General features: G+C 41.3%; 2 protein-coding genes across 12 annotated transcripts; one reads left to right on the top strand and one right to left on the bottom strand.

Annotated features, from left to right (window-relative positions):
• Positions 1-60,484: 60,484 nt before the first annotated feature.
• On the bottom strand, positions 60,485-82,252 carry LOC124141063. Of its 4 annotated transcripts, none has more exons than XM_046508947.2 (11): positions 82,151-82,252; positions 80,120-80,303; positions 74,168-75,783; positions 72,692-72,825; positions 70,301-70,514; positions 68,405-68,460; positions 67,001-67,058; positions 66,288-66,337; positions 65,270-65,353; positions 64,202-64,426; positions 60,485-63,321 (listed from the first exon to the last, which is right to left on the bottom strand). In XM_046508947.2, exons 2-11 carry the CDS (start codon positions 80,296-80,298, stop codon positions 63,271-63,273), a joined length of 2,667 nt encoding a protein of 888 aa, XP_046364903.1. In that variant the 5' UTR covers positions 80,299-80,303; positions 82,151-82,252; the 3' UTR covers positions 60,485-63,270. The 4 variants fall into 4 exon arrangements, with proteins under 4 accessions (XP_046364903.1, XP_046364902.1, XP_046364905.1 ...); XM_046508946.2 differs by lacking the exon at positions 82,151-82,252 and adding an exon at positions 81,666-82,118; XM_046508949.2 differs by lacking the exon at positions 82,151-82,252 and adding an exon at positions 81,666-82,117 and having other exon boundaries at positions 67,001-67,043.
• A 2,775-nt stretch (positions 82,253-85,027) lies between these two features.
• Positions 85,028-142,658, top strand: LOC124141064 (lamin-B1-like). 8 transcript variants are annotated; one of them, XM_046508953.2, is made up of 18 exons: positions 102,142-102,246; positions 107,439-108,182; positions 110,574-110,663; positions 111,496-111,687; positions 112,743-113,022; positions 113,397-113,522; positions 114,419-114,639; positions 115,984-116,426; positions 116,993-117,179; positions 119,140-119,178; positions 126,815-126,890; positions 127,583-127,813; positions 129,369-129,447; positions 130,320-130,431; positions 130,791-130,963; positions 131,817-131,926; positions 139,373-139,486; positions 142,006-142,142. In XM_046508953.2, the coding sequence occupies exons 1-17, from the start codon at positions 102,209-102,211 to the stop codon at positions 139,484-139,486; spliced, it is 3,255 nt and encodes a 1,084-aa protein (XP_046364909.2). In that variant the 5' UTR covers positions 102,142-102,208; the 3' UTR covers positions 142,006-142,142. The 8 variants fall into 8 exon arrangements, with proteins under 8 accessions (XP_046364912.2, XP_046364913.2, XP_046364907.2 ...); XM_046508955.2 differs by lacking the exon at positions 139,373-139,486 and adding an exon at positions 138,344-138,419 and having other exon boundaries at positions 102,146-102,246; positions 142,006-142,137; XM_048385815.1 differs by lacking the exon at positions 139,373-139,486 and adding an exon at positions 138,344-138,441 and having other exon boundaries at positions 102,146-102,246; positions 142,006-142,111.
• Positions 142,659-144,179: the final 1,521 nt, after the last annotated feature.

Raw genomic sequence — 144,179 nt, 5'->3', positions numbered from 1 at the left:
ATGAGGCTGATGAGAGTTTGGATGAAACTCTTGAGTGAGTGATTATTGTTTTACGCCGCTTTTAGCAATATTCCAGCAATATCACGGCGGGGGACACCAGAAATGGGCATCACACATTGTACCCATGTCGGGAATCGAACCCGGGTCTTCCGCGTGACGAGCGAACGCTTTAACCACTAGGCTTCCCGACCGCCCCTGAAGCTCTTGAGCACAATGGTGCTTACTGACCAAGGTTCAGAATTAGAGCTAGTCAGGGATAGGATTGGAACCAACGATCAGAAGATCCTGCTAGGGCTAAGGGACGCAACTTTGCCAGAGAATTGATGTATCTGTGCACCCGAAATAGGATAGGATCGGTAGTGTGGATGCTTCCATTCAAGTGATGAAGCTGTCTAAAAATCATTATAACTACAACGCCTTGCTTTAAACAATCGACTTTTTCGAAATTTCCCGCGTGGGAAGTAAAGTTATTTCAACTAGTTTGCCGCCATTGTGAGCAAGGGCACAAACGACATGACAAGGAGGAAACTGTATGGGCAGTCGATATAACATTACGTGGGGTGATGTAGCGATTTTAAACAGCCCGTCAATATCTAGGCGACCTAGTGTTTGTAGTTTGACATGCAACTGAGTTGGAAAGGTCACACTGATATATGTCATGGCTGATGTCGGCAGAGTCAGATGTTTATATGACGCCCTGCACGATTTAATACGTCATCTACGGCTTCAAACACAACAACGGTGTTCACTCTGTAACAAATTACAATCTACACGCTGCTGGGGTGGGCAGTTGATTGTTGTTAATTTCGAACAGAACTCAAAATAGTTGTGTTTTGTTACTAGGCATTGTGTATGAGTTTTCTGCCTGGTGACATTTACCCCGTAATTGAGAAACATGTTCCCCCTTTCTGCCCCTCTTATTGGTCTCTAAATGTCAGTAAAGGCCACTCAACGGTTCCTGACCCGTTGGTCGATCAAAACGAACAAGTTGTTGGCAAACCGTCCGGCTTCGCCATTGTCCCGTCCCGATTTATACAGTTACCCATTGCAGCCTTCTACATTAAATGTACCGGCGTCTGCGCAGCCAATAATTCTGTACTCAGCTGGGTCACGTGGGCGCGGGGGTGGCGTGACGTCATGTCACGTGACTGATCCGACCTTGTTGAATGGCAACTGCGGAACACAAACGCCCACGCAGTTTCCGCCAATCAAACGGGAGCGATATCCCCGTGAGAGTGCTTTGGCCGGTGGGAAAGTTGACAGAGCGGTGTATCGAACTGTGAAAGTGGTCGATCAGGCGATACGATTGACAACACACCTGGGGAGATGAAAGGCGCCCTCTTGATAGTCTCCTACCTGTCTGGGTTAACTCAAGCCCTTCCTCCGTCCCAGCCGACGTGCTGAAACACACACCTCATTAAACTATCACAAAGTCAAATGAGTCGCCCCGCCATGCTCGTATTGTTGGAGGTATCGCCATCACGCAATATTGAACATACCGTTAAACGGATTATTCTGTACGAGATCTCCATATACGCTGCAATGCCGGTGCCTGGAGATCAGATAGTTGAGTGCTATCTTCCAAATAACTAATCGACATTTAGTCTTTTTTACCACGTTTGGCAGCTTGACATCATTAACACCCATGGAACTGATATTGATTTTTTCACTGAGGACTGAATACTGACGGCGATATAAATTCATTTTAGCCATTCATCAATGTCAGTGAAACTCACACCATGGTAGCTGCAAAATCGTAGCTACGCGTACGATTCATGCTTGCGAAACGTTATAATTTTAAACCGGCCTTCAGAAGCTCAATCAGAGTGCAAATTGAGGACCAACGTGGCCATTTACATACACCCGAGTCCAAAACCCTCTGATGATAGCCATAATATTATTTTGCTTTTTTAAAAGAAGTTACGAGTTATTATGTTGTAATTAGCTCGTCACGCCGAAGACCCGGGTTCGATTCCCGACATGGGTACAATGTGTGAAGCCCATTTCTGGTGACCCCCGCCGTGATATTGCTGGAATATTGCTAAAAGCGGAATAAAACCATACACACTCACTCATATTGTAATTAAACACGGCAATCGACCCCTTCAAAAGTCCGTAACTATGACAAAATACAAAAATCGAAATAGTTGGTGTAGTTAAAGATAAATGGTTAAAGGAAAAAGGGCATAAATATTACCACGATATTCCTTAATTTGCACTCGGACGCAGCTTGTGATGCCCATTGCAAAATCATCATCGAACGTTATGAAGGCGTGGATCGTAGCTATGTATTAGGGACCAGTATATGTCGGATAGTTAAAGCGGAACAGTATTTAGCTACGCTATCGCATCTAGGTGAGGTAAAATGGGGTTTAACGTCGCGTCCAAGATTATTGCACTTATATAGCGACGTGCATGCACGTGTATGTGTGTATGTGTGTGTGTGTGTGTGTGGCTGCTTGTACTAGTCCGGACTGATGCCGATTTATAGTGCTAGCACACTGAGATACCATGCCGCAGTTTAACATGAATACCCCACTCAGACACAGTACACTACTCCGAGCCGACCAGTCCTTGTTTTAGCCCTTTAATGCCGAGCGCCAGACAGGGTAACAACAAGTACCATCTTTTAACGTCTTTTGGTATGACGCGGCTGGGGATCGAACCCCGGACCTTCCGCTCTCCGGGCGGACGCTCTACCATTAGACCACGTAGGCGGTCCTATCGCATCTAACACTATTAATAAATCATCAACAGCGACCGACTGACATAAGCTTCCAAACTGCAAATGCAACGCTTATTTCAGTCCAACAATGATGCGATATAAATAGTTAGATACACAAAACTAGACAATTAATCTTTTACAGCAACACCATTTTGGACATATACAGCGTCAAATATGTACAGATAATCCTGTCTGGGTTCTCAGAGATCGTTATTTCACGGCCATGAACCATCAATGCCACTAATTGTTGCAGATAAATCCTATTGTGTAAGAGGAAGAACCAAGCTTATCTAGTCCGTGACACTGTAATTGGTTCTATTTGTAGACGGAGGGCGTGGTCGTCTTATTCCGGGCTGCCGTACGTTACATCGTTGGAATGGCCATATTTAGATACAGTTGAATGTATGTCAAAGGTATTGTTTATTGGCCTGTTGTTGACAGAAACCATCAAAGTTGTAGTTAGAGTACATCGGTTCGAATTTATATCGCAGCACTACAGAAACATTTAGTGAAGTTTACTAACATGCGTGGATATTTTACTAACTAGTTAGTAAATATTTGCCAATTAGACTTGTAGGTGACCTATCGTAGATAAATACATTTTCGTTATCAAATAGTAGATATTACTATCCTTTTTTCAAAGAATCTCCTCATAATTTAGTAACTGCAATAGTATATTTACTGAGTTTATAGTACGTTTTACTGCACTTTAATAAAGATTCGTTCTTGGTCATTTTGCTATCCCTACTGACAGCTGCTGAATACAATTTGCAACATACAAATAAATAACAAATGACATAAACCATAAATAATTATCTCCAGTGGCATTTTAATCAATACTACGAAAAAGTTACTGACAGGTAAATATAAACTGACGGCCAAAAGAAACGTTACCAACGATATTTCTAGGATAAAATATGACCAACACAATTTGAAGCAGCAATAACAATTGTATTGTAGAAATTCATCATTCAGAACAGTAAAATGCGAATTTACTAATTCAACAACAAAGTCCTTGACCTCCAACAGGGACATTTCTTGACAAGGGGTCATTCGTCAAGTATTCGATCAACAACATTGGTTACTTTAAGGTGACGACGGCCCAGACCGTTCAATACGGGATATGACCTCCATGAGCGGCAATGCATCTTCGAATGCGGCGTCGAACTGAGTAGACAAGCGTCCTCGCATCGACTGCAGGTATCCGATTCCATTCCTCACGGAGAGCAACGATCAACGCTTGTCTCGTGAAGGGAGGATGTTGACGTTTCCGAAGACGACGCCCCAGCTGGTCCCAGAGATGTTCTATGGGTGACAGATCTGGTGATCGAGCTGGCCACGGCAGAACTGTCACGCTGTTGGCGTTGAGGAAGTCTCTAGTAATACGGGCTTTTATGGGATGTGGCGTTATCTTGTTAGAACACCGTCCGTTGTTGACGCTGGATGAAAGGAAGAACCACTGGCCGTAAGATATTGTCAATGTAGCGTTGTGCTGTCAGATTGCCTTCGATGATGACAAGTTCCGTCTTCTCGTCCCCGCAAATGCCGCCCCAAACAAACACACTTCCGCCCCCATAAGGTTCCACCTCCTGGACACAACAAGGAGCCGTACGTTCACCACGTCGTCGATAGACTCGCGTCCGCCCATCAGGTTTGAAGAGTTGGAACCTGCTCTCGTCACTAAACAGCACTCGCCGCCATTCCCTTTGTTGCCATCGCTGAGTTTGCCTGCACCACGTCAATCTGGCACGTCGATGTTGACGGGTCAAGATCATGCCCTTGAAAGGGCGAGAAGCCCGGAGACCATAATGTCGTAGTTGTCTGGTCACTGTTTGTCTGCTGACCGGATGTCCTAAGCTGTTGGCAGCTGATAACATCACAGTAAGAAATCTGTTCCTCAGATGAAGTACCCGTAAAAAGCGGTCATCCTGCGGGGTCGTGACCTTTGGTCTACCACTCCGTGGTCTGTCTGCGGTTCTGCCAGTCTGTTGGAGACGTGCGACCAGTCTGGTAATGGTCATCTTGGAGCAGTTCATGTTAATGGCAACCGCTCTCTGTGTCGGTCCCATCTGCAGCATACCTATGGCTCTCTCCCTCTGGACAGCGGTCAGTCTTGGCATGTTCGTTGGTGTTAATCATCGCAACCAATGATAGGGAACAGATCCTTGTGTAATTTATATCCGGAAATTGCACGATAATTTGGGAAAGAATGTTTTAAAAAAATGCTGACAAACACCAATATCTCCCAAAATCCGCAAAGCACGTGCAAAGAACGACAGAGAACACGAAGGCTGTGTTTCTTGAGATGTTTTCTTTACTGTTTTTGAACAGGTTGGCATCTTTGTTTCAAAGTAGAAAATCAGTTAAAGTTGGTAACGTTTCTTTTGGCCCTCAGTTTAGTTTACACATGTTGTTTTACACTGGCAAACTTAGCAAACCTCCCTTCTTCATTGAGTACATGATATGAAGTTCTAAATTTTGTCAATCATCAAAAACTTACATCAACAATGTTACAAAGCCAATTTATATTTTTTAAATGTTTCTAGGTTTGTCAGCACCATACCCGTGCTCGTGGGTTTCACCAAAGCGGTAAGTGTCTAAGACCCGACTCAGCTTTCCTCCCACATTAAGCTGACACGCCATGATATCACTGGAATACTGTTCAAAGCGGCGTTAAACCCAACTCACTCACCCTATATATACCTAACACTCTGGCTCATAATCATCTCCTTGTCTCAAAATGGCGAGCGTGGCAGTGGACAAAGCGGAAGTGAAGAATGCCACGTGGTCGTGATGCCGAAACTGAAATATGATGCCCCTTCTCTCCACCACTGCTGTGTGCAATCTACCAGACAGGATAGTAAACTCGCTGTTTACTAACCTTATGGCCGATGTTACTAATTAAGTTCGTAGAATTCACTTACTTTCGTCTCACTGATCGTGTCAGCATTATGTTCATGTTTGTTTGTTTGTTGTTTAACGCCGCTCTCAGCAATATTCCAGCTGCATGACAGCGGTCTGTAAATTATCGAGTCTGGACCAGACAATCCAGTGATTGACATCATGAGCATCGATCCACGCAACTGGGATACGATAGCATGCATCAACCAAGTCAGCGAGTCTGACAACCCGATCCCTTTAGTTGCCTCTTACGACAAGCATAGTCGCCTTTTACGACAAGCATGGTTAGCTGAAGACCTATTCTACCCCGGATCTTCATGGGTCCATTACGTTGGTGGAATCCCCGAGCAATGCCATTTAAGTGTACATCTGTCCAGGCATTGAAACTAAAGCTAACCCTTGATGTATTGCAAAATGACACTCTTAATTGATGCTAATCGAAGAAGAGCAATAACGGTGTTATTGTAGACCAGTGGAACACGGTTCAGCAATTCGCTATGCAAAGTTGCGTCCCTTAGATATGACAGAATCCGATGATTGTCAGATTCGCCAAGTTGATGACTCTTGGTTTAACAGCACCATCCCACTGATGGTGGGTTTCAACAAAACGACAAAGACCAGCATCACTGTTCAAAGCAGGTTAAAGCAAGCCATAGTTTAGTTGATTATGCTTTCTTTTATATGCTTCTTTGGTGGTGACTGTGCTCCAAAGTAAACCCTCACAGAGATACGTGTATCTGTGTGAGCGCTACCTTGGTTACTGTTGGAAAGAAGATACAGAAAAACGCAGTATCATTAAAATTAAATCTGTTACTCCTACACAATACACCTCTGCGTGAAGGACACTTCCATGGTAGATCGCCGCGGATGAACCCTGACCGCTCAATCTAAATTAAGGGTGCATGGGTGAGTCAGTGAGTATGGTTTTACGCCGCTTTTAGCAATATTCCAGCAATATCAGGGCCAATCAGATGTATAATATACTCTGCAAAAAAACGCAAAACCTATTTTTGATGTATGTGTTATATATCATATAAATAATCAACAGGTGGCAATCGATTGTTCACAATTGTCACACATCATTGTCGTTGACCAATGTTCCATATGGCACACACGGAACAGGAGACTTTTAAGGTGAAGGTCATCTGTACTCAATATCTTGCATGGCCTCCATTAGAGTACAAAACTGACTGGTATCGTCGTCGCATGGAAGCAAACAGATCCAGAATTGTGGCCTTGGGAATGTTCAACCACTCTGTCCGCAGTCCTTGTGCCAAATGTGGGCGATTTTGTGGTTGTTGGGCGGGCTCGCAGTCGTTGATCCAGTGCATCCCATAAATGTTCCACTGGGGAGACCAGGAGGGCCATAGCAGATGACTGCCAACATCATCACAAACACCACAAAATATGTCCCTCTCCTGCACAGCGGCGCCGCGACGCCTGTAAACACGACGTCTGCCATCCGCACCGCGAAGAATAAAACGTGACTCGTCACTAAACGAAACTTGTCTCCATCGCGGATTGTGGCAATACACTGTGACCTTGACAGGGTCCGAGAAAATCCTGTGTGGTCCCTTGGAAATACCTGGCTACAGCTGAAAATGATTCTCCTGTTTGCAGTCGGTTGCTGCGTTGGATTTCCGTCAGTCGCGGCATGTTTTTGCTGTTTACTAGCTGTGAGATTGTGATGCCATGCAAATGAAAACCCAACGTTTTTTATAGCCCAGCAAGTCATGTTGCACGTGCGTGTCATTTTGGTGTGTTTTGGTGCCAGACTCTCACGTGGTTGTGTTTTTTGTGATTCTTCTTTCTTTTTACCAAATTTCTGCAGTACCTTATTTTCTCCACACAAATCATTCCTAATTCATGCAGAAATGACCAATTTATTTTTGGTATTAAATTTTTGTATGAATGTCATCACCACTCTGTCAGATATTTACGATGGATTTTACTACTTTTGCGTTTCTTTTAAGTTGCAGAGTATATACCTATAATAATGTAATGGCGCGGCCTTGTTGATCCCAAATCGGAAAATATCGTTTTTGTTCGTGTTCGAGACGCAGAAATCAAAAATACTGGTCTGATTGCTTGTCTGCTGGTCTGAGTATTTCAAAGCCTCGAGGCTGATTTGCTGATTACAATGTTCACCTGACACGACTGCCTAAGTATGTGTCCTCAGATCTTCACACCGATAGGTATCGTATCAGATTTTAATATGATAATAGCCAATCAAAGTTTCATATTTCTGGAAAAGGAACTGCGCAGTTTGGGCAGCCAAGCACAAGTATTCATCAGTGTAAGTCAAGGAGATGTTCAGGTTCTCAAATTACAAACATTTCATCAAGGTTGTAAGTAGAAGTTCTCTATGAAATCTTATACCTCGTATATATACTTGAGGAAAAAATAACTGTCCTTCATATAACTTTATAACAATAAATATATTTTGAAATAATGCATCTTTCAATACATATTCTTGAAGACATCTCCTCGACATCTCCTCCTTTAATGTTGCGATTCACGATTTGCACGTGCAAGTTCAAACAAGTCGCACAATTTGGATGTTCGCGTGTTTATTGGGAGCATGATACTCACACACGTGTTGTTTGAATGTGAACAGCATACAATGATTGTTTTGCTATCAGGTACTCATGAAACACTTGTTAACCGTATGCCACAAACAAGAATGTCGCAAAACGAAATTGCCAACGCAACATCATCTCTTTGGAGGCATGATATTCAGCAGGGCAACACTCATGACATGCCACGGGCCAGTATTCTACGTGTGACGTCACATAAACAAGACAACCATATTCGGTTGGTGCATCTAAGGAATCGATACCAAACTGCTACATAAACAGCTCGGACATTTCCTGGGTTGAGACCAAATAGTGGCAGAACCACACGCAACCGGTTGAGGGAGGACAACATCCGACCCCGACGTCCAGCGATTCGTCCAATTCTGCTTCCACGTCTAGCTTGGTGTAGACGGCAAAAATGGGACAGTATACAGTTTGTGCAAATGCACGGATGTAACGTCACGTTGCAGCGGGATAATCCCCGCTAACATGTTGACTTTTGAGGCAGCATAACATTGCTGCACTGCCATGGCCTCTCCAGACCTCTCCCCCATAGAACATGTCAGGGATGAGATAGGGAGACGCCTACGACAGGACCAGAACCAGCCGGTAACTCAGTTGGACCCGTCTTTGACATTTGGAACAACATCCCCAAGCTGTTTTAAATCATTTGGTGTCTTCAATGCACCACTGCTGCCTCGCCTGCATCAACGTAAATGGTGGTCATACCCGATATTGACATTGTCAATTGAGTTGTTACACCACCCCTCTTTCAGGGCGTCTCTTGTTACAATGTAACAGTGTTACAATGTAAGGGTTTTGTCAATGGATTTATAATGCTAAAATATAGATCAGACAAAAGATCAAATATCATGTTGTTATTCTCGATAACGTAACATTCACACCATTTGATATGAAGCACAGTTCACACGCTAGTATTGAAAGAGGATACTGTCCATTTGGATTTTAACTTAATCACAACGTACTGGGCCCACTTGCACAAAGCAATCTTAGCGCTAAGACTACCTTAGCCTGTGTTACAGTATGGGAGTTACGATCGTCTTAGCGCTAAGATCGCTTTTTGCAAGTGGGCCCTGGTCAGTTTTGGCTTTCATCCCATATTAAGCTCACATATGTTGTAATAAAACTGAAGTATTGTCCAAAACAGGGTTCAAACCCAGACTCGACTTAGCACTGGACTCTTAGGGAAGGCAGATTCATCACTCTTTCTTTTGTTATCTAAGGTAATCAAAAACAACAACATTTTATTCCAGGAAATAACTACTATGAAACTATTACAGCTTACCTAACTTATCAAAGGATACATTTTGAGGACATTATAGACCTCAAAGAGTTGAACAGAACAAGGTAAGTTCTTTTTCTTAATAACACTTCTGAAGAAACGTTTTAAGATTCATCGTTTATTTCTAAAATTATATGGGATACGGGCGGTCGATTGGCTGTGCAGAGTTGCGTCCTTTGGACACGCCAGACATCTATAATGGTGGGTTCGAATCCCGGCTCACCCCGCTTTGGTTTCCTGGTTTGTGAGCACCATGCCCATGCTCGTGGGTTTCACCAAAGTGGTAAATATTTGGGACTTGCATCACTTCGGGCTTTCATCCCACATTAAGCTGACACACTGTCAATTAAGTGGAATAAGTGGTTTTAAACCCAATTCACTGACTCACTAAATTATGAAGAATTATTGCGCCCAAAAGCATCTGTATCGGACCCTGTACTTTGCTTGAGGAAATATGAGTCATATAACAGGATGCAATACGTTCCCATTGTAATCCCAATCCGACTCCGTGGTGCGATCAAAACTAGGATGTGACCAAACGAGACATCACGTGTTCATCACTGAGTCACCTTACAGAACGAGAATGTACATCAGCTGTTGCAACAAGGACGAAATACTTGTATTTCATGCACTCTAACGATGTTGTGTGTCGTGTGTAGCTATTTCTGTTTGTAGTTGATATGAAATGAGATTATAAGTCTATACGACAAAGTATCACCCGACGCCTGTCCTCTTAAATTCACCGCGTAAGACTATCTTAAAATCAATATGACAAAAACATCGATACCGACAACGTTGATTTTGATTGACAAGATATAGTTTATTTGAAACTTTTCAGGTATCTAATAACATGTATCTCTCTCTCTCTCTCTCTCTCTCTCTCTCTCTCTCTCTCTCTCTCTCTCTCTCTCTCTCTCTGTCTCTCAAATGTCGAAAATATTAGAATACAATTTCGGTTTACAACATGCAAAAAATCACTTTTAAGCACGGATATATCTTTTCGGAAAAGACGTGCGGGGGTACAAAATGTTTTGAAAATTGGCAGGGGTACACTTAAAACACAAACATGCTGGAACATATTTCGGGAAATAATCCGTGTGTGTCAGCCAAATGTTTGTCAGTTAATGTTATTACATTATTACATGTCACCAAAAGAGTGAAGTTCTTAAAGTGGTTAACCTAGTGGTTAAAGCGTTCGGTCGTTACGCCGAAAACCCGGCTTCGATTCCCCATTGTTGTGTCCCCAAGTGATTATGCTGGAAAATTGCTGAAACCGGCGAAAAAAACTCACTCACTTACTCACTCACTCACTGGCTGCAGGATCTTTTTCACAAAAATCTGTTTGTTTGTTTCTTGCTAGATGCGGCAGTCAGTAGTATTTTAATTATATAATAGCGGCCCGTAAAGAAGCGGCGCACAATGTGCAAATTCAACGGCATTTAATAATTATTCTGGAATAATTGCTGGAACTGGGCATAAAAAGCAACATAGTATTGAAAATCATACAAATGCATCACTAACAATCTGGGATGAACACAGTGAGAAGTCGGTGTGTGGGGGGGGGGGGGGGGGGGGGGGGAGGGGGGGGGGGAGGAGGAGAGAAGAGAAAGAGAGGCGGGGGGAGAAGAGAGGCGGGGGGGGGGGGGGGGGTCTAACGACATCAAGGCGATGCTGACAAGTATGTTGAAGTCTCTGTCTTGTTAATCCACTTCTCAATTATTACCATCCCGGTAAACTGCGCTAACTAAATATGCACGATCGGTTCGTGTGTGGATTACAAACACCTGTCCCGGACAGACATGATCCCGCCATATTGTGCTAATACCACCACGGCTCCACCCTCACTGGCACCCATTGTGCGTTCGTGTTAACAGTAATAAGGAATTATCTGGGTGTAATGATGGATACAAATCATATTGAGACACTGATGAAAGTTATTAATATCTTAATTTTCTCGATTTGGCAACCCACGGGTTTTAAATGTGAAGGGTTCGCGGGAATATCCTACATGTGTACATTTAGTCAGGAAGCTAATGTGAAGATTGTGCCCGGAATACATCACCATTGCTTATTTCTGCTCTCTTCTGCGTTCACGACCCCCACCCCCACAAATATACCACAGTTCGGCAACCAGGAAGACAGTTACCGTTATTTGATAATTACCTTCGTTAAGAAATATCTGCCTCAAACCCCAAAATCGATTGAGGTCAACCATCCGCACGCGAACTTTGCCCCGGTCAAGTATTCGTCAGCCTTTTGTCCTTTCCTTGAACTGAAGCCGACTGGTGACTTATTGGTCTTGCGCAACAGACAGCAATGATTTATATTTTGTCACCACAATCTCCCTGACCCTAGAAGATAAATTAATAATGCGTTGAACTCAAGTCTAGAATGACTTGGCAAATTGCCTCTAATCTGAACTTAAGCGGGGTAACGGGTGGCCCAATCGTGTAAGGCGCTGAAATTCGCGTTGCAGAGTTGCGTCCCTTTGGCACGCCGGAAGTCTATAATGGTTGGTTCGAATCCCGGTTCGATCTGATAAGGCTTCTAGATTTGTCAGCACCATCCCCGTGCTGGTGGGATTAACCATTCGTCCGAGGACTACATCACTTCGTGCTTTCCTTCCAAATTAAGCTGACACACCGTGATAAAACTAGAATACAGTAGAGTACGTTTATAACAAACACGCTTATAACGAACTGACGGATAAAACGAACTGATTTTTTTGTCCCGACTATTAGCTATAGTTATGCTTTTATATGCTTATAACGAACTACGGTTATAACAAACTAAAGTTAGTGGTCCCTTTGAGTTCGTTATAACCGTAGTTTACTTACTGTTCTAGTGGCGTTATACCCTACTCACTCACTCACTCACTCACTCACTCACTCACTCTGAACTTAAGCATTGTTCCGGGCTCCATTTGGATTATATTTTTTATTTTGTAGATATTTTTAAATAAGAAAACTTTATTTCTGGGACTAAATGTTAACCTCTGTCACAACACTCAGATCCCAGGCAGGGGCCACAAATTTAACTTGAGATGGGCGTGTTTACTGGGTTATATAGCAAACTTCGCAATGCCGTTAAGACGGATCAGTCATACAGTTTGTAAAAGGTAATTCAGTGGAGTGAGTGGTGAATGTTTTTAACGTCATCAACATTCCAGCAATATACAATGTAAATAATCGAATCTGGGCCACCTGAACCAACGGTACGTTTAACAAACCAGAGCTTCGATCAGTTACTGCGACAAATATGGGGTACTGGGACCAATTCTACAACGGATTTCCTACGGAGCCACTTAATAAAGCGGCGTTAAACCCAACTCAGATAAACAAAGGCGACATCGGATAAGGGCTCCTTATGGCCGACTAGAAATGTCAAATTCTGGAGATGAGGGGAAATTTAAGATATGAAAGTTATCAGACATGTTCAAATGGCTGACAACTAGCGTTTTGTCTTTCTTTCTCTTAAAACATTTGGACTCCTGATATGATCCATACATGCGTTTTGCTATTTTTGAGTAAAAAAGCTGATTTTCGAACTTCAAGAGCAAATCTAAACATGAGCAGGTCTGTGACTCAAGATGAATTTGTTACCTTATGTTTGCACGGTTTTCTTGTACATTTCCTTAGAAATTCAGCTTGGGTCAAAGACTTGCTCATCTTCCAATATGAGGAAAATGCTACTTTAAACCCCCAGAATAAAAGCGACTTAACCCTTTTCATAGCCACGATAAATCTCTTTTGTCTCTTGTATGATTCCGACTGTATCATGAGCATGTGTTTATGAATCACTATCAAATAGTGATGGTACCAGATGTTCGTAAGCGTATCCTGCACTACCGGCGGCAATCGTCACAAATACATGCAAAGGCAAGTCAACTGTTCACCTCCCATGGAATTATATCGGACATTATTTTATCACTGATACGTCAAATATTGGAAATTTGAAAATCAGCTTTATTGCAGTTTAACTTTACAACCTTACGCCTGTGCATTTAGTGATGTAAGTCCCCAACAAGTTAAAATGAACATTCATATGAACATATTGGATACTTACACACTGATTTGGGAAGGTTTTCATAATTTCTTAAATTCCTGGCCCTTGTCATATCCTAACAGAAAAAATAACTGTGCTTCATATAAAATGATGTGAATGCTATGTTATTGAAAATAGCAACAAACTATTTCGCAATTCGCCTGATCAATATTTGTTCACTCGTCTGAACAATGTTTTAGCATTACAAGTCCATTGGCAAAACCCATACCTTGTAACAGGAGACAGAGCGACACGCCCAGAAAGATGGGTGTGTAACAACTGAATTAACAATGTCAATATCGGCTGTGACCCCCATTTGCGTTGATGCAGGCGAGGCAGCGGTGGCGCATTGAAGACACCCGATGATTGAAAACAACCTAGGGGATGTTGTTCCAAATGTCAACCAAAGACTGGTCTAGCTGAGTTGTCGTTACCGGCTGGTTCTGGTCCTGTCGTAGGCGTCGCTCCATCTCTATTTGGGAGAGGTTTGCAGAAACAACCGGCCATGGTAGTGCAGCAATGTTATGCTGCCTCCAAAAGTATGTCACAACACGTTCAACATGCGGGCGAGCATTATCTTGCTGCAACGTGACGTCACGTTTCTGCATTTGCATTAAGGGTAGATCATGATCTCGAACGATGTCGTCCCGGTTGCGTACACCATTCAAATTGCCATTAACAATGATGAGTTGTGTTCTCCCATGAGTTGTGATGCCGACCCATACCATTACACTTTCACTCCCAAACTGACGCATTAAGTAACGCAAATGTTACACGTGGAAAGTTGCATGCGATGCATAGAGTTTTACTGCGTGTATGGAGCTAGTGTAGTATAGCTGGTTACATGACCTAACATGGCGCCGTCCATGGATGGACGAGCTGTCATTCATTATAGTGTAAGTATTCTAAACTATGTAAGTTCTAGGTACGAGTAACAATGGAGAGGTAGCTGATGACGTAAGTGGGTGGTAGCGGTTGAGGCGGCAGTTGTGATATGGCGATGATGTAGTAAAGACCGTTTTGAATGATTACGAATTGTAAGTTGATCTGAGTTGTCAAGTCGTCACAATGCCAGATGGAGATAGAACAAATGGTGACCCGGATAGGAATTAGTATTCCTGAAAATTTCTAAGATGGCGATTTTCAGACGGCACGCCGTTACGAGTTGTTCTGTGATGTCAACGGCTGGGACGAACAGACACGAGCCAAGAAATTGACCACACTATTGTCCAGTAAGGCATTTATCATGTTTGAGAGAAATTCAGGGTCACAGTCATGGGAATTATTGAAAAAATTATGTGGGATAGTTTTAAGCCCGAGGAATCTATAAAGGAGATATAACAAAAGGGTTGCTGAAACGTTCTCCCGGACGACTGTAGACTCTTGCACGGCCATCAGAGCTGTCCAGGTGAAACTTGGCATCCATGTCTTCGCAACCTCAGATGCCGTCAACACCAATCTAGGAGTGCCTGACGGTGACCTGGAAGCAAAGTTGGGCGTATTGCTGGACGCCGGATTTTGTGCTCTCTCAACCGGTTGCGTACGGTTCTGCCGCTAAACCCAGGAAGTGTTCGAGCAGTTAATGTGGCAGTATGGTATCGATTCCGCAGATGCACCAACCGAATATGGTTGTCTTGTTGACGTGACGTCACACGTGGACGACCGGTCCGTGGCATGTCATGAGTGTTTCCCAGCTGTATATAACGTCTCCAAGGAGATGATATTGTGTTTCGATGGACATTAAAATGTCTGGCAACTTCGTTTCGACCCTACCTGTTTGCAGAATACCCACAGCATGTAGACATTGATTTTCACCAAGCCTCGGTATTGCGTAAGTGTTAATTACGGTTAAAGAAAAGTGTGTTCATGAGCACCTGGGCTAAAAAAGCATTGTGTGCTGTTCACATTCCAAAACACGCGTGTGAGTTTCATGCTCCCAAAAAACACAAACGTCAAAATTGTTGGCCGTGCGTGAACCCGCAGGTGCAAATTATGAATCACGACCTTGAGTCGAGGATATGACTTCGAGAATATGCATTGACAGATGCATTATTTTTTTTTTCAGAATAAATGTTTTTACGTCTTGTCTGCTTGTACATTTCCCTTTCCGGATAATCAAGGTTACGTTCTAACCAATAATGAGTGTAACTGCACACGTGTGCTATCAGATTCGTTCTCCTATGTGTCCCAAGGCCAATCGTTCCTGACCGGCTCGTGGACCATACTTTTACTATGTATGCCATGTGCATAAGAAGAAATGTCACTCTGGACTTTATACAAGGAAGGAGATTGCTGAACAGTTTTGGGTCTGTCCTATTTCTATAGCGGGTTTCTAAAAGCAAATGCCAGCAAAACCTTTCGTTAATACTTTGAGTTGATGACACAGGCACGTATGAATGTCACACTGATTATACTGAAAGAAGCACTTGGAAAACAGAACTTCGAGTAGATTGGAGAACAATCTAGAATCTCCAATATTGAGAAGACAAAGGTATACCTGACGCAAGAAAATGTGAGTGTGTGAGTGAATTTGGTTTAAACAGTATTTCAGTAATTTCAAAGCGCATCAGTTTTAAGTCAGAGGAAAGCCCGTAGAGATGCAGGTCTTAGACGTTTACCATTTTGGTGAAAATATAGCGATGAAATTCATTCCATAATCTAAGAAATCTTAAGAGTCGACCACGGGATTCCGATCACATCTTGAGCATGTGTTCATGAATCACTATGAAATTGTGACGATACAGGTGTCCACGAAAAGGTGAGCTTATCCTGACCCACCGGTGGCTCCCGTCCCAAACACATGCAAAGGCAAATCAATTGTTCAACTTGAAAAGCACGAGAACATGTGGCATATTTGAAAATAGGATATTGCCTGTGACATAATTTTTGTCACTGATGCTTCAATTTGTTAATGTCCTCCACATGTCTCCCGTAAAACGTTTTCAAACCTTTAATGAGGCATTGAGTGTTGTAACCCTGATCCAAAGACTTGTGAGCAAGAGGATATGGTTCTGACGTATCAAGGATCACAATATTGGCACGCCTGCGTGACGCAAACCGCTTATTCAGGCACCTTATATAAGGAGACTGTGAACCCCAAATTTCAGTCAATCTTACAAGCGTGGGATACCGAGGACATACACGGAATTCAACGGGGTTACATTACGAGAACCCGAATTAATGCATCCTAGATATAACATGGGGCTATTTGTGAGAATCTTTGCTCAAGTGTGAATCATGAAATTAGTGATAACACATTTAATCGTCCCAATAGAAACATCCAAACATCGTGTATCTTTTATTGCACCTAATGCCACCATTTTGAATAATTCAAAGAGAATGACGCTCGAAATGTTAATCAAAGTGAACAAAAAGGCATTTAATCATTGATTAAAGTTGAAAAGGTTGGCCATTTTGAATTCCAAGATGGCCGCCGAATGACAGCGAAGAATATGGGACCAATGGATTTCTTAAAGTTTATAGCACAGAGTGCTGACTGAGCACAAAATGCCATCAGGAAGTAACAATGCCCATAACAAATTTCAACGAATTTTAAAACAATGTTTTGCCGACGTCAAAACAAGACGATAACATTACCGAAATTTGATTTCAATTGTCAAGTCGACTTTTGTTCTACCCAGACGAAGACCTTGAGGGGGAATAACAGGATCTTATTCCTATTCCAGGTATATTTCCCTCGAGTCTCTGGTATGATGATCCGCATTATATCCCCTATGTGTACGCATATGTTTGGTGCTGTCAGCAATACATAGTGTCAGGTGTATGGCATGGGTTTTATTATTTAAAGCGACGTTTTTCAACGTTGGGTCGTTTTGCAAGTATTCGCCAATCACAGATAAAATATCGCGGACGCTTTTTTATAAGTCTAATTTTTGTTCCTGTAATATGCCAAATCGCCTCAACTGACAAATAAGCATTGACACTCGCTTAAATGTTAGAGTGCAAATGTCAGAGAGTTAATAAGAGGAGAATTAGATGTGATCCCGCAACATATTGTAATCTATGTCTATAAAGCGCTCTCTCTCTCTCTCTCTCTCTCTCTCTCTCTCTCTCTTTCAAATGTCGAAAATATAAGAATAAAATTTCGGATTACAACATGCAAAAAATCACTTTCAAGCACGGATATATCTTGTGGGAAAAGACGTGCGGGGGTACAAAATGTTTTGAAAATTGGTAGGGGTACACTTAAAACTCAAACATGCTGGAACATATTTCGGGAAATAATCCGTGTTTGTCAGCCAAATGATAGTGAGTTTGTGTTATTACGTTATTATTACATTATTACATGTCACCAATAGAGTGAAGTGCTTAGAATTAGATGTGATCCCGCAACATATTGTAATCTATGCCCAAAAGCTCTCTCTCTCTCTCTCTCCTCTCTCTCTTCTCTCTCTCTCTCTCCCTCTCACTCTCTCTTTCCCTCTCTCTCTCTCCTCTCTCTCTCCCTCTCTCTCTCCCTCTCTCTCCTCTCTCTCCCCCTCTCTCTCCCTCTCTCTCTCTCTCTCTCTCTCTCTCTCTCTCTCTCTCTCTCCTTTGATATAAGTAAATCGTCCTGTCGAGCATCCCCGTGTATAGCATTGACCTTATTTTTTTCAAATTACACCCTTGAGCAAAATTCGGATTCGCTCAATGTACACATTATCGATCAAATCGCAATCAGATTGCCTAACGAAATCGCTGCACCCACCAATTGCAGTACAAGTGAACTTCATAAGTGGTCTTGTCCTGTTAAAACGAATAATTGCATTTCAGCCGTATGAAAAAGAAGTACTATCGTCAATGATATTTTGAAACAAATAAAACCGCTGTATAAACATATTTCTCAGACGTTGACGTCTAGTAGAATTGAAATATAATCTAGATTATACCTGCTTACATCTCGGATTAAACATACGTCATGTTTTATCTTTAAATGTGATGGTTATACATGTGTATGAGTAGGGTGATGGTGATACAGGTGTAAACGGAGGGGGATAGTTATACAGCTGTAAAAGGAGGGGGATAGTTATACAGGTTAATAGGAGGGGGATAGTTATACAGGTGTAAAAGGAGGGGGATAGTTATACAGGTTAATAGGAGGGGGATAGTTATACAGGTTAATAGGAGGGGGATAGTTATACAGGTTAATAGGAGGGGGATAGTTATACAGGTTAATAGGAGGGGGATAGTTATACAGGTTAATAGGAGGGGGATAGTTATACAGCTGTAAAAGGAGGGGGATATTTATACAGGTTAATAGGAGGGGGATAGTTATACAGCTGTAAAAGGAGGGGGATAGTTATACAGGTTAATAGGAGGGGGATAGTTATACAGGTTAATAGGAGGGGGATAGTTATACAGGTTAATAGGAGGGGGATAGTTATACAGGTTAATAGGAGGGGGATAGTTATACAGGTGGTATAAGGAGGGTGATGGTTATACAGGTGTATAAGGAGGGTGATGGTTATACGGGTGGTATAAGGCGGGTGATGGTTATACAGGTGGTATAAGGAGGGTGATGGTTATACAGGTGGTATAAGGAGGGTGATGGTTATACAGGTGGTATAAGGCGGGTGATGATTATACGGGTGGTATAAGGAGGGTGATGGTTATACAGGTGGTATAAGGCGGGTGATGATTATACGGGTGGTATAAGGAGGGGGATAGTTATACAGGTGGTATAAGGCGGGTGATGATTATACGGGTGGTATAAGGAGGGTGATGGTTATACAGGTGGTATAAGGCGGGTGATGATTATACGGGTGGTATAAGGAGGGTGATGGTTATACGGGTGGTATAAGGCGGGTGATGATTATACAGGTGGTATAAGGAGAGTGATGGTTATACGGGTGGTATAAGGCGGGTGATGATTATACGGGTGGTATAAGGCGGGTGATGGTTATACAGGTGTATAAGGAGAGTGATGGCTATACAGGTGTATAAGGAGAGTGATGGTTATACAGGTGGTATAAGGAGAGTGATGGCTATACAGGTGTATAAGGAGAGTGATGGCTATACAGGTGTATAAGGAGAGTGATGGCTATACAGGTGTATAAGGCGAGTGATGGTCATACAGGTGTGTAAGGAGAGTGATGGCCATCCAGGCGTATAAGGAGAGTGATGGTTATACAGGTGTACAAGGATAGTGATGGTTATACAGGTGTATAAGGAGAGTGATGTTCATACAGGTGTACAAGGAGAGTGATGGTCATACAGGTGTATAAGGAGAGTGATGTTCATACAGGTGTACAAGGAGAGTGATGTTCATACAGGTGTACAAGGAGAGTGATGGTCATACAGGTGTATAAGGAGAGTGATGGTAATACAGGTGTGCAAGGAGATTGATGGTCATACAGGTGTATATAAGGAGAGTGATGGTTATACAGGTGTATAAGGAGAGTGATGGTTATACAGGTGTATAAGGAGAGTGATGGTTATACAGGTGTGTAAGGAGAGTGATGGCCATCCAGGTGTATAAGGAGAGTGATGGTCATACAGGTGTATAAGGAGGGTGATGGTTATACAGGTGTATAAGGCGAGTGATGGTCATACAGGTGTGTAAGGAGAGTGATGGTTATACAGGTGTGTAAGGAGAGTGATGGTTATACAGGTGTATAAGGCGAGTGATGGTCATACAGGTGTGTAAGGAGAGTGATGGCCATCCAGGTGTATAAGGAGAGTGATGGTTATACAGGTGTACAAGGAGAGTGATGGTCATACAGGTGTATAAGGAGAGTGATGGTTATACAGGTGTATAAGGAGAGTGATGGTTATACAGGTGTGTAAGGAGAGTGATGGCCATCCAGGTGTATAAGGAGAGTGATGGTCATACAGGTGTATAAGCAGGGTGATGGTTATACAGGTGTATAAGGCGAGTGATGGTCATACAGGTGTGTAAGGAGGGTGATGGTTATACAGGTGTATAAGGAGGGTGATGGTTATACAGGTGTATAAGGAGAGTGATGGTTATACAGGTGTACAAGGAGAGTGATGGTCATACAGGTGTATAAGGAGGGTGATGGTTATACAGGTGTATAAGGAGAGTGATGGCCATCCAGGTGTATAAGGAGAGTGATGGTTATACAGGTGTACAAGGAGAGTGATGGTCATACAGGTGTGTAAGGAGAGTGATGTTCATACATGTGTATGTAAGGAGAGTGATGGTTATACAGGTGTACAAGGAGAGTGATGGTTATACAGGTGTATAAGGAGAGTGATGGTCATACAGGTGTACAAGGAGAGTGATGGTTATACAGGTGTACAAGGAGAGTGATGGTCATACAGGTGTGGAAGGAGAGTGATGGTAATACAGGTGTGCAAGGAGATTGATGGTCATACAGGTGTATATAAGGAGAGTGATGGTTATACAGGTGTATAAGGAGAGTGATGGTCATACAGGTGTGTAAGGAGAGTGATGGCCATACAGGTGTGTAAGGAGAGTGATGGTTATACAGGTGTATAAGGAGGGTGATGGTTATACAGGTGTGTAAGGAGAGTGATGGCCATACAGGTGTATAAGGAGAGTGATGGTCATACAGGTGTATAAGGAGGGTGATGGTTATACAGGTGTATAAGGCGAGTGATGGCCATACAGGTGTGTAAGGAGAGTGATGGTTATACAGGTGTATAAGGAGAGTGATGGTTATACAGGTGTATAAGGCGAGTGATGGTCATACAGGTGTGTAAGGAGAGTGATGGCCATCCAGGTGTATAAGGAGAGTGATGGTCATACAGGTGTGTAAGGAGAGTGATGGTCATACAGGTGTATGTAAGGAGAGTGATGGTTATACAGGTGTATAAGGAGAGTGATAGTTATACAGGTGTGTAAGGAGAGTGATGGCCATCCAGGTGTATAAGGAGAGTGATGGTCATACAGGTGTGTAAGGAGAGTGATGGTCATACAGGTGTGTAAGGAGAGTGATGGTTATACAGATGTGTTAGGAGTATAGTTGTGTATCGATCTTAGTTGTCATGCAGTAGTGCAACAGTGCTGTAATTGTGATGACTTCACATCAACAAGATGGTATACCCAGTTGCAGATTTAAAAGACGCTAACCAAACTCCCTATTTGCTGGCTTTTTAAGGCACGAATCAGCAATCACGTGAAAGCAAACAGAGCACGATGTTGGATAAGACATGAAATTAGCAAAGTATTGGCGTACCACCAATCGATGACGCTGAGACCTGGGCCCAGTTTAAGACACACACGGTCCCAAAGGATCAATTCCTGCAGCAGATAACCGTTAATAAAAACTAGAACGACCCCAGTTTGCGGGGGAGATTGCGGGGGAACCATTTAGATAAGTAACACTATCATTTGTCTGATGTACGCTTAGTTAATGTCGTATCTTGATCACATCAGATAGACGAATCCTCATAAGCGAGGACCAGTTAGAATCCAGTTTGCCCACTGGGGCTATAGCTGTGAGAATATTGCCACATTTGAATTGAGAAAACTACATAGAGGGCGCTGGTGTGGGAGGTAACTCTTCCCGAGGTGACATGTCTGGAGAAATGATAAGGATGACCACATTACAGGGCAGACACAGGGGCATTGCAACAGATGCATGACCCTCTGCGGATGTTCTTCGTTGTCGGAAGGTCTACTTGGAATTTGCACTTGGTTATCATGAAATATAATTACATACTTGAGAAAGAACTCTAGCTAAGAATGAATCTCGTATTCGTTTTTTGCCTCTGCTCACAAAGATTTTTAATTTTGTAAAGTCATGACAAAAATGGGATTTTTTCAGACGCAGAATTCGTCCAAATTCGTTTGCAACCATGGTGGCATACTTCAGGCAAGGAATGTTAAATAGTTCCTGAAAATCCAGACATTCTTGACATGCAAAGAAATTATATTCAACAGCAAATGTGATTAGTTAAACCCCCAAATTATAGATTCTGAAAATATATCGTTCAAGTTTTAATTTACACGCAAGGATATGAACTCTGAAAGTTCTGTCTTGATGTATATGTACTGTAGGTTTTTATCGAATTGTTTCTTGGGCCAAGCCAGTATTTAGACTTTGAGTGCAAATGACGACATAAAATTTTGAGTCAAGGGCCAATTAAATTAAACGAATTTACGGAATAGCCGTGTAGAAATTACCTTTTCAGATTAAGCTGTCATATTGCACGTACAATTATTCATCCAGGGATAACTTCCAAATTCCTATCAATTAACTAAAAATGGTTTTATATGCCACATATAATGAACATATTTTCAGTGCCAAAATGTTACATATGAATTGAAACATATTTCATATTCAAAATGTGAAACTGAAACGTTACAAATATTAAATAAAACATGTTTGTTTTGTTGAGCGTTTTTTACAACCTCCACATCAAGGCTTAAAACATAAACTCACTGATAAAGATAATTGTTTTAAAACACGGGAATATATGGTACAAGTTATAATGGAAATTTCATCAGACATAATCTCCCTACTGCTGCAGCAGTGTTGGTGGGATGTTTGCAGTCCCCAATGCCGTTACTGACATCCCTCTTTGTCATTCCATTGCTGCTTGAAGTCAAGACGGCGTCATATGACAAGGCCGGAAACAATTGGATCCAACTGTATAACGTGAGATCCATTGTATTGTCAGCCCGCCATTACCAGCATACAATTCTTCGGTGGAAACGTTTCTGTGTCAGATCGAGCTAGACTGGTTCTCGTACCTACAAACCTACTTACCACATGACACTACGCGCCAGCATGTTTCCAGGCAATGTGTCACAGAGGAGAAACTGGGACACAGTGTTTTAGTTGAGTAGGTTGTAATTTCCACATATAATACGAAAAGCAGAGGCACATTAAAGAACATGAACACGCTGGGTTCGCAGTGTAAAATGAAATCATAATAATAATAATAATGATAATAATAATCAATTTTTATGGCGCTTTTTCTATAATGGGTATCATGCTCAAAGCGCATTATTACCCCGGTCAATAGATCAGTGTGCACTCAATTTTCATTCTAAGCTCCATGGGGAGTATACACCAAAACTGCCTGTGAGACGCTTGAGTGTTAACATCCATTTCGAACATGGCCACTTGCCCACAGAGGCACCACATGTGCTACATGTGCTGGGGGCAGGACCTCAGCCTCCGAAACTCCCAGAAGCCAAGCTGTCGAACACTTTCACCCATACATATTTCTATTTTGAAGCACAGCAGTAAAGAAATATTTTTTCAGTCAAATTTCGTGTTTTTCCTATAGCTGTGGTCACCATAGCCAACATTAAACGACGTTTAAGTTTAAGTTTTATTTTATAGATTTGTAACCTACTGATGAAAACAATATCCTGATAGTACCTAGTAAAGAATGTCGACATGCTTGCAAATGAATTGTGCCTATTGAGAAACAATAATCACGACCAGATGTCATTTTTGCTAAAGCTTTACAAAAATTTGTGAGCAGTGACAAAAACATGTGTGCTCCATTCGTAGTCACTGCAGTGATGTCACTTTTGAAACCAGAAGATAGGTACAGGTGTAAGTTCAAATCCTGGTTCGCCCTGATTTTGTTTCTAGGTTTGTCAGCTCGTGGGTTTCACCAATGTTATAAGTGTCTGAGACATGCAATACTTCGGGCTTTCCTCACATATCAAGCTGGCAATACCGGAATACTGTTAAAAGCGACAATAAACCCACCTCACTCACTCAGAAGTTAGATATAATACTCTAGATAATCGAGGATGATCTATGTTAGCAGTTGTAGGGGGATTATGTGTAACTTCATAGCGATGAAAGGACTACCGTGACGATCTGTAAATCATCCAATCTGAGGTGTGAGGTGAAATGGAGTTTAGCGTCGTGACAAGATTATTGCGGACCAGTCCTTGTTTCATACCCTCAATGCCGCGCGCCAGTCAGGGAAACAACAAGTACCATCTTTTAACGTCTTTTGGTATGACGCGGTCAGGGATCGAACCACCGACCTTCCTCTCTTCGGCAGACCTTCTATCCACGACCAGGGAGGCTGTGTACTCAAGTCTGAAGTGACAATTGATAACATGATCAGTGATTCAAACGGTCCCAGTTAAGGGCCACACAATCAGCAATTAAAATGGATCTTAACAGGAATAATAGGACAAACATATCTTTTTCAATGGAATTAAGATGCATCTTTTTATAAATAAAGGGTGCGTTTTGGACTCTTAAGGAGATAGTTCCTGTTGGGATTAAGGACAAAAAGTAAGATCTTGTTTTTAATTAAGTGGGTCAAACGTGTGTGGTGGCGAGGAAGAGGGAGAAGAGGACGCCTGGGTCAAGGATGCCCACCTACTTCCAACCCCTCTTTATTCACAACCTGATACTTTTAATGTATGTATGATATTACTCTGTTGCATTGGAGGAATTCACGGATTCCTAATGTGATAGTTTTACCGTTAATACAGAATAACTGTACCTCAGTACATGGGTCCCCCATCAACTAAAATAATTTGATGTGTCAGCGTTTCTGCGACTACTGTTACATAAGTTTGCTTGTTGTTTAACGCCGCCCTCAGCAACATTCCAGCTATATGATGACAGTCTGTAAATAATCGAGTCTGGACCAGACAATCGGGATCGATGACATGCATCAACCAAGTCAGCGAGCCGGACCACCCGATCCCGTTAGTCGCCTCTTACGACAAGCATGGGTTGCTGAAGACCTATTCTAACTGTTACATAAGTGATATTGTATAAGCCTCTGACATCCTTTTGCAAAAAGACCAAGGGATAATACTGTTTTATAAGACAGATGATGATGATGATGATGATGATGACGATGATGATGATGGCGACGGTGGTGATGAGGATATACAAATAAGACATATTCTACACAACGATTGCTACAAGCGTGTACAAGTATTACGGCACAAGGAAACAGCGTACCTTCATTCTGAATTCTCAGCTCCCTGGGGAGGATACAGTGTCAAGTACAGAATTTGTCGCAGAGGTGGAAACCTAAACAGTAATGACTAATGAATGAGAATCATATTGATTCGTTAGGACACAAAAAATGTGTACGTATCAGAAATGTCACTTTATGCAAAACAGAGCATTGGCAGAACGATGTTTAAAATGATACACTTATTCATAATGACAAACTTCCTGTGACAGCATAAATATTTCATGTAAACCCATTTGATAATAACTGTGATGACATGTGTCGGTGACTAAAGGGCGTATTTGATTGGACTTCTCGAATTCTGTTCCGTTGTGCATAGAAAAATCAGCTTCCCTTTCCTTTCAACATCCGTCGATACCCCTCCAGTCAATAAATAATATCCCCCTAGAGAGAAAGAACGCCGGAGACTACATGTCCCCCTTCAACTGTGACGGCGCCGCGACACGTACGACGTTGTTCCTTGTTTGGATGATTGCAAGTTATTGACAAGCAGTATTCAGAGCATGACAATGAAGTAATACGCCCTAATCAAATGCACCCGAGCATATTTCACTCGTAGTTTAATTTCAAAGCTCTGGTAGCGTACATGTGGCTAACACCACACGTGTCCTGACGGTACCCGCACGTTTCAGCGACTTCATTCTGCTGTATCGCTCCGGTGTGTCCGTCTATTGAAGTGAACAGATCGGGGATATGATTTATTGAAATTTATCTGAGTGTAATTGAGAGCTAAGTAATTCTTGTTTGAATTTAAATGTAACGGTTATGCATAATTTACGGTTGTTAAATGTCAGGAGGTTGAATTCCCCCGTTTTTTCATGAATCATCAATTCCGTACAATGATTTGAAATATTAATGCTGTACTTCCGAAGGTTGGATAAATAGCCCAGCAGACAGATAGACAAACAGGCAGACAGGTTGATAAGTAGATACGCAGACAGATAGATGCACAGACACACAGACAAGCAGGCAGACAGGCAGAAATATAGACAGACGGATGCACAGACAAACAGGCAGACAGGTTGATAAGTAGATACGCAGACAGAAATGTAGACAGACAGATGCACAGACACACAGACAAACAGGCAGACATGTTGATAAGTAGATACGCAGACAGATAGATGCACAGACACACAGACAAGCAGGCAGGCAGGCAGAAATATAGACAGACGGATGCACAGACAAACAGGCAGGCAGGTTGATAAGTAGATGCAGACAGAAATGTAGACAGACAGATGCACAGACACACAGACAAGCAGGCAGGCAGGCAGAAATATAGACAGACGGATGCACAGACAAACAGGCAGGCAGGTTGATAAGTAGATACGCAGACAGACAGAAATGTAGACAGACGGATGCACAGACAAACAGGCAGACAGGTTGATAAGTAGATACGCAGACAGAAATGTAGTCAGACAGATGCACAGACACACAGACAAACAGGCAGGCAGGTTGATAAGTAGATACGCAGACAGACAGAAATGTAGACAGACGGATGCACAGACACACAGACAAACAGGCAGGCAGGTTGATAAGTAGATACGCAGACAGACAGAAATGTAGTCAGACAGATGCACAGACACACAGACAAACAGGCAGGCAGGTTGATAAGTAGATACGCAGACAGACAGAAATGTAGACAGACGGATGCACAGACAAACAGGCAGGCAGGTTGATAAGTAGATACGCAGACAGACAGAAATGTAGACAGACAGACACACAGACAAACAGGCAGGCAGGTTGATAAGTAGATGCGCAGACAGACAGAAATGTAGTCAGACAGATGCAGAGACACACAGACAAACAGGCAGGCAGGTTGATAAGTAGATACGCAGACAGACAGAAATGTAGACAGACAGATGCACAGACACACAGACAAACAGGCAGGCAGGTTGATAAGTAGATACGCAGACAGACAGTAATGTAGACAGACAGATGCACAGACACACAGACAAACAGACAGGCAGGTTGATAAGTAGATACGCAGACAGACAGAAATGTAGACAGACATATGCACAGACACACAGACAAACAGGCAGGCAGGTTGATAAGTAGATACGCAGACAGACAGAAATGTAGACAGACAGATGCACAGACACACAGACAAACAGGCGGTATACGGTGACATGCATCAATCAAGTCAGCGAGCCTCACTCCCCGATCCCTTTTGTCGCCTCTAACGACAGGCATAGTCGCTTTTTACGCCAAGCAAGGGTTGCTGAAGACCTATTCTGGCAGGGACCTTCACGTCCGATTTACCGCAACAATCGCCTTGTGTCTCGATCGTTCCTTAAACTTACCTTTAGTTGTCGTTGTTGCTGTTCTAATGTTTCTTTGATCAAGACCGTCGCCTTGGACTGTCAAGTGCATGATATAATATTTTTATAACTAACCTCGACCATAGCTTCGTTTGGAGTCCGATTCGAATGACACGACTCTAAAAATATTCATTAATTCAAATCTCATTGCGAGATAAATCTTGTGGGAAGATACCCGATAACAGAGGTTGAAATGTGACGTTGCTTCCAAAACGAATTAATCCAGGGTAGTTATCTAATAAACTGCAGATATAATACCTTTGGTAGTCGAGGATAGATGCACAGCCATGTTTCTTGAAGTCATCTCAGTATTACGACTATAGTAAATCTATGTGGCAGCAATAATGGACAGATATACACAGTACCACCACAGTGACAGGAAGTTCTCAATGTGAGACGAGGAGATATACAGTTTATCGTAGCGTTCAACATTATTGCACTTTAAAGAGACGTGCGTGTGTATGTGTGTGTTTGCGTGTGTTAGTGTGAGTGTGTGTTCGTGTGTGGCTGCTTGTACTAGTTGTATAGTGCTAGCCCACTGAAATACCATGCCGCAGTTTAACATGGATACCCCACTCAGACACAGCATACTGACTTATTCCCTTAATATCGAGCGCAAGGCGGGGTAACAACAAGTACCATCTTTTAACGTCTTTTGGTATGACGCGACCCTCCGCTCTCCAGGAAGATCTCAATGTGAAATATGCCCTCGACATAATATGTTTAAAGTTTCAAAGGTGCTTTACACAATAAAACCATCCCTCTAAATAAGTTACAACACTGTTACAGTGTGACATCATACGGACCATTTCCATTATCACAATCCGAAACAGAAGTTCATTTGGTACAAGAAATAGGGATCGTGTACAAATCGCATAGTACCGTTACATATCTTGCAGATCCCAGGAAGACAAATACAGTATCGTGGTTGATTAAACTGCTGTAGTACACGTTGTCTGGAATCTTGCGACGTCCCTGATGCCGGTCCCAATGGGACATCTGTTCTCTATCTCAGCACCAACACCCCCATCCCATATGCCCAGGGCTCTGTAGCTGCTATTGTAGTAAATTAATGAATGGCATACAGGACTTATGAACGAAACTGATCACTTTATCTAGGTATTTATCGAACTGACAGGGCACTGAACACTTCCACCCACCGGGCTTTGCTTCTGTAATACGTTTTGTTAACTAATTCACGGATACTTCTAACCAAAGGCTGGGCAACAGGCTGCATATACCGGAACACATGCGAAAAGCTGGCCGAGCTTAATGACAGAGAGCCAGTTTTAGCTGCGCAAAGGTGAATCTGCTCACGAATATAGATCTAGTTAAAGACGAGTGGTCATCGTTAGGGATAGAAGCATGTCGCGGACACTTGAGAACGCTCCTAGTCCACCCACACGCACTTCGCCCTAATAGGGCAGATCCCTTCATATCAGATTAATGTAAGTGTTGCCAATCTCAGCCATCAAGTAGACTCTTAATAACAGCAGAGAACTGAACGGTCAGGTGTGCGCTTCAGTCTTGCAAACATGTGGCAGGGCGATATCCCTTATGTCTTCTTTGGCAGGAATATATTTTAATGCAACATCTTGACAAGGTAACATCCTTTGCAAAACTGATGATATGAGGTTATTTTTCGATGACCTTCAAATAGCTTGTCAAGAATAGAAAGAACATGCATGAAGGAATGCATGGGTTATGTGAAGTCGGTGCACGGTGACATACCAGAGAAAGAAAGGGGACGGGGTACAGCGAAGTACATGGTTGTAGTAGGAAGTAGTGTGTGTGTGTGTGTGTGAGGGGGGGGGGGGACGAATGCACAAAGATGGCGTGGACATGATCTGAGGGGTTTTGAGCTGAGAAGAGGGTGGTGCAGCCAGGGTTTAAGCTGAGATAGTGCAATTGGCCTTAAAGGACCGGGGTGGAAGGGGATGGAGAGAGAGGTGAAGGGGATGGAGAGAAAAAGAGGTAAAGGAGATGGGGAGTGAAAGAGGTGAAGGAGATGGGAGTGAAAGAGGTGAAGGGGATGGGGAGTGAAAGAGGTGAAGGAGATGGGAGTGAAAGAGGTGAAGGAGATGGGGAGTGAAAGAGGTAAAGGAGATGGGGAGTGAAAGAGGTGAAGGAGATGGGGAGTGAAAGAGGTGAAGGAGATGGGGAGTGAAAGAGGTGAAGGGGATGGGGAGTGAAAGAGGTGAAGGGGATGGGGAGTGAAAGAGGTGAAGGAGATGGGGAGTGAAAGAGGTTAAGGAGATGGGGAGTGAAAGAGGTAAAGGAGACGGGGAGTGAAAGAGGTGAAGGAGATGGGGAGTGAAAGAGGTGAAGGGGATGGGGAGTGAAAGAGGTAAAGGAGATGGGGAGTGAAAGAGGTGAAGGGGATGGGGAGTGAAAGAGGTGAAGGAGATGGGGAGTGAAAGAGGTAAAGGAGACGGGGAGTGAAAGAGGTGAAGGAGATGGGGAGTGAAAGAGGTGAAGGGGATGGGGAGTGAAAGAGGTAAAGGAGATGGGGAGTGAAAGAGGTGAAGGAGATGGGGAGTGAAAGAGGTGAAGGAGATGGGGAGTGAAAGAGGTGAAGGAGATGGGGAGTGAAAGAGGTAAAGGAGATGGGGAGTGAAAGAGGTGAAGGAGATGGGGAGTGAAAGAGGTGAAGGGGATGGGGAGTGAAAGAGGTGAAGGGGATGGGGAGAGAAAGAGGTGAAGGGGATGGGGAGTGAAAGAGGTGAAGGAGATGGGGAGTGAAAGAGGTGAAGGGGATGGGGAGTGAAAGAGGTGAAGGAGATGGGGAGTGAAAGAGGTGAAGGAGATGGGGAGTGAAAGAGGTGAAGGAGATGGGGAGAGAAAGAGGGGATGGGGAGTGAAAGAGGTGAAGGAGATGGGGAGTGAAAGAGGTGAAGGAGATGGGAGTGAAAGAGGTGAAGGAGATGGGGAGTGAAAGAGGTGAAGGAGATGGGGAGTGAAAGAGGTGAAGGAGATGGGGAGTGAAAGAGGTGAAGGAGATGGGGAGAGAAAGAGGTGAAGGGGATGGGGAGTGAAAGAGGTGAAGGAGATGGGGAGTGAAAGAGGTGAAGGGGATGGGGAGTGAAAGAGGTGAAGGGGATGGGGAGAGAAAGAGGTTAAGGGGATGGGGAGTGAAAGAGGTGAAGGAGATGGGGAGTGAAAGAGGTGAAGGGGATGGGGAGTGAAAGAGGTGAAGGAGATGGGGAGTGAAAGAGGTGAAGGAGATGGGGAGTGAAAGAGGTGAAGGAGATGGGGAGAGAAAGAGGTGAAGGGGATGGGGAGTGAAAGAGGTGAAGGAGATGGGGAGTGAAAGAGGTGAAGGAGATGGGAGTGAAAGAGGTGAAGGAGATGGGGAGTGAAAGAGGTGAAGGAGATGGGGAGTGAAAGAGGTGAAGGGGATGGGGAGTGAAAGAGGTAAAGGAGATGGGGAGTGAAAGAGGTGAAGGAGATGGGAGTGAAAGAGGTGAAGGGGATGGGGAGTGAAAGAGGTAAAGGGGATGGGGAGTGAAAGAGGTGAAGGAGATGGGGAGTGAAAGAGGTGAAGGAGATGGGAGTGAAAGAGGTGAAGGGGATGGGGAGTGAAAGAGGTGAAGGAGATGGGAGTGAAAGAGGTGAAGGGGATGGGGAGTGAAAGAGGTAAAGGGGATGGGGAGTGAAAGAGGTAAAGGAGATGGGGAGTGAAAGAGGTGAAGGAGATGGGAGTGAAATAGGTGAAGGGGATGGGGAGTGAAAGAGGTAAAGGGGATGGGGAGTGAAAGAGGTGAAGGAGATGGGGAGTGAAAGAGGTGAAGGGGATGGGGAGTGAAAGAGGTTAAGGGGATGGGGAGTGAAAGAGGTGAAGGAGATGGGGAGTGAAAGAGGTAAAGGAGATGGGGAGTGAAAGAGGTAAAGGGGATGGGGAGTGAAAGAGGTGAAGGGGGTGGGGAGTGAAAGAGGTGAAGGGGGTGGGGAGTGAAAGAGGTGAAGGGGGTGGGGAGTGAAAGAGGTGAAGGGGTCGGGGAGTGAAAGAGGTGAAGGGGATGGGGAGTGAAAGAGGTGAAGGAGATGGGAGTGAAAGAGGTGAAGGGGATGGGGAGTGAAAGAGGTAAAGGGGATGGGGAGTGAAAGAGGTGAAGGAGATGGGAGTGAAAGAGGTGAAGGGGATGGGGAGTGAAAGAGGTAAAGGGGATGGGGAGTGAAAGAGGTGAAGGAGATGGGGAGTGAAAGAGGTGAAGGGGATGGGGAGTGAAAGAGGTAAAGGGGATGGGGAGTGAAAGAGGTGAAGGAGATGGGGAGTGAAAGAGGTAAAGGAGATGGGGAGTGAAAGAGGTGAAGGAGATGGGAGTGAAAGAGGTGAAGGGGATGGGGAGTGAAAGAGGTAAAGGGGATGGGGAGTGAAAGAGGTGAAGGAGATGGGGAGTGAAAGAGGTGAAGGGGATGGGGAGTGAAAGAGGTAAAGGAGACGGGGAGTGAAAGAGGTGAAGGAGATGGGGAGTGAAAGAGGTGAAGGGGATGGGGAGTGAAAGAGGTAAAGGAGATGGGGAGTGAAAGAGGTGAAGGAGATGGGGAGTGAAAGAGGTGAAGGAGATGGGGAGTGAAAGAGGTGAAGGAGATGGGGAGTGAAAGAGGTGAAGGAGATAGGGAGTGAAAGAGGTGAAGGAGATGGGGAGTGAAAGAGGTAAAGGAGATGGGGAGTGAAAGAGGTGAAGGAGATGGGGAGTGAAAGAGGTGAAGGGGATGGGGAGTGAAAGAGGTGAAGGGGATGGGGAGAGAAAGAGGTGAAGGGGATGGGGAGTGAAAGAGGTGAAGGAGATGGGGAGTGAAAGAGGTGAAGGGGATGGGGAGTGAAAGAGGTGAAGGGGGTGGGGAGAGAAAGAGGGGATGGGGAGTGAAAGAGGTGAAGGAGATGGGGAGTGAAAGAGGTGAAGGAGATGGGAGTGAAAGAGGTGAAGGAGATGGGGAGAGAAAGAGGTAAAGGGGATGGGGAGTGAAAGAGGTAAAGGGGATGGGGAGTGAAAGAGGTGAAGGAGATGGGGAGTGAAAGTGGTGAAGGAGATGGGAGTGAAAGAGGTGAAGGGGATGGGAGTGAAAGAGGTGAAGGAGATGGGGAGTGAAAGTGGTGAAGGAGATGGGAGTGAAAGAGGTGAAGGAGATGGGAGTGAAAGAGGTGAAGGGGATGGGGAGTGAAAGAGGTGAAGGAGATGGGAGTGAAAGAGGTGAAGGGGATGGGGAGTGAAAGAGGTAAAGGGGATGGGGAGTGAAAGAGGTAAAGGAGATGGGGAGTGAAGAGGTGAAGGAGATGGGAGTGAAAGAGGTGAAGGGGATGGGGAGTGAAAGAGGTAAAGGGGATGGGGAGGTGAAAGAGGTGAAGGAGATGGGGAGTAAAGAGGTGAAGGGGATGGGGAGTGAAAGAGGTAAAGGGGATGGGAGTGAAAGAGGTGAAGGAGATGGGGAGTGAAAGAGGTAAAGGAGATGGGGAGTGAAAGAGGTGAAGGGGATGGGGAGTGAAAGAGGTAAAGGGGATGGGGAGTGAAAGAGGTAAAGGAGATGGGGAGTGAAAGAGGTGAAGGAGATGGGAGTGAAAGAGGTGAAGGGGATGGGGAGTGAAAGAGGTGAAGGAGATGGGAGTGAAAGAGGTGAAGGGGATGGGGAGTGAAAGAGGTAAAGGGGATGGGGAGTGAAAGAGGTAAAGGAGATGGGGAGTGAAAGAGGTGAAGGAGATGGGAGTGAAAGAGGTGAAGGGGATGGGGAGTGAAAGAGGTAAAGGGGATGGGGAGTGAAAGAGGTGAAGGGGATGGGGAGTGAAAGAGGTGAAGGAGATGGGGAGTGAAAGAGGTGAAGGAGATGGGGAGTGAAAGAGGTGAAGGAGATGGGGAGTGAAAGAGGTAAAGGAGATGGGGAGTGAAAGAGGTGAAGGAGATGGGGAGTGAAAGAGGTAAAGGAGATGGGGAGTGAAAGAGGTGAAGGAGATGGGGAGTGAAAGAGGTGAAGGGGATGGGGAGTGAAAGAGGTGAAGGGAATGGGGAGAGAAAGAGGTGAAGGGGATGGGGAGTGAAAGAGGTGAAGGAGATGGGGAGTGAAAGAGGTGAAGGGGATGGGGAGTGAAAGAGGTGAAGGAGATGGGGAGTGAAAGAGGTGAAGGAGATGGGAGTGAAAGAGGTGAAGGGGGTGGGGAGTGAAAGAGGTGAAGGAGATGGGGAGTGAAAGAGGTGAAGGAGATGGGGAGTGAAAGAGGTGAAGGAGATGGGGAGAGAAAGAGGTGAAGGGGATGGGGAGTGAAAGAGGTGAAGGAGATGGGGAGTGAAACAGGTAAAGGAGATGGGAGTGAAAGAGGTGAAGGGGATGGGGAGTGAAAGAGGTAAAGGGGATGGGGAGTGAAAGAGGTGAAGGAGATGGGGAGTGAAAGAGGTGAAGGGGGTGGGGAGTGAAAGAGGTAAAGGGGATGGGGAGTGAAAGAGGTGAAGGAGATGGGGAGTGAAAGAGGTAAAGGAGATGGGGAGTGAAAGAGGTGAAGGAGATGGGGAGTGAAAGAGGTGAAGGGGGTGGGGAGTGAAAGAGGTGAAGGGGGTGGGGAGTGAAAGAGGTAAAGGAGATGGGGAGTGAAAGAGGTGAAGGAGATGGGGAGTGAAAGAGGTAAAGGGGGTTGGGGAGTGAAAGAGGTGAAGGGGTCGGGGAGTGAAAGAGGTAAAGGGGGTGGGGAGTGAAAGAGGTGAAGGAGATGGGGAGTGAAAGAGGTAAAGGGGGTGGGGAGTGAAAGAGGTGAAGGAGATGGGGAGTGAAAGAGGTGAAGGAGATGGGGAGTGAAAGAGGTAAAGGAGATGGGGAGTGAAAGAGGTGAAGGGGGTGGGGAGTGAAAGAGGTGAAGGAGATGGGGAGTGAAAGAGGTGAAGGAGATGGGGAGTGAAAGAGGTGAAGGAGATGGGGAGTGAAAGAGGTGAAGGAGATGGGGAGTGAAAGAGGTGAAGGAGATGGGGAGTGAAAGAGGTGAAGGAGATGGGGAGTGAAAGAGGTGAAGGAGATGGGGAGTGAAAGAGGTGAAGGGGGTGGGGAGTGAAAGAGGTAAAGGAGATGGGGAGTGAAAGAGGTGAAGGAGATGGGGAGTGAAAGAGGTAAAGGGGGTGGGGAGTGAAAGAGGTGAAGGGGTCGGGGAGTGAAAGAGGTGAAGGAGATGGGGAGTGAAAGAGGTGAAGGGGATGGGGAGTGAAAGAGGTGAAGGAGATGGGGAGTGAAAGAGGTGAAGGGGATGGGGAGTGAAAGAGGTGAAGGGGATGGGGAGAGAAAGAGGTGAAGGGGATGGGGAGTGAAAGAGGTGAAGGAGATGGGGAGTGAAAGAGGTGAAGGGGATGGGGAGTGAAAGAGGTGAAGGAGATGGGGAGTGAAAGAGGTGAAGGGGATGGGGAGTGATAGAGGTGAAGGGGATGGGGAGTGAAAGAGGTAAAGGGGATGGGGAGTGAAAGAGGTGAAGGAGATGGGGAGTGAAAGAGGTGAAGGGGATGGGGAGTGAAAGAGGTAAAGGGGATGGGGAGTGAAAGAGGTGAAGGAGATGGGGAGTGAAAGAGGTGAAGGAGATGGGGAGTGAAAGAGGTGAAGGGGATGGGGAGTGAAAGAGGTGAAGGGGATGGGGAGTGAAAGAGGTGAAGGAGATGGGGAGTGAAAGAGGTTAAGGAGATGGGGAGTGAAAGAGGTAAAGGAGACGGGGAGTGAAAGAGGTGAAGGAGATGGGGAGTGAAAGAGGTGAAGGGGATGGGGAGTGAAAGAGGTAAAGGAGATGGGGAGTGAAAGAGGTGAAGGAGATGGGGAGTGAAAGAGGTGAAGGAGATGGGGAGTGAAAGAGGTGAAGGAGATGGGGAGTGAAAGAGGTGAAGGGGATGGGGAGTGAAAGAGGTGAAGGAGATGGGGAGTGAAAGAGGTAAAGGAGATGGGGAGTGAAAGAGGTGAAGGAGATGGGGAGTGAAAGAGGTGAAGGGGATGGGGAGTGAAAGAGGTGAAGGGGATGGGGAGAGAAAGAGGTGAAGGGGATGGGGAGTGAAAGAGGTGAAGGAGATGGGGAGTGAAAGAGGTGAAGGGGATGGGGAGTGAAAGAGGTGAAGGAGATGGGGAGTGAAAGAGGTGAAGGAGATGGGGAGTGAAAGAGGTGAAGGAGATGGGGAGAGAAAGAGGGGATGGGGAGTGAAAGAGGTGAAGGAGATGGGGAGTGAAAGAGGTGAAGGAGATGGGAGTGAAAGAGGTGAAGGGGATGGGGAGTGAAAGAGGTGAAGGAGATGGGAGTGAAAGAGGTGAAGGGGATGGGGAGTGAAAGAGGTAAAGGGGATGGGGAGTGAAAGAGGTGAAGGGGATGGGGAGTGAAAGAGGTGAAGGAGATGGGAGTGAAAGAGGTGAAGGGGATGGGGAGTGAAAGAGGTAAAGGAGATGGGGAGTCAAAGAGGTGAAGGGGATGGGGAGTGAAAGAGGTGAAGGAGATGGGAGTGAAAGAGGTGAAGGGGATGGGGAGTGAAAGAGGTAAAGGGGATGGGGAGTGAAAGAGGTGAAGGAGATGGGGAGTGAAAGAGGTAAAGGAGATGGGGAGTGAAAGAGGTGAAGGAGATGGGAGTGAAAGAGGTGAAGGGGATGGGGAGTGAAAGAGGTAAAGGGGATGGGGAGTGAAAGAGGTGAAGGAGATGGGGAGTGAAAGAGGTAAAGGAGATGGGAGTGAAAGAGGTGAAGGGGATGGGGAGTGAAAGAGGTGAAGGAGATGGGAGTGAAAGAGGTGAAGGGGATGGGGAGTGAAAGAGGTAAAGGGGATGGGGAGTGAAAGAGGTAAAGGAGATGGGGAGTGAAAGAGGTGAAGGAGATGGGAGTGAAAGAGGTGAAGGGGATGGGGAGTGAAAGAGGTAAAGGGGATGGGGAGTGAAAGAGGTGAAGGGGATGGGGAGTGAAAGAGGTAAAGGAGATGGGGAGTGAAAGAGGTGAAGGAGATGGGGAGTGAAAGAGGTGAAGGAGATGGGGAGTGAAAGAGGTGAAGGAGATGGGGAGTGAAAGAGGTGAAGGAGATGGGGAGTGAAAGAGGTAAAGGAGATGGGGAGTGAAAGAGGTGAAGGAGATGGGGAGTGAAAGAGGTGAAGGGGATGGGGAGTGAAAGAGGTGAAGGGAATGGGGAGAGAAAGAGGTGAAGGGGATGGGAGTGAAAGAGGTGAAGGAGATGGGGAGTGAAAGAGGTGAAGGGGATGGGGAGTGAAAGAGGTGAAGGAGATGGGGAGTGAAAGAGGTGAAGGAGATGGGGAGTGAAAGAGGTGAAGGAGATGGGGAGAGAAAGAGGTGAAGGAGATGGGGAGTGAAAGAGGTGAAGGGGATGGGGAGTGAAAGAGGTGAAGGAGATGGGGAGAGTGAAACAGGTAAAGGAGATGGGAGTGAAAGAGGTGAAGGGGATGGGGAGTGAAAGAGGTAAAGGGGATGGGGAGTGAAAGAGGTGAAGGAGATGGGGAGTGAAAGAGGTGAAGGAGATGGGGAGTGAAAGAGGTGAAGGAGATGGGGAGTGAAAGAGGTGAAGGGGATGGGGAGTGAAAGAGGTAAAGGGGATGGGGAGTGAAAGAGGTGAAGGAGATGGGGAGTGAAAGAGGTGAAGGGGATGGGGAGAGAAAGAGGTAAAGGAGATGGGGAGTGAAAGAGGTGAAGGAGATGGGGAGTGAAAGAGGTGAAGGAGATGGGGAGAGAAAGAGGTGAAGGGGATGGGGAGTGAAAGAGGTGAAGGGGATGGGGAGTGAAAGAGGTGAAGGAGATGGGGAGTGAAACAGGTAAAGGAGATGGGAGTGAAAGAGGTGAAGGGGATGGGGAGTGAAAGAGGTAAAGGGGATGGGGAGTGAAAGAGGTGAAGGAGATGGGGAGTGAAAGAGGTGAAGGAGATGGGGAGTGAAAGAGGTGAAGGAGATGGGGAGTGAAAGAGGTGAAGGGGATGGGGAGTGAAAGAGGTAAAGGGGATGGGGAGTGAAAGAGGTGAAGGAGATGGGGAGTGAAAGAGGTGAAGGGGATGGGGAGAGAAAGAGGTGAAGGGGATGGGGAGTGAAAGAGGTGAAGGAGATGGGGAGTGAAAGAGGTGAAGGAGATGAGGAGTGAAAGAGGTGAAGGGGGTGGGGAGTGAAAGAGGTGAAGGAGATGAGGAGAGGGAAGTAAAGGGGATGAGGAGAGAGAGGTGAAGGGGAGAGAGAGAGAGAGAGAGAGAGAGAGAGAGAGAGAGAGAGAGAGAGAGAGAGATTAGATAGGTGGTGGTGGAGGTGAATGTGGTGGGGGAGGTGAGATGAATGTGGTGGGGAGGTACACAATAAACAAGTACCCGTGTCTCCCACCCTCACATTACGACCCCTCAGCCAACTGTAAGACCCCGGGGGTTAGCGGGGGAGATGTTGCCGTTGATGACGTTGATGGAGAAGCAACGTGCGTCTCAGGCAACCCACGTCTTTAGTATTCCTAGTTAATAATAACCGTACATACGTGCAGTTTGCCGACCTCGTGCACGTCTTCCCCTCCACCGCGCTCGACTGTCTAGCGTCTTCTTATTACCTCTAATATAAAATCCCACCCCTAGACAGACATGGGGAAATTACAGGGGACGCCGGTGGGTTCAGTATTAGCAACACGGAGTGCCCTGTCAGCATCCACAGTCGTTAATGCCGCTCGTTATGAGGATGCAGAGATGTACGCTAGTATACAGCCTTACACCCAGCCAGCTTCCAGCCGTTATACTATTCATTCCCTCTTTGTTTCATTTCAGGAATTCGTTTTTTGATATCACAAATTCAATTTTGTATTTTTAGATATCAATAAATAGAATTAGTGATATCTACAAATGATAAATGTTGAGATGTTAACTGGAAATGTCAAGTTTTACATTCCTTTAAAGTCATACTGTAGTCTATAAGCTACCAGTCAACGAATTTGTCTGTGACGTCTACCGCGTGTTTAATTTTACACACACACACACACGCGCGCGCACGCACGCACGCACGCACGCACGCACGCAAACACACACAGGTCTTCAGTAACCCATGCTTGCCGTAAAAGGCGACTTTGCTTGTCGTAAGAGGCGACTAACGGGATCGGGTGGTCCGGCTCGCTGACTTGGTTGATGCATGTCATCGATCACAATGCGTGGATCCATGCTCAGGATGTCAATCACTAGATTGTCTGGTCCAGATTCGATTATTTACAGACAGCCGTCATATAGCTGGAATATTGCTGATATAATTACGACAAGCATGGGTTGCTGAAGACCTATTCTAACCCGGATCTTCAATGGTCGAGTGAGTGAGTTAGTGTGTCTGGATTAATGCTGCTTTGACTACTTGTGTCGATATAGCACGGCGTCACAGTTTAATATGGGAGGAAAGTCCAACGAGACGCGGGTCATAGTAGCTTCCCACTTTTGGGAAAACCATCCTAAATTACATTGTCATATAGGATACGAAACTACGACAGGCAGAACCGGGTACGGACAAGGGACACAACTCGCGAATTGCTGCACCCGTTACGTGTACAGGGGTACACGTCTGGGGAGAAACGGGTGGGTGAGTTCTGACATCCAAGATGGCGACAGGGTGGATGGTCGAGAGTGGGCTGGATGTATCCCTGACTCACTCACTCACTCACTCACCAAGGTGGCCCAGAAATGTTTTATAGATGCAGTGCATCGGGCCACAACCCCATGGGGTTTGCACGTGAATTTCATTTTCATTTCTTGAATAGCGGCGTCGAGAGTGAGACACCCTTGTGGCACAGTTGGTGGATGTTCACAAACCGTACAGACAACATATTGAAACATTCATTTGCCGCTATCTTCAATCCCGTCATTGTCCTGTCTTGACTAGTACCACTATCAAAATGCGCAGCCGCTTGATACAATTATAAGTCCCAGTCTCAATCTGCTCTCGAACACTTCATTAACCGCCTGAGACGGATACCGGCTACCGCCAACGTCTGACTTCCTTGACAGACCGTCATTGCGCGATCGCATCTGTCTGTAATAATTAACAAACAATCCCCGTGTGTCAACTGTAAATTTTGTTCTGTAGATTTTTGTGTCGTTTTCGTTTCTTCAGCCGGTCCGATTTTTTTTTATTATCCACCTGCCTATCCACCAGTAACTCTGCCTATTGCTTTTGGGTTTTTTCTGTCGCTGTTTCGGTTTTACGCCCTCCAATTTTCTGTCTTAAAGCTCTCAACGTCTATACCACAATCGCTGCATTTTGAATAGGGCAACATAACGAACAATGATCAACATTTAACGGCAGACGTTTGTCTTCTCAGCGAAAGCCTCTGTCCGTCAACCCCAAAGTCTAACATGATGATGAAAAACACCCAATCATACTAGTAGATGATAATAAGTGATTGCCTCACTAGGTTAGATGCAGCAATAAAACATTCTAGTGTTGTCAGGCTCACTCACCTTTATAAAACCCACGAGTGTTGCAATCAGTTAGAATCAAAGGTCAGCAAATATGGAGAAAACACTTTCAAGAATTTTCTTTACTGTATCAAAGGCAAGAAGTTTTTTCCTTTCCTTTCAGTGGAATCACAGCTAGTTATAACTCACCCATACACCCCCGGCAGCATTTGCAGTTCGTTCAAGTCAGTGAGTGTTTGTTGTTTAACGCCGCACTCAGCAATATTCCAGTTATATGACGGCGGTCTGTAAGTTATCGAGTCTGGACCCGACAATCCAATGATTGACATCATGAGCATCGATCCACGCAATTGGGATACAATGACATGCATCAACCAAGACGGCGAGCCTGACCACCCGATCCCGTTAGTCGCCTCGTACCACAAGCATAGTCGCATTTTATGACAAGCATGGGTTGCTGAAGACCTATTCTGTCCCGGATCTTCACGGGTCAAGTGAGTGAGTGAGTTTGGTTTAACGCCACAGTCTTTCTGCTATAGCACGGAGTGGAAACTAAACGCGGGATAAAATACCAAATTGGCGTAAAATTAGAGATGTGTACTCAATCTGAAATCCAAGGTCACGGGTATATGGTGTTGACAAACCCGTTATCATTATCAGTGAGAAACCTAGGATTCGAAACAAAGATTAGAGGATACTGGCATTCCCAAGGAACACTACTCTGCACATAAGTGCAGCACCTTTAACGACTGGGTCACCCGTGTCCCCGTATATGTTTTAAACATTACACACCGTCGACACAACTTAAACTAGTCTTTTTTCATTTTTTTATGAACAAATGTAAACTTCCACGAGTATTTTGTACATGTCTCATTATGGTGCTCCGTTGAATCACGTGGACAAAAGCATCAAATAATATGTGCTTTGTGTGTTAAATGAAAGGAGAAATAAGATATATAAACTCTGCCCATCATAAAAGTCTGTCTAAACGAGCTGGTGTTAACTACATTAAAAAATGATAGCAAATTCAGCTATTTTTCTTTAAAGTAAATTTTTTTTTTAAAGTTGACAAAATGGTCCTGAAGTACTTATTTGATATCGTGTCTTGTGCAAAACAATGAACACAATACATGTTTATTTTTTAAAAGAACATATAGCCAGTCGTAACCATACACCAACACATGTATTTTTAACGGATACAGCCGCTATGATGGAAGTGAAATGTTGCCCACTGCATCGTAAAACTACAATACAGTCAAAAAGGTAATTGAGTGACTACATGTTAACACTGACGCAAGTAGACAATCATATTAACAAGGATACATATCCAAAGTTTATTTGATTTATAACGTCGTAAAATTCCTGCCAGATGACCTGATAATCCAGTGATTTATTTTTTTAGCAACGATCCACGCCGTCGCGGGCGGTCGGGTAGCCTAGTGGTTAAAGCGTTCGCTCGGCACGCCGGAGACCCGGGTTCGACATGTGTGAAGCACATTTACCCCCCCCCCCCCCCCCCCCCCCCCCCTAACTTATAAAGCCAATGAGCCTGACCACCCGTGTCCATTAAGTTGCCTCTTCCGACCAGTCCAGGTTACTGGGACCAACTCTTACCCGGAATCCCCTGGGTGTGGCGTTGGGGATCGACCATTTGATCTTTTTAAATTGTCCTCGAAAATTCCTGAAAAAAATAATTTATGCTTCATACTGTTACCACAAAATTACTTTGTTGCAAGTTGTTTTTCTTCAAACTATATTCAGGCTCATAGTTTTAAATGAAAAAAATATCTGGTTCTGTACCTGTAAAATATCTAATCTCGATACAGAATTCCAATGTCCTACCCCACCCGCACCCTCTTCTCCCAGAATACCAAATGGTCGGTCCCTTAGTTGGTAAGTGAGTGAGTGAGTGAGTGAGTGAGTGAGTGAGTGAGTGAGTGAATGAGTGAGTGAGTGAGTGAGTGAGTGAGTGAGTGAGTGAGTGAGTGAGTGAGTGAGTCAGGCATACATCCAGCCCAGTCTCGACCATCCATCCGTCGCCATCTTGGATGTCACATCTCACCCACCCGTTTCTCCCCAGACGTGTACCCCTGAACATGTAACGCAGCTCTGCACGCAACTTACATACCAACTACAGCGTTAGAAAATAGTAATGACAAAACAGCACTAAAAATACTCGTACAAGCACTTGGTATTGATATGGCAAACAGACACACTTTCTTGATGACAGAAGTCCTATGTCAATATACAGGCTGTAAGTAGTGCGTGCACATATTTTTAAACACGAACGTCAAAAACTAAGTGGGTGCTCCAATCTACATTCAGGAAAGTAGTATATATGAAAAACAGGTCAGATACTATCTGCAACACGCTTTACAATACATGGCAAATACATTAAATATTTATCAAGTCACATGGACAAATTAATCATCTCGCGAGGCTGTCACGTCATAATACCCTTTGAAGAAGGAACAAACATAGACAATATTATTTGAATTAAAACAAAACTGCGTAAGCTAATAAAGAGCCATGTCACAAGGTATGTAACGATCAATTTCTGGAGCGTGAAATGTAGGGAGAGATTTAAAGGTATGTTTTGAGTGGGAGGAAATGGTCGATACACAGTTGTTCCCGAACTTTCATCAAAACAATTGGTCGATTTCAGACATTTTTTTCCATTAACTGTACATAAATGATTATGATAAAAAAAAATGAATCAAATGTCTTATAGCTGTCAATTATCTGTACACACGAAACGTGTGACGATGACATGGAGAAAGTGGATTTCTGAACAGAACAACCTCATAAACAAGCGTCATGTGTCATGTCAACTGAAGAATTATTGGGGCAATGTGATTCAATGTGTATTTTAAAGGGTTTTTTAATGATGTACATCAGTAAAGTAATAAACTAAAAACATTTCACACTCAAGTCAACACATACAACGTCGTGATAATCAATTACACGGGTAAATGCAGGCGGAAACTTTAGTTGAGTTTTCAAACAATTCCCAAAGTAACTGTATTTCCCAGTAAACCATCCAACACATTTAGTCATAAAACACAAGAGGTGAGGTGAGGTGAGGTGAGGTGAGGTGAGGTGAGGTGAAATGGGGTTTAACGTCGCGTCCAAGACTATTGCACTTATATAGCGACGTGCATGCACGTGTATGTGTGTGTGTGGCTGCTTGTACTAGTCCGGACTGATGCCGATTTATAGTGCTAGCTCACTGAGATACCATGCCGCAGTTTAACATGAATACCCCACTAAGACACAGTATACTGACACCGAGCCGACCAGTCCTTGTTTTAGCCCCTTAATGCCGAGCTCCAGACAGGGTAACAAGTACCATCTTTTAAGGTCTTTTGGTATGACGCGGCCGGGGATCGAACCACCGATCTTCCGCTCTCCGGGCGGACGCTCTACTACGATAAAGTTACAGTAATTTAATGTTTGTTTTTTGTGTAACGCCGCACTCAGCAAGATTCCAGGTATATGACGTTGGTCTGTAAATAATTGAGTCTGAACAAGACAATTCAGTGATTGACATCATGAGCATCGATCCACGCAATTGGGATACAATGACATGCATCAACCATGCCAGCGAGCCTGACCACCCGATCCCGTTAGTCGCCTCGTACGACAAGCATAGCCCTCTTTTACGGCAAGCATGGGTTGCTGAAGACCTTTGTGTGTGCGTGTGTGCGTGTGTGTGTGTGTTCCACCCCGGATCTTCACGGATCTACAGTGGTTAAATGGTTACAACTAACTAATACTGTTAAGTGAATGCTAAATGATGACCTTAATCAGTGTTTAGATAAAACAATTCAATAACAGTAACGTCGATTTTGTGATCAGTAACAGTAACGTCTATATTGTGATCAGTTACAGTGACGTCTATATTGTGATCAGTAACAGTAACGTCTATAACGTGATCAGAAGCAGAGACGTCGATATTGTGATCTGTAACAGTGACGTCTATATCGTGATCAGAGGCAGAGACGTCGATATTGTGATCAGTAACAGTGACGTCTCTATCGTGATCTGTGACAGTAACGTCTATATCGTATTCAGAGGCAGAGACGTCGATATTGTGATCAGTAAAAGTGACGTCTCTATCGTGATCAGTAAAAGTAACGTCTATATCGTGATCAGAGGCAGAGACGTCGATATTGTGATCAGCAACAGTAACGTCTATATCGTGATCAGTAACAGTGACGTCGATATTGTGATCAGTAACAGTAACGTCTATATCGTGATCAGAGGCAGAGACGTCGATATTGTGTTCAGTAACAGTGACGTCTATATTGTGATCAGTAACAGTGACGTCTATATCGTGATCAGTAACAGTGACGTCTATATCGTGATGAGAGGCAGAGACGTTGATATTGTGTTCAGCAACAGTAACGTCTATATCGTGATCAGAGGCAGAGACGCCGATATTGTGATCAGTAACAGTAACGTCTATATCGTGATCAGTGACAGTAACGTCTATATTGTGATCAGAGGCAGAGACGCCGATATTGTGATCAGTAACAGTAACGTCTATATCGTGATCAGTAACAGTAACGTCTCTAGTGTGATCAGAGGCAGAGACGTCGATATTGTGATCAGTAACAGTAACGTCTATATTGTGATCAGAGGCAGAGACGCCGATATTGTGATCAGTAACAGTAACGTCTATATCGTGATCAGTAACAGTAACGTCTATATCGTGTTCAGTAACAGTGACGTCTATATCGTGATCAGAGGCAGAGACGTCGATATTGTGATCAGTAACAGTGACGTCGATATTGTGATCAGTAACAGTAACGTCTATATCGTGTTCAGTAACAGTGACGTCTATATCGTGATCAGAGGCAGAGACGTCGATATTGTGATCAGTAACAGTGACGTCTATATCGTGATCAGTAACAGTAACGTCTATATCGTGTTCAGTAACAGTGACGTCTATATCGTGATCAGAGGCAGAGACGTCGATATTGTGATCAGTAACAGTGACGTCGATATTGTGATCAGTAACAGTAACGTCTATATCGTGTTCAGTAACAGTGACGTCTATATCGTGATCAGAGGCAGAGACGTCGATATTGTGATCAGTAACAGTGACGTCGATATTGTGATCAGTAACAGTAACGTCTATATCGTGATCAGAGGCAGAGACGTCGATATTGTGATCAGTAACAGTGACGTCGATATTGTGATCAGTAACAGTAACGTCTATATCGTGATCAGAGGCAGAGACGTCGATATTGTGTTCAGTAACAGTGACGTCTATATTGTGATCAGTAACAGTGACGTCTATATCGTGATCAGTTACAGTGACGCCTATATTGTGATCAATTACAGTGACATCTATATTGTGATCAGTTACATTGACGTCAATATTGTGATCAGTGACAGTAACGTCTATAACGTGATCAGAAGCAGAGACGTCGATATTGTGATCAGTAACAGTGTCGTCTATATCGTGATCAGAGGCAGAGACGTCGATATTGTGATCAGTAACAGTGACGTCTATATCGTGATCAGTGACAGTAACGTCTATATCGTGATCAGAGGCAGAGATGTCGATATTGTGATCAGTAACAGTGACGTCTATATCGTGATCAGTGACAGTAACGTCTATATCGTGATCAGAGGCAGAGACGTCGATATTGTGATCAGCAAAAGTAACGTCTATATCGTGATCAGAGGCAGAGACGCCGATATTGTGATCAGTAACAGTAACGTCTATATCGTGATCAGTGACAGTGACGTCTCTAGCGTGATCAGAGGCAGAGACGTCGATATTGTGATCAGTAACAGTGACGTCTATATTGTGATCAGTAACAGTAACGTATATATCGTGATCAGAGGCAGAGACGTCGATATTGTGATCAGTAACAGTGACGTCTATATTGTGATCAGTAACAGTAACGTATATATCGTGACCAGTAACAGTAACGTCTATATCGTGATCAGTGATAGTTGTAAGCAGTAGCGTGCATTGTCGTCATGGTAATTATCAGCAGTAATGGATGATAACTGAGTTGCCACTGATGTTATGCGCCCAACAATGAAAGGTCCTATCAACAACCATTTGGGCGGTCTGCTGATCTGTTCACGAGATAATAGTGCGGCACCTCACTTCATAAATTCCATGCATTGCATTACATTTGGTTTCGGAGTACTGTTTCATTGATGTTTAACCCCACATTCACCAGTATTCCAGCTGTATGACGGCGGTCAAGTCTGGACCAGACAATCCATTGCTGTTTAACCCCACATTCACCAGTATTCCAGCTATATGGCGGTGGTCAAGTCTGGACCAGACAATCCATTGCTGTTTAACCCCACATTCACCAGTATCCCAGCTATATGACGGCGGTCAAGTCTGGACCAGACAATCTATTGCTGTTTAAAACCACATTCACCAGTATTCCAGCTGTATGGCGGTGGTCAAGTCTGGACCAGACAATCCATTGCTGTTTAACCCCACATTCACCAGTATTCCAGCTATATGGCGGTGGTCAAGTCTGGACCAGACAATCCATTGCTGTTTAACCCCACATTCACCAGTATTCCAGCTATATGGCGGTGGTCAAGTCTGGACCAGACAATCTATTGCTGTATAACACCACATTCACCAGTATTCCAGCTGTATGGCGGTGGTCAAGTCTGGACCAGACAATCCATTGCTGTTTAACCCCACATTCACCAGTATCCCAGCTATATGACGGCGGTCAAGTCTGGACCAGACAATCTATTGCTGTTTAAAACCACATTCACCAGTATTCCAGCTGTATGGCGGTGGTCAAGTCTGGACCAGACAATCCATTGCTGTTTAACCCCACATTCACCAGTATTCCAGCTATATGGCGGTGGTCAAGTCTGGACCAGACAATCTATTGCTGTATAACACCACATTCACCAGTATTCCAGCTGTATGGCGGTGGTCAAGTCTGGACCAGACAATCCAATGCTGTTTAACCCCACATTCACCAGTATTCCAGCTATATGGCGGTGGTCAAGTCTGGACCAGACAATCTATTGCTGTATAACCCCACATTCACCAGTATTCCAGCTATATGGCGGTGGTCAAGTCTGGACCAGACAATCTATTGCTGTATAACACCACATTCACCAGTATTCCAGCTGTATGGCGGTGGTCAAGTCTGGACCAGACAATCCATTGCTGTTTAACCCCACATTCACCAGTATTCCAGCTATATGGCGGTGGTCAAGTCTGGACCAGACAATCTATTGCTGTATAACCCCACATTCACCAGTATTCCAGCTATATGGCGGTGGTCAAGTCTGGACCAGACAATCTATTGCTGTATAACACCACATTCACCAGTATTCCAGCTGTATGGCGGTGGTCAAGTCTGGACCAGACAATCCATTGCTGTTTAACCCCACATTCACCAGTATTCCAGCTATATGGCGGCGGTCCAGTCTTGATCAGACAATCCATTGCTGTTTAAAACCACAATCACCAGTATCCCAGCTATATGACGGCGGTCAAGTCTGGACCAGACAATCCATTGCTGTATAACACCACATTCACCAGTATCCCAGCTATATGACGGCGGTCAAGTCTGGACCAGACAATCCATTGCTGTTTAACACCACATTCACCAGTATTCCAGCTATATGACGGCGGTCAAGTCTTGACCAGACAATCCAATGCTGTTGAACCCCACATTCACCAGTATTCCAGCTGTATGACGACGGTCAAGTCAATCCTTTAATTGACGTCATTACCATCAATCTAGTCAGTCGCCTCTTACGACAAGCATCGCATTTTGACAAAGTAGAACTGTCGGTTTGATGGCGGTTAGTCTTTCATTGACTTACTTGGGTAGATTTTCAGGACGTTTCTATCAATTTTAACAATGAAGCTGAAACTGAAGCATATGACAGAATTTGTAATAACATATAACCTGTCTGTCACTCCATTCGACCAGCAAAGAAGCAGTGGACCAATTCCACTCTGTGCATGGCCATGTTGATTTTAATTAAAGAGGTCAGCGAAAAGCTAACTAAGTATATCTGTGAGTAAGTCACTTGGGGTTTACGCAGTATTAGCCTGTTTTCCAGCCTTATCAGGGTGGGAGTGATGGCAGGGAACTACGAATGGTCTTCACACGTACCAATGTGCGGAATCAAACTCGGGTCTCCGGCGTGTCTAGCCAGGGTGGGAGTGATGGTGGGGAACTACGAATGGTCTTCACACGTACCAATGTGCGGAATCAAACTCGGGTCTTCGGCGTGTCTAGCCAGGGTGGGAGTGATGGTGGGGAACTACGAATGGTCTTCACACGTACCAATGTGCGGAATCAAACTCGGGTCTTCGGCGTGTCTTGCCAGGGTGGGAGTGATGGCAGGGAACTACGAATGGTCTTCACACGTACCAATGTGCGGAATCAAACTCGGGTCTTCGGCGTGTCTTGCCAGGGTGGGAGTGATGGTGGGGAACTACGAATGGTCTTCACACGTACCAATGTGCGGAATCAAACTCGGGTCTTCGGCGTGTCTTGCCAGGGTGGGAGTGATGGTGGGGAACTACGAATGGTCTTCACACGTACCAATGTGCGGAATCAAACTCGGGTCTTCGGCGTGTCTAGCTAGGGTGGGGGTGATGGTGGGGAACTACGAATGGTCTTCACACGTACCAATGTGCGGAATCAAACTCGGGTCTTCGGCGTGTCTAGCCAGGGTGGGGGTGATGGTGGGGAACTACGAATGGTCAACACACGTACCAATGTGCGGAATCAAACTCGGGTCTTCGGCGTGTCTAGCCAAGGCTTTAACCACTAGACCACTTCACCGCCCCTGTGTGAATATTTATCATAATGTGAATTGTAGATACAACCAAGTTAACCCTACATTTTCTGTATACCAGCGTTTATGCTCTCCATACTTTGGCATTACCATTTAAAAATGCGTCCAAATGTCAAATATGATTAAACATCGTTTTGTTTGAAATAACATTAGAATCGAAAGTAACCCATATTATCTTTGCTGTGGGTATTTTCACTGTGTGATTCGTCCCTGAGTTGTGCACGTGATATACGTTCTTTGCTAATGAGGCACATGCGCCAAGCTCCATCGTGAGTTGGCCTTCAAAATGATGGCGAATATATTGAGCCCTGACAAGGATATATATATATCTTATGTATTTTCATGTTTTATGGGTAAATAGATCATAGCTGGAATATTGCTGAGTGCAGCGTTAAAGAACAGACATCTAATCATACGCTTGTCTGATCAGAGAGCGAGAATTGTATAGTGTGAGCAGGCGTATTGAGCAAAATGGTTATTTCGAGTAATAGATCACGTGAAAAGGCCATTTCTTAGCCTTAAATGATCATATCATTGTTTGACCTAAGAGAGAGAGAATTGTATTGTGTGAGCAGGCGGCTCATCTATGACCTGACCTAAAATGGCGGCCATATTGAGAAAGACGGCCATCTTTTAAATTATTGACCAAGTTGCTTGGCCTATAGCCAAAGTTATTCACCTTGTTCAGAACTGTTTATGTGTCAAGTTTCATTATTTTAACTCAAAGATCAAACAGACGGTTATTCCACAATGTCAGATAAATGCTTGAAACCTTTTTCAACCATTTTGACCTTAAATTAAACATTTTAATTATATGTTTGGCACCATGGTAAAAGCTTTTATTGTACCAAGTTTCATGTGTTTAACTCAAAGTGCACAATTCGGCCCTTTTTGTTCACTTAGCCGCTCCATTAATAGTGTCAAATGATTTGATCCATCGCTATTTACATAAGCATTCACACATTGAGAAACCACTATCTAATCATTTGAGGAACGTGATGCATAATGTTTTGAGGAAGTAAACCCCAATCTATGTACAGCGCTGACTAAAAGTAGTTCCTTGGCTTTGGCGGGCATAATACCTATTTGTTATTCCAAATATAGGGTATATATACGGAAACACACGAGGATGTATAATATAATGTCATCCTTAAAATAATGGATGTTTGAGACGTAATTTCAATTATGAAGTAACGTTAGAAACCACGTTTGACTACATACATTAAGTAAACTGCCGTTGGATACAAATCTTAATTCCTCAAAACTTTAGGATTTAAGGTTTTTTTATCCGACATCGAACTTTTGAACTGGTCCCGCGCATATATTTTTGTCCACGGAAATAAGGCGATGCATGTTGCGGACGTTAGTTTATTGTGAAAGAAGGCTTACACCAATATATTGAAAGTAGTTCCTCCTGAATGACCTCATTTGCATATTTATCGGATGGTGAAACACAGCTGATCGGGTTGGATTATCGCATCGATAACACTATCCATGACAAAGATGAAACAGGTCGTTAATAATATCTCTTCTGATATTCTTCCTTTAACTCCAACCTCCATCAATAGAGTGGCGGGGACATATTCTAACCCTGGTCACCAATAGGGTGCCCCTGCCTCGAGTCTATCGCCAAGTGAAAGATTGCTTTCTTAGACCACGTTAGCAAAATTACAGCTATACCCACAACGCCACTTAGATAGTGGTCAAATGTGAAAAATGCTATATTTGTGATAACACATTCATGGTAAAGTACTGATTCTAGTACTTATTTAGGTTGAGTCCCGTCCGGGATTCGAACCCACTCTGCCAGAGCGATGCACCTAGTCGCCAGCACACAGACTGTCAGCGATCTAACCCACTCTGCCACCGAGGCTTCCACAAAAATGTAATTCCGACAACCGGTAGTCAGAGGGTACACAAAGTACGTTTGTTTATTGTTTAATGCTCAACACAGCAACAGTCCAGCTGTATGACGGTGGTCTGTAAATAATCGAGTCTGGGCCAGACAATCAAGCGTCCAAGACGGAGGCAGTCACAAAAGACAAGAAAAGTTACAGTTGTTTAATGTTTGTTTGTTTGTTTGTTTGTTGTTTAAGGTGGCACTCAGCAATATTCCAGCTATATGACAGCAGTCTGTAAATAATCGAGTCTGGACCAGACAATTCAGTGATTGATATCATGAGCATCGATCCACGCAATTGGGATATGATGACATGCATCAACCAAGTCAGCGAGCCTGACCATCCAGTTACTCGCCTTTTAGGGCAAGCATGGATTGCTGAAGACCAGTGTGCATGCGTGCTTGTACTAGTCCGGACTGATGCCAATTTATAGTGCTACCATACTGAGATACCATGCCACAGTTTAACATGAATACCCCACTCAGACACAGTACACGGACTCCGAGCCAACCAGTCCTTGTTTTAACCCCTTAATACCAAGCTCCAGACAGGGTAACAAGAAGTACCATCTTTTAACATATTTTGGTATGATGCAGCCTGGGATTGAACCCTGTACCTTCCCCACTCTGAGCAGCCACTCTACCACAAGAAAACTGAGGCGGTCTGTCACCGCTAGGAGGGAGAGGGCAGGGGTGAAACAATACATTTCCTTGTAGCGGGGTGGCCTGTTGAGAGGGTAGGGGACAGGCCTATAGCATATGGCTATGCGGAAACGTTGATCCAGATTCTCTGCAGGCAGGATATCAGCACTTTTGGACAGCATGAATAACTGACGTGTCAGGCTACAGGAGTTATCATATTAGAATTAGGGAGGTGACTCTCACTGAGAAGTACCTGTATGGTTCATGGTTTTAAAAAAAACATAGGCACTCACAATGTTGTGGGTTTCAGTTTTAATATCTGCAAGTCTCCACTGATCTCACTCGTTATAAAATAATATTACAACAATGTAACTATTACTTTGAGAATAATGTAGTTATCAACAATATCATGCATACCACAATGGTTGTCAACTTAATACCCCATGTCCTTGAAAACAATTGTGAGCGAGTATGGTTTTATGCTGCTTTTAGCAATATTCCAGCAATATCACTGTGGGGGACACCAGAAATGGGCTTCACACATTGTACCCATGTTGGGAATCGAACCCGGGTCTTTGGCGTGACGAGCGAACGCTTTAACCACTAGGCTACCCGACCGCCCTGAAAACAATAACAAGTGTTTCAGGAAGTCATTGTTGTGAAAACATATTACTTGTTTTGTCTTCAGAATGTTTTTATACATATGTTTGTTACATAAATATTTAAACTGAAATGTGCCATATTCCCTTTCTGATTCTCTGGACCCTCTGAATCATAGTTGTCTTGTAAGTAACAAGTGACTGGAAGCTGCAATGTTCATGACCACAGACTAATTTCTATTTTTTCCCGACAGTTTGCTGAAAATTCCAAAATTCCACTGTATTTTCATAGTGTCAGTATATATATTACAGACGATTTCGTCTTGTATTCAGAACATGTGTGCAATAAATATACACAGCTAGAAGCCATGTGCAAAAAACTGTTACAAGCGACAGAGCCACTATCGCCTCTGCGGACATGTGGGCCTGCCACTCCTTTGACTCCATGCCGAAACTCTGTTCTGTTCACATGTACCAGTTGTAAGCTTCATTTGTCAACTAAAACACTGTGAAATAATCAAGAAAGATTTAAAAAAAACAATTTTTATTCCATGAGAACAAATTCAAATATAAACACTGCACTTCTGAGGTTTAAAAGTACAAATAAGAGTCTCAATAATTAAATATAAATCTATGATTTATATCCTACAATAAATCTGAAACAGCTGATCCCTCTATTACATAAGGAAACATAAAAGTTGTGGGAGAGGAGTACAGATACAAACTGGCTTGCTGTTGACATTCAATGTACATTAACTTGTCCTGCTCACAATATATTCCACTTAGTAGCATTGTGCACCTGAAACTGTGATTTCATTAATAATGCCTTTGTTTCAATGGAATTCAAATTAATCAGAGAACACATTCTTGAGCGACTTCGGGATCAACTATTCAATCATTATTTTGGGGTTGGGGTTGGGTGGGGTTTTTTAAACATATTTTTTTTTCAGTCAGCTCCTGATGGGGGGGGGGGGGGGGGCAGTAACATTTAATTCTGGCACTCATGTGTTTGTAATGGTTCCACATATCATCTAAAACTCACACTCAACTTAGTATGGGGGGGAAATAAAATAAACACATGTTTAGGCCATATTCCACACATTTTAGACTCCAGAAGGCATACAGTGATCTCAAGATATCCTGTATTATCAGTTATTTGAAGACTAGCTGTCTTTATACATAAAAAAAATAATTCATGGTTTCCTATGCCTATGAGAATAGAATCTCCTTTTAAAGGAGTCATTAGTGCGTTGATCTTAGCACAGCTTGGAAAAATATTTCAGTAACATAGCATGGGATGTCAGCTGGCAGAAAAGCCACATGATAGGAGTCATAGATGTTTACCACCCAGGTGAAAGCCACCAGCACCATACACTGACACATTGGCTCAATGGACAAATCTGGGATTCGAACCCAGACCAGTGATCCTGCGACATAAGGGATGCTACTCTGCACAGTGTGTTGTATACAGTCCCAGTGTGAACACATCATGTTTTGATCCTGAGATGCACGAACTGCATGAACCATGTTACATGTTTGTTGTGGGTCAATATTAATCATGTTTGTGATCAGTCGGTCACAACACTGGAATACCATGACATAAGCCCAGACAAATAGAGCTCAAATGGCAGTGAAACAAACAAATATAATCAAGGGCCCGTTCCACAAAACAACTTTAGCACTACGAGTGTTATAAATCTATGTTAAAGTATGGGAGTTAGATTTAAAACACACTACAATGATCCTATGTTAAAGTATGGGCGTTAGGATCAACAGAGCACTAAGATCACTTCTTGGAACGGGCCCAGAATCTTACTTAATGTTGGTTAATATATGCTGCTGGGCTCTGTTCTACAAAGCAACTCTATCACTTTGACTGTGTTAACTCGCATTGTTGAACATAGACTTAACAGAGTCCTAGCATCAAGATCGCCTTGTAGAACAGGGTCCTAGAATATTGAGCAACAAAACATGCTGGACTTTTCAAAGACACACTGCTAAATCTCCCAACATTGGAAAGGCACAGGAAAACCTGCTGCAAAAGATAATGAGTGATTAAAATTTCCATCTAAGCTATCAGATCAATGTGAGAGGAAAGCCAAAGTGATGCAGGCCTTAGACATTTATCACTTTGGTGGATCCAACAACAATGGGTATGGTAACAAAACCAAGGATCATCATCAGGATGAATCTTGGATTTGAAACCATGATTAAAGTATCCTGGCACAGCTAAGGGACACAACTCTCCACAGTGAGTTTCAGTGCCTTAGACCACTTTGCCCCTGCTCAAGTAACATGGTTGTTTGTGTGCCCTAATAATTCATGTCGGAAAACAATATGTAGGGTTTGACAGCCAGTCAACACTGTTCACCTAGTTTTGACAAACAGACTAAAACAGACTAAATTTGCATTTCAGGTTAGATTAGGAACACACAGTGAGTGGTTTGGTTTGATTGTTGTTTTACGCCGCACTCAGCATCATTCCAGCTATATGAAGGCGGTCTGTAAATAATAGAGTCTGGACCAGACAATCCAGTGATTGATATCATGAGCATCGAGCCACGCAATTGGGATCGATGTCACAGTGAGTGAGTTAGGTTTAACGCCGCTTTAAACAGTATGACAGTTGTTTCATGGTGTAGTAACACACAAAGTACAAAGGGCATTGATGTGAAAAAAAAGGGCTTCATTTAAAAGTTTCCACACACCAGCTGTATGTTGGTAGATGTAATCCGGTTTATGTAGGCAAACCTGTGGTAGATGGTGTTGTTCTACTCCCATCAATATACAGTGAGTGATACAGCCATAACAGACTGGGTCTTTCATACATCACCAATAGGCCTATACTCAGTATTCACACATTACTTCGTACTTCCTTTTCTTTTGATAATGTGTTAACTCCCCACAACAGAATATTTCAATCGAGCATGCAGTCTGGAACAAATGGTAAGTCTGTAATAATAAAATATACCAACTAATGTAACATTTCCAAAAAAAGACAAAAATGGAAAATAACTATTTTTCTTATTCATCCTAAATAGTATTCATCACAATATTGACAATATTTGACATTATCAAACTACATCTACAATATCCAAGTGCTATGTACAATGTTCATACGACATGGTATACAAATGTCATAGTCTGTGTGTTTAGCACTAATGTTCAGGTAAATGTAGATCCAGACGTTCTGTAGCTCACCTGATACTGATAATAAAACATTATTACATGCTTAGGGTTTGTGTTGGAATGAGTGAGTGAGTGAGTTTGGTTTAATGCCGCTTTGAACTTATCACTGCATGTCCGTCCGTGCGTGTGTGTGTGTGTGGGGGGGGGGGGAGACGGGAGAGAGGAGAGAGGAAGGCACGAAGTGATGCAGGTCTTAGATATCAACCACGTCGGTGAAACCCACAAGCACTGGCATGGTGTGACCATTCCTAGAAACAACAAAAATGGTTGATTCTGTGATTCAAGGTCGCATTCACTGGTTTCTGGCACACCTAAGGGATGCAAATCTGCACAGCTAATTGTGGTGCCTTAGACGACTGGAACACCTGTACCCCGTGCTGGCATGACATTTTGCACCAAGCCAGACTACATGAACACAAGTAGTGATATAATGGGAAAAAATCAAATGGTTGCTCTCTTATTTCATTTCAAGACCTTGAAGGTTTACACTCTTGCATCACCAAACAAATCACAACACCTTCACAACATAAAATAGTGAATTCATCTTGCAACATAAAATATAAGACTAATCTAAAGGATAAATTACCTTTCCTATTTTGATTCATAAAGAGGTATCATCTGACAAATGCTTTCTAAAAACTGAAAACTCAGCCTACTGGCCAACTTCTCTATTTGATACTCTATGTGTACAAATCAGCAAGCGTTTAAAAAAAAGAGAGCAGTTTTGTTGTACCGTATATGCTCACTTCTGATAATTTTCATAAAGCATACTAAAAGTGTTTCTTTTTTCTCAGCGTATTAAGATCAAGATAGGACTGACCATATAATTAAGACTATGAGCCTAATATTTTTTCAAAAAGCATCTTGCAATTTCCAACCATTTTCTGGGATGATATGTGTTTTTTTTTATAAAATCCCAGTGTCACCTACAAATATTCACCAATATTGCAACTATCCATAGCTGTATTAAACAAAAGCTGTGTTTGCACTCCAGCATGCTGACAATTATGAAGCTGAACTTCAAGAAATTATACTAATACCACTCAGTATCATACAGCCTTCAAAATTCATGCTAGTCCGCTAGCCAGACATGAAATTAACAAGTAAAAATCCAATGATGGTAGTCCTCATTTATTCGTAGCCTTTTAGCTATATAATTCTAAACCAGTTCTCAATGCTTCAATTTTGCTACAATTTCAAACTGAATAAAACTGACAGAAAATGTAGTCAACATTTATGTCTTGTTCAAGCAGGACTAGCTACAAACTCTGCTACAACTCCAGCTACAAGTACTCAGGACTAGTCTGAAACAAAAGAATTCCCAAGGCTGTCATATGCCACACAGAAAATAGGACAACCAAATGCATCGGAGACCATATTGCACTGATCGAACTGCTACAAAATTAGAATTATGAATATAGCCTGTATACAATCATCTGGAAAACACTCGGTGAAGACCATCCACACTTCCATAAAACTTGTAAGGGACTGCAGTTCACCCGTCTATACAATATTTACACATTAAAGGTCTTGTCCAAATGATAGAATGATCATATCTATATTCTTGAGCATTGCTGAGAGCAATAAGGATTAAAATGATTAGCGGGAAAATGTGAAGAAATTAGAACCCTGTAAGAAAATATAGATGAGATGTGGACGTATATTTTAATTGAATGTTTATCGGTCAGATTCAAATTTCAAAGATTTCCATGCCAATAATGCACAATTCTGTGTCATAATGTTATCCAAGTACATGTCAATTTCCAGCCCTAGTTTGAGTTTATTGAATTTAAGCCCTTGATTCCTCTAAAACCTACAATTTTTTTCTCTGAATGGTTCTCTGAATATCTCATCAGACAAAATACAGATGAAAAGATATTTTTTGAAAAACTAAACCGTTTCATGTGAACTACTCAAAAGAAGTTGAAGAACACCCTATTCTTTCATATTCTGTATTTGTCATACAATGGTTAGTGTTACTAACATGATAAACTAATTCGATAAACTTGGTATCTCATTCTCATTGATATGCAAATGAGGTCACCAGCAGGAACTTCTCTTATTAAGCCCTGTACATAGATATGTGGAGTTTACTTCCTCAAAATATTTTCCATCATGTTCCTTAAATAATCAGATAGTGGTTTCTCAAAGTGTGAGTGCTTATGTAAATCGCGATGGCTGCAAATCATTTGGCACTATATCACTCAGGCTTTTTTATATTCCTACGGAGGTTCCTAAAGTTACTATAGCGAATAGCAAAATGTCTTAAACATTGATTATATTAAGAATTACATTACATAATAAAGGGATAAATATCCTTGTGTGCTTCTGTATCGACAAAGGCTTACATAATACAATTGCTGTTCACAATATACGACATCTAAGATATATATATATCCAATACAGCCCATGCAAGTCTATATTTGGCAAGTCTAGATTACTGCAGTATCTGAAAATGAAGACAATCTCTTGGCTCCTTTTTATCATGTTTTATAACTATCAACTGTTTTATTCTGTGAAATATGTTCATTTCAGAGACTAGATGTTACTCTAATCTGAATAATGCAAGAGGAAATACTGACCATCATGTAAGTTATTGGCCTCAGTAGGGAGAGCTTATTAAAATTACTTACAGACTGGTCTGGAAGATGGTTAGGGGTACTTAATATGGTGTAAATGATATATATTGGATGTTAACCCTTTTGTTACCACAGCTTACAGCTGAATGATCTGATGATACTACAATTATTTATTTCCACAATATGATGTACATGAATTGTAATTGATAAGAGTTATGAGTTGTGTGAACTAGGACAATATATAGTCGAGGTGGCTCTCATCAACATTTGGGTTTCATCATATTGTTCAGTCTGATCAAATCTTGGTGCTCTCTAAAATAGTCAGAACATTTCAAATCAAGTGATCAAGAAACAAATATATGTTTTCCTGTTATATCAAAATGTATTAAGATATTTACTGGATTGTGAAATGAGTAAAGTGACTTTAATATATTGTTTCAACCCTACTACGTATAAATATCATTTTTCAGTACAGCAAATTGAACAATGGGCCTTTCAGGCCTTTCAACCTGTTTTTTCTTTCAGTCCTGCTCTAGCAATGAAGATGGACAAACAGGATGGCATCTTCCCGAGGCAAGAGAGTTAACTGACTTTTAAAGTCCAGTTTCCACCCTTGCCGAACTAGGCTGGAATTACTGGGCTCGATCGTAGCGCCACCAGTGGCTATTACGAGTTATGTCCTTTCTATGCCTCTCCTATTGACCAATCAGATTCAACCTCTCGTATCACTTGCATTTGTTTCAAACAAAACGGTGGCGCCCAGTCAAGACGATCTGATCGATAATGAAGATCTATATTGTGATAAAAACGAGTCTTACATCGCAAAGTGCATCAAATCACGTGAGCACCTTGATTAAAAACATGAAAAGATTTAGAAAATATCTGTTGACAACGAGTTAGCGGTGCACATGCTTTGCAAATCCTGCAGTCGACCGAAATCTGCATGACACTCTACGAACCGGATTTCGATTTCGGTGCGCAATTTTGATTGGACTATGCATAGACTCGTTAGTCCAGCCAAAACCTAACTCCATAATACCAGCCTAGTTCTGGAAGGGTGGAAACTGGACTTTTATAGTCAGTAGACTCACTTGCCTCGGGAAGATGACAGGATGGATGATAAGTACAAATCCCATGACAAACCCACTTTACTTCTACTGAGGGAAGCTAAAGGTAAATCTGACACACAAACCTTTTCAAATTTAAAAAAATCAAACCATGACTGCATGCTTCCACTAACTCATCATAACCTGAGAATCAACTTTTAAAATGTTCTCGACTATAAAGTTAATTGTATCCTAAAATAGTTCATCAATTACTCATTGACATGTCTACAAGATAAACACTATGCCTTAATTAATAAATAAATCAACAAGTAACCTGTATCTTCAAACATTAAATCATCTCTTTAAGGCCATGAAAAATATTTCTCATTAAAGGGCCGGTCATATAAAACAGGATAGAGTCCTAAGTTATTTTTTCTGGACTAAACTTTGCTGTACTGGAACATGCTTAAAACTGTTTGAAAATAAGCTTCTGATAAGATATATTTTTTCATGGCCAAATTTCATTATAACGATTTGCAGTAAATAAAATCTAGACTGGGGACAGGTGTATAAATATACAGATTTCACTAAGAAAGTTGAGCTGTCAGATATCATTGAAAACGTACACAACATTGAATTCTCACAGATTATTGGTTTGGGGTATCAATGTGAACATGCATCACTCATCCTACTTTCACAATGGGCAGAGTATACTACTCAAAAGAAGTTAGGGAACACCCGAAACTGTCATGCCATTACAGATAAACTACAGTGATATGAAAGAGTCATGAGTGATTTTAATTTTACGCCACTTTTCGCAATATTCAACAGCAGGGGACACCAGAAACGGGCTTCACAAATTGTACCCATGTCGGGAATCGAACCCAGATCTTCGACGTGACAAGCGAACGCTTTAACCACAAGGCTACACGACCGCCCCTGAAAGAATCATGTGATCTTTAACTTCATTTGAGTATATTGCAATGTTAGCACAAAATGGAGCGAAGACAGATTTTTAATATAAAATGAAAACTGTTCACTATATAAATATATATATATATATGTATATAACTCTATACTATAACTCACAAGTACTTTGAGGCATCCAAGGAACCCTTCCTAACTCGACTACACTGCAAATACTGGAAGCTGCAGCAGTTACATGTTCCTGGTGTTACTATAGGCAATCTGGATCTAGTGAAGTTGCCTTTCACTGCAAGCACTGAGGTGGTAACATCTCGGTGCTTACAGTCAGTGGTTTATTTCTAGTTTTCAAAACTCACAATCCATAATTTAATAAGATATTGAGTTTTTGTGACAAGTAAAGGACAGCTAATGTTTATTTTTCTAAAACCAAATCCAGTAAAAGCTTAGATTAAGGACAATTTATGTTGGCCCCCTACACTGAACTGCATCCCAAACCAAAGAAATTCATAGACCCTAAACATGCTAAACAACAGCAAAGCAGGAATTTAATTTGATGCATGTCTCAAAACATACAAACTTTTTATTGTGTATATATCCTGTTACATTTGATTAAAACAAAGAATGTTGCCTAAAAATATTTGTACATCTTTTTCGAGAACAGTCTTCACTTCCAAGAGACTCTGATTTTCCGACCCTGAAGCAATATAACTGATACGTTCGATCATGATGTTAAACAAAGATGTCTTGACATACCTTGTTGAGGTGAGAAAATGATGTTTAACACCAGCAATATTCCAACCATATCACACAGTCTGTAAATAATCCACACCATGAGCCAAGTCTCAGTGCCTGACAACCTACTCTCCATCTTCATCAGCTCTTAATACCAGCACAAGGTACTGGGGACATGTGAGATGGTCGGAAGATTGTCTTTGGGTACCAACAACTTTGTTTGAGAATTGACTTCAATCTTTTTTTTTATCGCATATTATGAAGGAACACTGTGCAAGTCCACATAAACACAAAAAAACAATTAACTTCTTTGATTTCCATTTAGAAGTTGGAGTACTAAGTAAGGATAAGAATTTATGGATGAACAACTTCTTTATTACAACTGAGAGCGATGTTTCTGTGTAGGCATCCATAAATTCTTATCCTTACAAAAACAATTGCTTCTTTAGCCAAATGCCAAGAAACTATTACCAATTTATTATTTCCACCTCAGTTGATACGGCCAAACTATTTCATGTTTTGGTTTACAGATTTCTCCAGGTAAGCTCAAGCTCTCGGACAGTTCAAAGAGAAGTCAACATACTCAAATCAATGATTACTGTTTGTGGAATACAATTTTCAATTCTTAAGGTCAGCAGATCTATAAGCCAACTTAAAAAAACATAAGGCTTTATGGGAAATGTTTTACGTTTATTTTCTTTCTTGCAGTTTCCTGTTTGTTTGTTTGTTTCAGGTGATGGCGGACAGTGACAGTTGCATCATGATGTAGAACAACTGGTGAGCACTCACTCAACATGATCATTAAGCCGTCATTCACATTGTGATGCCTGATATTTGTGCTTGATATTGTCATATCTTTATCACATGTCAGCATATCAGCATATTTATACATGTTTTCAATATTTTCACATCTCTCGCAAAGAAACAAATTTCTGTTGAAGTTAAACCATCTTTAATCAAACAATTATAACAATATCATAAATAGTGTAAAATTAAAGGGGGCACAGACATGAATGACCACGCTGTGATGAAACCTCGGAGAACACTCCACTGCAGAACAGAGGTATAGAAGAGCCATGTAAAGAGAGTCGTGTGTCACATGTACATGTGGTAGGGTCAGGAGACAGAAATAGTAGGGAGACGCCACACAAAAGGAGTTGGTGGGGTCGGGACACCAACAGTAGACAACAAAAATGTACCCATTCAGGGACTAGAACCTGATTCTTCTGCTTGACCAGTGTACATACAGACCACTGGGCTAGATCTTGGGAGTGAGTAGGGTTTTTTGCCGATTTTAGCATTATTCCAGTTACATCACAGCGTGGGATGAAGGAAGCCACTTTTAGCCACATTCTGACAAGTGACACCAAGAATGGCATTGACACATTGTACCCATGTGTGAAGTCAAACCCCAGCTTGAGGTTTGATGAGTTGAAACTGTGCCCAATAAGTGACCCCACTTCCCACATTTCATGAGAGATGTCATATGTGTCTTATAATACTGCATGTTATGTGTACCCAATGCCTTAAAGAATACTCTGTGTGTGTGTGTGTGTGTGTGTGTGTGTGTGTGTGTGTGTGTGTGTGTGTGTGTGTGTGTATGTCTTATAATACTGCATGTTGTGTGTACCCAATGCGTTAAAGAATACTCTGTGTGTGTGTGTGTGTGTGTGTTCTATAGTGCTAACCCACATGGATACCCCACTCACACACAATATAATGACTCAGAGCCAACCAGTTCTTTTATCCCTTTCATGCCGACTGCCAGGCAGGGTAACAACAAGTACCATCTTTTAACATTCTTTAGTGTGACACGGCCATGGATTGAACCACCAACCCTTAACTCTCCAGGCAGATGCTCTATCCACTAGACCATGGCAGTCTGTGTGCACTTGTATTGGTGTAGGGAAAGCGCCATGTTGTTTGTGTAATTCTCAAGTGAAGCCAAGCAATGGATACACCATACAGACTGTTCATCAATCATCCTTTACCTGCATTCAGGTCCTGATTAGGAGTCCAGTGAACTGCTTGAGGACATACACGGAGCACATGCTGTATGACAATGAGCCATATGTGTGTGTTGATCAGCATTGCTGATGTTAGTTCTCAATGTTAGGCCATGAAAAAAAGAAAAAGAAAATATTTCTCATCATGTGGGTAATATAGAATTCATTTTTCAAGACTTCTGTAAGTTTTTCTTTAGTACATAAAAGTTCCTGGTTTTCATTTGTCTAGAATGTCCAGAATGGGTGTATGATGAGAAAGAGTTATCTTCCCTTACTTAAACTGTGGCATCAGGGTTGCTAGCAAGTTTGTCAAAATTATTGACTAAAGATACAAACGACAAAACTAGTGACCTGGTCTTTTTTAAGCTCTTGAGGAGAAATATTTTTTTATGGCCTATATGTTAAATGGTTTCATGTGTCTATATATGCAAAAGACTTGTCTACAGAAATATGAGTGACAGAGAGACAGGTTATTTGTTCGAATGAGGGTAGATTAAATAAATACTCTTTAAGGTTATTTTCACATTGGATAAAACAGAATTGCATACTAAAGCACATCCAACACCAACAGATTCATTCCATCCTACAGACAGCATCATCTACTACCACTTGTAGCAACAAGCATCAAGGGTTCCTCATCGCATCAGGACAACAGCTAACAGTCAACTGCATCTATTCTACAAGACTAAATATTTCCTGCCTCAGCTGCTGTTTTTCACATCCACACGACAAATCGGACAGGTGGCAGTGTTCTGGAAACAAGGAAATGACATCATTATTTCACTGCATTTCTAAGAAGTACTAAGCCAGATATTTCTTTCATAAAAACCAGGTTGGAAATGCTGGCCATCTTGTGAAATGGCCGACCGATATTGGGTCTTGAGTAAGAGTTATTTTAAGACACTAATACACAAACATTCGTTGTTTTCTGTGTGTATGAACATATTTAAGCAATCATTGGCCATAACAGGTATGTACCATACTGTTTAAAGAATGGTCATTTTGCCAAATGTCCACCATTTCAAAAAGTGGCAGCCATGACTGCTATTGACATATTTAATAATTCTATAACTAGAAATCATTGTTGGTCAATGAAGTAACTCTGTAGTGTGTTTCACATGTTTATGACACATGTAACAGTTGTTACAGATATTGCCTCTATCCCACCATATAATATGAACCTATTTTTACCTATAGGTACCGGGCAGGAGACTGCCTTAAGCTTTCACCTACCCTATAGTTTGGGATTACACAGTACCTAGAAATGATCAGTTGGCTCTCTGGACCAAACTGTATAGTCAGACCATTTATGTAGAAAGTGTGGAACAAACAGTAACACGGGATTGGTGAAATTTATGGCAACACATACACCAATCTAAAGACATCGTAACCACCCACCTTAAGCCACTTATCTATACAGGGTTGGTGAAACTTGTGGCAACACATACACCAATCTAAAGACATCGTAACCACCCACCTTAAGCCACTTATTTATACAGGGTTGGTGAAACTCGTGGCAACACATACACCAATCTAAAGACATCGTAACCACCCACAAGCAACTTATCTATACAGGGTTGGTGAAACTCATGGCAACACATACACCAATCTAAAGACATCGTAACCACCCACCTTAAGCCACTTATCTATACAGGGTTGGTGAAACTCATGGCAACATGGCAGTATGCGTAGACTGTCCCCCTCCTGGTAGTCACACATGCAAATGAGGCAGTCTGAGGTGTCGTTCCCGCTGCTGTCGCTGCTCTTGAACTTGCGTATAGGGAGACGGTTCAACTCGGACTTTGTCATGCCCTTCTGCTTCACTTCACCCAGAGACTCTGCTAACTCCAGGAGCTCCTGGGAATATATGAGGGTGAAGGAATTGAGAATTGGAGAACACCCAAGAAAGCACATGGAAACTACAGAGTAGGCCATGAGTGTTATCTCTCAGCCCTTGGTGAGGGGCGCCATTCACAAGTCTAATAATCCATAATTAGGAGAAGGTTATTGTATACTTATTTGCAATTTTGTTTTGGGAAAAAGTCTGAAATGTCCATTTGTTCAGATGAAATAATGTTATCAATTTGTGATGCCATGAACAATGGATGACATCACATCATATTGTTCTCAACAATGTGACATCATGAAACTTCAACTGACCAATCAGCACTGAGAATCACCAAAGTGCATTCTCAAAGGAATTGTGGCCACCCATCCCTACTCATCAACCATGGAGTTCTTAGGATGTACATCTGACAGAGTCCCAAGAAGTCTGATATTACTTATATCATCTATAGGAGACAGTTAAGAACGAAAGAGAGTTAGGATTTAACCAGGGATTTGAACCCAGGTCTTCTGCATGATGAGCAAATGCACTTACCACTAGGCCATGTTGACATGTAGTCGTATTGAAAAATGTCACAACTAGTGTTTTGTGCTAATAACATCTTAGTAAAATCTAAATATTTTTTACATTTGTATACTTATCCTGCATTACTACGCTTAAGGCATTAAGGAGTAATGCAGGATAAGTAAACAATTTAGTAAAATCTAAATATTTTTTACATTTGTATACTTATCCTGCATTACTCCTTAATGCCTTAAGCGTAGTAATGCAGGATAAGTAAAAAATAGTACAAATATAAAATGCACATGTATATTTCATAGTGGCTGGCATCTCTGTTGATTATGACAACACACCTCATAGTCATTCCCATCCCCAACAGGGCTGTGTAGATTCCGGAGGAAGCGGCCACCATTGTTTCCCCTCCTTCGTCCACGGCGCTGTCGACACAGTGAAAGGTAGCATTTTACATGTAAGCCATAGTTGACAACAAACTTCAGCATGCAATTAACTCTACGTCTGGAACACTGCAACTCAAAGACTTAAATTTTCGGCTTTGTCAGTTAAGTGGGTGCAGGGGGTGCCATGTCTTTTTGACACCTTTGTCAACCTATGTCTGACTGTCTGTCCAACATGAGTTTGTTCCCTTTGTGACTTGTGAGTGTGCCCAACGCTTTGCAAAACCCTCAGTATGCATCAGCTCTGTGCATGCTGTGATGAAAGATTGCTAGATGATAAAATATTTCCCATACAGATGCTCTCATGTTACAACTCCATAGAAAGGATATAAACATAGCCATGAATTCAGTATATAAGATAAATACTATTCCTTGGTCATGTGCTTATTTTATGGTATGCACTTAATGCAGATTAGCATTAGGTTAGGAAACAAGATAGCATGTGCTGGGTCAAAAAGATGATAAATCTCATAGGTCTTCATTGTCATAAGAAACAAAACAGTTCCTTGATCAGCTACTGTTCTTAAAGCTCCAGTAGTTTTGGGTTGCACTTTGTAGTTTTTGTTTTTATATCTCAAGTCCATCAAACAGGTGAGGTGAAATGGGGCTTAACGTCGCATTCAAGATTATTGCAATCATATGGTGACGTGCAAGTGTGTGTTTGGCTGCTTGTACTAGTCCGGACTAATGACGGTTTTATATTGCTAGCCCACTGAGATACCATGCAGCAGCTTAACATGAATACCCTATTCAGACACAGTATACTGACCCCAAGCCGACCAGTCCTTGTTTTAATAAATATATATTTACACTATGGTTATGTTATTATAAATATCGATCCATAAAGCCATCAAAATGTAGCCATAATGACCCTGACAACAACTGTATGGTGTTCTCTAGTTCCGCTCATACTCACAGTGACGGGGGAGTTGTCTAGAAGAGCCAGGATGTGTGCTTCCATCAGAGCTGCAACACAACACCAGTCATTTCACTGACAGACTTCACTGCTTATATAAATTAACACATGTTACATGTTAAGAGAACAAATCTCTCCCTTATCCTGATAACTGGATGATTTACCGTCTTGGAGACAAATCCATTTATGTCTACAGATTATGGGGAATAAGGTTAAAATGCAACATTTTTGTAGCCAGGGACAGGTAGAACATTTTGTTTAAATATGACACTTATGTGCCAAGAAGTTATTAGAAACATTTTCAGTGCAAGTATTACAGATGAATGATCGACAGAACCTCATGACATAGGTTTAGTCAGGGTCCGCTAAAAATGACAATTATCACCTGTAAGTGAGACACAGAAAGACCACCAACCAACACCAATTTAAAAAATATTGACAATTTCTTTCATTACCTTCATTATCCTGAATCAATTAATCGATTGCTGATTGATGAGTACAGGTCTATCCATATGACAACCAAGTACAAAATCAAAACACGCAACCAGACCATCCAAAGTCTCTTTATTGGAGACGGAAAAAGTTTACCAAGCAGAAACTGTGGCTATAGGTGCTGACAAAATTGTGAATGTCGTGAGGATGAATCGGAGCACAGATCTGATTTTAATGAGATTGGGTCTACGGGTCAGAAAATATAAAGGAAGAGTATTCACCTAGAGGGTGGTCAGACCCAGGAGGAAAGCGTCGAGCACCATGCTGGAACATAGGATGCTTAAATGCAAGATATGCGTCATTACTTTATGTGAAAATGGTACATATTTAAATCATAGTAAATATCGAGCACGAAAGCTCTGAACAATGTAAAGCACATCTTTCCGAAATAAGAGCGTTCACTAGCCTTTTTATCAAAGTCTTGTTTCCACCATTGCCACATCAAGCTTACTTTCCTGTGCTAGATATGATTGGACTATCTCATATATCAATAGTCCAATCAGAGAACAGTTCACAAAATCAAAATCCATGACTGGTACACTTTCCTATGAAAGCGATTTACCGCTGCCTGTCTTTGTTGACACATCTGTTCATCTTTTAAACCCCCCATGATAGTCTATGTTTTGTGTCAGGGATGAAATCGCAAATGTTTTTCGCCTATGGTAGTCGCCATCTTTGGTGAAGCTATACAAGATAAGAACAGCCATCTGATTTGATATCGTGTTTTCATTACAAGGGGCACAACTCTTGATCTATGCGAGGTGACGTCAGAATCGAGCCAAGAATAGTGGTCTTGATGTGGCAAGGGTAGAAACAAGGCTTTGATATAGGCTAGTGGACACACTTGCCTCGGGAAGATGTGTGAAGCATGGTTAGTTTTAGAATCAATAAACAGGAGAAAAGGAACAACATAAACATAGCGATACATGGTTTTAACAGCTGAACACATCAGCATGACAACAATGCAATAAATACTGTATTAGTACATAGCATATTCAACAGAAAATTTCTTCAGCATATGGGAGAAAATTGGAAAAAGAACAAGCAGTACTGTACTAGTACTTCCATATTTTTAAGTGACTTGGGACAAGCGGACTAGTGGCCATGTCTCACCAGGATTAGGAGCCAGTGACTGAGTGACTGAAGATTACAGCATCAGAAATCTTGCAGCTACTCATGAGGAGCGGTGAGGTGAAATGGGGTTTCAAGTCACACTCAAGAATATTGCACTAATACAGCAATGTGCATGCACTTGTGTGTGGCTGCTTGTACTTATCCAGATTTATATCAGGTTTATAGTGACAGCCCACAAGAGGAACTTTATTTCACTAATCCTCAGAGTTTGTAGCTAGTCCTGCTTGAATAAGACAAAAATGTTTGCTATGTTTACATATTGTGTCAGTTTTATTTTATTGCAATATGTAGCATAATTGAAGCATTGAGAACTGGTTCAAAATTATAGCCCTCAAATGCTACTTGTCAATGAACACTACCGCCATTGGATTTTTACTTCACTGGATTTGACAATTTAGTAGTCTCGGACTAGTGGACTAGTGGGAATATCGAAGGCTGCTTACATTACAAAAACATCTTGAAACAAAAGGATTTGCTATGACAGTATTTACCTCAAATCCTGGCCCATCTACAACAAGTTCCTCATAAGACACTTCCTCCGGCTCTGCTGCAAAAACAAGCCAGAAAAATAACATGACAAATATAGGAAAGGAATCAGCGTTAAACCCTAAATAATCAAAACATTGACTTATTAAAATGACCTTACAAATTAATTAAAAAAAACATTTTCAATATGGCTGCCTGAGTGTTGCTTAAAGTCAGATTTGATTCTGTGCATAATTCTTTTTAGATACCACAGCTTTGGTCATCCATGCACAGTTTTAGCTTCATAGGCCTTGTAGTTGCAGAGCATATGACCACGAGTACAAAATTATGAAGGGCTGATTGACGAGCCAGTCACTAAAATCACTGTGCAGATACATTTCTATCAAGAAATATATCCAAATAGGTAAGTTAAAATGGATGTTTTAGCTCACCTGATAGTTTCTGAAAAAAATCCATAAATGTCATACAAGAATAAAACAATAATATGTTTTAAAAAAAACTATGGATATGTATCTTCATTCAATGCATGCATATACCATGTATACCTATCAAATTACCCACACACATACAGGGATTATCCTGGAAATTTTTACCTAAGAGAGCAAATATCCTCTGGTCTCTGATTGTTTGGAGTATGATAAGATTTTGCTAATTATCAGAGACATTTCATCTTCAAAAGTGGAAACTGTAGTTGATTTTTGTTATTTCTGACTCAAATTATGATGCAATTAATGTTGCTAGGTTACATAGATATATTCTCGTGTAACCTATGTTCAAACCCTTGATTATTCCAGTGCAAATATTTAAAAATAAGTGTATATTATTGGATAATGTTCGTTGTTTAATTAGCAACAACTAAGTGAGAAGGCGGCGTCTTTGTCATGAGCAGCAGCCAGAAAATGTTGCCAAGTAAACAGAAGTTGAAAAGATTGTTGACATTCACGATGTTTATGAGTTGGATATGAATGATTAAGTCAAAGTTTTCACTTTTAATGTACAAATCTGGAAGCAAACATACCGTAGCATATTCTAAACTCTGTTTGGCCACTAGAAATAGTTCAAAATTTGTAATTCTGGTCATTCTTGCAGCAGGGTACATTTGTGAAAACTCTTCCACCAGTGCTGCCTTACCTAAAGGAAAGGTGAGTATCAACTAAACTATGATCGTGTGTGATCTGAAATATGTATATTATTATGAAGAAAAATGTGTAAGTATAACCATTTAGTTTTTGTTTTGTTGACATTCCAAAATTGAAATTTGCCTGCATTTTGAAACTTTACCCGCGATTGTTTTTGAGTAGATTTCTAGTAGGACTTCAGTGACAAAAAAATATGTTTAACAATATGTAACTTTGGTGTGGTAGATAATTGTTTCAAATGGAATAAGAATTTCGTGCACTACCAATATGTTAATGTTGTAATCTGGACACTAATTTTGCCTAACGGAAATCAACAATGTTGCACACTCCGCTATAGTTAGCTGATGTAAAGCTCCATAGCGATATTGGAACTGGTTATGCACAGGGAGAGATCGCATGCAGTGTTGCCGGAATGCAACTTGTTTTTTGATTTGATTGACACCTTTTAACGAATGAAACAAACTATTGTTTAAGTTTTTATTGGCATTTTGAGGTACGGTAGGTAATTTTATTGAAGCAGTAAGACGTTTTCAACGCTTGTAAGAGAAAATGAGAGTGACAATTCAGATGAAATTAACAGTTAGCGACTTTCAATCATGCTGAATGAATGTTGATGTGATATTTATGACAACTATGCGAGAATATTACAGAATTGTGCCATAAGTCAATCCCTGCAAATACACATATAATTGAGACAAAGTCTAATTGAATGTTTGCAATGGCAACTGAGCCCAAATGTCACAGGTTGTTTATATGACATACCTGCAGCAGCTCCTCTACGTCTTCGGATGACAGGCTGTCGGTTGCTGTTGTAACCACGGCGACGAACAGGACTACGACAATACTGTAGGAATGTTGGGGAGAGTGCTGGCGGACATGCTGCCTCCTCTGCTCCAAATGCCCCTGCATGGTCTGACTGAGCAAATCCTGCATCTGCCTGATGGAGGGACATTGCAAATTCCTTGTCCATCTCTTCCTGGAAGGTCAAGGCCACATAGACATGAGTTGACACAACCAATCTCATTAAAATCAGACCTTAGTTCTAGCTACCGCTGAACAAAGATCTGAAGACTTCCCATTAGGGGTCACGTCAGAACGACCTTTCATCCGACCAATCAGAGCATACCAGATTATGAAAGTGACAGTCGGAATGTAATTTCTGATCATGCAATTTCGAAAACTTTTAACACGGGGTATTCTGAACGATAGTTACAGGTTTAACGACTGAATCCATACAATCTAGACCATCCATTAGCCATTCCAGAATGTTCTTTTGTTTAGGTTTCAAATTTGTAATCAAGAATTTCTCAAAATATGTTTTGAAGCGTAGTCGCCAATTTGAAATCACGAGAAAGCTTCCTTCTGATTGGTCATTCCATTGGTCGGTCTGACATGACCCGTAATGGGATGTCCTCAGATCTTTGTTTAGCGGTAGCAAGAACTAAGATCTGATTTTAATGAGATTGGGACACAACAATATGTTGGCTTCCAAATCCAATACAGTACAGTATTTTACAATTTTATTAACACACCAGACACCATAGGAGCGGCTGTTTTTAATGCCAGTTAACAATGTTCCTACTCGAATGAGGCTTAACAAACCCGTGGCCAAAAGCATGAATAATGATTATCATTGTCGAGGTATGATGACAAGCAGCCAGGTCACATATGGTGACTGTCCTTAGTGGGCTCTTACAATTAGCATGGGTTACTTGGGAGCTATTCTTTCTTGGACTCCGTTTTTTCTATGGTTTACTTATAAAATTATTCCTAAAAGAATTCTCATCAAATTAAGACATAAATACAGTGAAATAAATTACTAATGCACTAGTAATCATATATTGCAATTATTCTTTTGTAGTTGTTGCATATTTGTATAGGTTGCACATGGTTACATATATACTGTAAATCTTGAAATTAACGTGAGCATCAATTAAATGCAGAGTAAACATATAAACAGCGTGTTGCTTTTAAGAAAACACTGTTTATTGTTTGTGCTCTACTCAGTGCTAATAAGTGGTGCTATTTGCTGTTTGATTGGTTTAAGGTAAGATTATGTATCATTCCACTGGGGATGGGGTGGGGGGGGAGTTGCATTGATATTCAGTAGCATTTTTGGCTAGGGGGTCAGCAGCCGTATAAATTTGGAGACGCATTAATTTCAGTATTTACAGTATTACAGTTGCAAAGATAATACAGATCTTGAACATAACGTTAGATAATAAATAGGGTATGACACAAGGACCAAAATTTATAGAAGTAGTCAATTCTGGAACTTAAGATGGCTGAACATTTTGAAAGGACACAGTATTTATAGAGTTCTGCTGCAAGAACTGAAAAGTTGATATACGCTTAGTGTATCTATACTTAAATATGATAGATTTGAATCACATACAATCAAGTCTCGTAAATCCGACAATCAGTTTTATCCGACACTAATGATGGGAACCGATTAATTCAGTGCTATTAAGACCCGTTAATCCGACAGTTTCGTTAATCCAACAAAGTGATCAACACACACAGCCCATGTTTTGATACGAGGTGAATCGGCTAGTAGCTGCATTTTACAATGGCTGCAGAGATAAACGTGCTTAACAATAAACAATTAATGCTCTAATTAAACAAAACAGGATTAATTACGTAACTCAGATACAAGTTCTCGCTGTGGTTGAGGATATCCCATTACAGGTCACATCAGAAGGACCTTCCGCAAACTCTGACAGACCAATGAAATGACTGACAGGAAGTCAACATTAGCCAATAAGAAAGCAGCTTTCTTAAGCATTGTGGCACTAGTTTCAAACTGGCGACTTCCTTTTCAGTATTTTTAAAAAGTATTTTGAATCAGTCATACAATCCGTAACAGTAGTTTTGTGTTAAGCTTTAGAGGCTGCATGATTAGAAAACACATTCCGCTAACAATGTAACATAACAATATGAATATTTCTTTTTCCTCTTTTTTATTACAATGTGTTTGTATGGTTATCAATCATGTAGTTGTCCGATTTTCGATCACGAACGTTGATACAACTAAATTTCGTTCATCCGACATACTCGTTAATACGACATAATCATATGCAACCAACCATGTCGGATTAACGGGACTCAACTGTATTTTTAAAAGATCTAAGCATTACATCCTACATGTCCTACCTGCAACCTGCGAGCGTACTGTTCATCATCTTCCATCTGTCTCACTAAACTCACAGCCTCGTCTGCGTCATTGCTGACTGACACCTCTGACATCAACCGAGTCGTCGTTGGAGAGATACCGTCATCCAGAGCTGCTAAATAGTGCTGACACTGTTAAATCTGACAGTTGTGTTCAGACTTAAATGGATGGCACTGGTTCCATGCACAATATCATATTATCTTCTAACAGTAAACTATGTTAACATGTTAACAGTCCTATGTATCCACAGTTCATTCAAATCTTGAGCCATCAAATTTAATCAGCATAACACATTACATGTATGTAACAGAAAGGGATAAATGGTGACAAAACAGGCCTGGACTGCTCTACTTGAATTCCAACTCATAGCTGTGGAAACTGACCCCGTCAAAATTCTATTTGCCCTTTTAATCTTATATAATAATAGTCCATATATCTTGGTTATGGGTTTGCGGATGCTTAAGAAACAATTGTAGTTTTCTCTCTATTCACATCAACAACTGTTCCCTTATAAAAGACAACTTTCTCTTAAACACAAGCCATCATCTATGTATTTACAATATCTGTGTGATGCTACACCCCCAATTATAGCACGAGTAATTGTGATAAACATGGCCGTCAAAAAACGTATGATGTCCGAAAACCTATGATCCAACGAAAATAACACCTGAAAATTATGCTAATAGCCATGTTTGGGCGAGCAGACTAAAACATTTTTGACACAGACTGCTTTCACAGGTTCAGGTTGGTTGCTATAGTATTTGAATTCAGCCATTCGTCACCACTTGCCCCTTTCCGTAATCTGCAAGAAGACTCGTCCCCCTATCGATGAATGTTATGTGTGAAAATAAAAAAACAAACAGTCAGAACAGTGGTAGAAACTAACATTTTTAGTCCACTAGTCCTTATAATGATAACAAATAGCAAAACAGTTAAAAAAAGCATATTTCTACTAGTCCTTATGATATCTTAACTATTGGCCAGTTTGGCAAGGACTACAGGACTAGAGCCAATTTCTAACCCTGCAGAATGAGAGTATGACTTCTAGTACATAGGTCAAAGAATCCCTCAGGAATTATTTTTGATTTTACATTTTCTTGCATTTAAAAATATACCCAAGATACAGTTAAATGTGTTCAATAGCATCTGGTACATATATGACATATGGGGGAAATATATGTGAATCATTACACAACATGCTGACAATTCGTTCAGTTATGCCCGTTTGCACTAAGACCGAACCCAGTCGCAAAAAAGAGGGGCACGAGTCGCTATTCGGCTTTTCCAGGAATAACAGGAGTTGGTCACGGAAGGAATCCGGCATGTCTGGGGCCCCTCTAAGCCTTTTACTGCTAACATTGGGGACATACAAGGACCCCTTGACTTACATGCCCAATTTGGAACACTGTCATCCCTGTAACCATGGTAACATGTGTAATTACATTCATCAAGCTCACCACTATTATTAATATTTCCAATCCTGTTTCGTCTCAGCCCTGATGCCCGGGCATGTCGTCGGCTGCCAGTCCGGTTCCTCATTGGCTGGGGAGTGATTGACAGATCAAACTCGGGCCGCCGATTAACTGCAAGGTTGAATACTCCCAGAGGGATAATATCAGGAGATGGCGACCTCTCAGGTCTTCCAACATCAACAGATATTGGGTGGGTCGGTTCTATATGAACAGTCTCCCGCCTTGCAACGTCATGCGTAGGAGTCTGAAAACGACAGTTATTATGCATTCCATTCACACGGCTCTGGGGGGAACAAAAAGTAGGACTGTCTGACCGTGTGAGATCAATACTGTGAATAATGTTGTTTGGTTTTGTATTGTTCACATGTAGTGTTTGAGATGGAGTGGCAAATTCAGCACTGGTCCTATACACATTGTTCTCAGGTCTATTGAAGGTAAGATTGGTGTTATAACAACAGTTCTTCCTAGCATTCCCAGAGTTATCAACCCTGTCAACATTGGATGGCTTCGGTCCCCCAGGTGGCAGCTGATTGAGAAAGGAAGACTCGGATATGCTGATTGTCCTGGGAGCAGAGTTATCTCCCCTGTGTACTGGTGGAGTACACATTATCACACTGTCATTGTTTGATGAACCCAGAGAATCATTCAACAAGGAAGTGGGTGAACGGAACGAATTATTCCTTGCAAAGCGGCATGACGGACGAGGCTCTTGTTCTCCTTGAACCCGATGCTCCGACTGAGATCTTTGAAGGTTTATACTACTGGCTGGTTCGTTACAACTATCAAACAAAGATGGTCGAATTTTCTTGCCATCCTTTTTGGGAAACAAATTCCTTCGTCTAGTTAAAGCCAGCTGCTTGAGCGTTGCATCTTCACTGACTTCACAATCCCTGTTTTCCCTGACCCTATTCTGCTTGATATCTTCGCACACTAGGTCGTCAAATTTTTCGGTGGCATTTGTGTCAAGTGTCTGGTGACCTTCTGGCTTAGGACTCACAAACTCGGTCACACTGGTTTTACTGGGCGGCCCCTTATCCTCAGACATTACCTCAGTCTTCACCTGGACCTCTGAGACATAACTGGCATCGGGACCTATAACTGCAGCAACAGAATGGCTTGGAACAGCTTCCTTCATCTGCCTGCCCACAGATGGGTTTTTGACAAGGTTATTTCTTATTTTAAGTCTATCACTGATGGTGTCTATAGCTACTTCTGATGAAGATTTCATAACTTTCTTGTCATGTAAAACTGCACGCAGAGGAATACTATCATCATCACTTTCAGACTCTGACTCTGATGGCCAGCCAAGGTATCCAGTTCCAAAGTGTGCATATTTGTAACCGTTTGTCGGAGACTGTGGTGGGTTTTTATCTTCACGGTCAGAATCAGATTCAATTTTCGCCAGCCGTTTCTCTCGTGCGACCCGCAGTTTCTCAAAAGCCTCTTTCCGCTCTCTGTTCTTAATATCAGCAGGTTTGTAGGGTGAGATGAAGCGATCAAGATTCTTCTGCATTGCCCGGGATCTTTTAGAGTCAGAGTCCTCTTCTAAGCTGGGGTGAACCTCTCGCTCCCTCTTGTTCTTACAACGCTTAAACACTGGGCTGAAGCAAACAAAATGAACTTAAATATCTTTTATCATTATGTAACCACAGCAACTAGACTAGTCATCACTTTCAAATAAAGGAGAACAGGCATCTATCATTATAATGAGCAGGTGTAGAAGCAACGGAATAATTATCTTGACAATGACCTTTCTAATTGAACTAATCTTTTATCATGTAAATCACATGATATGATTCACATGATAAACTGATTAACATGGTGGTCTGATCCCAGGAATCAAATGTTTTAAGTGTGAGTTCAGATATAACAGCCTTATTACTGTATATCTACTGTATTCACCATAGCAAACATCCCTGGGACTTACTTGCTGTTGGCAAACCATGTATGCCAAATACAGTGTTCTGCCAAGAAACTGAAAAAGTGGTGACAGCGACCCCTTCAGCATCAAAACATGGGTCATTTTCAAAACATATGGGGCCACACTCTGAGAGATCATAAAAAAGCTTAAAGTCTGATGCACAGGTTATCGATGCAGAATCCCCGTCCACAGGTAACCCTTGCAATACAATAGAATGTTTGCCATGGCTTCTTTCTCAGATGTAACGTTATGTACTGCTGCAACAACGTCTGATGACATATATTTAGTCTCAACAGCTTGTTTTGATCACCATCTCTTCAATGTGCTTGTTCCAAAATAATAATTTCGCTTTGTCATTGAATTAGATTTCACATGATTTACGCAGAGCTGACATATCACAGTATTTCTTTCTGACTTATGCTGTAACCATGTGTAGCTGCGAAGCCAGGTTCATTGAAAAAATTTCAACCTTGTGAAACTTTGCTGTTCGGCCATGGTTTATATGTTATGGTAAAAACACAACGAAAATTGTTCATATGAGAACTATATTTGTACAAATGTGTCATTCCTTGGTATAACTAAATACCACCGCCTGTTTAGGTCAGGGGCATCATAAACCTAGCTACATGAACGCGCCCGATGTCCCACTGAACGTAAATATTATGCTCCAATCAATAAAATATTGATAGAAACCCCATGGGGCCACAGCTGCATTTTCTGTACAAAATGTGCATTATACACACTGAAATAGATTACTTGAAAATACCCATAAATGTTGGTCATAGGGCACTTATTCATGTCATAAGGGCAGGGCATTTAATATGGCAAATATGGTACCTATAAAGTGCCCAGTCACCTATACTACATTACTTCAAGCACTGCAAAATCAGATCCCGAACTCGGATAGGATACCTCTCTAAAGTTATGTGGACACCTTCTCAGGAGGTCATGTCAGGTGAACCTTGAACATTTTACCACCCAAGTCCAATTGAAGGATGTATGGGGTCTTGAGCCAGTCTGATGTCAGCTTTCTAAAATTATTCTTCATTTCCTTACCACCTTGGTATGGAAGGTTTGTGGAAATGAAAATCCACATAGTACACAAATATTCTTTCAATGGCACTCCCTTTTGGAGATGCCATGGTGCTTAGAATCAACAAGGCGGGTTTTTTTAAATAACAATGATGCAGTCCTATTTATCTCTGTTCAGAATGTGTACAGAATACATGTAAATATGACATGCTGTTCTAAATGCTTCATGTACTCGTTCCAAGAATATAGAAGCCGCAATATGGATCGGCTGATCTGACAGGGTCACCTGACACAACCGCTAATGAAGGTGTCTTCAGATATCTAACAATAGTTATCATTGTGTATAATTCTAAGGATACTACCTCTATTACATCATAGCCATAAATTCCTGTTTACGCTGAGAACCACACTACAAAATTAAATAAATTTTCAACAGACGTCCTCTTCACTACCAACATAGCTAACAGTTGTGAGGGAAACCCTATCCCTCGCCAGAGACGCCACTGCTCATGCGCAGGGCGGGAATCACCTCACTTCTTTCCTGTGTGTCCAGATGACAAGGAAATGTTTTTGTTGCATACATCTGTACACTTGATTGCTGTTCCACACTTACAAGTCACACTAGATCATCTCAAGCTTCACTAAAGACAAGCAGTGAGCGGTTCTACAAGCAGAGAACAGGGGTATTAGAAGGCAGAAGGCTCTCGTATGTAATTAGTTAGAGAACGTGTTGTGGGATGAGGACTTCATCCCCATCGAACAACACAAGATTAAAAAAAGGCTGAATATGACAGGGCATCCTCACACAGCCTCACCTGACACAACTGCTAAAGAAGGTGTCTTCAGATATACAAGATCTGATTTCCATGAGGATAACATTCATTTGTATGCTTGTGTGTTCATTATTTTTGTCTTACATGTTTCAGATGTTCTGGTGTCACTCAGAAGAGGTGTACCATGGGCCACTGAGCATGTATCAGACGTTCTGGTATTACTAAGAACATGTATAAAATGTTCTGGTATCACTCAGAAGAGGTGTACCATGGGCCACTGAGCATGTATCAGATGTTCTGGTATCACTCAGAAGAGGTGTACCATGGGCCACTGAGCATGTATCAGATGTTCTGGTATCACTCAGAAGAGGTGTACCATGGGCCACTGAGCATGTATCAGACGTTCTGGTATCACTCAGAAGAGGTGTACCATGGGCCACTGAGCATGTATCAGATGTTCTGGTGTCACTCAGAAGAGGTGTACCATGGGCCACTGAGCATGTATCAGATGTTCCGGTGTCACTCAGAAGAGGTGTACCATGGGCCACTGAGCATGTATCAGATGTTCTGGTATCACTCAGAAGAGGTGTACCATGGGCCACTGAGCATGTATCAGACGTTCTGGTATCACTCAGAACATGTATAAAATGTTCTGGTGTCACTCAGAAGAGGTGTACCATGGGCCATTGAGGATGTATCAGACGTTCTGGTATCACTCAGAAGAGGTGGGTGTTATGTAGATTTTCAACATTTATGCTGTACTATGGAGTTAGGGACACATATTATCAGTGTTCCCGTTTACTGGTAATTACCAGTTTTTTACCAGTAAAATCAGGCTTGGACCAGTAATTCATGTGACTACAAGTCTCTGTGGACCAGCAAATAAAGTACCTCATAAACTTTTGTTGTCGAACAAAACATTGGCGATATGCACAGAAGAATATTTTTCGAACGAAGTCAGCTTGTCTGTTACCATCAGGATTTCCCCTAATCTATTTTTAGTGCAAGGAAAAAACATTTTGCTTTGCTTCGCTTCGAGGTTAAATATATATTTTTAGTGACTTAGTCTAGAAAAAAAAAAATTTAAAAGAGAAAATTGTGACTGAACTTTGTGTGAATGAAACTAAGTTACTTCAGAGATGACGTCACTGCATTGAATATGATGTTGAATGAATTAAAACCCGGTAACTTTATTTGTTTAGAGTTGGGACTGACAAAAATAGAGGGGACTGGTAATTTTTTGAGTTGCCAGTCCAACAGGACAGCCAGCGTGAACACTGATTATCGAGTACAGATGTGGAAATTGAACATGTGTCTTTGACAACTATTGGCCTGGAGGAGATAATGGAAATGGATGTACCTGGATACTTTCCTCAATCAGCTGGAACTTTAGTAGGCCACTGAGCATGTAAATGAAGGTGAATGTGGTTGACATTTTTACAATTTGCACAATACCACTGAGCTTTCTTTGAAGGTGGGATTCCCTTGAATAGGTATATTTCTTGGATCAACAAGACCAGAGCTCCAGATAAGCTTTTGGTGTTGTGGGTATTTTACCCATACATTTTAAAATCATTGGGTATCAGTAATTCTATCTGCGTATTCAAATTTCTGTTACCCACTAGTTTTTACACATGTGGGTATTTAAGTTAAATATTTAAAAACACTATTCATCTAGTTTCTGCAAACTGGTGTCGTGTGGGTTCGAGAGCTTTACAGGACTCAAAAATACCACGATACTTCCACACGAAAGTGTGATGGCAAATGATCATGATGTAACTGTCATCGTGGAGTTTGGCAAGGTTGACGGAATGCTCGTTTATAATTTCAAAATAAGTTGCTGATTTGCTAATTGAATACGCAGGGTTACTTCACAATATTTTGGTGATACGCACAAATTTATTTTTGTAGCCCATCTGTAATGTTCGTTGCGTATTTGATACGCTTGGACTATATTTTACTGCGTATTTCTGCATTTCTGATGCGTATTTCATGCAGATACGCAGCTTATCTGGAGCTCTGAAGACTCAATTTGAGCTTGTACATATTGCAGTGTAGGTCAACAAACAGGCATAAGAAGGTGACGTGATCATGCTAATATGACAGACAACAATACATCAAAGCATGTCTATCATTATTAGTATGTTTTATATCTGTGCTCAGCAAGGTCTCTAACAGCATGCATGTCAACATTTGTGAACAAGAACTAACCTTGGTGTTTCTGGGATGAGTAAGGAGTCATATGATGCACCATGAGGTGTGCCAGACTCTGAGGATTCGGCATCTGCATCTCTTGCCTCCTCTGGACCACTGTCTGATAAGCTGCGACTCAATACAGGCCGAGATGGCTTCTTGTTCAATCGACTGAACAGGGACTCATTTAAATCCATTTTTACTGGAAAAAATGATTAAGGAGATATTTAAAAAAAAATTAAAAGTTGACAAAGAAAGTGACAACTTAATCATGTTAATCCAGGTAACAAAACCTAAAACCAACCTATTAAAGTCCAGTTTCTACCCTTGACGTACTAGGCTGAAATTTCAGAGTCATATTTTGGCTGGTTGGTTGGTTTGTTGTTTAACGCCGCACTCAGCAATATTCCAGCTATATGACGGCGGTCTGTAAATAATCGAGTCTGGACCAGAAAATCCAGTGATTAATATCATGAGCATCGATCCACACAATTGGGATACGATGACATGCATCAACCAAGTCAGCGAGCCTGACCACCCGATCCCGTTAGTCGCCTCTTACGACAAGCATAGTCACCCTTTACGGCAAGCATGGGTTGCTGAAGACCTATTCTACCCCGGAATCTTCACGGGTCCATATTTTGGCTGGACTAACAAGTCTATACATAGTACAATTTCAATCGCTTAACAAAATCGACATCCGGTTCGTAAACAATATGGCAACTGTCATGCAGATTTGGGTCTATTGCAGGATTTGCAAACCATCAACTGGGTGTCGGGAAATATTTTCCAAATCTTTTCATGTTTAAAATCAAGGAGCTCAAATGATTTGATGCACTTTGCGAGGTAAAGACCTGTATTATAACACTATAGATCTGGATTATCGAATGCCTTGACTGGCTGCCATCATTTTGTTTGAAGCAAATGCATTTGATCTGAATGGTCAATAAGAGGGTCATAACTCATAATAATTGCCACTGATGGCGCTAAGATTGGGCCACAAAACTCCATTCTAGTTCAGTAAGGGCGGAAACTTAACTTTAATAGTCAGTCAACACCCTGAATAAAACCATGAAGTCACAACTTTATCTGAAACTGCACGAAAAAACATTACAGACCCTGTCAAAACATTTGCTGATAGGTTCTTAATGTCAATGTTTAAATCTTGTAACATGTTAAACCAACAGAGACTAACTTTTTACAGTTATCATTACTCAATGATTACTTCACATGGTTACTTGAACCTGGAGATGTCTTACCTACATCACGGTTCAGGTCTTGCAAACACCTAAATTGTATAAAATGTATTTCATGTTCTGTTACATATTTGTCATGCATGAAATTTACTGCAAGTTGTAACAAAATCAATTGATTATTCTCAGTAATGGAACCTTGCTTCATGCATTTGGTTACATTCAATATTTCTATGACCTGCTTGGTTGTACTGAGGTTCAATAATAAACTTTACAAATATCTGTAACCTTATTGTTCAATTTCACATGTTATCAGAGATCTGCTGGTAGGAACATTCAACAAACATGGCTGACGTGTATCAAATACATACAATGATTATAAACGTGTGGAGTTTCCTTCTTCTGCCAATCAAAATGGCATCACTTGAAGAGTAACGTTTCTTTGAACACTTATTCATTCATACAGTATCCATACCAACATGACTGGCCCGAAATGGTCACTAAGCTCTGCGCCAGGTCATGTGAATAAACAATGTAATGAATGTATGCAGCTGCATCATCGTGCACGGTTCAATGATGATCGGGTCATGTATAAACAAGGCTGTGGAAATCACATTGTAAACCGTAAACATGAATAAAGTCACGCGCAATGCAACTTTGAGCGTCTGTTACGACTATTTGGTAATTGCATTATCAAATTTACTGTTTCGAGATCCGAAAGAACGGGTCATTTCATCAGCAATATCGGATTATTGTATAGACAAAACAAATACATTTTCAAACATCCGGTTAGAGGAAGTTCTCGACGAGATAATCACCGCTTCTGGGAAATAACCTTCGTGTCAAAAAATCTTACTTTTCGTGAAATATGTAATTATATCGGAACACAGCAAAGTTCTGAAATGACGTCCGCCATTACTGAAATACTGAACCAATGAGATCAGCTGTTACAGGTTTCATCGCTCGTTTCGTCGAAATGTTAAGCTAAGCAAGAAACGAAAAAAGATTTCTTTTTTTCAAGAGCGATGGCAACAGACATTATTTACAAGTCTTTCAAAATGTTAGAAATTGGAAAATTAAAATAGATTTTATTTCTCATTCTCGACATTATATTGTCTTGTGAGAAGAACTACCCTATGAAGAGTGTGGAAGCTGCACATTAGTTATTTGTGTGTCGGCTTGGTCCCCCAACAAGTTTCATTCAAATCATTTGAGCACTAAAACTTAATGATGAAGATAAATAAAACAATTGATGATGACCGTGCATAATCCTAAGGATGTCACATAAAGGACACATTAATATGCTAGACTTTGACATGAACATCAGACGGAACATATGTATGTCTCGTTACTGGTGTCGACCCAAAATGTGATAATGGGTTTGCTTTTACTCCGCCTTTAACCATTATTTCGGCGTGGGCATGGTGCCGATAACCCTCGAAATATAAGATATCAGGGCAAACTGGAATTCGAAGTTTCCGGGCACGCGTAAGGGACGCCAACTCTTGTGGCGTCTTAGAGAAAATGCTCCAAGACATGGTACAACAAATACAATTAAGTGTCATAGGTCGAATGTGAGCTTCTAACGTAATCTGCGGATCCTGGCACGACAGAGGGACGCGATTCTACATAGAGATCGAAGTGCGGCGTATTTGACCATTGCAGTTTCCAACGAGCCCCTACCGATACAAGTGACGCTCTTTCATAACGCTGCAAATGCACCGCTTATAATCATGCATTGGACTATGACAACTGGTCTCCGCAATGAAAGTATTTTACAGAAAATACAACAGTTGCTAAATTAATAAAATATAATGAACAGTAGAAAAGAGACTCTTTATTTTCAGAAACTGAAACTTGCCAACTATTATACACTTGAGCGGGATAAATTGTATATGTTTGTTTCAGGGTTTGTATGGCAGACTAATTTATTCATCTGCAACACGCTGTGCTGTGTTATGAAGCCGTAGCTGTGTGTAAAGTATCAATTTGCATACCCAATGATATATTTATCCCACAAGACCGGTTATTAATATTGAATGCACAGCTATACATATTCCTATGCAAAAACCTCCGTGATTCGTAGTTTAGGGGTATGCCGTTGTAGGTTTGATATTACCTATATATAAATTCAATTTATTCTTGAGGAGTTAACAGGTGAGGTAGTCTGGTGGGGGTGTTACGGAGAATTCAAATCATATACGTATAACAATTAAACAAAATGCATTTGGTATAAAGTCGTGAAAATGTTGTTTTCTGTTCAGACTCATGTAAGCTTATACAGGTTGCCGTGGTGTACCTTGACTTTTACCAACTGACTCACTTATCATGACAAAGCATGCTATAAAGCGTTTATCACACACGTGTAACATATATTTTACACCGATATGTTCTGCTGGAATATGCTGAAGAATCTGAAGCGAAAATCGCTGAGCTACACCATTAAAACCAGACAATATCACAGACAAAAGAGGAAGATACGATGACTCTATACAGTTCTATATACCCCTCAAGGTAGTGAGTAAGAGTGAATTGGGTTTAAAGCCGCTTTGAACAGTATTCCCGCTTTGTCACGGCGTGTCAGCTTAATGTAGGAGGAAAGCCCGAAGTGATGCAGGTCTCAGGTGTTTACCTCTGTTGAAACCCACGAACACTGGTAAGGTTCCGACAAACCATGAAACATAATCGGGGCGAACCGGGATTCAAATCCATCATAAGTTTCTGGCGCCCCTCAAGACTACTTGGCAACTCGTACCACGTCGGTGAAACCCACAATACGGACATGCTGCTGATAAACCTAGAAACAATGACGGTAAATCTGGGATTCGAACCGCCGATTATAGATTTCTGGCACGCCCAAGGGACGGAGCCCTGCATAGGGACTGGACATCCCGTGGTCCCTGCATGTTTTATATAAGCCTTTCAAACAGTCTTTCCAAATGTTCAGTGAAATGGAAAAAGGAACTATAATAGTTTCTTGTTTAACACCAAGCACCTTAAAATAACATTAAAAAAACTGAAATGACAGTGTAAATATTATTTTACTTTCTTTTAAATGTTTAGATTTAAAGAACCCTAATCATTTGAACTGAAGTGGACGAAAGGAATGGACAGTCAGTTACTATTAATACTGTTTATGCATACGTGGCCGAGATGACAAGGACACGTGTCTTAGTAGTGATGTATATTAATTGTCCTGGAGATGGTCACCCTTTATATTGTTTAGTGCTGTATCATGTTGATCGAGCGGTCATTAGCTGCATATGATTGGTGAAGTAAATTTATAATGTTGCAATAATTTCTTTTTGAACTATTGTACAAATCGGCAAGGTGAGCTGCAGAGCCCATGGTATTATTATTCCTTTAAGTACACAAATTAAACTTAGCTCTGTCACTAGAAACAATTATGAATTAATTTGATAGTCTTTACATCGGTAAAAACGATTTGTAGAAGAGAAATTTCAACCTTAGAGTATTTTGAATTTCCCTCGTTTATTCGTGAATGTAGTATTAGTACAACAACAAATGCAGGGAAATGAAACCGTGTATTAGTTTTCTTCACTCTTGAACTAACAATTACATGTACTTGTATAAAAATAGTTTCATAAAACTATTATATACGAAAACTACTCGTCTTAAAACCCTGATTTACTCAAACACACACCAACCGCCCATCGAATATTCGTTGACAATCAGTAGTTGTACATATGTAGTATTTAATTCACTTCCGGTAAGGAGCTCCTGCATTTCCTGGAGACGCATAAACAATGTCGGACTAGCGGCCTTTCACCCTTGCTGATCACCAATAACACTCAGGTAAGAAAACTATGGTGATTATCTAAATATTGAATCATCCGATCTCCCGCTGTCGACATTTCCGTCCCGGAAAACAGATATCATCAGCGTTTAACTGTAAGTACAAAACATCCAGCTTTCGAGTAGTTCAGCGTCACTGGAGTTGGTTATGTAGTGACAGTGACATTTATATATGCCTTACTCGTAATAAATACTTGAGATTCCATATCACCATTATACGTGATTGCAGTAGGCTTTCTTTCACATTACAATAATGCCACTACCAATGATGACTGAGGTGTCTTCAAAATACAGTGATAATTTGAACATAGAGATTCAGTTAGAATGTATCTTGGATTCATGTATGTAACTGTTTGTTGTGCAGTTTACGGATTAACACTACTCTGCAGTAGCGAACAATATAATGTTTGTTGTTATAGTGCTATGGCTTTACCACAACAGGAACACATCTTGGTTTAGACATGTCATGTATTAATCAACCTCCTGCTCATGAGGAGGGTATAGGAGGAATGAATAGTTAATTGAAGTACTGAAATAATATGACAATTCTTTCATATTTCTGTAGTAATATGAATCAATAGGGTGTTCTGTAACTCCTTTTAAGTAGTATACATATTCTCTTCTTTGTGTGATAGAACAGAGTCAGGTTATGAAATAAATTGACATTACTTTAGTTTAATGAATCACACAATGTTTCATCAATGGCCAAAGCTTGAGTTACATCAAACTAGATATACAGCTATCATTTTCATAACTTTTTTTTTATCAAAAGGCTATGATACTGAGCCATGACCGTTGGATATTTAAATACATTCCTATGATATCATATATTTTTTTTATATAGGTATATATGACAGAAGGTTGCATATTTTTTTAACCATCTTGTACTATCCTATAGTATACTGTTGTTACATGTTTAAACAGTTACTGGTTTTTTATTATCTCTTTTATTGTTATACACTAAAATACTTTTGTACCTAGTGTAGGATTTGTTTTTTGCATGTCAACCTAGTCAGAAGAGAAATTGCTCACAAAATCTTTTACATTTTAGAATGTTCAATGCGGATTTGGATTATGAGCAAAGTTGAAATAAAAATATTTTTATACAGAAAATATTATGATGTTTGAAAAAGCAAGAAACTAAGCCAAACTTAAATATTGTTGTTGCACCCTGAACATCTTCCTCACTTTGTACTTCAAATTATGTGATGATGATGACTCCATATTTTACTGTAAATGTACATATATGAATATGACTTATCAGATTGTTTATGTCAGCTGTCATTTTGGATAAAGAACACTTCCGAATGTGCCCAGAGTTTTCTCCCTTTGATTTTGATATTGTGATCTTTCTAAAAATATTCCCTGCTCTATGGTGAATGAAAGAGTTTGAAATCAAGACAGTAAGAAATCGAAATTTATGAAAGAAAGGCTCAGAAACACTGTACAGATAGATTTTATTACCGTATTCGACGTAATAAGCGCCCCGCTCTAATAAGCACCCATGGCGTTATTTGCTAATATATTGGCACGTGAACAATGCCAATTAGCACCCCTTCTGATTGATCAATGTAAACAAGACTTATTCATTCACGTATAATACGCACTCCTGTGTTATATGCACCATTAATTATGGGCAGTTAAATTCTGGAAAAAATATATCTGCCGTACATACTAGTATACATTTCAGGCTGTAAGCATAAACCACAACATTTATCTTTCAACTCTGTTTTTTTTTTCACCAAAATAATATTTTTAATAATATTTTAATAAGCGCCCAGGGCACTCTCAAAATTAGAAATAGGGGTATTTCTAATTTTGAGAGCGCCCTGGGCGCTTATTACGTCGAATACGGTAAACATATTTTATTGTCCAAAAAGACAAAGGGATTGGGCACAAGTGCAGCACTTATTACCGTCTTCTCCCTGGTAATGTTACAGATAGTTTGATTCATTGTCATTGATATTTCCTGACATTTAAGTGTTAAAGCTTAGTTGTGTCACTATAGAGTACTCTGTTCTGGATTGGTATGTATCTGATATGTGTTTGAGGAGTTGGACATTCAGTACGATAGTGTTTAGCTAAACAGGTCCATTGTATGAAACCTAGTTTAGAGTGAAAGGTGTTTAGAGTTGCCTGCCCTTGTTGTGAAGGTAAATCCTGAACAATTACCAGGTGTGCAAGGAGGAAAAGGTTGCACTTTGGTGACATGAAAAAACAAACACATTTTATATTTGGCCTCACCATGTACCCAGCTTCTGCTGTTACAAATCTGTACAAGTCTCAGAATAGAAAATATCTAATGAAGTCCACATAAGACAACAAAAAGTAATAATTAGCAGTGATTTTGCTTGAGAAAAATGGCAAAAGGACATTTTCATCATTTTATCAATTTTAGATAAGTAATTCTTCTATATCATTACCAAATTTTACAAATATCTTCAGGTCATGTTGGAAGACAATCAGTCTGTGTTCTAGAATAAAAATAAACAGATCTGAAACCTTGATTAGATTTTCATCAATTTAAAAACAAGAGCAAATGAGTCATGAATCATTGTATTTGTTAAGGTATACAGATAAATGTTTGGTAGGACTACATAGATATGGTGTATTTCAACACGTAAAGAAACACATCAACACACAGTGATGTTCCTCGTGTAGCTACTTGGGGTCAATAAACTGATGTGAGGTGGGTTTTTGGTAGTGGTAATATGTAAATCTAATAATTAATTCATCATGGTCTAATCTTTGTCATTTATGTACATGGACTTCTCCAGATAAACATTGGTAACCTGAAGTGACGTCTGATCACAACAGGCAAGTGATATATGATGTATGGCAACTTGTCAAACCAGTTTGAGACTTGTTTTGGCTCGTGTGCAGTGTATATATTATACATGCTTGTATCACCTTGATGAATTATGATGGTTGTCAGTTTGGCTCTACACACAGTACAAGTGAATAGTTTAATTGTTTTGCTGAGTTATGATGTATAGTTTGAAGAAGACAGATGTAGCAGCCCTTAAAATGGTTCACAATAATCACCTATTGATGTCCAACATTGTTGCAGGTGTTTATCCCATTGAAGTGAGAGATATAACAACGAGTGTGGTCTGACCTTGATTAATGAATAATTTGCATACTCGTATATGCAAGGGGCCGACGTATGGTTCTCAGTAGGAAGTGACAACTTGGAGACGATGGCTTGCGGTATATACAGTTTTGCTTTATACATGTAGATATATACATACAAAAGACACTATGTGCCAGGTCAGCACATAGTGGTAGTGGTTATTGTCTAGGTGCCCCGGAGCACCCAGCCTTACCCTAGCCAGAGACCATATACCGGTATATGGTCTCTGCCCTAGCTAGGCTAAGGGTAATCTTTTCTTCCTTCTCAATCTCTCTGGACCAAGGCTTATATAGCCAAGGTTACCTGACATTTAGTAAGTAATAAATATAGAATACTAAACGAGCTCCCGTGTAATACCAATTTTATGAAACGAGTGAATAGTTCTGGTATCTGACGAGCGAAAGCGAGTCAGATATCACAACTATTCACGAGTTTCATAAAATTGGTTTTACACGAGAGCCAGTTTAGTATTTTATTTATTACTTGTCATTTATAATGTTTTTAGAATTATACTGTTGAGTGTAAATAGGCTGACACCTACACGATCCATGGCATAATCCAATTGAGTTTAACAGAATAATACTTCAAACACGTCAAAAGTTGAAACGTATGAATTTAATATCATACACTGGTCCACCTTTAGAATTCAGGCGTTCGTCCCACAAAATTATCGTAGTGCTAAGGCTATCACAACTCACATAATTTAACTTAGACTAACGACTGTCGTTGCGCTAGAGTACGATCGCCTTGTGGAACGGGGCCTTGCACCTCAAAGTTTACAATCACGTCACAATACCCGATGACGTAATTTGTTGAATTTTGTTGCAAGATCCATTGGTGAAACAATGCCATGTGACGTCAGCCTAGCAACAAGGTTGCTGGGGTCATCGAGTGTGCATAAGCTCCTCCCAGTGATCTATCATCTCCACACACAATGTCGTTGAATACGCCAAGGGATGTTGAGAGCTTTCAATATTTGTTCGTGAAACGTGTTCGGAGAGTACATAAGCACGCATTTTGGTATTACACAATGTGTAATAAAGCTGTATGTTTATTAAACGGGTAATCTCTTCACGGGCAAGTAATAAATATAAATGTAAACAGTAATTCATCAGTGACATACTTGCACATCTCGTTCAGGATGGCAGACGGTCGATGTACACAAAAATTGGGATTAACAAATAGGATTAGCATCTTATAAATAACAGCAATTAAGTGTTTCAAGGCATATAGATGTCATGGCTCCAGGGTAATGAGCCTTTGCAATTACATGTTCTTCAGACAATGTGTGTCGTAAATCAGTCGCTATGACAGATAGATGAGGATTTTGCCAGAATCAGTTGTACAGGCCATAATCTTTCGTGTTAACCTTTTTGAGGATGCATGATGGGTAAACACATTCAGACTTTACTTTCGTAATATGCTTAGCGATGCTCATATTTGCCGGGTGAAAGGTCGTTCTAGTATGACCTGAACTTGGATGTCCACACATCTATATGTAGCAGCAGCGAGCACTAAGATCAGATATTAAAGAAATCGTGTGTGATACAGATGAACTCACCCAATATTTGTTGAATGTGATACATATCAACTCGCCCAAAACTTGTGGTAATCATTTAGAAAATCACAATGGTCAACTGATCAATACTAAGTTGTAGTCTCCTTAACATTTTATCACCATGGATGTTATAAATATTGGGACAAGGTATTTTGTTAAGATCACTTGTATTGTCAAAACAAGATTGATCCTAAAGGAATTCTGATCGTCCATGGACAAGACATTGATTACTCAGTGTGATATAAAGGAAAATCATTTCGCTGAAGAGTAGTGTGTGATTTTGATTGGCTTCCACAACAACACTGATAGAAGCACTCAAAGGTTGTGTCGTATTGATCATCCAACTCAAAGGGTGGAGACATAGTAACTCACCAGATCAGCCCAAGTACAAACAACTCTTCCAAAGGCTGTGTGATGAGCGTTCAATAGATAAAGGCATGGAATTCTGTGGGTAAGAAAATGAATGAGTGAATGGAATTCAATATACCAATTACCAACCTGTATTGTTGACTGAAAACATATATGTAGCTTGGAAATAAGGCTGATAGCACAAACAACTTGTCAACTACCATGACCCAGTAGAACGGAGAGCTGGTCCATGGTGTTCACTCATCCCACCCCATCAGGGCAGACATTCAATGTAGCACTGTAACAGCCGCCTTTCTGTTCTATCCGAGGTCATCCTTGGTGTTCACCCATCCCACCCCATCAGGGCAGACATTCAATGTATCACTGTAACAGCCACCTTTCTGTTCTATCTGAGATCATCCTTGGTGTTCACCCATCCCACCCCTGCAGGGCAGAAATTCAATGTATCACTGTAACAAACACCTGTCTGTTCTATCCGAGGTCTTCCTTGGTGTTCACCCATCCCACCCCACCAGGGCAGACATTCAATGTATCACTGTAACAGCCACCTGTCTGTTCTATCTGAGGTCTTCCTTGGTGTTCACCCATCCCACCCCCACCAGGGCCAGACTTTCAATGTATCACTGTAACAGCCACCTGTCTGTTCTATCTGAGGTCTTCCTTGGTGTTCACCCATCCCACCCCCACCAGGGCCAGACATTCAATGTATCACTGTAACAGACACCTGCTTGTTCCATCCGAGGTCATCCTTGGTGTTCACCCATCCCACCCCCACAAGGGCCAGACAACAGCCGTATCACCGTAACAGAAACCTAGCTGTCTGATCCATCCCTGGTCATCCTTGGTGTTCACCCATCCCGACCCCACCAGGGCCAGACAACAGCTGTATCACTGTAACAGAAACCTAGCTGTCTGATCCATCCCTGGTCATCCTTGGTGTTCACCCATCCCACCCCCACCAGGGCCAGACATTCAATGTATCACTGTAACAGACACCTGCTTGTTCCATCCGAGGTCATCCTTGGTGTTCACCCATCCCAGCCCCACAAGGGCCAGACAACAGCTGTATCACTGTAACAGAAACCTAGCTGTCTGATCCATCCCTGGTCATCCTTGGTGTTCACCCATCCCGACCCCACCAGGGCCAGACAACAGCTGTATCACTGTAACAGAAACCTAGCTGTCTGATCCATCCCTGGTCATCCTTGGTGTTCACCCATCCCACCCCCACCAGGGCCAGACTTTCAATGTATCACTGTAACAGCCACCTGTCTGTTCTATCCGAGGTCATCCTTGGTGTTCACCCACCCCACCAGGGCAGACATTCAATGTATCACTGTAACAGCCACCTGTCTGTTCTCTCCAAGGTCATCCTTGGTGTTCACCCATCCTACCCCACCAGGGCAGACATTCAATGTATCACTGTAACAGCCACCTGTCTGTTCTCTCCGAGGTCATCATTGGTGTTCACCCATCCCAGCCCCACAAGGGCCAGACAACAGCTGTATCACTGTAACAGAAACCTAGCTGTCTGTTCCATCCCTGGTCATCCTTGGTGTTCACCCATCCCGACCCCACCAGGGCCAGACAACAGCCGTATCACTGTAACAGACACCTAGCTGTCTGTTCCATCCCTGGTCATCCTTGGTGCCACCAGGTAGGGCACAGTTAAAATTAAGTTAATTAAGTTCCTGGTCCCTAAAGGAAAAAATTTCTAAATCAATTTTCTATTAAAAATATGTTATGATGATGTATATTATTTGATGCCAGTAATTAATGTTCATTTACAAATGTTGTGTGGCCAATTCTTAATGGGTAGCCTTGTGGTTAAAGCTTTCCCTGATCACACCCAAGGCCAAGGGTTGGATTCCCCACATGGGTACAATTTTTTAAGTCCATTTGTGGTGTCCTCCAACATGATATTGTACAAATATTGCAAAACCGGCGAAAAAATATACTCACTCACTCTTGTGCTTAAATAGGATGTTATCAATCTTAAACGAAGGGGGCAAACTTTCTATCTTACAGCTGCTTATTATCTGAGTTGAAGATGGATAAAAATTATTCTTGTTGTGGGCAGATTTAACTCAAAAGGGCACGCCTAAACACCTGTTTCTGACTTGACAAATATACATTTCTGTCCCTGCAGTTTGTGAATTAGTAGTAGATGAGGAAGAGAATTTATGGATGTCAACCATAGAATTCTATTACCTGTCTGTGCTAATTACCCACAGCCTCCCATTTGCCCATTGTCCATTGCCAATTTACAATCAGTTATAAGTTTTGGCTTCCATTTGTCCAATGCTAATCACCTATCAGCGCCAATTATCTGTTGGCTTCCCTTGTTAAGTTTCAACCTTTGTTATCTTATTACTTTTGTTGTTCTTACAGGTACATATATATGTTCTCTCCCTCACAGCATTTTTCACCTGATGAAGGAATAAGAATATACTCCGAAACGTTGTGTTCCTCACAATGGAGAAGTTAATTGACATCCATAAATTCTCTTCCTTATGTGTATCACTTCTAAATGCCATTCAAAGGCAGGAGGAAGCAGATTTCATACACGTTGATCTTCAGGTGAGCTTGAAAAGGAAACACAAATGAGGTGTTTTGAATTTTTGTTGGATTTGTTGACATGCTTGTTTATTTACTGTTTAACTGGGCTACAGGAGTTGGTGTTTAAATAAGAAAAGGTACAACTTTATAAATAACAAATTCTTGTTTATTGCAAAAGCGATGTTTTGATGAAGATCCTGACACCATTCCCAAGCTAGAATGAGTACAACCAAGTGATGAGAGGTATTAAGTTGTGATAAACAGCAGATTAACAATAACAACAATAGATACAGTCAAACACCATTGGGTCGAACTTTGAAATGTCGAACTTGCAGTTGTCTCGAAGTAAAAGTTTGGTCCCTGCGTATTCCTTCTTTATTTATCGTCTTTGGTTGTGTCCAACCTCGGATTACTTAAAGTATTTTTGCAGGTCCCTTCAACTTCGACACAACAGTGTTTGACTGTAATTAACAACAAATAGCATACAGATAACTGGATGAAGCCTGATGTTCAATGAGGATTAAGATGCTGTTCTAAGCTTGATTGGACACCAATTAAAAGAGTCAATTGCTTTTTTATTTGTATGGTTATATTATAAGTTGTAGCAGGATCACGAGGGTACATTGGGTTTTATGCATCCCGCGTTAGGTTTTATACCACGAGCCGGAGGGATGCATAAAACCCTATGTAGCCCTCGTGATGCTGCTACAACGAGTTTATCTTACAGACATGTTTTAATGTGACATTGTAAAAGCCTGTATTGCAAATGGTGGGTATTAGAGATTTATTCTCCCGCTGAGAAATTTATTACCTTTCGATGCGGGTTAGACAGGTTTTTTCAAGATCATGTGGACCAATCAGATCTCATCATTCTGACATGGAGGTTTGTTAATACATTTTATTTTGAGGGGAAATTAGAAGAACCTTTAATCAAAATGTGTTTTCAAATTAAAACACATCTGTGACGTCATTCTATTGTTTGAATGCTCCATTATTTTTCAGGAATGGAGGGTTGTTTGTCAACTATACATTATGTTGCACCAACATTTGAATTAATTTCCACTAGGAATTGACAGAACTATTTTTTACATTTATTGACAAGTGAATAATTTCATTTTTTTTTCGAAAAACATGTGTCGCAGATATTGTTTGATTTGAGAACGTGTAATTGTCAACCTCAGCTACGGTGGCACATGAATGTATGGTGTGGAATTAACTATTAAATATTTTCATAATTTTGCATTATACTTAAAAGCTCAAAATAATATGTATATAATTTGTGTTAAGCTCTATATTTCCTATTATTCCCATCAGCATGTATTAACAAATGTGCAAGCGATTGATAAATACTAGTTTAGGACTCAACAAATTTGTGAAGAGCCGTGTACCATGCATTGTAAAAGTCAGCTTGTGACAGACCTTGGTGCACGTGCAACAGCGGCAGAGAATGCATTCCTCGTGCATCACACAAGGTCGACTCACGCAGTATAAATACAGACAACAGAGAGTTCTGGTTTATTTTTCAAATATTTTCCACAACAGAATATTTTGTCAAAGTGTAAAAGAAGGGATGAGTTTTAAGTACCATACCTTAAAAATAATTCCATACCTTAAAAATAATGGGCCTCTGCTCCATCATTTTTATGGAATGGAGAGTTACTCGGACATTCCCCTCTACGTAATATCCTGAGTCAATGGGTAATGAACATAACCGTCATTTAATAGCTACACTCAAATCAACCATGACAACATTGAATACATACCTGTCAACTCTCACGCATCTCGCGTGAGTCTCACGCATTTATCACTTATGTCACGCTACACGCAAGGTTGGGAAATTCTCACGCATTCATATAAAATGTAGATAAAAATATTTTGAAACGCTTTTAAATAAATTTTCAGAAAACATGCTCTCTAAGGCCATTAAAATGGTCTTAAAATCATTCAAAACCAGTTTTTGCCGGGGGAGCTTCGCCCCCCTGCGCCCCCCCACCAGGGCTTAGCCTTGTTCTATTTGGGATAACACTTTCTTAAGTAAACTACATATTCTACATGTGAATTTGTGATCTCGACTACCTGTTGTCGGACTTCCATATTTGTGGAAGTCTTGGTGGCTGACTGGGTTTGATCGCTGACTTTGTGTGATGAGAGTGTTGGTTCAAATCCTTATGGAACTCATCCCACAAAAAGTACTAGAATTTGTACTTTATTAAGGAAGGGCATCCTAAATATAACACTTGTATGATAACATTACATTTTTTCTCCTGCTTAGAAACACTGCCCTAGTGGAGACTCCAGGTTAGAATAGGTCCCCAGCAACCTGTGCCTTTTGTAAGAGGTGACCAAATGGATCGGGTGGTCAGGCTCGGTGACTTGTCTGATAGCATGGCCTTGTACCCCGACAGTGAGGATGACAACATCAGAGGATTGTCTGGTCCAGACTCGATTTATAGGCAACTGTCGTAAAGATGGAAAATTGCTGAGTGTGGCATTAAACAACAAATAAACAAATAAATAAACAAATAAATAAACAAACAAACAAACAAACAAACAAAATCAGTAAAACTACAGAGAGATGAAAAATGATCATCCTGTTTAAACATTAAGATGAACTCATATCGACAACGAGAAGATATCTAAACCGTCACCAAATCTCCCTCATTGATGACAGGACATACGTATTCCTCTTGTGTGTGATACTAATCTTTAGCCATGGTATCACGTTGCAACAGCGTTCACCCATGGTGACCTAATACTGTTAGCTTTTCTGCTCCATACAGAAATCGCTTGACAGTCTCTATTTGATACAACACTGAACATGTCATGAGTGCATAGAACATGTATGCCTAGCTCCTCATTTTAATGCAACAAATAAGCCCTTATAATGTGTAGTGAACCATTTCTATGGACAGTCAGAGGTTTGTCTGAATGTTGCGAGACGGTATAGAAATTATCCATACGCCTGGCCAGCCCTTCTGGTAACGGTAGGACCCTCCACATTTGTTTACTGATCCCCACCAGTTGCTAAGTCCAGTACTTTGATCAAGAGATTTACTCAGGCAGGTAGAATTGCTACTGCTCCATGACGATGTGTGATATTCTTTAATTTATTGTCTTCGGAAACATTATGTGTGTTGGAGAATGGATGTTTTATGATACGAGTACAGCATTGATTTAAGATTAAATGGCCCCTCAAGGAAAAGGGTAAGTGTTACCTGGTAATCCTTGTGTGTGCTAGAGATTGTTAGCACTTGGCCTAATTACCTCTTATAGGGTTATACCGACTGTAGTGTGTTGTCAGGCAGATATCATGTTTGGTTTATTGTAATAAACTTAATGCATGAAGGTTTGGATAGTAGAGTCAGCTTTTGAATTTTTTTATAGCAAAAATATTATAGTGTTTAGTATTGTCAAATGCTTTTTTTAAAATTTAGTTTTTTTATTGAATGTCTTATGCCATGAAAATGGTTTTTTTTGCTTTTGAAATTTTGAATGAAACAGTACAATACAATGGACCTGAATGTCATAAAACATGTTTGTGTGGGACTTGTTTTTAAAAAATAAATTCATTATTCATAGAATCAGTATAAAATATTAGGAATGCCATGATGTAAAAATGGACATGGTGAAAAAAACAAATTACTAATCTTGAAAGACAGACCTGAAACTTCACCTACACAGTATAAGTTTAACATGTTTAAGTTACATTTGCAGGATTAAGAATTTAAAGGGGGACTCAGTGATAACAGGAGTTTTGAGAAATGACTGTGATTCATTAGTTTGAATCACTTCACTTAATTTGGTAATCCTTATGTTTTGGATAGGTTTTAATTATACTATTTTAAATACTTTGTTTATAATGATTTTTATAGCAATAGTTATTTTTAACATTTTACTTATTTCTGGTTGGCGGACAAAAACAACATGGATTAACTTATTATTTTCAGCAACAAAACTTACATGCACGAGAGGCTTGATGTACAAAGTTATTCAGGTGAAATGTTGAATTATGTAACAAGATTTGGACAAGTGAGCCGGATGCATGGGATCACACTGTGGTTTTTTTAGTGAATAGTAGTCATACTTGTCAGCCATTTTGTCCAAGCAATCCCCATATTTTTACATACTTGGTTTACCAAAAGTATTGTCCCCTCCTTAGTAGTCATACTTGTCAGCCATTTTGTCCAAGCAATCCCCATATTTTTACATACTTGGTTTACCAAAAGTATTGTCCCCCCCTTAGTAGTCATACTTGTCAGCCATTTGGTCCAAGCAATCCCCATATTTTTACATACTTGGTTTACCAAAAGTATTGCCCCCCCCCCCCCCCCTTAGTAGTCATACTTGTCAGCCATTTTGTCCAAGCAATCCCCATATTTTTACATACTTGGTTTACCAAAAGTATTGTCCCCCCCTTAGTAGTCATACTTGTCAGCCATTTGGTCCAAGCAATCCCCATATTTTTACATACTTGGTTTACCAAAAGTTTTGACCCCCCTTCGGAATCCATTGGAACCTGACATGCTTATCATTACCGATTGAAATGTTTAGTTTTCCCATCAGGCATCAGCAATGTTTGACCCCCTGTGATCTGGACTAGTCAAATTCTCCAATACGAAACTGGAGAACCCACCTTTGAGATCTGACATTTCAGAGAGAGAGAGAGAGAGAGAGTGTGTGTGTCTGTGTGTCTGTGTGTGTGTGTCTGTGTCTGTGTCTGTGTCTGTCTGTCTGTCTGTCTGTCTGTGAGTGAATGTTATAGGCTGCAGTCAGCAACACACTGTCATGGTGTCATCTGTAAATAACTGAGTCTGGGCAAGGCAGTACGGTGGGTTGGCAGCATCAGCAACAATACACCATATGAGCATGATGACAAACAAATCAGCAAGATCACATTGTAACCACCCAATCCTAGTTTGTCAGCTGACAAACACACATGTGTACATCCAGTGGCGTAGCTACTATGTTGCACAAAATGTATAAGTACCTACACTTTGAAATCGTTAATAATGTAAATTAAACAAGTTTTAAACAAATGTACTATATAAGCGTGTTCTGGTGTGAAAATTGGCATTCATGAGTGGGTTGGATATTGTTGTTTGCTTGTTTCATTAGGTTTGAGGATATGTGGGTTTGGTCCTGAATGTGGTTGGGATATTTTTGTGATATCTCTGTTTTTGAAATATTGTACGAAAAGCAAGTACTGCAACATGTTGGCTTTCATGGTACTTTCGCTAGCTTGATCTCTGACATCTTCTTTCACCAGCTGTTTGCAACAGTTCAAGCATGATCAAGGCTTCATTTTGCATGAGCATCAGGGGAGGTAACTCATGTACTACTCATCACTCAGGAATATTTTACTCTCCTTTTTGAAAGGGAACATCACAGTGTCGAAATGGTGCTGCAGACTTGATAAGATTACTGTTTTATTATTCATAAGCATTTTAACATATTTAAGTCTCTGAGTCATCAGACAAATACAGCTTTTGCAGTGTTAGAAATTGGTACTAGTCCTATAGTCCTTGCCAAACTGCCCAATAGTTGATCAGTGGACTGGTATAAATTTGCCATTTTTAAGGGTTTTGCTACATGTTACTATTATTAGGACTACTGGACTAAAGATGTTACTATTGTTAGTTTCTGTTGCTGTTTTGAAAGACAAGTCAGTATGGCTTATGTGTCAAATGTTCAAATTATTACTTTTAACCCTCAAATTCTGGAAGAAGAACTTGTCAAAATGCAGCTAAAGTTTGAAGTTTATTCCTGATAGTGCAACATTTTCCTGTACCAAAGTGTTGAACCCTAGAAACATGTCTTATATGAAAGCCCCTGAAACATGGAAAAGGAAAATATAAATACATGAACATGAATTGTATACAGTCAGTTTAAAATTTTACATCACGGTCAAAAAGATTTCATTTATACATGTTGTAGATTTATTACCTTAAATAAATCCATGTAACTTTGCAAGTTTCTTGATATTTGGAACTTACCACAAACATTATATTAATGTTTAATATTTTGCTGGAGTCTGTATGTATCCAACAATTTTTGTGACATACTAGAAACAAAGATAATTGGTCAAAAGTTTGAATGCTGTGGATGGAATTATAACACAGTACCATGTCGGAGATGACAAGCATCAGTCCATATAAACAGCCCCCCTGGCCTATGTAAATGAGCCGTGTCACGCGAGGGGGTTCAAAGGCAAGTTGACATAGCCTGTCGTGAGTGTCCACCTTGTCCACCCTGCAGGCCTGTCTCCTTCATCTCACTGATGCCACTAAATGTACCATGTCGGAGATGACAAGCATCACTCCATATAAACAGCCCCCCTGGCCTATGTAAATGAGCCGTGTCACGCGAGGGGGTTCAAAGGCAAGTTGACATAGCCTGTCGTGAGTGTCCACCTTGTCCACCCTGCAGGCCTGTCTCCTTCATCTCACTGATGCCACTAAATGTACCATGTCGGAGATGACAAGCATCACTCCATATAAACAGCCCCCCTGGCCTATGTAAATGAGCCATGTCACGCGAGGGGGTTCAAAGGCAAGTTGACATAGCCTGTCGTGAGTGTCCACCTTGTCCACCCTGCAGGCCTGTCTCCTTCATCTCACTGATGCCACTAAATGTACCATGTCGGAGATGACAAGCATCACTCCATATAAACAGCCCCCCTGGCCTATGTAAATGAGCCGTGTCACGCGAGGGGGTTCAAAGGCAAGTTGACATAGCCTGTCGTGAGTGTCCACCTTGTCCACCCTGCAGGCCTGTCTCCTTCATCTCACTGATGCCACTAAATGTACCATGTCGGAGATGACAAGCATCACTCCATATAAACAGCCCCCCTGGCCTATGTAAATGAGCCATGTCACGCGAGGGGGTTCAAAGGCAAGTTGACATAGCCTGTCGTGAGTGTCCACCTTGTCCACCCTGCAGGCCTGTCTCCTTCATCTCACTGATGCCACTAAATGTACCATGTCGGAGATGACAAGCATCAGTCCATATAAACAGCCCCCCTGGCCTATGTAAATGAGCCGTGTCACGCGAGGGGGTTCAAAGGCAAGTTGACATAGCCTGTCGTGAGTGTCCACCTTGTCCACCCTGCAGGCCTGTCTCCTTCATCTCACTGATGCCACTAAATGTTGAAGGTGGGCCTGGGGAATGGCTTTCCATATCTGATGAAGGACACGCTGGAAATTCATGCAACTTTGCTGGAGGATTTGGAAGACGTTTGCATTTCTTCTTGCTCTTTCATAAACATTTACACTTGTTCAAATCTAAAAAAATTCTTCTGAAGGTTTACAAAGTAGTCACAATTTATAAGTAACAACTTCTTTAAAGGCCATGTTTATAGATAGATCCTTATACCATTGTCAAGAGAGACTGAATAATGAAACATGGTACAGAATATATATAGTAGATGGAGGATTAACAACAATTGCATATTGCAATTGCAAACAACAATTGTTGGAGCATCTTTAAAAATGAATTAGTGTACTTTAAAGAAACGCTTAAATAAGATCCAGTTTTGCCCAATATGAAATAAAATGTGTTTAAACTATTACATATGTATGTGTGACTGTACAGGGAGTACCAACATTGTGTGAAATTATTGGGTGGGGGAAGAGTCCTTCAGGTTTTCTCCTATGGTATTTGAATAAAAGGACTTTCTAAACTTTTAGCATGAGGCTTATGACAAGGATAGAGGCCACATTATTAGCTTTGTCAGAATTGTGAGATGGGAGGCATTATATTGTTGGCCACTCACTTTCACTCACTCACTCACTCACTCACTCACTCAACCACTCAACCACTCACTAACTCAACCACTGACTCACTCAACCACTGACTCACTCAACCACTCACTCAACCACTAACTCAACCATGCACTCACTCACTGACTCACTCACTCACTCACTGACTCACTCACTCACTCACTCACTCACTCACTCACTCACTGACTCACTCACTCACTCACTCACTCACTCACTCACTCACTCACTCAATCAACCACTCACCCAGTCGACCACTCAATCAACCACTCACTCAACCACTCAACCACTATATGGCTTTTGTGTGTAATGAACCCAGTGCATTAAGATGAGTATAAATCAATTAACCTTGCACAATGAAGCATGTTTTTGCAGTCTAACTAATATCAAAGTATATAATGCCCTGCAGACAAACATTGTAAACTGTAAGTTTGAAATAATATATTTGTCAACTCCCTTTGCCAAGCTTCATTTCAAAGCCTTCATTCAAGCACTGGGAATACAGCCACGATCATATGCCTAGAGATACAGTCAGCTCAGCCGACATCAAATTAAACTGTATGTTAGTGGACAATGCCACAAGCATTCAATTGTTGTGTTTATTGTGTACATATATGGCAGTTGCTGGAATGTCTGGCTCTGACCATACGTGCACGATATTTGATAAGATTGGGCCATGTTGGGGTGGGAGGTTTGCTCTCTGTATCGTCAAGGGTTGCCAAGGTCATTTGTTGACTCTTACACCAACACATCTATCAAAGTGTCCACTGACAGGCAAACACATCACAGCTCTGACTTTCTGTGTCCCGACACACTTGAACCCACAGAACAGAGCAGACCAAGTACTTGGCTTAACTAGGGGTAGTCCGTCCAATCGGGATCAGTGTTGAAGTCCAGTGGAAGCCGAGTAGGACTTGGTTTGATAGAGGCTGGGTATTCTGTGTGTTGTGTAGTTTATGTTTGTCACATTGAGTGGCAACGATGGGGAATTGTCAATGCTCTCTATCGCTGGAATGACATATGGGGAACTAATGTGGTGGACTGTTTCATGGATATTTATGTTGTCAGCCAATAGATTCATAAATGGCAGACGATATATGTGATGAGATATGTGGTTTGTGAGAAAATGTTTGACAATTACATTTCAATGGTCAAACATGCATAAAAACACATATTTGTGGGATCAAACATTTCATGACTGCAGGTTTTAAAAGTGTCAAACTTTGACTGGTATTGTGAACACCTTATTGATACCAGTTCCAATATTATGGCTAAACCTGTGATGTATACCACCAAATGTCAACTGTCAAACAACCACCATGTCCTTCTGGGATTTCTGTCAAACGTTTGACTCTGTTATTTGTTTAAACGTCAGCATGTCTTGTAACCATGGACACATGAAAGCATATACAGTGTTGAAACTCACGACCATGGCATGTGATACTGTACTTGAAATAATTAGCTCATAAAACTAACTGGCACATCTATAATCGTCCTGGAAGTCTCCTTCATCCTGTATCCCACTGACAACATCGCAACATACGTTGTACCTCATCATCAACATCAGGGAGACATGGAACCGCTAGAGGATGATGATGAATGATGTACAAGGCAATATCTCTACATGCAATAGTTCTGGATGGAAAATTGATAATTCAATATTGGATATTGGTGTTGACTTGGATGCCATAGCGTTTGGTTACCATGACGATTCCTCAGACTAAACAGAAGAAAGTGGTCAGGTAATGGATCATTGTCTTATCTGCAGGTTCAAATTTTCAAGATGATTTTGTTATTTTACATTTTGTGGGGTGAGTTTTCCTTATTTTGGATCTGTAGTTTGAAGTTGTTCTTGTGCTGTGGATTTTGGTCTGTTGGTGCATTGTTTATCATGTTTGGCAATGTTTGTTTACTATTGCTTGGGTTTTTATAGAAGTCGACACTATTATCAATAGAACCATCAAATGATCAAGGTTCATAGTTAATCAAATATCAAAGGTAAAATATTCAGCTGTCATTGACAATCACATTGTTTTTAACATTGGATAATTTCAGATACACATGCAAACAAAATTGTTGATTTTGATAATTAACTAAGCAGAGAAATGACTACAAATGAAGTAAAACCATGTTCCTAGAATATATATGGCATGAAACCCTCGCTTTAGCCATGATACTCATGTTCTCGTGCAAAGCTGCATTGATCTTGTGCTTATTTGCTAACAAATATTTTTTTCATCCCAAATCCAGTTTGCTATATTTTTGCTCTTGTGTTTACATGAATCCAGTAACCAGGCTTCCGGCATGCTAGATCGCTAGAGCGATCCATTTATGGTGTCACCTACACTCAGTTCGATCTCAGTCGTTGTATGAGGGGTCATGGGTGGCTGTCGGAGCTGTCACATTTTGCTCTCACTTAGGTGGGCCAGAAATTGTTTGAGTTTGAATCCTAGGTTTGCCTTGATTATGTTTCTTGGTTTGTCAGAACAATATTCATGGATTTCACCAAAGTGGTAAACAGCGGAGACATGCATCAGTCAGGCTGTCCTCCCACGTCAAGCTGGCATGTCGGGATATAACTGAAATTCTATTGGCGTGAAAAGCAAGACTTACTTTTTGCAATTTTGCATTCATGAATCCAGAGGTGGGGTGTGCACTGCTCGTTTTTGTAGCATACTGAACATTTTTGCATTTGTAACTTTAAATATGTGATAAGTTTTATTTGCATATAGCTAGCACTTGTATGTTGATGTGGGATCACAAAATGTGTCCCTCCTCCTACTGAAGGGCGGTAGGGGTAGGGTAGCCCAGTAGTTAAAGCGTCAACCTGAATGCTTTGGTTTCGATTCCCAACATGGGTACAATATGTGAAGCCAGTTTCTGGTGTCCCCCGCCGTGATGTTGCTCGAATATTGTTAAAAGTGGGGTAAAACCATACTCACTCACTCCTCCTGAAAGCTGTATAATATAATGTATATGACCACATATAGGCGTACGTTGGTTCTAGGCCGACCTCCAAGCTCGATGATATGCCTTGGGGTATATAGATGTGCACATGAGCTTGGTGTTGACAGACCAGTGAACATGTTCTCCACTGGGGAGGCATTAAGCACAAACCTTACCATATGAACCGATCTGTGGTAACTATGGTAACCTGTCTAATTATGGAAGAACCATACAGCAAATCTGTAGAGCCGTGCACTGTTGTCCGGATGTGTAGTGGACCACATGTTAATAATGGGTGTAAGGTAGCTCCATGCTTAAAGAGATCCCAAATGTTGGGTACACAGCTCTTACAATTATCTACAAGCCCTGTACAATAGTTGGGATTTCTAGTAATCACTGGACTAAGATTAGACTTTAATAAAAGGGGAGTCAGATCTAATAAGTGTGTCTGGGTCAGAAGAGCTGTCACTGATAATATATTTGAATGTAGTTTATATCAGCTGGGATAATTTGGGATATATTCATGATCCTTTAATGCTATTAAGAGAGAGATGTGAGTCTACAGAATTGACTGAGTGTTTTAACCCCTAAACTGCTTGAATTATTGCTCATGCTAACAACTCATGGTTTGCCTGTGTCTCGCCTGATCAAGCACCTGGGAATATACTGTAATATGTCTTCCTGAGGCAAGGGAGTTAACTGACTGTAAAAGTCCAGTTTCCAAACTTGCCGATCTAGGCTGGAATTTCTGGGCTCGATTGTAGTGCCTGCAGTGACTATTACAAGTTATGTTCCTTCTATGTCCCTCCTATTAACCAATCAGATTTCACCTCTCATATTACTTTCATTTGCTTAACATAAAAATGACGGCTCCCACTCAAGATGATCTGATAGATAATCAAGATCTATATTATAATAAAACTGGTCTTATTCCCCGAAGAGCATCAAATCTAAAATCCTGCAATTGACTGAAATCTGCATGGCAGTTTACAAACCAGATTTTGTTATGCAATTTTGATTGCATAGACTCGTTAGTCCAGCCAAACTATAACTCCATAATTCCAGTCTAGTTCGTCAAGGGCAGAAACTGGTCTTTTATAATCAGTTAACTTCCATGCCCCAGGAAGATGACTCTAATACTACTGCCTGTTTATAAGTATAAAAGCAAGGGAGTGGAATGTGAAACAACTTTTATTTCTTCACCCAAGACCATCGCCATACACTGTCTTTTTGTTGTCGTTAGGTAAGCAGTGAATGCATTAAGGAATAATGCAAGATAAATATACAAATTTAAAAAATATTTAGGTTTTACTAATTTTTAAACATACCTAAAAACAAGAGAAGGCTGTTTCATGTCAGTCATGAATGGCTTATGAATTCTAGCAGTAGCACTTACTAACTTGTCTGATACTGACACAGCATATCATTTGCAACCAAGCACACAAACATTTGAAAACAGACAATACACCAAATCTAAACTTGAATATAATCCTTGTCATTTATTAAATTCCTCTGTCAAGATATAACTTGTTTGGTTGATAAATCTTGAACCCATGTGCTTATGCTGCAATAAAAGGTTTCCAATCTCTTGAGTCGTAAAGCCACGGAGCTAGCAGTATTTCATCTCGACAACCGATATATATGTCCTATGCTTGACATTGAGGTTCAAGTGACGGTCCTTTGTAGTGTGTTATACGGAGTGCTGAAGTGTTCCTGAACAGACAGGGGTTTATTGCCTTTATGACCAGCCTACACCGTAATACCTCCATGGGGTGCTCTTCTTTAGCATTTTGCAATATTCTGATAATCTTGAGGGTAGCCTGTTGGTTATAGCGTTGACTCATAATGCTGAAGACGCTGTTTGATTCCCAACATGGAAACATGTGTGAAGCACATTTCTGGTGTCAACCCCACTATGTTATGGCAAGAATATTGCTATTACTCACTCACTCACTCACTCACTCAACCACTCACTCACTCACTCACTCACTCACTCAACCACTCAACCACTCACTCAACCACTCAACCACTCACTCAACCACTCACTGATCTATGATTGATCCTCAAACAATCAATTGATAGATCCTCAATCGATCAATCAATTCCAAACTAACCATACTAACAACATTTTTGTTTGGTTCTTGCCATTTCAAACAGACAAACACTGTTGACCCTGACAACATCTAAATGTACCTATTCGTCAAGCAATTGCTTTCCACTTGAAATATGAATGCCACCTTTACAGATCATCTGCCTGGAGAGTAGCTAAGGCAGCCACATTGCTATAGAAGTTTACCATTCTTGAACACAAAGCTGAACTTCTTTTCATCACACCTCACTCGAAACCAACAGTGTTAGCCAGAGGTTTAAAATGTTCAAATTTCCTGGCATCGACCACTCAATAATGTCTGTAAATCTGAAAACACGTAATGTTTATCGACATTGTAAAGTACAAAACTTATCAATCATTTTCTGAAGCACTCTCTCTCTACGTGAACTCTCACAGTTGTAAGCCTGTCATGATGTCACCCTGGAATGCTATGATGTCACCCTGGAATGTAATGATATCAAGATGCAATGGATAATGTCACATACTTCCGAGATAACAGAACTCGCCTGGTTAAAAAGACCCAACTAAATCATACATGTTCTGATGAATATTGATCAAACTTAATATGTCATAAACATGGTATCCATTTCGCCAGGCTGAGATGGCTTTTTTTGTGCAAATTTGGGATGGAGACAAAAAAGATAATCCAAAATATATTTCTATGCAGCGAAAAGTCGGATAGATTTCCATTTTTCTGGCAAACGGATTGCAGCACTATTCAGTGTACAATTACAAAATTACAAGTGGACTGGGTGCAGAAATGTTCTCATGGTTGAGCCATATCAGTGATCACCTGCTGATACAGGTATATAGTGCAATACACTTATGTGTGTATGCTTATACAGGTATACTGCCATAAGCTTTTCAAACTATGTATTGCTGGATTTTTTCTGTGTTCCAGTATACTGGGTAAAGAAATATAAGGTGTTTCATTAATTTTTGTATTGTTTAACCTAAACTCTTCACCGAAATTAATTCACAAATGGAATTTCCGTTCAAAACTGACTGACAAAACGGCAGAAACATTGAAAAGCAAAAGTGTCTATCACTGTCAAACACTTCAGCTCCCAATATATTGCTACGCATCGCAATACAGATAACTGTATCGCAATATATCGCAATACAATTATTTTGTGAATACACAGCCCCATAAGCCAGGAGAAATGTTGTCCGGATTTCAGAGTTTGCCTGATATTAAAAAGGTTAATGCTTCCTCTGAACTGAGAGTGGAAATATGCTATATATCCTTCCTGTCTTTGTAGTTTCATGGTTTTGTAAACGGTTCAATGAAAGTTCTGTTCAATTAGAACATTATGTCGGCCATTTGTAAGTCTACTGGACCAATAATTAGTGATAAAGAATGTCCTTAAAGATAGATATTAACATCACAGGGAGAAAAGGAACAAAAGCAGCTATTATTTTCACAAAGATGTTTATGTTTGAAAGTTCAAATTATGTTTGTCAAGTATGCCTGTCATGTATATCCATGTTACCTACACTGCCTTCACTTGAAATTTCTGTTTTTCAGAATAAACAAGTAATATTTAGTCAGCACAAGTAGTTCAAATTTAGGTTCCCATATCAGCCTACAGGGGACTGGTTTTTTTAAAGGCCTTATATTGTGTTTGAGTTGGTTTATGAGACTGAAAGAAAAACAACTGAAATTAGAACAACAAATAATGTGACTTTTTACAAAATGTTTTTGGGCTGATCGTTTTGTAACAAGATTTTGTAACCACTGTTCATAAGAAATTATGAATAATATGTATAACAATCTTTGTTCTAACAAAAAGAAACAATCAATTATTTTCAGTCAAACAAGTCTAAAGGTTTATTTAAGTTTATGAATAATTGAAACAAAAAATTTGTTATTTTCAGATTCACTGATGGAGTGAAAGAGGGGGAGAAGCAGGTTGATCAACAAACAGACACAGGGGAGACTACCCACAAAACATCCTGCCAAGAGGAGACAACTCATGTAGAAACCAAAGAGTGTAGTCAATCTGAAACTGAAAGTGAAAAGCCAAGTTCACCATTCTTGGAACAATTGTTGGAGGTGGACCAAATTGAGAACGGCCATACGGCACCAACTGGAAACAAGGGAGACAACCCCGCTGAAAGAGGAAAAACTTTTATCACTTGTAGGAACTATCTTAGTGAACAGGGTATAGAACAGACAGCTCATAGCTCTCACGAGCAGAAGATATTTACAATACAAGGACCGATTCCACAAAAGCTAACTCGTGTGACAACAAAAAACGTGTTTCAGCCATTTAATGTTGCTAGCAATGAACACAATAGGACATTAGTGCCATACAGTCCACCGATTGTGCCACAAGTTAACAAAGGGTACTCACATTCATCTTTGCAACGATCTCACAACATGAGTTACTTTGTAGGCGGAGAGATGAGCATGTTGCCAGGCAACGTGTCTCGATTGTCTGAGAAGGAGGAGCTGCAAAGACTCAATGACCGACTCACATCCTATGTGAATCGTGTACGAATTGTTAGCGACCAAGGCAACCAAATTGACTCTTCTGCATTCCTCAAATCTGCCAAAATATTAGAAGAAGAAATGAACAATTTGAAAAATATTTACGAACAAGAACTTGATAAACTTCGGTAAGTATCTTGAATGTCACATTGTAACTTTGTTTGTTAATTGATTAATTCTGCACATGGCAATATATAAGCTATATGACGGCAGCATGTAAATAATCAAGTTTGGATAAGACAATCCAGTGATTGATATTGTGACCAACAATCCAAGCCATTGGGGAAAGAAGGCATGCAATCAACCAAGTAACCAAGCCAGAGCACCTGATCTATTAGGTTGCTGTTACGACCTGTTCTAACCTGGCATCCCCACCTTGTCACTAGTGAGTGAGTGAATAATGCAACCACACAGTGGCCTGTAATTAGTCGAGTTTGGACCAGGCAAACCAGTGACTGAAAGAATGGGCAATGGTCCATAGCATCAGGACACTATGACACAAAAAGCCGAAAAGTTACAAAGCTCTACCTCAGTGACTGTTACTGTGTCTGAGTGGGGTATCAATGTTAAACTGGTATCTGGCATGGTATCTCAGTCATCTTGCACTATAAAACCACCATAAGTCTGGACTAGTAAAAGCAATCATGCACATGCATGCACATCGCTTATTAAGTGAAATAATCTTGAATGCGTTTTCTGTGTATCTTTGGCAACTTAAAAGTGTATTAATACCTATTATTCTGTAAACATTCTAATTACATTTTCAACACATTTTTAGAATTAATCCAATGAACTGTATATCTGTCCAGGTGTGTTGGTTAGATTATATGTGTCTTCACAAAGCAGTAGCATTTGCCTAGTTATTGGGACGACAGTGGAAACTTTCCTGGATGTTGGATATAGATCATGGATCAAGCTTATTCATGCATGTAGTTTACATAAGCCATCTATCTAGATTTATGATGTACTTGGGAGTGACTTGAGTGAGACATGAGGGAAGTAAATCGCTTATTTCTGCCGAGGGACGATATACTGATATTATGGCTCTTAAGATATGGCCACTCTGGAGAAGAAATGACGTCACTTGGATTCCAGTGGCATCATTAAACAAGTTTGCACCACTCATGATTATATGAACTCTCATTCCCTCGATGAAGTAACCATTGTATTTGACAAGAAGTATCAAGACCAGACGGCTTCCCATGGTCTTTGGTGATATACAATAGTCTAATAACTACAAAAAGGACTTTTTGTGAATCAAGGAATAGAATTTATGATGTATGTGTCCATTCTCTGACAAATAATGTTTATTTCAAGGTGTTGATAGCAGTAATCTGATTATGGTTGCTGAAATTTTTTAATAATTCTTACGAAACTTCTACCTCTATTACATATCTGCCATAAATCCTGTATTTTGGCTTCAATCACACTAACTAAAATTTTCAGATTTTCAACAGACGTCCTCTTCACTGTCAATTACACACAATTAGTTGTCGCCAAATACTCTCGTAACTACCCATGCCATAACATCACAATGATAACTATATATTGTTCGATATCCGTGAGTTAGTGCCATTTGCCATTCAGTTCACACCTGAATTTTGCTGAAATTAATATAAATAATGTTGAATTAAATTTTGAAGAAAACGAATAAAATTAATTAAGATAAAGCCAGATGCAACTGTTCATGTATAGGTTACCTCCTTCTTCGAGGTGTCATCGGAGAGCATTGAAGTCCATATCGCCCACAGAGGCGGGGGTAGGGGTTAGCGCCAACCAACTTATACCAAATGGGCAACTGTTCACTTTCCGCGATTATGCAAAATTGTGAACCAAGGCTTAATCCTCTCTCGTCCTCATCAAATTGTTACAATCTCTGCACGTTGTAAATATGGGGTTGTTACGAAGAAGAACGACCTGCTGAAACAATTAACACAATGCACACTTGTATAATTCCAGAGAGTGTTGTAGCAGGACTAACTTCCATACTTCACTTAAGATTTATTTGACATGCTATTATTGGTTTTAAATGCTCACTGTAATGTCATTCCTCAGGGAAACAAACCAAATCTCTGAACACACAATGCCATTTAGAAAGTGGTCAAATGTTACAAATGTTATATTTGGGATAACACTTAGTAAAGTACAAATTCTCGTACTTTTATGGGTTAAGTCCGTGGGGAAAAAAAAAAGTATGAGAATTTGTACTATACTCAGAGAGTGTTATCTCAAATATAACATTTGTCAGATCAAAACTCATTGGCTGTGTGTATAATGCACTTGCCCTCTACACATCTGTATTTGTTCAGAAAAAGGTAGCTTTTATTCCACGAGCCGGAAACTTATATTATTTCATATCCATAAGAAACAATCTGCAAATATCCTTCAATCTTTGATCCAGGGGGAGCTCTCTGCCAGATCACTGACTAGAGTTACCACCCTTATGCCTTGTGTTTCCTTCCCACATAATAAGCAACACGTATTTGCAATAAAAATACTTTACGTTTCTGTTTCTGCAGGAAGGATATTGAAATGACAAGTCGGGAGAAGAACACACTGCAGATACAGAGCAACAAGCATCAGCAGGCCGCAGCTGAAATACAGGACAGGTGGGTACACAGAGGTAGCCTGGCAGCCCGTGGCTAGCAATAATTTCAAAGGGCTTGTAGAATTTAGGCAGGTATGTGCCTTGTTGTCTGGTTCAATTTCAAAGAAATTTTACCTCCCGAGTGAAATTATACCTGCACTTTGCATTTGGGATTCACCAAACACTGTATTTTGTTGAACATGTCACAACCATGAACAAAACATTGAAATAGATATTTTCAACAGAAACAATACAGGTCCCTATGAAAGAGGTATACAGTCGGGCTGGGACTGGTAACTCAGGCACCCGGGTCAGGTGGGTCCTGAATAGGACCCAGGTACCCACAGTACTACCTGGACCTGTGGTTAGTCACGTGATATATTGTTTAAGGACAAATACTCATTATAGCTCAGTGGTTACACCACTAGTCGGTCCAAATCAAATCTAACATGATTAAAAAATGAAATAAAAAAAATAGAAATATGTAACAGACTTATCTTTTCATACAACAAAACAGCATGAATGTTCCATAATGCCACAGCATGGTCAATAATGAAAATACACCCAAAATCATGACAATTTCGATATGGCTGCCATGGCTCACCATAATTAAAATCATATTGGAACTCGGACCTTTTTAGACACTAGGGTGTGATCCTCAATGCAAAGATTCAGCATCATGGGTTCGACAGGAGATGAGAAGGTAGTACTATATGCCTGAGAATGTTTTAACTGACACACTCAGAGGAGGTGTTGCAGATGTGGATGGTTTCAACCATTAGCTTCCAACTACCCCTCAGTTAGAAGCGAATTGAATGAAAGTTGAATGAAGATGATATGAAATATCTCCCTAGACTAAGCGTGGAGAGTGACAAGAGTCGGAAGCTTGTGGAAGAGACGACCTTACTTCAGCGACAGGTCACTGGCCTTGAAGCTCAGCTTCACTCAGCAAAGATGGCTGCCACCATGAAAGGCCCGAACAACTCTGAGCTGCTTCAGCGGAACGTCGAGGGCCTCACTCGAGAGAATGAGACACTGAAACATCGGTGAGTCATGGGGTATTTTCCATGAAAAGATGCCTAACATAGCCACAAAGGCTGTGTATTTGCCAAAAATTGTATTGCAGTATTTTGCAATATAGGTATCTGTATAGCGATCAGTACCGGTAATGTATATATTGGGAACTAATGTGTTTGACAGTGATTGACACTGATTATACATGCGGATTCTATTGCTATGATGTCGGTAGACAACATAGTGGTCACAGTTAGAGGGGAGATAACAATGTGAGAGAAAATAACTTCCGCTTTTCTGACATTTTGTCAATCAATTTCAAAGGGAAACATTATTTGTGAATGAATTTCTGTGTAGAATTTAGACTAAATGATACAAATAACAATGAAATTTATTTTATATTTTTAACTCCAAATACTCAAGCACAGAAAAAGCATTGCAATACGAATTGTTTGAAAAGCGTATTGAAGTACACCAGTAAACCAGTAATAATGTGCAGTCTCAATCACCACCAAAGCAATTTTGTTCATGAAACAATACATCAATGAAATGCGAGACTCCAGGTGTCGTATCACAATTTATTACCTACGAGGGCAAACATATTGGGGTTCATAAAAATCGTATGTGCCCTAGGGTCATATCAGGTCACGAGACAACAGTGTATCATTTCCATCATCCAGACAGCATTGTTGACATCATTTGTATCTTATTGTGACATGAGGTGGGAATGACGTCACACTAGGACCGATGTCATAGCTGAAGATTGTTGACGTCATTTAACAAATTGTAGTTCCGCTACTGTTGCGACTTGCTGTTCTTATAGGTAAACACTAAAGTTGGTTTCTGTATGTAGACATCTTCTTCAGTAATAAATAGAACATTATATTCATGTTCATGTCATACTATGTGTACAACACTCGTGCCTAAATTCCGGTTTATCCCTCGCTTTCGCTTGGGAAATACCAGAATTTTGACACTCAGGTCATGAACATAGTATGACATGAACACTCATATACTATCCTTTATATATTTTGATGCACCCAAACCTCAATGAATTGTCACAGTCCTGATTAACATATATTTGTAGGTATGAGGTGGAACAGGTCGCTCGCCAGGAGGCAGAGGACCGCGTCCAACAGCTGATGAAGAAACTCGAGTTCAACGACCAGGTCAATGCACAACATGTCCTTGAACTCCGGAACCGAGTGGAGACATCAACAGGAACTATCCTGAGTCTGGAGGCCAAGGTCCGGGAACTCAGCAAGAATGACACCTCCATGGGCGATCTGCTGAAGAGTGTACGAGAAGCCTCTGAAGCGGAGTTCAAGAAATACCAGATGGAGTCTGATGTAGAATATAACAGAAATGTGAGTTTCGTTGCACTGACATTTGGATTATGGAAATTGTCCTTTACCTTTATCAAGATGATGTGAAAATGTGTTTCCTGTCATTTTTTAAATAATAAGTTTCTATAATTAATTGACGCTACATCTACAGGCACTGTGTAGTCAGGTAAGCATAAAAACACTGCATTTAATCAGAAATGCTCATATTATTCAGAAGCAGAGACATAGTTAAATTCCAGATTGAAAAAGGTTTCCTTTAAGAAGGGTCTGCCATTGGAAGCCCTGCTTCATACATTCATTATGGTATACAGTAAAACAGCATGCCATTGTGAATTCCACAGAAACATTCACTGATCTCAATGATCATGAGGCTAAACTAGTACCTGTATGTGCAGATTGCAGCCCTGAGGGTTCAGTTGGACAACGATGCAGGGACGATCGAGCGTCTTCAGACAGAGATGACCCAGCTGGAGGGGTCAGCAGGGGAGATGAAGGCCAGGGTCAGGTCACTGGAGGGACAGGTCAGTTAACACACACTATGCTTTTACAGTTCTGTTGTGAAAGGAGACTAAAGACGAGATTTGGTAAAATGGAGCCCTCTATCCCACTATATTGTAAAAGGAGACTAAGGACGAGTGGGTAAAATGGGCCCCTGTGACCATTCTGTTGTAAAAGGAGACTAAAGTGAATTGGGTAAAATGGGGCCTCGTATCCCATTCTGTTGTAAAAGGAGACTAAAGAGAATTGGGTAAAATTGGCCCCTGTGACCCATTTTGTTGTAAAAGGAGACGAAAGAGAGTTGGATAAAATGGGGCCTCGTATCCCATTTTGTTGTAAAAGGAGACTAAAGAGGGTTTGGTAAAATGGGCCCCTGTGACCCATTCTGTTGTAAAAGGAGATTAAAGAGAATTGGGTAAAATGGGACTTCGTATCCCATTTTGTTGTAAAAGGAGACTAAAGAGGGTTGGATAAAATGGGGCCATGTATCCCATTCGTGTCAGCACACATGTTGCACAGAAGGACACTGTGAGGGGCACAACCTGTTCAGTAACAATCAAACAAGGGAGGTAATCCATGACACTCAGTGCTCTGCTACAGTTCAAATGGGTGAATTTGTTGGGGGTGTCTCACCTTATTTCCAACAAATAATAGTGTATCTACCTGTTATAAGTTATAGTCATCAACCCAACATATACTATATTTGTACATATATTTAATTCTTAGTTTAGAATTATAGCACATTTCATATTTAAATATTACTTTGAATATTTAAAAACAAAATGTTTAATATCTTCCAAAACATAAGCCAAGGAATTAATCTTCGATTTTCCGATTGAAAATATAATCTTCCATACAAGTTTTCAGTATCTTGAAAATGACTGCAGAAAGTTGATAATGTGATATTTCTGGCTTCCAGCTGTCAAACATGGAACACCAGAGGAAGTCCCTCGAGGATATGTTGGGAATAGAACGCAGCCGTTCTGCAGAAAACATCCGCACCCTGGAGAAGAAGCTACGTGAGGTGCAGGAGGTCCTCTTCACCAAGATAAAGGAGGCCACATCCATACGGGAGGCCAACGTCCCGCTCAAGGCCGAGATAGAGTCTCTCAAGCTACTCCTGGAGGAAGAGGAGAAGAGGTGAGCTGTGTAGAGAGAGAATGAATTGGGGAAAGTTTGGGAGGTGCAGGTGAGGAGATGGGCTGAATTCATGAAGGGAAGGGGCAGTTTGGGAGAGGCAAGGGAGGTGAGGAGAAGGGCTGAATTCATGAAGGAAAGGGCTGAATTCATGAAGGAAAGGGGAGTGTGGGAGGTGCAAGTGAGGTGAGGAGAAGGGCTGAATTCATGAAGGAAAGGGGAGTGTGGGAGGTGCAAGGGAGGTGAGGAGAAGGGCTGAATTCATGAAGGAAAGGGGAGCGTGGGAGGTGCAAGGGAGGTGAGGAGAAGGGCCGAGTACAGGAAAGAAAGGGGAGTGTGGGAGGTGCAAGGGAGGTGAGGAGAAGGGCTGAATTCATGAAGGAAAGGGGAGCAAGGGAGGTGAGGAGAAGGGCTGAGTACAGGAAAGAAAGGGGAGTGTGGGAGGTGCAAGGGAGGTGAGGAGAAGGGCTGAGTACAGGAAGGAAAGGGGAGTGTGGGAGGTGCAAGGGAGGTGAGGAGAAGGGCTAAATTCATGAAGGAAAGGGGAGTGTGGGAGGTGCAAGGCAGGTGAGGAGAAGGGCTGAGTACAGGAAGGAAAGGGGAGTGTGGGAGGTGCAAGGGAGGTGAGGAGAAGGGCTGAATTCATGAAGGAAAGGGGAGTGTGGGAGGTGCAAGGGAGGTGAGGAGAAGGGCTGAGTACAGGAAGGAAAGGGGAGTGTGGGAGGTGCAAGGGAGGTGAGGAGAAGGGCTGAATTTATGAAGGAAAGGGGAGTGTGGGAGGTGCAAGGGAGGTGAGGAGAAGCGCTGAGTACAGGAAGGAAAGGGGAGTGTGGGAGGTGCAAGGGAGGTGAGGAGAAGCGCTGAGTACAGGAAGGAAAGGGGAGTTTGGGAAAGGGGGAGGTGCAAGGGAGGTGAGGAGATGGGCTGAATACAGGAAGGGATGCGGAGTTTGGGAGTTGTAGTTAAGGAGATGGGCTGAGTACAGGAAGGAAAGGGGAGTTTGGGAAAGGGGGAGGTGCAAGGGAGGTGAGGAGACGGGCTGTATACAGGAATGAAAGGGGAGTTTGGGAAAGGGGGAGGTGCAAGAGAGGAGATAAAGTATGGAATGGGGCAGAAAGGTTGGTGTGTGAGAAGAAAGATTGGCATGGCAGGAGGGATGATGAGTTGAAGTGGGCCCAAGGTAGAATGAAAGAAAGAGAATGCTTGGGTGGTGCCAGAGATGAACCAGAATCTTCTTCTGAATCTAAATACAACTCAAATATTGGTTTTAATATCTCAGTTACTTTATCATAATCCCTGAATTAGCTCCCTTCTATTTATCTGACAGGAATTGTATCTGTTTCACAGACTGCGAGTTCAAGTGAATGTTGGCACAACACAACCGACCTCTGTGCCCGTGACTTTCGAGAGACCTCTACCCCCTACCGCCTACCCCTACTCAACCTCCCCACCGGCCATGGGGAACTTCAACACGTCCCTTGCTGCTTCGTCTTCCTACATCCCAATCATGCCACCAACCTACCCCGGAGACCCAATCTCCTCCACTGCCTTACCGGACTACACCATACCCCTTGGGACCACCTCACCGTACGAACCGGACTTCACCACAACCCATATCCCCAACTATCTGGACCCTACTGAGCCCACTATTGAGTTCCCTATGGCCACCTCCAAGTACATGTACGAGACGTCGCCCAGTGTGAACCGGTTGCAGGTGGAACCATCACCTCCTGAAACACCTCGTGGTCCAGTCACCTCACACAAATATCAGAGGGCAAAGTCGGCTCCAGGTAGGATCTCCAGTTAGGCTGTATAATTTTTTGACTGACCATCAAAAACCCTGGAATTAGAAAAGAAATAAAAGCAGGAGGAACATTTATCCAGTCTGTTAATTTACTTGCCTCAACTAACACCTCTCACCCAACAACTGAACCCTTGTGCTCTCAGCTAAATCCTTGCACCCTCAACCAAGCCCCTCTCACTGTCAGCTAACCCTCTCACCGTCAACTAACCCTCTCACGCTCAGCTCATCCTCTCACCATCATCAGCTAGACCCTTCTCACCCTCAGCTAACCCTCTCACCATCAACTAACCCTCTCACGCTCAGCTCATCCTCTCACCATCATCAGCTAGACCCTTCTCACCCTCAGCTATCCCGCTCACCCTCAACTAAACCCTTTTCAACCCCCGCTTTCCTTCTGACCCCCAGCTTTCCTTCTGACCCTCAGTTAACCCTCTCTCACCTCAGCTCAATCCTACTCACCCTCAGTTAACCCTCAGTTAACACTTCTCACCCTAAACTAAGCCCCTCTCACCTTAACCCTTCTCACCCTCAGCTAACCCTCTCTCACCTCAGTTTCAGGGCCAAGGAGTCACAACCTACCCCTGGTTCCCACCTCCCTGGGGCAGGGCAAGGACTACTTTGATGAGATGTTCCAGGACCTACAGAGGGACACTCTCTACAGCTCCCTCCGCCCCAAGAGCAGCCCCCTCGAGCGTCCTCCCAGCTCCACCTACCATGACTACACCGTTGCAACATCCAGGTGAGTCTTCATCTCACTTTCAGCCAACAAGGCATTTTTTTTTTTAATAATTTGACCTACGACCCCCAAACTAAAATTTCAGAATGTGGACGATATTTTGAGTCCAGTCTCTTTTTGTTCAAACTCAGTCTGATTTGTACATACAGTAGAACACGGATATAACGAACATGGATAGAGTGAAGAAACGAATACAACAAACTGTTACAAAACCCTGATATATCTCCTCTATATCATCATATAAAATGTACATAACAACAAACTTTCTACAGTAAACTAGCATATATAGCGAGCTGATATGTGATCCCGAAAGCTCAAATACCACTTATTACTGACATGTATAGCAAACTGAGAAATCTCATTCAAGTGTCAAGTGTCACTGACAATTGACTATAAGCAATCAGCTGCGAATTGCGGTGAATCAATATGATCAGCAGTGACGATTCAACCTTGTTACCTGTAATTGGACTAATCTTATCTGTAAAACAAACATTAAACATATAAATTTCATGAGATTGTGTCAAAGTGTCAGTTCATTTGCACATGCTATCATGGTTGACAATAGTGAGAGGAAAGCTGTCAGTCTAGATACGAAGTTGAGAATTACAAATGCTGTTGATGCAGGCATAAAAGTTAAAAAAACAATTGCAATGGAATTTGACATTCCAAAATTAACATTGAGTAATATCCTTAAGCTCTTGAAACACTCAAGATTTTCCTGAATACGCAAAAGTAGACTGAGAAAACATCATTCGATATTTGGCTGATCTCATCAAGGCAGTTTCACGAATGCTGTCAGCAAAACGAGGCCAGAGCAAAATCACCGACTACACATCTTCCTGTATATAAATCCTGAAATGCTAAATGCATATTTGATGAACAATGTTCTAAAAATGTTATATATAATATGTTACTAAATGAATGTTATGAAATGTTAATAATTGAATGTTATGAAGTGATCACTGCTAATACAAGTCTATGCTGCAATTTTTTGTGTTGTGTTTTATCTAAGTTGACAGACATTTCAGAGCGAGAATGTATATAACGAACAACATATATAATAAACTGATTTCTCTGTTTGTAATTTCGTAAAATCCATGTTCTGCTGTATATAATTTCAGAATTGAAAAATGTTTCAAAGTAGGTCAGTATGGGAATGGAAGTAAACCTTTGACATATAGCAAAATGATAAAAAAATAGCAGACATGTTTGGTGTTTTTATTCAACCTAGTACTTTATTTAAGTCACTTGGTTTCCAGATCCCTGAAGCGACACTTTGCAAATTTAGAATACACTTAAAGCCATCATGAGTCTTTCTTTTGTCCTGATGGGCGTTAGCTAATTTGAACAATGTTGAAAACTTCAAAGTAGGTTTTTATTAGATGCCTAGCTGCCAACTGCCCCAAGTGATTCATATTTGTTACGAATTTATAGGAAATAGGAAACTATGATTTCTTCCTGAATTCATACAAATAATGTGGCAATGTGTGAAAAATATTTTTAGGACTAAATTTTCATAGACGTAAGTGATGATCATTATTTAGCCTGACAATAGTAATAGTGTTTCATTTGTCCTCTCTCTTATCGGAAGTTGCTGTAGTCGAAATAGAAACTAAGTGCTTTAATTATAGACTGTGTGTCGTAATCACATGGCTGTACTGTTATGTAGACGATACCATGCTGTAACAAAATACTAATTTGGGAAAGTTGGCAGCTACGAAGAAGGGAAGTAACCCAGTGACTTGACTGTCAGTACACAACATTCTTCGTCAAATCAGTGTTAGTAGTGTCAGCTGATAGTTCTATGAGTAGAGTTGACTCTGACACTACTAAGAGAACACATTAAATATGATTATTATGTGTTATGTAAGCAGAGGAATAAATAAAAGCCTAATATTGATATGAAACACACTTCTATAATAATGGTCAGTCTGTGCAAATGACCTACTATTTCTACCCCTAGCCCCAACCACACCATCGTAGTCAGCCAATACACCTACAGGTAAGATACAAGGGTTCTGTGTGCACATGTGTGATGGCATCCCTTGGTGAAGCTTATGGTGTCCTTGTTGAAGCTTATTGTGTCTTTGATGGAGCTTATGGTGTCTTTGGTGGAGCTTATGGTGTCCCTGGGTGGAGCTTAGGGTGTCCTTGGTGGCGCTTACGGTGTCCTTAGTGGAGCTTATGATGTCCTTGGTGAAACTTATGGTGTCCTTAGAGGAGCTTATGGTGTCCTTGGTGGTGCTTATGGTGTCCTTGGTGAAGCTTATGGTGTCCTTGGTGAAGCTTATGGTGTCCTTAGTGGAGCTTAGGATGTCCTTGGTGGTGCTTATGGTGTCCTTAGTGGAGTTTATGGTGTCCTTGGTGAAGCTTATGGTGTCCCTAGTTGGAGCTAACGGTGTCCATGGTGAAGCTGATGGTGTCCCTAGGTTGAGCTTAGGGTGTCCTTGGTGAAGCTTATGGTATCTTTGGCAAAGCTTAGGGTGTCCTTGGTGAAGCTTAGGGTATCATTGGTGCAACTTATGTTGTCCCTAGGTGGAGCTTAGGGTGTCCTTGGTGAAGCTTATGGTATCTTTGGCAAAGCTTAGGGTGTCCTTGGTGCAACTTATGTTGTCCCTAGGTGGAGCTTATGGTGTCCTTGGTGAAGCTTATGGTGTCTTTGGTAAAGCTTAGGGTGTCCTTGGTGAAGCTTAGGGTGTCCTTGGTGAAGCTTAGGGTGTCCTTGGTGCAACTTATGTTGTCCCTAGGTGGAGCTTATGGTGTCCTTGGTGAAGCTTATGGTGTTTTTGGTCAAGCTTAGGGTGTCCTTGGCGAAGCTTATGGTGTCCTTGGTGAAGCTTAGGGTGTCCTTGGTAAAGCTTAGGGTGTCCTTGGTATAGCTTATGGTGTCTTTGGTAAAGTTTAGGGTGTCCTTGGTGAAGCTTACGGTGTCCTTGGTGAAGCTTACGGTGTCCTTGGTGACCTTGGTGAAGCTTAGGGTGTCCTTGGTGAAGCTTACATTGTCCTTCGTGAAGCTAAGGGTGTCCCTAGATTGAGCTTAGGGTGTCCTTGGTGAAGCTTATGGTGTCTTTGGTAAAGCTTAGGGTGTCCTTGGTAAAGCTTAGGGTGTCTTTGGTAAAGCTTAGGGTGTCCTTGGTGAAGCTTACGCTGTCCTTGGTGAAGCTTAGGGTGTCCTTGGTAAAGCTTAGGGTGTCCTTGGTGAAGCTTAGGGTGTCCTTGGTGAAACTTATTGTGTCCTTGGTGAAACTTATGGTGTCCCTGGGTGGAGCTTAGGGTGTCCTTGATGAAGCTTATGGTGTCCTTGGTAAAGCTTACTGTGTCCTTGGTGATGCTTATGGTGTTCTTGGTGAAACTTATGGTGTCCTTGGTGAAACTTATGGTGGAACTTAGGGTGTGCTTGGTCAAGCTTATGGTGTCTTTAGCAAAGCTTAGGGTGTCCTTGGTGAATCTTATGGTGTCCTTGGTGAAGCTTATGGTGGCCTTGGTGAAACTTATGGTGTCCCTAGGTGGAGCTAAGAGTGTCCTTGGTGAAGCGTATTGTGTCCTTGGTGAAGCTAAGGTGAAGGTCAGGTAGTTCATGGCTGGGTCCAGAGACAGGGTTGAGAAGTAGTGCTGGGAATTGGTGAGGCTGACTGTTTATGAACCACTTTTTCCCGATCACCGACCACATTGATTATGATTGGTTACAAATAGTTTGGATATTTTCCTGATATTACTGGGTGGTGGACTAGTGGGTAAAGTGTTTGCTTGTCTTGAGACATACCTAGGTTCAATCAATGCAATGATTTTAAAGCATTGTCAACTGCATGCGAAACATAAGCTACATTGTGCATGAACTGTCATTGAAGTGTTTTAGAGTTACCTCCCTTCCTGTGCACCAACACACCTGCAATTCATCCTCCCTGTATTCCTATGTAACCCCTCGCACTGGTAAATGAGGAAGGGTAAGTGCACTCCAGTAGGGGTGCTAGGGCTTGTCCTCGTCACTGAATGGGGGGTGAGTGGCCACACTGTAATTCACAACCATTGATTCAAAGTTATGATAATATCAAATACAGCGTTAAATTCACAGCAAAAGAATGTGATTTTTGTTTGCATATGATATCTCATTATTTTACTTTTATGATAAGCAGTAAATTATTTTACTCTAAGCAGTGCTTGATAGAAATCCAAAGACATGGAGAGATATGTATCAATGATACACTCACACTGTGATCTCTGTCTGAGGGCGGTGATGGGGAGGTAGGACACTAGTGTGTCACCTCACTCCACACACTTGCTGCGTGAACACTTTCCTTCTACTTTACACCATGCTGGTGTCAATTGACAAGTTCCTCAACCTTCTGATAAAGCTCGGCTTTACCTTTGCTTTTCTTGCATGAGCTTCTTATCAGTATGCACATGAGTTCCTTATCAGGATGCACATGAGTTCCTTATCAGGATGCACATGAGTTCCTTATCAGGATGCACATGAGTTCCTTATCATGATGCACATGAGTTCCTTATCAGGATGCACATGAGTTCCTTATCAGGATGCACATGAGTTTCTTATCAGGATGCACATGAGTTTCTTATCAGGATGCACTGAGCTCCTTATCAGGATGCACATGAGTTCCTTATCAGGATGCACTGAGTTTCTTATCAGGATGCACATGAGCTTCTTATCAGGATGCACTGAGTTCCTTATCAGGATGCACATGAGTTTCTTATCAGGATGCACATGAGTTCCTTATCAGGATGCACATGAGTTCCTTATCAGGATGCACATGAGTTTCTTATCAGGATGCACATGAGTTCCTTATCAGGATGCACATGAGTTCCTTATCAGGATGCACATGAGTTCCTTATCAGGATGCACATGAGTTCCTTATCAGGATGCACATGAGTTCCTTATCAGGATGCACATGAGTTCCTTATCAGGATGCACATGAGTTCCTTATCAGGATGCACTGAGTTTCTTATCAGGATGCACATGAGTTTCTTATCAGGATGCACATGAATTTTTTATCAGGATGCACATGAGTTTCTTATCAGGATGCACATGAATTTCTTATCAGGATGCACATGAGTTTCTTATCAGGATGCACAGGATTGTCAGGACCAGACAATCCAGTAATTGATATCATGAGCATCGATCTATGCAATTGGGATACAATGACATGCATCTACCAAGTCAGCAAGGCTGACCACCCAATCCCGTTTGTCGCCTCTTATGACAAGCACAGTTGCCTTTTACGGGAAGCATTGGTTGCTGAAGACCTAGTCTACCCCAGGTCTACAGGTCTACCCTGTGATGTCCAAGCAGTGCATGGTTTCGAAAACAAAATGGAACGATTACAGTCAAAATCTGACAATATCTTAAAGCATCCCCAGTTACATGGTATGTGTCTTCCTTAGGGCAGGGACAGATCAAAAAGGTTGTGAGTAGATTAAGTGTAAGGTCAAGGTCACAGTGAAGGTATGTTTGCCATTTTGATATAAATGCCTTTTTCTGCAGATTTAAGATAAATCTTCTTCATGTAGTGAAAATCTTTTTCATGTAGTGATTAAATATTTTGAATACATTTGTATGACAAGTGCAGCATTAGAAATTGGCACTAGTCCTGTTGCCCTAGCCAAACTGCCCAATAGGTATCATAAGGACTAGTAGAAATTTGCCCTTTTTAAGGGTTTTGCTATATGTTATCATTATAAGGACTAGTTGATCAAACTTGTTAGTTTCTATCGCTGCAATTAAGTGATGACAATTTTATGATATCAGTGGAACGTCACTGTGACCTACTTTAAATGTGCAGCATATGCGATGTTTTCATTGTTGAATTGAATTCCACCTAGGGACATCGTATATGGTTTTATGTATATGCTGGATAGCCTTTGGAATGTTCTTGAAATATTTGTCCCTTATATTTGGAATCAAATTCATTCTCAAGGTAACTCACTTAGATAATAAACCTACCGTGAAAGTTTGAAACTGAAGGTAGTTTATTAACCTGTAGATTAGATACGATTAATTTTAATTTGGAACCGCTACCATCAGACTTGACGTTTGTTTGTTTGTTTGTTTGTTCATTGTTACATGCAGCACTCAGCAATATTCCAGCTTTATGACACAGTCTGTAAATAATTGAGTCTGGACCAGACAATCCAGTGATTGTCATCATGAGCATCATACCATGATGCAACTGAGATATAATAACATAGAATCATCCACATCACTGAACCTGACACCTGACGCCTCCTACGACAAGCATGGGTTATATACTCTTACCTGGAATCTCCTGGGTCAGATATGACTCTGTCATTACAGAGTAAATGACTTTTGCTTCCATTTTATGTTAGATAGAGGCCAAGTACTCTATTCTCGTATGAGGGAGCTTGTAGTAGGTAGGTATTTCACCAAATATGGTAATAGTCTAACGCTTAAATGTGTGATGTTATGTTATGATTTCTGGGGACTAGAAATTCTGAAGTGATCCTACTTCTGTTTTGCAAGTACATGCAAACACTTTTCTATTTTTTTATCGCTTTTCACATGTTAGGTCACTTATCTGTAAATAAAAGAATTAATGTTTGACGAACCGGAATCAGTCTGAAAGATCACCAGTTTATCAGTTTTGACATTCCTTACTGCTGTATTCAATCTACTAGCTACAAGACTGGCGGCTATTGATCTTGTGTCAGGTTACCATTATCAAGCCAGCATGAGGTCACTGACAGTATTTCGGTGTCATTTCGTGCAGAAGGTATTCAGTCTTATCTTGTGTCATTTCAAGTGTCAGATATATTGATTTACATTGTGAGGTTGAAAAGAAAACAAAAAACTATGACCCTTTGAGTATCCTCATACCCTTCCCACAATGCAACCTTGTGGTGGTGTCGTGTCATAGTTCCTGTTCAGAATTTTAACATGGTTATTATTCAAAATACTGTCCAGGGATCGATTTCGCATATCCAAGCTGCATCAGTGCAGGTGAAACATTGCTAGTGCAGGCAACTTGTATTGCCAGGTTGCACACAGTGCAGGTCACATTTTCCACCACAAGTGAATGGCAACTGTGTGTTTTATTTCATAATAGTGGAAAACTGAATTCTTTTAGAACTGGCTGCAAATCTTTTAGAATCCAGGTAACAAAAGTTCATGAAAATAGTGAAAATCACAGGTCTAAATGCAGTGAACTCACAAAACTAATTCTTCACAATAACCACAAGAACAGTCACTTGTGAGGTTACAATCACAACAAACAGACACTTTGAAACTTTTGTTTACTGGGTATCAAGATGTGAAAAGCCATATACAGATTTCCTCAAAATAACATACATTTTCAAGTTTATTTTCTTTTTGAATTTATTTAATCTTCAAAATAACTAAAAATACAGTGTTTCAATTTTTTTTTAAATGTGCAGCTGATATTTTGGTGGTGCAACCTGATTAATATACTTGTTTGCACCTGGTGCAGTTGGTAAAACAAAATGAAATTGTACCCTGCTGTCATACATGTACGGCTTTGTTTCTTGTATGAAGTTCTTAAACTTTTAATTGCAAGAAAATAATAAATATTTATCTTACATTTCCATGGAAATAGGCCGTCATGGAGATTCCTGGTAAGAATAGTTCCCTAGCAACTTATGATGGTAAAAGGAGGCAACTTATTGTATTAGATGGTTAGGTTCTGTGACATGGTTGGTTGTGTGTCATTGTTCCTTGACAGAGGGTTGCTCACAATAACACACAATCTCTGGATAGTCTGGTCCAGATTATGTACAGGCCGGTGTCATAGGGCTGGAAAATTGCTAAGTGTGGCGTGACACAAAGAACAAAAACAATGTAAATGGGAATTAGGTCTTCAAGGTACTTTGACCACATGTATAGACTTATCAATGGCTGGATAAGCATGACATCAAAGTTTCTGCTCTGATTTAATGATATTATTTTGAAGACCACACGGTTAATTTTCTTCTAAGATATTGTTCCCTGGTTGGTGTCAATAGTAGGTAGTCAAAAGATGCTGATTGGTGTGTTTCTCGAGTAGAAAGTCAAAGGGTTCTATAATTATGTCCCTTCCCACATACATGTTCATCTTTTACTGAGGATTTTTATACCACTGGAAATTTGTGAGAGCATGGCAAGAAAAAGACAGCTGCTGTTTTTTTTTGTAAATATGAATATTTGCGAAAAATTGGGTTTGCTCATCTGTAAATCAAGAAATAGAAGAAAAAATAATTAAGAATATTTGCCAGGGATTTGCCTGGAATAATCCAAGAACATTGTACGTGATATGATTGATTTGATAGTTGACAATGGTCTGATACAGATTTCTCTATCTAGTGCTATCAAATATATATTGATCATACGGCTGTCAGTCATGTACGGTCTTCAATAGAACACACAAGTCTCTTTTAAAAGCAAGGCTCCTTGAGTGACAGCCTGGCCCCACCATTATGCAACTTTAAAATGGTGGCAGTCATGAAGCCATATAGAGGCTGTCAGATCTGGCCCGGCAGGAAAGGTTGTGTGTAGGGCGATCGCTCCCTCCATGTGTAACACAATATGTCACAGCGCAGTATCACAGAGGAAGGTTAAAAGTCACAAACCTCTGCCTTTCAGACACAGTGTTGTAGTGCTAATCCCCTTATCAATGTTAGTGTTGGTACACTGCACAATAGCAGATCATTTGAATATAAATTAGCAGTAGCACCCGGCAGAGCTTGAGAGGGCTTAGCGGTTACCTGTACATAGAAACCAGCTCCTGTAGTTAGTGGCCACAGTTAGAGGTGGCGGGCTGATAAAACACTTCATCATTACACAGTAGTTTATTGCCAGACAGTCAACATGGTATTGGAAGGAGACTTAGGAATTCTGACATTCCATTGTGCTTGTTTCAAGGAGTAACTATGGAAGGGAAACGGTGTATGGTTGTAGGAATGGAAGAGGACAGGTTGGAGAGTCTTAGTTGTGGATGTTGGGAACAGTTTGACATTTAACAGTGCTGCTCAGTCCTAGAGTTAGTCCTGTGCTTGTGTTGGAGGATTTAGTCTGGAAATCCATCGTTCCATGCATTTTTTTGGTGTTTTCCTAAAGCACAATAGTCATTGGATGTTTTGGTTGATTTTATGTGTAACTGAAAACGTTGGAAGTTGTATCACTGCTAAACTCTAAGTTAATATTTGGAAATTGTCCTGACGAATACTGGAATACTTGCGCATCACACCCTAAACCACAGGATATTTGTGAACTCTCACATTGGCCTTTACCAGTGTCTTATTCCTATTTCATATGATATGTATGTGATGTGATAAAGAACGACCTTTTACAAAATTTGTAAGAGGATTGAAGTTGTAGTACTTTTTAGTGGGTAACATGGGGACAAGTTATATTTGATGATCAGAGTTATCTCCCCCTCATGCTCCTTTGAAGATCATTTGGGATATTTATGAAAATATTCTGGCATCCATACTGAAAGGAGTACATTCAGATCTTTGGTCGTGGATGCTGACAGGATTACAGGCTACATCCTCATCGCCAACATCATTGTGACTTATAAGTAGTGACTTTTGATAGTAGTGTCTGTTCCCACTGTGTTGTGGTGGGTGCTCTACGCCAGTATTCCTGACTCTAACACCATGGCTTGTGCCCGCAGTGCTATTGGAGATGTGAAGATCATGGAGGTCCAGCAAGACGGAAAATATGTCCGACTCCTCAACGATGGGGCACAGGTGAGAAAATCAATATTATCAATGAATGTGACATTTCAGCAAAGCCATATTAATAAGATGCCACAATCATGCCACTAATATTAGTGTTCTTTTTCAAACAGTTATTCCTAGTGTAGATACATTTAATATTTGTCTCTTCGATAACACTGAAAATTTCACTTTTAAAATATATGAAAACCAGAAAGGATGAGGTACCCCTTCGATCTGAAATCTTGGCTTGACAAAGGGATTGGGTGGTCAAGCATTGTGACATGGGGATTGGGTGGTCAGGCATTGTGACATGGGGATTGGGTGGTCAGGCTTTGTGACCTGGCTCATCAATTGTTGTCATACTATGATGTCACTGGTTTGCCTGGCCAAGACACAAAGGGTAGCGTTGTGGTTAAAGCGTCACACCGAAGGTCTTAGTATGATTCCACATTGTTTCAATATTTGATGCCCATTCTGGTGTTCCCTGCCGTGATATTCCTGGAATATTGCTAACAGTGGCATAAAATCCTGCTCACTCACAAAAGCAGGCCGACATGGTAATATTGTTGGAATATGGCTGTATGCATCATAAATATGAAATTTCTGCAATACTGTTCAGACCCAACATCCCAGTACTCAATCTGGCATATCAGTGACAAAAGAGCATCTTGTGCCGATGATAATCTGAGAGTAGCATGATGACAGGGTGTGTATTGGAACAGGAACTGGAGTTCGGAGGCTTCATGCTGCAGCAGAATGTGGGCGGCCACCCTGTGGCAGTGTACCGTTTCCCCCCTCGCACCAAGTTCCCATCCAACTCCACCATCACTGTGTGGTCAGGGATGAACGACCCCATCCTCCACCAGCCTCCCTCGGACTTTGTGTGGAAGGAACAGCAGAAGTGGGGCACTGGACCGGAGTGCACCTCCATCTTGTGTCGCCCTAATGGCCAGGTAGGGAGTTGATAATGTAGCCCCACGACCTAAGTGATAATGTAGCCCCAAGACCAAACTGATAATGTAGCCCCACAACCAAACTGATAACGTAACCCCACGACCAAACTGATAACGTTACCCCACGACCAAACTGATAACGTAACCCCACTACCAAACTGATAATGTTACCCCACGACCAAACTGATAATGTAACCCAAAGACCAAACTGATGACATAACCCCACGACCAAACTGATAATGTAGCCCCATTACCAATCTGATAATGTAGCCCCATTACCAAACTGATAATGTAGCCCCATGACCAATCTGATAATGTAGCCCCATTACCAAACTGATAATGTAGCCCCACGACCAAACTGATAATGTTACCCCACAACCAAACTGATAATGTAACCCCACGACCAAACTGATGACATAACCCCATGAACAAACAGATAATGTAACCGCATGACCAAACTGATAATGTTACCCCACGACCAAACTGATAATGTTACCCCACAACCAAACTGATAATGTAACCCCACGACCAAACTGATAATGTTACCCCACAACCAAACTGATAATGTTACCCCACGACCAAACTGATGACATAACCCCACGACCAAACTGAAAATGTAGCCCCATGACCAATCTGATAATGTAGCCCCATTACCAAACTGATAATGTAGCCCCACAACCAAACTGATAATGTTACCCCACGACCAAACTGATAATGTAACCCCACGACCAAACTGATAACGTAACCCCATGACCAAACTGATAATGTTACCCCACGACCAAACTGATAATGTTACCCCACGACCAAACTGATAACATAACCCCACGACCAAACTGATAATGTTACCCCTTGACCAAACTGATAATGTTACCCCACGACCAAACTGATAATGTAACCCAACGACCAAACTGATGACATAACCCCACGACCAAACTGATAATGTAGCCAAAGACCAATCTGATAATGTAGCCCCATTACCATACTGATAATGTAGCCCCACGACCAAACTGATAATGTTACCCCACGACCAAACTGATAATGTAACCCCACGACCAAACTGATGACGTAACCCCATGAACAAACAGATAATGTAACCGCATGACCTAACTGATAATGTTACCCCACGACCAAACTGATAATGTTACCCCACAACCAAACTGATAATGTAACCCCAAGACCAAACTGATAATGTTACCCCACAACCAAACTGATAATGTTACCCCACGACCAAACTGATAACGTAACCCCACGACCAAACTGATAATGTTACCCCACGACCAAACTGATAACCTTATCCCCACGACCAAACTGATAATGCAGCCCCATGACCAAACTGATATTGTAGTGCCACTACCAAACTGATAATGTAACAACACAACCTAACTGATAACGTAACCCCACGACCAATCTGATAACGTATTCCCACGACCAAACTGATAACGTAACTTCATGACCAAACTGATAACGTAAACCCACGACCAAACTGTTAATGTAACCACACAACCTAACTGATGATGTTGTCCAAACAGTGATAGAAGCCCTTCCTTCCTTGTAGGCCATAGCTTGGACGACTGCGGCTCATCGCTTCACACGTAATGCTTTCGAAGATGGGAAGGATGAGGAACAAGTTCAAGGTAAGATACTCAAAACATGATGTCCTAACATAATACTGAAATGTAATGATGTCCTTATGAAATTTTCAATATATTATTTAAGTTTCTCTACAGGTAGGTAATTTCAGGTACGGTAGGTTGTTCAGAGCTATCAACATTTTGTAGGTCTTCTGAACTGAAAGTTCAAATCGGCTAAGTCATCTTGTCCAATGTCTGAGATGAGCTACAGAGCCTTTTCAAATTATATTTATTTAGTTTGTTAAAGAGCCTAATCTGCTTTGATATAAGTTCAATAAATGTTAAAATGTCCATGTTTTATCAAAAAGTATATTTTCTTGGCTAAATTAGGCCACCAGTCCCACCACAAGATTTATAAGTTTCTGTCTTGTGAACAGAATGATAAAAAAATAAGCACTGGTGACCTTGTCTTTTTGAAATTACCCTGATGAGTTTTTTATAATAGGCTAAAATAGCAGTGATCACCAAAGTCTCAGCTCACCATCATAAGATCCGGGGTAGAATAGGTCTTCAGCAACCCATACTTGCCGTAAAAGGCGACGATGCTTGTCGTAAGAGGTGACTAACGGGATCGGGTGGTCAGGCTTGCTGACTTGGTTGATGCATGTCATTGTATCCCAATTACGTGGATGGATCTTCATGATGTCAATCACTGGATTGTCTGTTCCAGACTTGATTATTTACAGACTGCCATCATAAAGCTGGAATATTGCTGAGTGTGGCATTAAACAACAAACAAACAAACAAATCGCCATCGCAAAGCACTAGTAATCAGTGATGATAATGAAAACACACAAAAGGCCAGAATTTCCTGAAATGAAATCTGGCAGCCATCAACTCAAGGGTGTAGCTCATGTCTGTGTATGAACTTGTAGCACTGGATCTGGTGAAGGATGACGACCTTGACCTCACACCCAGGGAGGATGAGTCCTTGACGGAAATTAACGTTGATGTTGGAAACAAGCAGGACCATGTGTACCTCCGCAGGTGAGATGCAGTACTGAGCTTCATTGGGTCTTCAACAGGAGCGGGTGATTGAGTTGGGTTCAGTGACCGTCTGAACAGTATTTAAACATCTAAATGTAACACGTTCAGTTCAGACCAATTGCAATATGTCTGATTTCAGACGTCTGCCTCAGACTCAGCAGTCTTTGTACTATGAGTGTTGTACCTCTTTTACATCGACACCTACTGTTGTTATAGTGCCAGCATTGTTGTGAGAAAGGAACCCAGATGAAGCATATTTATTTCTATACTATGTTTGACTTGGAAACAATATTGAATGTTTTTACATTTGATGTGACATATTTGACCCGTATTGTCTGATCCAATATTTCTTGCAACAGAGAGAAGCAGCCACCTCCATCTCTTTCTGCCCAGCGCCACCCCCACGGGAGCAGCTCCGCCCAAGCCTGTCACCCTCACAATGGCCAGTCCCGCCCACTCATGTATGGCAATGACAACAGCACCTGGAGTCGTCAGTCCCGACAGCAGTCCACTCGGCCAGATCCAATACCTGGTGGGTGCCAAACAGTACATTCTTAGATAAGCATCTCGTTGGCCGGTTTGTACAGGTCCCTGCACCCTCTGCCTGCTGTAAGAGGTGAGGGGCGGTCGGGTAGCCTAGTGGTTAAAGCGTTCGCTCGTCACACCAAAGACCCAGGTTTGATTCCCGACATGGGTACAATGTGTGAAGCCCATTTCTGGTGTCCCCTGCCATGATATTGCTGGAATATTGCTAAAAGCAGCATTAAACCATACTCACTCACTGTAAGAGGTGACTAAATGAGGTCAGATGATCAGGATCTGTGATTGTGTGTCCTTCGTGCCCTGATGGCATGGTTTGTCTGGGCCAGCCTTGATCATATACACATAGCTGTGATGGGCACAGGTGGTCCAATTGTCTGAGGCACAGCAATTCACTGTTCAGAGTTGCCTCCCTTAGGTGTGCCAGAAACCTGTGATCTTGGGTTTGACTGCCATTTTCACCCTGATTACGTTTCTTGGTTTGAAAGAACCAATACCTGTGCTTGTGGGTGGTAAATGTTATATCTTTGGGCTTTCCGCCCACAAAGTGGACAAGCTGTAATAGGACTTAAATACAGTTCACAGTGGCACCAAACTGAACACACTCACTCACATACAGCTGTGATATAAGCACTCACTCACTCACTCATAAGCCTTATACCTTAAACTGTCAGGTTAATTAGTATAAAAAGAATTGAAAAACATTTTAGCAAGCATAATAACAAGATGATATTCAAAAACTATATTTTCAACCAAACACAGACTTTTTTCCCCCTCAGGTTATTAATCCAGACATAAGAAACCTGTTCTTTGTTGCCCCTGAATAAGACATGATGTTATTCCAGGTCAACCTTATGCAGGTGCTGCTGCCCAGAGAATGGGAAGTGCTCCGCTCCGGAAATACTTGGCCCAGAGTGCAACAGTGAAAGGAAGTGGAACTGTGGCCAATCGCTCGGTATGTGTATTGTCTGGTGTGTGATGATTGTAGACCTGTGAGAATGTCAAGGCACGCTGCTTCCATCACTGAACCAAATCTGTCCCTGTTAAACTGGCTGTGGTACTCTTTACTTGAGAAGCTGTGTGTTTATAACAAAACTAATCATATATAACCCTTCATGATGTTCAAACATTTTATGTTTTGTCAGCATCTCTTCTTTTTATATATTTATTGAGTTTATATTTCAGAACGTGCATTAGGCAGAGTAGGCTTATTTGAATTGGCTATTTCATATCTCTGTGGTTAATGGTCATTGTGTTATTATTGTGTTGATTATATATCTTGCTGACTCTACTTTGTGTATATAGATGATGTTGCTTATACTCCATATGTGTACCATGTATTAACTATGCTTCTAACATGGTCACTGGTGTTAATTACTGTACATGACTACATGTATAACTTAATTACAGTATATGACTACATGAATAACTTAATTAATGTATATGGCTACATGCATAACTTAATTACTGTACATGACTACATGTATAACTTAATTACAGTATATGACTACATGAATAACTTAATTAATGTATATGGCTACATGCATAACTTAATTACTGTACATGACTACATGTATAACTTAATTACAGTATATGACTACATGAATAACTTAATTAATGTATATGGCTACATGCATAACTTAATTACTCTATATGGCTACATGTATAACTTAATTACTCTATATGGCTACATGTATAACTTAATAACAGTATATGACTACATGTATAACTTAACTACAATATATGACTACATGTATAACTTAATTACAGTATATGACTACATGTATAACTTAATTACAGTTTATGGCTACATGTATAACTAAATTACAATATATGACTACATGTATAACTTAATTACAGTATATGACTACATGTATAACTTATTTACAGTTTATGGCTACATGTATAATTTAATTACAGTATATGGCTACATGTATAACTTAATTACAGTTTATGGCTACATGTATAATTTAATTACAGTTTATGGCTACATGTATAATTTAATTACAGTTTATGGCTACATGTATAATTTAATTACAGTTTATGACTATATGTATAATTTAATTACAGTATATGACTACATGTATAACTTAATTACAGTTTATGGCTACATGTATAATTTAATTACAGTTTATGGCTACATGTTTAATTTAATTACAGTTTATGGCTACATGTATAATTTAATTACAGTTTACGGCTACATGTATAATTTAATTACAGTTTATGGCTACACCATAACTTAATTACAGTATATGGCTACACCAATAACTTAATTACAGTATATAGCTACACCAATAACTTAATTACAGTATATAGCTACACCAATAACTTAATTACAGTATATAGATACACCAATAACTTAATTACAGTATATAGCTACACCAATAAATTAATTACAGTATATAGCTACACCAATAACTTAATTACAGTATATAGCTACATGAGTAACTTCAACCCCATGGGGAACGCGGGTTAGAATCGGTCCCCATGTATGCTGGTTGTAAGAAACAATGAAATGGATTGGGTGGCCTGGCTCGTTGACTTGGTTCATTGCATGTCATAGTACCCTGATAGTGGGGATCGTTGTTCACAATATCAGTAACTGGAATGTCTGGTCCAGACAGGAAACTGTCATATAGCAGGAATATAGCTGAGGACAATGGTTCACTTGTTCAAACTTGTTCAGTGAAGAATTTCAGTCTTTTTCTGAGATCTATCTGTTGGGAAAAACTCTGGGGGTGTAACTTGTCCTGCTAGATTTAGGGGAGACTAAAGCATGACTGCTAAATATATTGTCTGTGACCTAGGTTCCTGTCTTAAAGGCCCGTGAAGATCCGGGGTAGAATAGGTCTTCAGCAACCCGTAAAAGGCGACTAACAGGATTGGGTGGTCAGACTTGCTGACTTGGTTGATGCATGTCATCGATCCCAATTGCGTGGATCGATGCTCATGTTGTCAATCATTTGATTGTCTGGTCCAGACTTGATTACTTACAGACCACCGTCAAATAGCTGAAATATTGCTCAGTGCTGTGTTAAACAACAAACAAACAAATAAATCCTGTCTTAAAATAAAGCTGAACCAGGATATCTCCAATGTATCATAAATTTGTTGAAGACCTCACCCACCACTCAGTACATAGTTAGTTCAAAGACTGTTAGACAGCATTTACATAAATGTGTTTTGTAAAATATTATATTAAAGAATAACTTGCCATGGTGAATAGCTTTACCATTTGTATATTCATAAGACTGTTCTAGATACATTATCAGCTTAAGTTTGAATACCAGGAGGAGAACAGATAAAATCTGTGATATTTAAGAATTGATATTCCATACAAAAATTGTAGTAATTTGATATCCACTGGTGTAATAAAACATCCTTATTAAAAATTATCCTTGTATTATTATTTGGGGACAAAAAGGACAAAAACAACATTTGTTACCATATTTGACGTTAAAGCGCCCCGCTCTAATAAGCTGCCACGGCAATATTTGCTAATATATTGGCTAGTGAACAATCCTAATTTGCACCCCTTCCGATTGATCAATGTACACAAGACTTATTTATTCGCGTATATTACGCACCCGTGTGTTATATGCACCCTTTATTATGGGCAATTAAATTCTGGAAAAATATATCTGTCGTATATAGTGCCCGTGCTCTTATTACACCGAATACAGTAATTACGATTAATGGCTTAACAGTAATTCTTTGTGACAAGGAGCAAGGCTTCCAGGGTTCTGTGGTAGTATAGATGTAACAGTGTGCGGTGTGGCCTCGGTTCTAAACACTAGACTCTGCTTGCTTCCTGTGCTGCCTTCAGAAGACAAGTTCCAGCTGTGGGTCGGAGGACACATACTTTGAGTACCCGTGAGTCGAGCTGACATTGTCACAGCATGCTGCCTTTTTACTGCTGCTGAATGAAGCAGGAAATTAAGGATGCTGGTTGTGAATGATGGAGTTGCATGCTTTCACTCACTGGTTGGGCACACCAGAAACCTATGATTTTGGGTTCGAATCCTGGTTTGCCCAAATTATTTTTCTAGGTTTGTCAGCACAATACTCATGTTCGTGGGTTTCACCGAAGTGGTAACCGTCTTAAACCTGCATCACTTCAGGCTTTCCTCCCACATTAAGCTGACACGCCGTGATATAACTGAAATAATGTTAAAAGCGGTGTTAAACCCAACTCACTGACTCACTATACTTCAACTTTGCACAGACTTTGCAGTATTTTGAAAGATAGGCAGTTCGGTGACATTGTTGCTGTGCAATCTCGTAAGTGCAATAGTGGGCAACTTTGTTCAAGAAGTACCTGCGCGCTAGAACTGTCTTTGTCAGCGTTACTGTAAGCAAGTTTGCCTAGCCCATTTGACTTGAGTAAAGCATTGATTGTGTAATCAGAGGACAGGTGCTTGCAGTTATCTCATATAACACATATGTGTCAGTTCATAGACTTTTGTTACATCATGGATTGAGGAAATGTTTTTTTGAGCTTTAAATTTTTCATGTTCATCAGCTTTGTGTCTGTACACCAAGGTTCTACTGTAACACATAGATATACACACCCTGCCACCATCAATGTCACATGTCACCATCAGTGTCACATGTGTCGCCATCAATGTCACATATGCCAGCATCAGTGTCACATGTGTCACCATCAATGTCACACATGCCACCATCAATGTAACACATGCCACCATCGATGTCACATGTGCCACCATCAATGTCACACATGTCACCATCAATGTCACATATGCCACCATCGATGTCACATGTGCCACCATCAATGTCACACATGCCACCATCAATGTCACACATGTCACCATCAATGTCACACATGCCACCATCAATGTCACACATGCCACCATCAATGTCACACATGCCACCATCAATGTCACACATGCCACCATCAATGTCACATGTGTCACCACCAATGCCACACATGCCACCATCAATGTCACATATGCCACCACCAATGTCACATGTGTCACCACCAATGTCACATGTGCCACCATTGATGTCAAATATACCACCACCAATGTCACATATATGTCACCATCAATGTCACACATGTCACCATCAATGTCACATATGCCACCATCGATGTCACCCATGCCACCATCAATGTCACACATGCCACCATCAATGTCACATGTGCCACCATCGATGTCACATATGCCACCATCGATGTCACATATGCCACCATCAATGTCACATGTGTCACCACCAATGTCACACATGCCACCATCAATGTCACATATGCCACCACCAATGTCACATGTGTCACCACCAATGTCACATGTGCCACCATTGATGTCAAATATACCACCACCAATGTCACATATATGTCACCATCAATGTCACACATGTCACCATCAATGTCACATATGCCACCATCGATGTCACACATGCCACCATCAATATCACACATGCCACCATCAATGTCACACATGCCACCATCAATGTCACATGTGCCACCATCGATGTCACATATGCCACCATCGATGTCACATATGCCACCATCAATGTCACATGTGTCACCACCAATGTCACACATGCCACCATCAATGTCACATATGCCACCACAAATGTCACATGTGTCACCACAAATGTCACATGTGCCACCATTGATGTCAAATATACCACCACCAATGTCACATACATGTCACCATCAATGTCACACATGTCACCATCAATGTCACATATGCCACCACCAATGTCACATATGCCAGCATTAGTGTTACGCTTGCCATCACTGTTGCTCACAATCTCCATTACTTGATTGTCTGGTCAAGACTCGAATATTTACAGGCATATAATATACATATCATGCTTCTATATTTGTCACAAACACATCACTGATAGATGTCTGTCTGTCATGACACTAAGTACCCACCACCCACATGGGTACCTGTAAACCCTGATGACCCACCACCCACATGGGTACCTGTAAACCCTGATGACCCACCACCCACATGGGTACCTGAAAACCCTGATGATGACCCACCACCCACATGGGTACCTGAAAACCCTGATGATGACCCACCACCCACATGGGTACCTGTAAACCCTGATGATGACCCACCACCCACATGGGTACCTGTAAACCCTGATGACCCACCACCCACATGGGTACCTGAAAACCCTGATGATGACCCACCACCCACATGGGTACCTGAAAACCCTGATAATGACCCACCACCCACATGGGTACCTGTAAACCCTGATGACCCACCACCCACATGGGTACCTGTAAACCCTCTTGATCACCCACCAGCCACATATGTACCTGTAAACCCTTATGATGACTCACATCCCACATTGGTACCTGTAAACCCTCTTGATCACCGACCAGTCACATGGGTACCTGTAAACCCTGATGATCACCCACCAGCCACATGGGTACCTGTAAACCCTGATGATCACCCACCAGCCACATGGGTACCTGTAAACCCTCACGATCACCCACCACTCACATGGGTACCTGTAAACCCTCATGATGACCCACCACCCACATGGATACCTGTAAACCCTCATGATGACCCACCACCCACATGGGTACCTGTAAACACTCATGATGACCCACCACCTACATGGGTACCTGTTAAACCCTCATGATGACCCACCACCCACATGGGTACCTGTAAACACTCATGATGACCCACCACCCACATGGGTACCTGTAAACCCTGATGATCACCCGCCAGCCACACGGGTACCTGTAAACCCTGATGATCACCCACTACCAACATGGGTACCTGTAAACACTCACGATGACCCACCAGCCACATTGGTACCTGTAAACCCTGATGATCACCCACCGCCAACATGGGTACCTGTAAACCCTCACGATCACCCACCACCCATTGAAATACAGTGAAACCTCTTAGTGTTTTGCCCAATTTCACTCACTCACTCCAAAGCAAGTTAAGATCCTCTGATGACTGAAACCTTCATTCAGATATGTTTTATTCCTGTCATAACTGTTTATTTAAACTTTCAAATGTTTTTCACATGTATCATTCATTACTACACGGATCTATCAATTAAAACTAAGGTAGCGGCTCGAGGGATTGAATCCCTGTTTGCACCGATTATGTTTCTCAGTTTTCAGCACCATAGCAGGTTTCATCAAAGTGGTAAATGTCTGAGACCTGCATCACTTCTGGTTTTCCTCCCACATTAAGCTGATATGCTGTGATATAACTGGAATACTGTTTAAAGCAGCGTCAAACCAAACTCACTAAAGTAGTGGTTAGTGGTTTAGTGCTTTAGTTTAATTCCTGCATGAAAGTTGAGTAGGAGTGTTGACCTTTGCTAGATGTGCTAGAGCCTAGTGAGCTAGAGATGAACCTGGTATTTGCAGAAGTCGAGCTTTCTCTCCTACATCTTGGACCAGGGCCCTGTGGCGATGTGATGGCGGCAGCAGCGAACACTTCAAGGCGCGCATGTTCCGCAGCGCATGTATATTGCTGCCTTACTGTGTGCATTGCAGTCCGCATTATTATGAAAGCTTTGTTTATTTTGCTGTGATCCCAGTTTGAAAACATCATATGATTGTTTCATTCATCATTAACGTCTCATTGCTTCAGTTCCATACAGCATGGCTGCCTAATCTGCTAACTTGCAATAACAGATGTAACAGATGTAACAGATTACTCACAGCTCATGCAGTGTGTGGTATCAATAGCAGTGTTCAATATTTAGAATGAAACTCAAGGGGTTCTTGTCATATAACCCTGATGTCATAACTCAAAGTTTTGCAGGGTCCCCCAATTCAATTACAGCAGGAGAATACAAGGACCCCATGACCCATATTAATTTCTAACACCAATGAGTAAATGTTATTTGGGAAGATTACTTGTGAGACAATTTATGATTGAAATTCAAAATGGCAGCAAGATTTCTTTTTGTATGGATCGGGATTATAATCGGTGGAGGATGGCTCTACAATCTTTTCCTCCAAAATCAGAGTATGCCATGTAGCCGTCCAATGGCAAGTTATGGCAAATATTGTCTCATTGGAAAAGAGATTTTGACACCAACTTTGTTCTTGGTTCACTGTTAGGAATGTGACTTCATGACATTTCCCCCCCTTATGTTTTTGTTTTATTTTTTTTGGTTTTTCTTCTCCTGACATGATTGAAAAGTGGAAATGCACAAAAAAAGAACATCGATTAGAAATAACAAAACTTCAGAAGGCACATACAACTAGAACATTTGATTACATCATTCCTAAATAACTTTTCTGAGGTAAAAAGTCAATCCACTGACCTTTTATTCAGATTAATTTTGTGACAGAGTACACATTGTTGAAACTTTTCGAGGCATGGCAGGAGATGAGAATCAAAATAGACCTGGCTTCCATACAAGACTTGATTCCTGTTTGTTTTAGGCTGGTACAATCCGGTTCGGACCACCAACTCCCTTCCTCTCTCCCTTGCAACAAGAGTTCTCTGCTAGCAAAGACAACCGACCTTCCTCCTCGCTAGTGCGCTTCACTGCTTAGGTGTGTCACATGACTGTCACATGACCTGCAAAAACCTGCAGTTCTCTCCTTTTCACTTCTGTGTTTTTCTTTAGTTTGCTTGATGATAAAATTGGATTACTTGAAGCACAAAGTGCTGGGCATTGGAGAGTAAGGTCTGTACAAATAACTTAAGGCGTTGAATTATGATGGTATTTAAGACAAAGCTGATATATGTTACTGTATGTATAATTCGGAAAGTATATTTTGCAGGGTAGGTATGTTTTTTCCCAGTTCAGTGTTGTCTGGGAAAACATGTTTGCTATAACGTGATGCTACTGTTATGTACTGAGTGTTACATAATGAAACAATCACCTGTATAGTTTGCTCTTGTGTGTGGTATAACATCAGTGATTAATGATCATTAACACATAACCATCCTCATAGTGTTGATTGGATTTGCTGTCAGAGCCTGACGAGAAAGGAAGATGTTTTTTTCTTAAAGTCATAAATGTCTTTAGATAAGAATAAATTGATCAATTTAATCAATAGCATAAGAGCAACAATTCCTTTGACCTGTAGATAAACCAGGTCCTCAGTGGTGACCTGTAGTTGTTCATACAGCACCTCAGATGTGACCTGGAGTTGTTCATACAGCTCCTCAGGTGTGACCTGGGGTTGTTCACACAGCTCCTCAGGTGTGACCTGGAGTTGATCATACAGCTCCTCAGGTGTGACCTGGAGTTGTTCATGCAGCTCCTCAGGTGTGACCTGGAGTTGTTCATACAGCTCCTCAGGTGTGACCTGGAGTTGTTCATGCAGCTCCTCAGGTGTGACCTGGAGTTGTTCATACAGCTCCTCAGGTGTGACCTGGAGTTGATCATACAGCTCCTCAGGTGTGTCCTGGAGTTGATCATACAGCTCCTCAGGTGTGACCTGGAGTTGTTCATGCAGCTCCTCAGGTGTGACCTGGAGTTGTTCATACAGCTCCTCAGGTGTGACCTGGAGTTGTTCATGCAGCTCCTCAGGTGTGACCTGGAGTTGTTCATACAGCTCCTCGGGTGTGACCTGGAGTTGATCATACAGCTCCTCAGGTGTGACCTGGAGTTGTTCATGCAGCTCCTCAGGTGTGACCTGGAGTTGTTCATGCAGCTCCTCAGGTGTGACCTGGAGTTGTTCATGCAGCTCCTCAGGTGTGACCTGGAGTTGTTCATGCAGCTCCTCAGGTGTGACCTGGGGTTGTTCATACAGCTCCTCAGGTGTGTCCTGGAGTTGTTCATGCAGCTCCTCAGGTGTGACCTCTAGTTGTTCATACAGCTCCTCAGGTGTGACCTGGAGTTGATCATACAGCTCCTCAGATGTGACCTGAAGTTGTTCATGCAGCTCCTCAGGTGTGACCTGGAGTTGTTCATACAGCTCCTCAGGTGTGACCTGGAGTTGTTCATGCAGCTCATCAGGTGTGACCTGGAGTTGTTCATGCAGGTCCTGAAGGGCGACCTCTAGTTGTTTACACTGTTTAGTTGCCTGTTCTGTGATATAATATCAGTCCTTCATGTATTGCATCTTTGTAATTTGGTTAAGAAAATATTAAAACAAACTGAATATTTTTTAGAAGACTTTAAGATTTGTCATGGAGGGCCTCATGTTTATAGGTGCATAGAAGATACCATTCCGAGTTGTTTCAAAACATTCCCAATACCTTTGTTTGCATTTTTATTTTATTTACAAATCAGCTTTGTTTTGTTAAACATTACACAATATAGATGATTTGAGTCCATCTTATGCTGTGTGAAAACAATTTTAAGTTCTACATTCTAAAATAAATTCCTGACTCAAGTCGAGCTTATCTCCCTCCGATGGTCACAGTGTTACTGTAAGACTCAAATACTCTATACAGCTACAACACATACATGTACCTTATCCATGTTTTAGACACCTCAACAGCTATAGTCTGGAAGGTAATTTAAGGTACCGACGTTTACTACAATATCTGAAAAACTATTGGACCTACTCCAGTCAAAGTTGGTATGAGATTGTTAAACAGTCATACATAACTGGATATTACATTTAAAGACAATCGGTGCATGAATAAAAAATCTGTCTATTTAGCTATCACTATATTTCATCAACAACCAGACGTGTTCGTCACGGGTGGAACAAGCATTCATTGAAACCGCCATCTGCATAATGCTACCCCTGCGTCACAGGGCCATATGACACAGTTGAACCAATCAACTCAACTCGAAAGGGTGCACAGGTGTCACGCACGCACGAATACAGTGTAAGCGTTGGGCGTCTCAACGTGCGTGATTCCCGTGCACCCTTTCGAGTTGAGTTTTATTCATGAATCGCTTGTCTTTAAATGTAATGTCCAGTTATGTATGACTGTTATATAATCTCATACCAACTTTGACTGGAGTAGGTCCAATAGTTTTTCAGATATTGTAGTAAACGTTGGTACCTTAAATTACCTTCCAGACCATAATGTATCATTTGTACATAATCCATGTTTTAGACACCTCAGCAGCTGAAGTAATGCTTGTATATTATCCATGTTCCAGGACCCCGGCACAACGTCTCCGCCTCCCAGCCCCTTCATGAAGCCCCGGTCTCGGTTTCAGCAGGGTCTCACCCAAGTTCAATCCCAGCACCACCAGTACCTTCCGCCCATGCCACGCCCGCCACTATTCTCCGAGTGGTAGCACCAAGTCACAACTCATCTACAGTGAACCCCCATTAATCTGGACACTGTTATTCTGGAATCCTTCTTTCCAGGCAATTACAGCTAGAATCAGGTCTTATGGTTTTTATTAGTTGGTTTACAAACAATTTGGCTGAAAATTCAATGTATGTAGTCGAAAAATAAAATCTGAAAAATTCAACAAATATTTACGACACCATGTTTCCAAAAGATCCAGGACATGGATGACAAGGGAAGTAACTCGTTTTTCTTTTAAGTTTTTCGTAGGTAAGTTTTGTAAACCAATTAAAAAAAATGTAAGGCCTTACTACTTATTGATGATTCGTTTTTCGGGAAATTTGGATGAGCTAATAGTGGAGGTTATTGGATTAACAGGGTTTCAATGTACACAGTGGACAGTTTTATAATGCTGTCAGCTATAAAGATATGACTAAGTTCTATTTTCAGCACTTTCAAAATTGACTGAATGTTTACATTGTTTGAGTTAATTAAGTTTATTGATTTTAATCAAAATTGCAGCATAACCAAAAGGGTACAAAAGGGCAGGAAACCATTTGAAACAGTCTTCAAAGGAGTTGATGTAGCTGTTTGAATTGAAACAATATATATCCCCCAAACACTATGCAGGAATGTATTTTTTGTATCTGGGTTTAAAACCAAAGGACCTCTAAAATCACGTGGCTACTGACAACTTACTCATTAAATACATGTTTATTTTTGTTTATGTATGAACTATGCACAGATATGCACAATTCTATAAGCAAACTTTGTCATCCAAAAATGTTTATGTATTTTTCTATTACTATACACAGTTAAAAATTATTTTATTTGTATGTGTATGTGTTTTATATGCTTTTAAGAGCTGAAATGTAAAGATGCTTATTATATTTAGGCCATAGCAAGTTGATTGTTGTTAATCAAGGGGTGAGGAGTGAGTGAGGGAGTTGTGTTTAAAGCTGCTTTTAACAGTATTCCAGTTATATCACAGCGTGTCAGGTTAATGTTGGAGGAAAACCCAAAGTGATGCAGGTCTCCGACGTTTGCCTCCTCAGTGAAACCCACAGGCACGGGTATGGTGTTGACAAACTAGAACATAATTGGGGCAAACTGGGATTCAAACCCACAATCAAGCTTCCGGCATGCCCAAGGGATACAACTCTGCATCGCGAATTACGATGACTGTGCCTCGCGTTCACCCTATGCCTGGGATGCACATTATATATCATACTTATTGCCCCAAATTGTATTGAACAGTGCATTACCAGTGCCAAGTTCACAGAGTCTTAATATTTTGTCTTTTTAAAACCTTGGTTGGAAGGTTTGATACTATAATAAAATCACTATCAAAAGAAGTTGAATTTCTTTTTCGAAAAGGGATTTAGGTTATGATGGACAGTTAATCAAATTTGTTTCAGACATAAAGCCCTTTGTTGCATGAATATTGATTTTGTAGGCAATCAGTAAGTGTATTTCTTCTAGAATCTGAGATAAGAGTTTTATATTACTCCTGCAAATGTTTCCGTGGGTTACACTGACTGGTGTCACAATAATGCCAGACCGTTGTAATACTTGTTTACAGATCGTGACCCCCAAATACCTGAAGGCAGCATGAAAAAATATAAAAGTGAAAACAAAAGCAGCTAATAAATTTATCTCTGCATTTTACATATTTCTGTGTTTTTGTCTTCAAATAGACACCCATTTTTAAGGTTAATATTTTTGGGGAAAATGCTATCCTGTTATTCAATGAAATATTTCCTGGAGACAGCAAGGAAAGAACCAGCTGAATGTCAGTTATCTAAATTTGGATATGCTTATGTTTTCAGAAAAATGACAAAAAAAAGAACAGGCGGATCTGACCTGGGACTCGTGCCTCAAAGTGATCTTAGCGCTACAATGATTGTAAGCCTATGTTTAAGTATGGGATTTACAATCACATTAGCGCTAAGATTACTTTGAGGAACGGGGCCCTGTAAATCAAGTGATTAAATAGGTCTGGCTTTAAATGGCTTTCAGTAAACTATATATACTATT

Source organism: Haliotis rufescens, unplaced genomic scaffold, assembly GCF_023055435.1.
Source record: "Haliotis rufescens isolate VD_foot unplaced genomic scaffold, xgHalRufe1.0.p SCAF_6, whole genome shotgun sequence".
Taxonomy (NCBI): domain Eukaryota; kingdom Metazoa; phylum Mollusca; class Gastropoda; order Lepetellida; family Haliotidae; genus Haliotis; species Haliotis rufescens.
The sequence above is the reverse complement of the archived record's forward strand: the minus strand, read 5'-3'. Positions and strand labels throughout refer to the sequence as shown.

Coding starts and splice junctions, on each gene's coding strand:
- LOC124141063 (XM_046508947.2), bottom strand. CDS start 80,298: ATGGATTTAAATGAGTCCCTGTTCAGTCGATTGAACAAGAAGCCATCT. Junction 70,515..72,691: donor AGTACGCTCGCAGGTTGCAG/GTAGGACATGTA, acceptor TTGACCTTCCAG/GAAGAGATGGACAAGGAATT. Junction 64,427..65,269: donor GGGATGGGAATGACTATGAG/GTGTGTTGTCAT, acceptor ATATATTCCCAG/GAGCTCCTGGAGTTAGCAGA.
- LOC124141064 (XM_046508950.2), top strand. CDS start 102,209: ATGACGATTCCTCAGACTAAACAGAAGAAAGTGGTCAG. Junction 113,023..113,396: donor ATGTAGAATATAACAGAAAT/GTGAGTTTCGTT, acceptor CTGTATGTGCAG/ATTGCAGCCCTGAGGGTTCA. Junction 131,927..142,005: donor GAACTGTGGCCAATCGCTCG/GTATGTGTATTG, acceptor TCCATGTTCCAG/GACCCCGGCACAACGTCTCC.